Raw genomic sequence first — 106,216 nt, 5'->3', positions numbered from 1 at the left:
GAAGCTGTGGATTGTGAGACCACATTTCTGCTGTGCAACTCCGGAGGATATAAGCTACACCTGTCAGAAGGCAGGTATGCCTGCTGCAAGGGAGATGCATGTATCACTAGAAAGGGTCTGCCTTTTATGTAACCACTGATGAGAGCATTGCTGGAAAGGTGACATGTAGCGAGAGAGATGCTCAGAAGCTTGTCTCTTGTGATTTTTCCAGTTAAAGAGCTTCCGTTTCAGTGTATGTTTAGATCCAAGGATTTCAGGTGTGCCCCTGGCCATTGTCATCTTACTTCTATGAAGTTATTGGGAAGATACCGAGTGGAAAATTTTTCTCATATAGAGGTAGCATGGTAAGGTATCTGTTGCCTAAGGAAAATGTGTGTGATACCTGGCACGTAGTAAAATGTCACTGTGCTTACAACACTGTTGCAATGGAGACATTTCCTTCTCTGCATGTGGAAGGGTTTTATTACTAATGTATCAGTGTGTACACACCTGCCTTTGAGAGCATGGATCTGCCACACGCAAGGTGGTGATGACCCAAAAAGCTTACTAGTGTTAAGGAATGCAGAGCACATGAACTCTTTGATAATGCTTACCTTATAGAATCGCTCTGACATGGATGAGCTTCTGTTCACCAAGGAGTCTCAAGTAACTTATGGTCTGGAGCTGTTGGTGCACGAAGACTTCCTATGGTACCTGGAACAGCTGGCTTACATTGCAGAAAAAAGGGTTTCTTAAGGAGTTCTACTGTTTTGGCTGCTTTCCAAATTGAAGAAGGAAATGAAGATGACCAGCTATGTAAGTTTAGCTGCAATATTGTGGCTTCCTGTCTGTAGGGTGAAAGCGCTGTGGACTGCAATAAAGAATATAACAACAAATATAATGGATAAATAAATGTGATTGGCTGCAGCATCTCTAAGCAAGTCTACCTCAGCCAGCATGAACAATACTTCTAAAACATCAAATGCAGCTCTAATGCTTTGGATGCAAAACTTTAGTAGAAGCACAAAGAATTTTTAGAAATATATTTTTGTAGAGTTTTTGTTTCGTTTTGCAGGTACGGAACAGAACACAGAAGTGCAGTCATTCTCCTGTCTTCTACTTCTGATGCTGGTTAGTAAGCATGTAGGTGAGAATGTATCTCGTCCTGTAAGAATACCATTTTGGAACAACCAAGACAGAAATTTCTCAGCTAAAAAGAGGCAGTGAAGAAGAGTTACGTTATCAGAAACTGATGCTTATTCCTGTAGTGGAAATGACTTACTTTATGTTACCTTTCTCATGATTCTACGTTTTTCATGCAGGTGACTTTCAGTGGGAAAAGCAAATGAAGTTCCCTTCTGAGACAAATTGATAATTTTTATGATTTGAATATTCCAAGACACATTGCTGCATCACGTTTAGAAGCTTTTCTTCGTCAAATGATAAGGCTTCTAAACCCCATAGTATGGAACCATGTGTGATTACATTATGTGGAGATATGTTTGTTCACTTGGAGTTTTTAGAGAAGCAGAGAATTGTTTTCTGATGAGTTAAAAGTTACCAACAGTTAAAATGATAATCCTTCTGAGATGTTTTTTGCTATTAGCCTGTTATAAAAAATGTAAACAATCAATCTAATCTTGTGCCCTGGTTTGTTTCTTCGGAGTTTTCCTTGCCTAGAATCTGGGATATTTCTAAAGAGTCTAACATGAAAGTGGTGGTTTTAAAATGCTCAATTCTGCTGTCACTCTTGTGGTTATGTCACTGCTATATTATGTATATGTCTTCCTCTTTTTTTTTTCCTGCCTTGTAGGTTTTTTGCCCATGTAAGGTAGATATTTTCAACTGTTACAGCTAAGTCAGGAGGTCAGGCCCTTACTAAAATTCAGGCTTATAACTGAAACAGCTACTAATACAAAGTGTGCAGATCAAAGGCAGCTGTTTCTATCAGTCCCCAGCTCTTACAGGAGGACTATCAGGTTCAGCTTTTTCAAAGTATTATCATGATAAGTTTATTGATACAGTAATAGGCTGAAGTGATGGGTAAACCTACTGTTTGGGACTGGTGTTGATTAGTCACAGTGAGGCAAACCTAGACCCGGGATAAAATATTTGTTTGCATCCACTCTACCTGCAAATCTCATCTGTATAAAGAAAGCTTGCTGATTTATACCTGCCCTGATAAAAACCTGTTCTTCTTCAGCTTTCTTTCACCTAGCCACGTGCATGCTCTGTACACCACCACGCATGAACCCTAGAGCTTCTCTTGTGGTGCTTGCTTCTACAGCGTGAAAATGTCAGCAGTCAAAAGGGTCTGTCCTCTGACGTAATTCAGCTGCTAAATCTTTCATTAATGCGCCCTCTGAAATGTCATTACTTTCGCTTTCTTAAGCTTGGAGTGCAGTAACCTACGTGTTTTAGACGGGAAAATCCAGGCTGTGAGGCAAATGGCATGGTGATGCTGTGACTAAGCAGCAAAGCTGGAAGTGAAACTTTCCCAAAGAGCAATGGGAAAAGAAACCCGACCTGTCATGGTGGCTGAGGTGCTGGATGCAAGAGCTCCTTCAAGCAGAGCCCTTCTGTCACCCGAAATGTTCCCAGCAGCTGGATGATCTGGCTGGTACTTGTCTTTACCTTGTTTCTTGCAGAGCTGAGGTCTGTATGATTACATCTGTCATTTCTCTTTCTTTTCCCTACAGCGTTCTTAAACTTTGCACTGGATTTCAGCCAAATACAGCTGGAGGGGCTGCAGTGCGAGCTCGCAGTTTATCTGTTCTGCTTGGCCGGCCGCCTGATAAATAGAGGCTTTCCTTTTCCCACCCGCTAGTTCAGGGACAGAGCATGCCAGAAGTGGGAGGAAGAAGGGAAAATGTTGGTGATAGCTGTGTAAGACCTAGAAGCTTTTGGTGCCAGGTGGTGACTGAGTTCATGGTGAGGGTCTGGCAGTGCTGCCAGGGATGAGGTTGGACATGGTACGTGCATCATTTAGGGGGAAGGAATGGGGATCTAGGAAACCGGTCTCTTGGCAGCCAGACTTTGTTACTTCTGCTGCTCATGGAGCTGTGGTTACTGGGCTGGGCTTCTGTGGCACTGTAAGTTTGCAGGAGGTTTTACTGAGATAGTGATGGGATGTCTTGCCTGCTCTAGAAAATCGGTGTGCCCCAGAAGTGTGCATGTCTGGTGGCCTGAAGAGCCGGGTCCTAGGCTAGCGCTCTGTGTCATGCAGGTGCTAATAAGATACAACATTTGTGTAAGCACTCATCTGCTCCAGGGATGTACCTTTGCAGCAGCAGCAGCCTTACTCTTCAGTGTCCTTTTTCCATGTTCCTTTTGCTTTTACTCTTCTATTCCTCCACTGTCATTTCCCTTTCAAATGTGCTCACAGAAACGACGTAGGCTGGACGAGCAAGGTGCTGCAGTCTGCACAGATGGCTCTCTTACTCCTCTCGCTAACATGCACGTCAGCACACACACCTTCCCCTACACAGCCACACAGGAAAGCAGGCACCTGCAAGTTAGACTTGCCTCTTCAAGCTGTATTTGCAGAAAGCTGTGTCTCAAGAAGAGTAGAGGGCAGAAACATCTGTGAACACCACCACAAGAACTTCTGAACCTTTCAGGGTCACTTCAGAAGCATTACAGTGCCTCAGAAATACCAAAACAGTCTTCACCCTGTGGATAGTTCAGCTATCAGTTGTTACTTCTTCACCCTACCTAGTCAATAACATTTTCCTTTTGGAAAAAAAAAAAAATCATTCCCAGTCAAATGTTTACAACCAACAGCTTTCAACCAAAACCTGCTGGGCAATTTCCTGTCTCATTTTTTTTTCTTCTGAAAACCGAAGTAATTCTGAGAAAAGAAGAACCTTTCCACATGACAGACTTCATTTAAAGAAAAATCCAGCCTTCAGTTTCTAAAAATCTTACTGGTATATTAGCAACCAGCTCTAAAGCAAGTCCTCCAGTCTGAGGGGCACCTTTGTCAGGTCAGGCGGTGAAAGTGGACTGTGCTGGTGAGGAAGTGCAAAAGGGATGCTGTTAAAAACGGAGGCCCCTACAGAAAGCCAGCAGAGGAAGGAGGTGTGTTAGAAGTGAGAATGGGCTGAGCTACCACCTGCACGTCGAGTCAGGGTCCTGCAGGGATTCACCTGCAACTGGGCTGCCTTGGCCCTCACAACTGTCTTCAGGCCGAATGTCTGTGGGGCTCTGAAGACAAGATTTTTATGCTGAGGTGTAGAAAGTCTTATTTCTTTTCTAAAGCCTACAGTGGGGAAAAAATGTTTTTTTCTTCTTCTGTCCATTTAAGAAGAAAAATGGGGGGGGAGGCAGGAAAGAAGGCAATTGCATCGTTTTCTCAAATTACCACTACTAGCCATGCAAAATAATGCCTCTGCCTGATTCTAGCAATCTGGAGGATTTCTGAAGGAAGCTAAAAGTCAGATTTCCATATCTTGTTCTCCATTTCATAGAAAATTTAATTGGCTATTGAGTCAGATTTTTTTTTTTTTTTGCCTGCTGTACTCGATAAAAACATAATCCCAGTGGTGAAAATGCTTTTGATTATTTTTTTTTTGCATGGACATCAATTAATCATCATAATAAACTGTATTCCTCTGTAGGCTTTTTTTCCTCCTAAAATATGTTCTAGGGAATATACTTTTCAATGTTTTTAAAAAGCCAGTCAGTTCCTGAGATCAGTAAATAAAACAACAAAAGTCAAGGCTCTGTAGCAGACCTGTTTGTTATTCCATGGCCATTAATATTGTATCTGTGTGAGACGGGTATATAAGAAACAATACAGAAAAAAGTGTTACCAAGAACTACAAATCAAAGATTTAATCTGGTGGAAGGCAAGTCCCTTCAATTAAAGGTGTTATAGCAATACTGGTTTACTGTTCTGTCCTTGGGTTGGAAGAGGTAAAAATGAAAAGAGTTAAGCAATTCAAAATCAAAGTTTCAAATCAAAATGTTCTATTAAAATTTGGTTATTACAGCTTTGTGGCTGTCTATTTTTATTTATTTTTAAGAGAAAAGAGCCCTTTCCTTATTATTGAATCCTAAATGATAAGAAGATTGTCTAAACTTAGGACAAAACATGCATAGGCCATACGTCCTCATTCTGAGAAAACATGATATAAAATTGAGTCTGAAATACAGATTCACATACAGGTCTAAAATATGGACCACCCTCTCATCCCACAGCTTCCAAAGCTCTAGGAGAAGCAATAAAAATAGAAAGCAAATACAAAACAGAGCTGAAGACTAAAATGAGGGGGCGAAAAAAGCCCTGCTGACATCTACCCAAAGTCAGCATTTTAATGTTGTGTGTAGGAGAGAGACCCTAGAAATGCCTTTTCTTATCTTGAACTGGTGCTCGAATCCCAGATCAGTGTAAAGCAGGCTTTCTACTCTCAGAGGATATGAGTGTTATCACTTGCAGCCTCACATGGCTACTCCCAGGACAGGAAACCTGGGGACGATGTATATAAGTTGCTTTTATTTGCTCACATTTCCGTGTAACAGGAGTGTAAACTTTAGGTGCTGGTGGCTTCACGCTTGCGATGACCATGGCTGTGGGCCTGCATGCAGCCGGCCTCACGGTCATCCTTTGGGCGGCCAGCACCTCTCAGCCTCCCTCGTCCCTGTGGCAGAGAGAGGAAGTGAAACAGGAAAATATGACCATAACAGTATATTCTTAGCTAGCTTCAGCCTGCCAAGTGTGCCCTTTTGTTCAGCCACACTGAATTTTCAGTCAGTAAAAGTGAATGAAATGAGAAAAATTGGCAGGCTAATCGAGCTGGGGCAGAGCATTGCTCAACTTGCTCACAGGCCTGGTGTGCAGCCAGGCTGCCCGGCAGCTGCTGTGGCCTGGGAGAAACCTCCTTTCGAGTTGTCCACCTGTAGTTTCGGAGGGCATGCAGGCAGTGACAGGGTTCTGCTGCGGGTCTATATAGCGTTGCTGCTCCACGGCACTTTGAAATGGATTATTGTAGTTCTGTGGGCCCTCTGACCAAGTCATCAGTCTGGTTAGGGAATGAGATGCTACGGGTTTGCTCTTCTTTACAATAAGGTTTCTATGATAAATGCCTTCTTGTTATTCTTAAAATCAGTTTCCATGGTAATGCTGTTACTGGAAAAATCTTTTTTGTCGATGAAAAGGATGAAAATAATTTCCTTTAGCAATCCTATGCTTAGCCAAGTAAAACTCCCTTTTCATTTGAAACTTATCTATGTCTGGAGGACCAGGACTTTTCCCTCCACTCCCTTTTACCGTCTGTGTCCTGGGGTTTACCACCATTCCCGTGATGTCCCTCTTCCACTCCATTCCCACGCAGGTACTGAATGACTCCTTGACGTGTCTCCACTCTCCTCCATCTGACCTCTTGGCTAACGCTGCTATGCTTGAGTCTCATTTTGACCTCAAAAACACAATTTTACAGAAGGTCTGGGATGTTCCAACACATTCCCTCCTGGCCCCTCGGAAGGCTGCTGGGTGTGCTCAGCATTCGCACTGGGGTCATGCTCGGGCTGTGCACCTTGCTGGTGGACCTGCCTGTCTTCAGGTCAGCTGAGATCTCTGGCAGCATAGAAACCTTTCTGAATTAGTCTTGGGCCACTACCCCAGACTGCTAGATGAATTTAAATCAATGAGAGCGATTTTGTGAATTTTTCATTCACCTCAGCTTCCCGTTGTCAATGGCTGCAGGAGAGTGAATCACCCTTTTACTGCAGGAGCAACTGAGCCCAGTTATGGGTACAGGAGGATTACGCAGTCTAGAAGAAAGCCATTTTGCCTACTTGCTTGCAGAGCCCAAATACCTTTGATAGGATGAAGAATCTTAACAAAGATGGGCAGGAAAGTAGATTTCTGAATAAGTATTCTTAGAATTGACAGAAATCTCATCCCTCTATAGTATGAGAATCATCTTCAGCTCTCAGTGCTTTTTAAGGACAGATGTATTACCTTAGACTACTTAAAATAGATACTGAAACAAACCAAGTTTCAAGTTTAGTTCATTTTTCTTTGTTTGTTTGCTTTGGGATGGTAACATTTACCATTAGGTTTAGATGTTCTCCTTTTCCCTGAGCAAGTCACATCAAGCATCCTCTGTTTTCTTTGCATGTGTTGGTCATGCTAAATAAAGTCTCTTCTGATTTTTTTTTTTCCAAACAGATATCCCTTATGTGTTTATATCTGTATGAAGCAAGATAACCTAGCTCTTCTGCTGAGGATGCACAAGACAGCATAAAACCTAGATGTAACCTCAGATTAAAAGTTAGAGTATGTGCGTGCCAACTTTCTACCTCTGGCTTCTGGGACTATGGATCGTGGAATACGTGGTTCCCTTATTTCCACTGCTGGTTACTTTTACACACACACACACACACAAAAAAAAAAGACGTTAGAAATATCATCTTCTCCCCTTGCTATTATACATCGTATTAGAATATAAATGTATAAATAATTTTAGAACATGTTCTCCTCTGACTCTTTTAACTTTTTAGCATCATATATTTTGTGTTGGTGAGATCATTACTTAAAGGCATGTAATTGTTTTTGATCGTGCACAATTACATGGCCATAGATAAATCCACATAGTGAGGTGCCGATTCACAATCGCGCTGAGCAGTGATCTACTTCTTTATATGCTCAGTTAAGAGAAAATAAAATATTGTGCCATCAGAAAATATAATTCCTTTAAAGAGTGCTTCTAGCTTGAGTGATAACGTGCTTTTACATCCATATGATTTACTGGCCTTTTCTGTCTAGTCCTCTAGTTCATGCTCTTCATGCACGGCAATTACCAAGTCACAAATATATTTTCCAGCTGAGACTTTCATCATTTTCTCCCGGAAAAAGAGCAGTTACAGCCCCCCTCTTTGTATTTCAGGGAATTACAATAGTGATAAATCGCTGCTCAAGTGTTCTGTACTAGCAGTGTCTAGCACATCTGTAAGAGAATGTTATTAGCATCAACTCCACTTAATGATTCAATGTATTTAACCTGATTGAAGACAAATTAAAAAAAGAAAAGGTCAATAATATTTTTCTTGTTAATAACACTGATGAGTGCACACTTGTGCAGGACAGTAAGCCAAGCAAACCTGCTAACCTGCTCCTGGAGCGTTTGGAGACTGAGAACAGGACGATCAGTGGCTCCCACGTGTGCACTCTTTCTCCTGGGCAGAATTTGTTCAAAATCAGCAGGCAGCTTCTGTGAGAGGAGCTTGCGGGGGCAGTTCAGATTGGGAAATCAAGGCGGGTGTGAGGTGTGTTGGCCTGAGGGCAGGGGTTGGGGGAACCAGCCCCCTGCTCCATGGGGGCAGGAAGGGGAGATGCTGGCTTGGCCTTCTCCTCTGGTGAAATGAAGAGCCTTGAGGCATTCAGGGAGTAGCACAGGAGGACGCTCGAGGGGAGCCAAGCTTACCCCACTGGATGTCGTGCTGATTTTTATTTCTTCCAGGATATAGATGAAACTGCTGAACTGAGCCACTGCAGTGGCAGCCAAGGAACAGGCAGATGGAAGCTCACCACCCTGCAGAACTCGGCAGCTTTAAGCGAGCCTGCACCATATTTCTGGTGGGTTTTTCTTTTTCCCTCAAGCTTGCTGCCTGACTGTAACAACGCATCTCAGAGCTGGAACAAACCCAAGCGAGGGGGTCCCCGATGCCCCCCAGAGCTGGTCTTCAGCTGACCTTCTGCAAAACAAACTTGCTGAAAAAATGCTTTAGCCTCAGGGATATGCTGTAAATTTCCTTCGTTAAAAATGAGCTGGCGCTTCGGTGACTTGCAGGGACTGTATCCCTAGCTGGGGTGAAACAGGGTTTGCGTTGTTGCCTGCGCTTTTATAGCTGGGAGTAAGCTCGTGGCTTGTAAACAGTACCTAGCAAGTGGGAGAAGAAAAGTGGCATTAAACCCAGCTCTGGTAAGGAGAAAATCGAATGGAAAAATATGCATTTTTAATATGCCACTGGGTAAGTGTATAAGAGCAGAACAACATTCGCTGTAACCTGATATCCCTCAGGAATGAGGGAAAAGCTGACTGCTTGCTCCAGTGAGCCAAAAAATAAGAAAACATGTAAGTGCAAGTGTGCATACGGAATAATGCTTCTGAAAGCCACATGCAAAGCTGAATGTTAAAAAGCGAACAGTTTTGCACTGAAATTCGACCTATTATTATTTGTATGATGGGCTTCAGTATCCTAAAGAAAGTCCCAGTCCTTCTGCATTTGCACAATTGACAGATGGACGTTTTGGCAGGTTCTAAAGGAAATTTTATACGTTAGAGACCTTCTAATTTCTTGTTGGAACCTAAACAGATTTTGGGTATAAACACATAATGTATTAGAGCAATCACCACGTATTTCCTAGGCTGGATGCATTGTTTTCAGAGGTTTTCTTGTTTGGAAAAGCAGCCCCGCACAGCCATCGGGCATGCTGCAGAGCACATTTCCAGCACAGTGTGTGGAGAAGGAGGCAGGAGGCCGCTGCAGCCGATAGGAGCTGGGCTGTGTGCTGGCCTGCAGCACCTCCTGCCCAGCTGCTGCTGCTGGACAATTCCTGTAGGGAACTGCAAGTACACACAATCATTTGGAAGGATGCTGTGTAAGTGACAGTGGCATTTTCAGAAGAAAATGACAGCACTTAAGGCTGCAGGGAATTGCAGATGTTCTTTGAGAAACCACCACCAAGTCTAAAATTGCTCTCTGGGAAGTAAGATCTTCAACGTGTCCAAGTTGTCTGATTTTTCTAGAGCGCTTCTCTATGTAACATCTGAAAGGTGATTAAGATGTCTTAATTACCTAGGCTGCTGTAGGAATAAGACAAAAAAGCTGCTCTTCTGGTGTTCCTTTGGGTGGCTCGGACCTCCCTGCAGCCCCACCATGCTGCAAGAGTTCCGGCGAAGACTCCCGAGGAAAGAAAATGACATCAAACCAGCGGGGCTGGCTGCAGGGGCTCTGCCTGGTGCGTGCGAATAGAGCCGGTCTCGAGCCTGTGGCATGAAAAACCCCTGGTACTTCACAAACCTGGCTCCTTACGGTGTTTTTCGAAGATTCCTAAATTCCCCCCTCAGTTTCAAGTGGAAGTGAAACCCAGCCTGCTGCCTAAGCTGGGGGGTTGCAGCTTTGCACAGCGGCACCTTTTCATCGCAGCAGTTGCTCAGTCACGTAACTGCAGCTTGCAGCTTTGCAGTTTCTCCTCTGTTACCCCATGAAGAAATGAACATGTTTGGCTCCTTAACAGAAGCACGTCTGGGACCCATCCTGGCTTGCGGGGCCAGCTTGGGCAAATCCTTCGCACACTTACATGGAAGCCTGGCAGTGCTGTTCTGCAGTGTCATGTCTGGGATAGCAGCAGCACCTCAGGATTTCAAACAAGTGCTTCAGAATAGTTTTTCTATATCAAAGTAGTCTTTTTAACAGTAGTCTTTCCAATTTGAATGCATTTTGAAATTATTCTTAGTTTTGTGCTGTGTATTTCCATGTGACCAGCGTATCTTCCTCCCTCAAATGCACCTACATGGCACTGCTGGCACCCTGGACAGCCAAGCTTTTCCCTGACATCCTGCAGCATTGACTGCTTCCAGTTGCTTTATGCCTCTATCAGGGTACAACACTTTGAGCTAACGCTTCCCATGCCCCTTGTTTTTCCCCAGCTGGTTTGTTTTATTAATTTTTGGTTGCAGTGAAAAATAGTCCAGCTGGGCTGACATTAAGTAGAAATGCATTTCGCCCATATTAAAACCATCTGAAGCTGAAAATTAAACCACATGGCAACTCCGCTGTGGTTCGCGCTGGCTCCTTTTCTGCTCCATCGAGCGTTTCGCCTGCAGCTGAGCCCCGAGGAAGGACGGTGATCCTGGGGAAGCAAAGGCAGCCTGCTGGCGGTGATGGTCCTCCTTGTGAGGGCACGCTGCTTTCAGTGGCAGGACTCGGTGTGTAGCAGAGAGGCACTTACTTATTTCCAAACCCACGTGCATGGACTTGGTGCCACCGCAGGTTGAGGACTGGCTACTGTTTGTTTTTGGAGGAATGTTTTCCTCTTGGCTCAAGCTATGGTCAGCATGGTTAGACCGAGGGCAAGCCCTCTTCGCGAGGGGTGTGCATGGCACCCACACAAACCCAGTGTCACGGGGCTGAGGAGGATTCAAAGTCGGACAAATCCTCAGGTTTCAGCAGCTCCTGGGCACAGCTGCTGCATCTCGGGCAGTTTCTATCATGCACGCTCCAGGGGCTGTCGTCTGTTACCCTTTACAACATAGAAATGTACATAGCAATGGCTTGGAAATTGTTACAGACCCAGAGAATAAATATGTATGTCTGCTGATCTTGAGGGCAGGAACAGTTCAGGATTAAAGACACTTTGCACAGACCCGTAGCTGCATAAACGCAGCGTGCAGTCCACATTTTCTGTTCGCTGCTCTCTCCTTCCTCGGTACCGCAGGGCTCCGAGCCCGGCGTGCAATGCTTGCTACATGATGCCATCTCTTCAAAACGTGTCCCGAGCTCGTGGGCTTCGGCAGCCCAGCGTCATTGTCTCTGAAGCTTTCAAAGCTTCGCTTTAGTTTTAAATGCCTCTTTAAGCACAGACAATGCTCTGACAGGCTTTCTGAAACTAAATGAAGCTTATAAAGCTTTGAACGCTATTGTAACGCGGCGGGTCCCGCAGGAGGCTGCAAATCCTGCTGTGTGCAAGGATCCACCACGCTTTCAAGTGGATGCAGTGTATGTGCTAAAAAATGTAGGCAGAGCAGGGCAAGGAGAGGACAAAGCGTGTCAGCATATTTTTTGAATTACCTAGCATGTGGTGTATACTGCAACAGTAACATTGCCTTTTAAAATAAATAAATAGAAAGTTAGCTGTCCTTGCTGCCTTTTTTTTTTTTTTTTTTTTTTTTTTTTGGGTATTCAGGGAAGTTTGGGAGTTGCTTACTTGAGATGTTGGAGGAAGTGCCTCTTTTTGAATGGTTTGCCTAGCCATAAAAATTAAAGGTTTTTGTTTGTTTGTTTTTTTCTCAATCACTGATGGGCTCTACTATGGGAATAACTCAGTGTTGTCCTGTACCGATCGAGTCCTTTGTGCGATTGTACAGGTGTGTTTTCCTGGGCAGCCTCCCATGAAAAATGCACAAGGGGGGGAAATGGCAAAGTAGGGCAGGTGAGTATGTGGGTCCCCTAGCTGTATTTAATGAGGCTGGGGAGGCAGGGGGAGCCGGTGGTGACTCTGCAGAAACAGGAGCGCGATGTCGGTCAACTGTGGCACAAAGTGGGCTGCCAGGAGTCGCAAGCTGACGATGGCCGTGCTGCCAGCCCAGCCAGCACCCAGGGGCGTGCGCGGCGCCTCGCCAACAAGCCCCAGCAGTGGCTGCGGGTCATTGTCTGTGAGGCTGGGACTGGGACAGAGCCTGCTGGTGCCCTTGGGGCCGTGATGGAGCCTGCTGGCTGCCCCAAACGGCGGGGGACCAAGATGGCGGCGGCGCCTCCCGCCATGCTGGGGAGGGGGCGCGGCCTCTGCGGCGCTGGGCGAGCCCTGCCCGGCGCGGCGCCGCCCCCCGCCCCCCGCCCCCGCCCCCGCCCAGCCGCAGCACGGCGCGGCGCGGCTCGGCGCGGCTCGGCATGGCGGGGCTGCGCTACCCGCAGCACGGCGGGCACTGCCGCGCGGCCGCGGCCATGAACCTCCTGCTGGGCGTCTTCCACGTCCTGCTGCCCTGCTTCCGACCCGGCGAGGCGCAGGGGCAAGGTGAGCGCCGGGGGGGCGCCCCCGCTGCTGCTGCTGCTGCTGCAGCTGCTGCTGGTGTTATTGCTGCTGCTGCTGCAGGGGGGAGAGCGGGGCCGCCGCCCCCGTCCCCGGGGCGCTGCCGCGGTGGCAGCCCGGGGACACAAAGGCGGGCGGCGGCGGCTGGCCCCGTGCCCCCCGGCGGTGGGTACATGTGCGGTTTCTCTCTCTGCCCGCAGCCATCGAGCCCATCCCCGGCGTGGTGGAGCTGTGGCAGGCCGAGGAGGGCGAGCTCCTGCTGCCCGCGCAGGTGAGGAGGGTCGGGGGGCGCTTATGGGGTCGGGAGGGCGCTTATAGGGCCGGGGGGGGGGGGGGGTATGGGGTCGGGGTGTGGGGTGTGGGGCTGGCCGGGGCTGTGCTGTCAGGCGGCGCCCATGTTCCCGGGGGCTGCTTCCCTTTGCACGCCTTCCGCCCCTGCCCCCGGGGGGGGGGGGGGGGGGGGGGCAGCTTCATTAGCTTCATTTTCTCCACTTTCCCTTTTTTTTGTGTTGTTCTTTTTCCCTTTATTTTTTAAAGGCCGAGCGTGCCTGCCTGCCTGCGCCTTTGCGTGGCAAGCGCCAGATGCGCACGCAGTAACCCTGCATATATTTATATTTCGCAGCAGCGCTCAGGTGAAGCCATTTTTATTCCTTTTTTCCCCCCCCCCCCCCCTCCAATGACACCTCATTTAGGATGTCACTCCCCCCGTCGTGGCACATTTTGTTTTTTTTTTTTTGCTCAGCTCCTTTTGTCGAGCGGTGGCGAAAGCTGCAGCGATCTGCATGGGGCGAGGAGCTGGAAGGGTGCAAATGCGCGGCGCAGCCTGTGCGGGAGGAGCAGAGCTGGCAGCGGTGGCCTGGAGTTTATGGCATTTCAGGCAGGCATTTAACTCGCGGTGACGGACTCAGCCATATGTCGAGCCGTGCCTTCCTAGACTGCGAGGCACCAGGCGTATAACTGGGGAGAATCAGGCCCTTAGGGACGCCGTCTTGTGCGAGAGCACTTCCTTTCTCCCGAGCCATTACACCCTTCTGCATTTGGTGCCCGACTGCCGATACCCACCAACGGGGGGGAAAAACAGCACAAGTGTTATTTCTCACCGCAGCTAGCTTCCTGGGGCCCAGCTTCCTCCATTCCAGCATTATGGAAGCATTTTCTCTTGTACGTTTCATATTCCCACTCCTCCCCCCCCCCCCTTTTTTTATTTTATCTCTTACGCTGTTCTGAATTTGCCTGCTGCTATTTGGAAGTGTAGATGTGGTAACAGCTGGGGGAAGGTGCAGAGTCTCCGTGGCCAGAGGTGCTCAGGGAAGTCTGCCTCCTGCTTGTTCGCCTTTACCTTGAAGACATTAAGATGCGTTAGATGTAGGACCACGTAATGCAGTTGTTTATAGTTGCTCCTCATAGCAGAGAGGTGATTACGTAATGTTTACTTCCCGAGGAGATTGGGTCCTCTTGGAAAACACTTTGTTCTCGAGCATCCTCAAAAAACGAGCTCCGGTGTGGCTGCAGCTAAAACCAGTCGTGAATGGCCCTGGAACTTGTCGCCTTTAGTGCATGGGCTTGCTGAACCCTTGCAGCAGTAAAAAGGATGAGGCTGTTCTTTCATTTCTGTAGATGCAGCATTGGGCATGCAGGAAAGCAAACAGACCTAATTCCAGTTGCAACAGAGTGAGAAGAAATCACCTATAGGCTCGCTGAAATAAGACAATGTTAAGAGACAGATGAACCAGTGTCTGTGAGCACTGGTGGTGCAAAGACTGCTTTACGTAGCTTTCTCTTTGGAGCTTGGAGGTGCAAGCAGCATCTGCCTAGTAGGACACTGCTCAAGCAGAAACAGGAGGTTCCGCAGTCAGGTTTTAAAACCAAAGCGTGGTTCCAGGCCCAGCCCTGGTGCTCAAATTTCTATTCCACTGTGGGCTTTGGCTTTACTTAGCTCTTTTCAGGCTTGTGGCTGGATGACCCATTTGAAGCTGCCTTTCCCAGTCAGCAGGAAGAGGAAAGGAGACCTCTCTGTGTGCCTGTGGATGTGTTGATGGGCCATCTCCTTAGTGATGGACTCCTCTAGTGAGGAGCAATGCCACTGGCCTGCTATTGCTGTTTGTAGCTTTTCTCTGAGCTCCTGAGGGACCAAGCGTTGCCCTGTTTCGATCACCTTTGGTACGTACTTATTTCACTATGTCTGAGCTAGTGAAAACAATTCAGTGTTGTTACCCTTCTAGGTCAGCAAGGAGCTTGGCAGGGGTGTTAGCATTAGCTCTCGAGATTCAGAAAACCTCTTCACCTGTTAATGTTTGATTTCCCTTCTTTTGTTGGAGGGATGGTTAAACTCACAAGAGATTTACTGCTTGTTGGTGGCCACGCTCCACAAAAAGAAGAGGATCTGACTTGCTGCTGCAAGGAGGTTGCCCATGTTCTCTTCCTTGCGAGAGCAGCCATTGCCATGTGGACACCCAGGCAGTTACTGCCAGTGTCACTGGACCAGAGCAGTGGTGATGTGATGGTAAGGATCCAGTAGGATGAATAACTTCCTGGCTCTTGAGTGGGTGAGAAGTGTTTTTTGATGGTGAATACTCAGGAGTAGCTTCATCCATGTATTGAAAGATGGGTGCAGGGGAAGGCGTTGGGCATGGGAAGCATCCTGGTTCCTCGATCGGCTTCTTCCTCTTCTCTTGAGGAGAGAGGGAAGGAAGGACAGACGGACAGGAAGGCGTGCAGCACAAGAGCAAGGACTTCCCATGCAGAAAGGAAGAATCCCAGGAAGGAGCCATGCGTGCCACTCTCCCAGTGTGCCTCCACCCTGCCTGCATGTCGCGAGCTCTGGACAGGGTAGAGATGAGCTTGTCCTGTCTGTCCAGTCCTTTTGCCTGGCTTTGGCAGGCTACCAGCACTGTCTGAACGATGCTTTTCCCTTTCTGTAGTGGCTTTGCACTATTATCTTATTTTCCATGCATCATCAACTGTCTGTGACATAGCAGTTTTGAGCATTTCTTGCTGCATGCAGCATTTGAGAATGGGAATGAGATCGGCCAGTCGCCCAGTCAGCTGCCAAGTTGCCTATGCCTGCTTTTGTTTTCAAGATCACAAGCGGAATAAAGAAATCATGTTACAAGGAAGGGGGAGGTGTTTCCATCTTTGTAGTCATTCCACAGGCCTCTCGTAGCATCACTCCGTCTGCGTGCGCTCTGCGAATGCGCCCGCTGGAGCGGAGCCGCCGGCGGCCTACGCGCCTCCACCCTCGTCACTCTACCTTCTGTTTCCTCTTGCTTCCCTCTCATTGTTTGCAGGCCCCCTCCCAACTTCCCTCCTGTGTGTCGCTTCACGCCTTTTTTTTTTTTTTTTTTTTTTTTTTTTCTTCCCCTCTCCTTGGGAGCGTTTCTCCTGCTTTTGGCTCCCTCTGAAAACGCCCTGACTGCAGGGGGTGGTGGCTCACCTGCGGCTGCTGGCCCATGGCCGAGCCTGAAGGGTGGCTGGGCATGCGTGGGCCCCTGAACTCAGGGAGGATAGTGTGCTTCCATATGTCTTCTCCCAATGTTAGTATTTCTTCCTGGGTCCCCTTTTTGCTTGGAAATGGGCTCAGTTTTCCAGCCTGAAGTAGTGTCGGTATTCCCTTTGGGCTGAGTTCCTCTTTCTTTGCAAAGGTAGTATGGCCAAAGGGGCTCCTGCGTTCTCCTCTTCCTCCTTTTCCTCAACCTCCTTTTTATAGCATCATGACACAAAACATCTCCAGGGTGACTGGATTTTTGTTTTGCTTCCTGGGACTTGTCACCGATGCTGAAGAATATGAAGTCTTGCCTGCCTTGATGGTTGGGAGATGAATGGAAAGCCAGTGGGTTTTTGACATGGAAGATATCAATTGGGAGAGCCTTGATTAAAGCAGTTGTGTTTTTTATTCAAACTCGTTGCTATTTTATGGGCTTGGTTGTATGTAACTTGTTAATACTTCTGTAACTAAAATGCTCAGAAGAGATCTTTGGGTAGGACTTGACACTCAAGCCCTTCACCATTAAAGGCTGAAAGAGCTCCAAATACGAAGTCAAACAGTGCAAAACTGCAGTGTAGTTAGTCACATGTGGTTTTTGCTTTTTGTTTTCCTCTAAAGAGGAGAGAGAAGAACTCCAGGAGAAGCATGGTAAGGGGATCTGGTCTTCTGTATCCACAGCCACAAAAAAATGAAAGGAGAGACACAAATGCCATCTGCTATTTACGATGGACACCACTTAAAAGAGGTTCTGGGGAGCTGATGTAGTGTGATTATCTCCATCAGAGGCTGCTGTGGTAATTATCCTGAGAATCTGAGGGCAGGGCCAAGCCAATTAGGTATATATGGAGGAGGACATTCAGTGCTTTCCTTTTAGCCCCTTCAATTTAAAGTGAAATAATGAAGGCTAAATTTGAGGTCTTATGATTGAAAATGACAGCAAGGCATCAAAGGTAATACGTAGCAGCCTTTTTTTTCCTGGTGTCTGTGTCTATCTGATGTAATGGGTGTTCTCCCATCCATGCATGTGGTGTGTAGGACATGAGCAAGATGTTTCATTAGAGGAACGCCTTGAGTACATTTGAATTTCTTTGCAGGCATGTAGGAAGTTAGAGTGACTGCTGATTTTAAGATTATTGTGATAATGTTTCAGGTACTGAATTTTGGAGAGAAAGGAAGATGCCACTATTTGCTGTATTATAGTCAGTGATAGGCACGGGGCAGATACCGAGCTGTGTGGGCTTTCACCATAAAGATTCTGCCTAGGTCTGAAGGATACATACTTTTTTCTTTTCCTTTTGGCCCATGTAGTAGAGCCTTGTCTTCAGTTCCTGTTCTTCAGTGCTGCTCAGGGGCTAATCAGGTTAATTAGTCTGCCAGTTGCGAAAGCTGATGAAGACCTTGATCTTGCATATATATCTGAGATATGTGGCACTGCAGTGTGTCATTAAGAGAGGCATATCCTATCAGCCATGCACAAATTGAATATACAGAGTCACCTACTTCAAAGCAGGGCTTGTCTGAAGGCACACAAATTGTGTGAAAGCCTGAGACAGACTTAGGGTGGGATTATGTTCTTCTTTGGGCTGTTAAAAGGCTCTTCCAGCCTCCCAGTTGAGCTTCTGGATGGTGCTGATATGACTTGAGACTGGCTGGCCATGCAGATTATGCAGAAACTGTCAGACCAGGCTCTCATGCCTTGTGTGACATGAGGGAGGCTCTTTCGGGGCACAAGATAAGCACCTGCCTGTATTCAGGATGAGGTTTGGTGAAAGGGGATTTTTTTTTTTTCTTTCCTGTCATGGATAGGCTGCTGTGGCCTGCGTTTTGGCCTCAGGAGCTGTTTCCTTCAGCCCCTTGTACTCGTATGGGAAAATTGTAGCTGGATAAAGCTTCCTGGCTTTGCTTTCTTTTTGTTTTTTAAATCCTCAGTCTGTGTGTAGCATAACATATATGTGACATATACAGAGAGGGAAGAAGGTAGGAGAAGGCTGGAAATGGAGCTCTGCATGCATGCTCCCAAGTCAAGCGTGGTTTTATTTATATATATTTTTTTTCTTGCACAGTTGAGTTTTCATGCTGTGGCTGTGCCGTAGATTGGGAACGTTTTTCTTCGTCGTTGCTTAACAAAACGTGAAGAAGAGAAGTAGTCAATGCTAAGATAATGAGTGTTGAGAGTGAGCACTGTGTAATGACAGTCCCAGGTTTCTAATGCCTGGCAGATGTTAAACCATTTAAAGGAAGAGTTAAGCCATTTAAAATGAGGATAGATTGCCAGCCTGTGTGGCAGAAGAGCTGTTCTTGGGAGAGGTGGATGAGGTGTTATGGTACCGAGGTCCTGGAAATGTGACAAAATGTTGGAGAAACTGGAAAACGGGTGATGCTTTTGTGTTGTGCTTTTCAGGTAGGGTCTAGCAAACCTTTGTCTGCTTGGGCTTTGCAGGAGGTTGCCAGGCCTCCTTGAATGCTGGCCGCAGGACCTCCAGGTGTGTCTGTGCTGCAGAACCATGCAATGGACCTGGACAACAAAGTGATTTATTTTTTCTCTCCCCATTGTGTAATGAAAACAGAAGCTGGTGAAAGCTAGTGTCTTGTGGCCTGTGAGTGATGCACTTCAATGGAAAGTGTGTGGGAGGAGTGGTGGAAGGTGCTCTCTTAATTTTAAAGTTGTTTTTTCATGTTTTTTTTCCTACCTTTTCATTGCTACAGTCTTTATCTGGTTTCTTGTGGAACCGTCACCTGCTTCTGCAGCGGCTGGGGAAGCTTACCAGCTGTGCTTGGCAGGAGAGCCCTGACCTCGTCTCGAAAATGTTAATCTCCCCGAAGTTGTGCCTCATTTCATCAGAGCAGATTGGGCTGTTGTAACACGCTCCGCTTTGAATTATACCTACAGCTCTCCTGGAAATTTCAGCCAGTCCAGAACACAGCTACCTGCTTGTTTTAAATGGATTTCCTGCAGGGAGCTCATTGAACCAACGCTTGAGTTCATTTCTGTAGGCAGTTCAAAGTGTTTAGTGGTCAGCTGCAAGCTGCCATGGTTTGTTTCCTGCACGTCTTGAAAATTACCTTTGTCCAGCAGTTGAGCTGAGCTGCTGTGCTTACAGCACAGCTTAAGCTCTGCATGGTTTTTGGACGTTTTGCTGATGGTTGTTAAGATCTGGGCTTGGGATCTTGCTGCCTTAGTTGGAACTTGCTGCCTTGCCTTCGCTTTCGGCATTACTGTGTGACCTGAATTTCAAGGTTTTACACATCATCCTTGCTTGGATACTGGTGAATGACATTTACTTACACAGGGCACGTAATTTGAAGGTGGAAATAATCAGCCTTCCTGTAGCTTGAGGGCAATTGATGTTTTCAGATTGAAATTGTATGTATGAACAGAATCCTAGATGCCTTTGTATAAATGGAAAATAAGTCTGTTAAACCAACATTTGAAAAAATAATGGAATAGCCACGATAAAACACCATTTATGTGGCAAAATGAGCTGTAACCGCAATTGGGGTGGCCAACATCCACCTTACTTGGACCATGAAGGAATCATTGGAGGAATTTTAGATTTTTGATTTTTTTTTTTTCCAGACAAGTTAGAATGGAGTCCAGCTTCAGAGGGGTTAGAAATGGTGCGTATGTCCGGTGCATGCTGTTGCAATTCTGAGATGCTTACGTGGTATTTTCTGTCTTTGTTAGGCTGATTCTGAGGAGGATGTGGAAGAACATCCACAAGAGCAAAGGTAAGCAGAACTTAAATGGAAACAAGTGTTGAAGATTTTTTTCTTTTTTTTACTTTAGGAAATACTGAAGTGTAATTAGGCGGATTACTAAAGATTATGTTTTTCTGCTGTGTATTAAATACATTTTCAGTACATGTGACTTACTAGTTTCTCAACAAATGTTAGTATTAATTTGTTAGCAGAGCCAGAAAACAGCGTACAATGTATGCAAGACCTAAATGCCCTCTTGCATCTGTTTCTCTTTATTCCGTCTCTAAGCTGCGTTTACTTTTCATTGCTCTTACGCAGAAAAAATACTGTGTTCACCAGTTCTGCTTTATAGTATATTTTGTAAGTCATTTCTTTAAACAAGAGGACGATTTTCAGTTCCAAAACTTGCAAACGTAAGTAGTCTTGGAGTGTTAATGTGTACTGTGGGGATAAGGAAGATTTAAAGCCAAAGACCTATTAATGTGTTGCTGTGGAACAATAAATAGCCTGCTTTATTTCTTATTTTTTTTTAAATCAGATAAGTAATAAAGCTGTTAAACGTAACCTTCAACTCTGCTCTTTCCTTTAATACCAGGCCTCCTCTGTTTTGGAGGGTTGGGTAAATAGTGCCGCAGATTTTATATTTTGAACACACATTTTGTTTCCTCTAAGTGTCCAGATTAAAATGCTTGGACATCTACCAGTGAAACACTTCCTTCCTTTGGTATGTGTTAATGTGGGTACAGCTTTCCATGCCATGCCAGTCACAAAGATCACAAGACTTAAAATAAACACGTGTAACACCACCGTGTTCTGACGGCTGTAGTTAGCCTGAAATGCTTTTCTCATTTATCTCCTGTCTTTGCCCTTAGCTAGGGTTTGAGAGTGAGTAGATCTGATAAAAACGCAGGCAGTGCTGGGAATTGGCAGCAGGGCTAAGCATGGGAGTAAAAAGGGGATGGTTTTCATCTGCTGGTCCTGCGCTGTAGTACTTCTTCACAGAGCTTTTTTCTCCCTCTCACTGCCCCATCAGGAACACCATCTCCTGGACCCAGCATCAGCTTAGGGCTCTCTCTACATGAAGATGAGAAAGGTGGTGTAGAAACAGGATGGCAGCGTTATTGCTGCCTCTAACAGGTGTCACTGACAGTTTGTGCTTACCTACATCCTCTGATTCATATCTGCACAGGGAACAAAAATAACGAATCTTCTTTTTTTCTTTTTTCTTTGGGGAAAGGATTGGGAGGGGGTAAACTGTTGAAAGCTGGCATTTTACCTGCACAAATACAGAACCTTCTGTCTTTCAGCTGGGGATTACTACGGTTTTGGTGCAAAATTTTCACTGCATGCCTAAGCATGCTCTCTTTCTTGAGACATAGTCAGAAGACAACAGCCTCAAATGCTGTGCTTAAGGTGGTTACTGAGACTTTTGTTAGTAGCAAGAGATGCGTTTTAGGGGAAAATAACCCCTACACCTGCCTCTCTCAGGAGGTGGATGGAGTGATTGGCTAATACGGCAATAATAAAAACACAGTTGAGAGATAAATAGTTCTTGATCCTCAGATAGGAAAAAGTGGTTTGTTTTTTTTTTGTCATTCAGGTGCTTAAAGATTTTCTAGTAATTACTCATTTCCATTAGTGACCTTGTTTTCTGAAAGTAAGGCTTCCAAGGCTCACTGTTACACGGATGGAAACATCCTTCTATTGTCATACACTCAGATGCTTCAGGAAACTCGCCTAAACACATGCTGATTTCTGTATGTCTTTTAAATGGCTGGAGTATGTAAACACTGATCTAAGTGTATCAAAGGAATGTTAGAGTGTAGCCCGTATGTAGCAAAGATCTGTTAGAAGGGTAAGAGCTTCTTTCCAGATGAGTTTTCATTCCCTTGTTTTATGTTACTTTGTGCTGAAATGATGGGCATTTCCTTTTCCTAAAGCAGCAGAACCTGAGAGGTTGCGTTATCTTCATCTCCTTGTCTGCCAGCATGCCCTAGGGAAATCAGCCGAAGATACTGAGGCTTGATGTGGAGCCCCTGGAGCACCAGAAGCAAAGCACCTTAGAGCAGTGGTGTGAACAAACGTTAATGGAGACAGAGAAATCAAAATTTTCCCCAGAGCCAAAGAAAGCAGAGAGAGTTCAGCATCTTGGGGCATAAAGGAGAAAGTCTCTTCCCAAAACATTGTTTTATTCAATTTTTAATTCTAAGTTAATGGGCTCTCTTGGGAGCTTGTTAACCTACTTTAAAAAAAATAGTAAAGCTTTAACAGCCTGTTAACTGGCTTCCTGGGTATTGCACGTGCATCACAGGATCTTCCGTGTGGCGTGGTGGTCTTCTGCTGTTGTTTCTGTGGTGAGTGCTCTGGAGGGATGGTTGTTGTCTCATCATTTCTGTCTTATTTGAACTTGATTAAATAGAGAAGTTTGTGTGGAAGTGACGAGCCATTGCCAAAACACCATTTTTTTGTAAAGAGCTGGTTCAGAGGTGAATGGGAAGTGGTTGATACAGAGATCCATAGGTTTCCTGGTGCCTTGAGTGAAAAAGGGTAATTACCAACTCCTTAATTTCTTGTCTACAGTTCCTGCCTTTCTGATTGCTTGTCTGCTGCCACAGGTTGCTTTCTGTCTCTCTGGATCAGACTCTAAAATAAGAAATGATGGATAGTAGATACATGCTGGATGTACTGCTTCAGGCCACAGTCTTTAACGTGTTTAGTCATGCTTATTTGGACTAGACTGTTAAAAAAAGCTTCATGTTTCCTTAAAAATTGTTTCTTGTATTTGCATGTGGTCAATGAAAAGATGCTCTCCAGAAGAACAGCTTTGGTTCAGGGTGTTAGAAGAAAGTCAGTGACAGGTGTTGACTGAAAAGTCTCTTTTTCTTCCTTCATGATGGTGAATATTCACTTGCCGCAGCTGGAAGTTAACAAATTTTGAAGATTTAAGTGCTTACTACTTTATTATGCTTTTGCTAAAGCAGCAGAGTAAGTCAAAAGGCACAGTTAAAGGTACAATGCTATTCAGTGATATATACAATGTTTTTGAATTGTCTAGCTTTCTGCATCCAGGAAATACATTGGACTGTCAAAAGCAAAAAGGAAATATATTTTAATACATATGACATTCTTAATCTGTGGTTTTGAGGACTTCAAGGGTGGCGGGAAGGCTTTGAGAATCCAGTTTCCAAGCTGATGTGTTAAATAACAGTTGTACCGGGTTGCACTCAGTAAAACACATGGAGCAAATACTGTTGTGTACTCCGATTGTGGCATGTGAAGAAAGAGAAAGCAGAGAGAGACAGTAAGAGTATGGTGTGTAATTAGTGAGAGGACATTCTGCAGCCTTTACCTGAAGCATGTTTTGCTTTCAGTAGATAGGTATCAACTAATAGGAGAATTACAAGTGTGATCCAGTGAGTTAAGTCGTGCATTGCTGCTTGACTTTGATCTCCAAGAATCTGATCAGTGGACTGCAGCTGCTCACTGGCAATACTGGTCTCAGGTGGGTCCCTGCTGCTGGGATGCTCCAGCCACTGGAGTCACAGCTGGTGCCCAGCACTCTCACCTCTCCTGATTGCCTGATTGTGCAGTGGCATTGCTCCTCAACCCACATTTCTTGCTGTCTGTGGAACCAGTGCCTCAGACATGGAGGAAAAATGGGAAGGTAAAGATAGGACCCACTGCCTTTTCCTGGTGTTGATCAGTGAAACGTTTAACATTGCTGAGGAGGAATAAAGTTGGTGATCTGGACAGGTTTGAACTAACATTTGGGAAGTCCAGGGTTTACCATGAGACAGAAATGCAGACGTGGTGAACAAACTGCAAAATTACTCAGGTGGTCAACACTCCTGCAGATACCTAAGAGATGTAGTGATAATTTTTTTCTGCAGCAATTAGCCAAGCTTTACCCTACAAGCTTGTATGTGGCAATTTCTAACTGGCCACAACTTCATCCCTTCTGCAGTCGAGAGGCACAGATGAGTCTGGCACTGAGGGCTGTCTGTTAAGTCACTTTGGTGAGCCAAAAACTTGTGTGTGACTCATCCTTCAAAAAAGCCTGTGATCTTAATGCCATAATATGACAGTCCGGTTCTTGGAAAGTAATGGCATGGGGCTGGTATTAAGTTTGTGAGCCAGATAACTAGCTTTGGTGGTGGCTAACTCGGGAAAACAAAGTTTGAAAAATAGCTTAGGATCAACCCTATTTTTCCTGTTCTACTTCTTACTGAAAAGGGAAAAAAAACCACACTTTTGAATCAAAACAAATGTCGAGATGTAAACAAAACATTATTTTGTGTGGCACTTGCTTTTTAAACATTTTTTTATTAAAATTAGTGTCCACTGAGAAATTGTTTCAGAAGGAAAAGCTGAAAAGTCATTTGGGAATGTCATTGTATGATCCTAAACTGTTCAAAAGGCACCATCCTAAAGCAGTGTTTTCAACCTAAGCTTGTACTAAGTACCACTAATCATTCAGATTGCCATTAAATTTACCCCTTCAACTAATTTTTCAAATACTTTGTGTAGGGGAAGACTTCCTGGCATACATGCTTGGTCCTAACTCGTAATACTGAGCATTGCTTTTATTACATTTTAAATTATTTTGAACTTTTTAGAAAGAATCAGGCATCTGTGCATGTGTATATACATATATATCCGTGTCTATTCATGTACATGTCTGTATATATTTATATGTATAAAGATAAGTCTTCTTGGGAAAAGGCTTTTTAGTTGCCATTGCGTAAAATAACACACTTGTACAGTATGCATAGCATGGGTGTTCTCACTGAATTGCACCAAAAATACTTTTGGTATTTGCTAACTTTTGTGTTTAATTGATATGTCACTGCTGTTGTATCTTACAACTTCACCAAATCACCAAGGGACCATCATCTTTTAAGTTTTATTGGATAAAACTTAAAACTTATTCTTTTATAAAGAAATGAACGTGGAAGTCAGGGAGTGGAAATGAGATGCGTGCACCTACCTCTTAAGTTTGGGTTCCCTGTAGGGACTGAGGAGGATCACTTGAAGCTGGAATAAAAAAGGCTTGTTGGAGAAACTTGTTGGAAGGTTGACAAAGTTAAGGGATCTCTTGTAGATGAAGAAACAAAGGGTTTTGGAAGGAGCTATCAGCATTATTCCTACTCTGTTAGACTTCTGCCAGGCATGGCCAGGGTGGCATACTGAACTCTTGTTTCTTTAATCTTTTTATCTCTGATTTATGTGTTGTAATTCATTCACTGATGAACTTTGCCTTGATGAACTTTGCATTACGTGCTGTTAGGGACAGCTGCGCTCCTTATGTGCATTGCTTCTTCCAAAATGCCGCTCCTTTTGCAATTGTGTTGCTTGTCTGCTGACACAGGGAGTAAAAGACCTGCTTTTTTTCCCCCACTTCATTGCATGCCAGTGCTGTGTGCTAGCAAATGAGTCAGCTACCCATTTATTTATTTACTTCAGAGTCACTTTCAACCATTTCTGAAATGAGAGCAGCAGCCGGGCAGCTGCGCTGTTTCAGACCAGGCTGAAGAGCTGATGCCACGGCTGCTTTGGAGCTGGAGCTAGAGGCAGATGAGGCACTCCTGCTGCATCTTGCAAAGATCTGTCAAACTCCTGTCTGCAGCACGGCTCCTATTTGACCCTCACTGGAGTATTTTAAAGGTGATGCATCACCAGGTTCAATTTGTCTTTGACACACTGCGGCAGTACACTGCCATACATCTCAAACGTGCATTGTCTCTTTGAACTTAAACCAAAAACAACTGGTGGGGTATGAATTTGAGCCCACTGTTGTGAGCCCTCGTGGCCCGAAAGATGCCCGTCATCAGGACAGTGAGAGCTTGACCTATACATTAGGTTGTACACTGACCTAGAGGGGACTTCCCTATCTACGGGTGGCAATTTGACTTTGAGAAATGAAGGCAGTCTTGGTTTAGCAATTGAGAATTAACACTTGTGCTTTCATATGGTTTATGCTGCTTTGAGAAGCCATGCAGGCTGTCTCTCTCCCTGTTTCTGCTCTGGCAGTGATGGTCTCCTCCCAGCTGGGGCTGTGAGGTTATTGTTTGCACAGAGATCAGTATTTCTGAAGAAGCTGTATTTGTGCTGCTGGAGGAAACTTTCTCGCCTGTAATGACCCATGTGAAATGGAGAAATGAACCGGGTTTCACATTGTGGTGACCTATCTCTTTCTTTCTTTCTTTCTTTCTCTCGTTCTCTTAATTTCTTCCTCATTTTCTCTTCCCACTTTCTGGCTTTTTGTCTCTTCCACAGATCTTTTGCGTATCTTACTATGACAGCGTTTCTTGCTTCTCTTAGTTCCTGTCCAGCCCATGCCTGAAATGGTTGCAGTCTCAAGCCTGCACAGCAAGAGAAAGAGGCTGTCTTGCCCTCTCTGTTTTCCCTGTACTGTCCCCTACCTTGTGCAGCTCTACATGTCGGATCACAAGACACCTCTGGATTCAAAGCACTTCTTTGCTTTAGCTTTTGCAAGGTTAACATCAGCCTGGGATTGTTCTCTGCTTTCCTTTGCAGCCGTGGCAGAAGGGTGTGTATGGTGTGGGGGCTGCTGGGGGCTGTTCTTCCTGCAGCAGTGTCAGCTGCAAACACGCACAACGCTCCTTGCTTGGGCTCTTCCTCTGGCTGTGCTGGACCTCTGAACCAGAGCTGTGTGTGGAGGCTGCGCTCCCCCAGGGGACAGCATCACCACTGCGCTCCTCCCAAGGAGAACGGGTTTTTTGGCAAGCCCATTCCTCATCCAGGCTCTGGACCTGACCTCTTGGCTTGCTTCTGTGGTCTCCTCTGTCCTGTCTTCCTCTTTCTTCCTGCTGCCTGGACGGGTGGTTTTAATTTTATTTTATTTTTTATTTTTTTTGCTAAGCTATGCATAGCCTGTATGTTGGGACAAGAGTCTGCCCCCAAATGTGCGATCTTTGTGAGCACTCCATAAGTCAGCCTGGTACCCAGATGTCCTTCTTGTCCAGCTTAACCTGCCTGCTTTTGGAGAAAGGGACGTAAGGGCACCGTGTGTTTAGAGAGGGGGGGGGAGGGGGGAAATAGCAAAAGCAAACAGCTGCTGTGGCACGTTTGTCATTGTCTCCATCGTAATCTCGGTGTCACCTTTGCCCAAGCATGCTACTTCTGTAATACACCTACTTCAGGGTAGGAACTCTCTTCTTATCCTTTTGCTTTTACATTTTAATACACTAATAATGAACTTCACATGAGTGTTAATCTCAAGATAATCCTTGTGATTTGTGGGCAGTGGGCCACAAAAGATTTAGCTTTATATCTATACATTTATTATTACTAAATAAGGTTTGCTTCCCTAATAGCTGCTGTTCAGTTCTCCTTAAGAGGGCTTAATTCTGAGTAATTTTAATCTTAGCATTATGCAGTTAAAAGATGGACATCTGGAATAATAGCCCATTGTCAGCAATCTGAAAATTGACACCCTATAAGCATGTGGAGTCTTATTTTTCCTGCTGTTACAGATTTGGCAAATCATTCCAGAGTAGAAAAAATAAAGCAGCTTGTTGGCTTTTGGGAGTTTGCAAACAATCTACTCGTGAATCACCAGCGCCAGCACGTGGGCTTGATTTCAGTAAGTTGAATATGGGGTTACCTGGAGTGTCTCCGAAGCAGTGTGGTGAAGTGTTAACGGGCAGTGCTGTTACCTTCCTCCCATCTTCCTAGAGAGTCAGAGGTGATACAGCCCAGCTTGTAACACTGACGTATTTCAATTTGAATAGGAAATGTGCCCTGGGAAAGCAGAGTTCCCACCCTGGCTGTGGGTCCAGGTGGTGACTTGGAAGCAATCGGGTGAAGGAGCCTTTCCGGTCATTGCGGTGTTTGCCACGCTAATGTAGGTAGAAACATGGACAGGAAATCAAAACAAATGTCATCACTACTGCTTTCGGTTCAGTCTTGGTTATAAATTCAGGCCTGAGTTCTGAACTGTTTCGGTTGTGTTGTCTTCATGTTCGTTTTGATCCACTTTCTTTGGCAGCTGTTTAGGGCAGAGACTTCTTTTGTTGTGGTGGCTGTTGAGGGACGGCCAGCTCCCCCTTCCTGATGGGACAAAGCAGTCCTCTCCGTGTCAGGGGCAGGACAAGTCTATCAGATACGGTATTTGCATGTGGCAGTGATATGTGTTGGTGCTTTTGCAGGACTCTGAGTACTCACTGCAAATACTTGCTTTGTGTGCAAGAGCGTGCTTTCATCAGGTAAGCCAAGGAGAAGTGTGGGGGCAGCGTGATTAATTTAGCTGCCTGTCTTGTCCCCTGAGGGGCTCACAATTTAGATATGTCCAGCCTGCTGCCTGAGGTGTGGAAGCTGGAGAGCAAAACCACGCTGTGTCAATGGTCACCACTTCTCTCTCTCTCCTCCAAAGTGATGTATAAATAATGCTGCATTTTTTTCGTCCTGATAAGTTGTAGAAGGTACAATGGAAATGCAATTAGACAAGGCCAACCATTTTTTTGTACACTCTGCAGAGCTTGTTTTCTGTGGAACAAATGGGCTTTATATAAGCTTTAAACACAATAATTTCTCAGTGAGAACCTATTGCCTTGAAGTTTTGTGCTGAGAATTCAAAATAGAGCAGTGCTCTCCAAGAGGATAGCGAGAGCCCTCGTTTTTTTTTTGTTGTTGTTGTTGTTTGCAAACCTCTTGACTTCTGACAGCTCCCTGTCTAGTACAAGGCATCTGCTGCAGTACCCTGTGAACCAGTAGTCAGCAGTTTCCTATCTAACCCGCCCATGTACCTGAAATCCACAGACATCAAAATTAAGAAATTTGAAGTGCAAAATAATGGGCTTTGTTACTGCCTGTAAAAGCTGACTTTTACAGTAAAAAAAAAAAAAAAACAACCCTGTGAAGACACATGAAGAAGCTGTAAGGGCTTGGACATAGAAAGGAGAAAGTGAAAATAATGCAAACCATTCAGTGCAGTTGAAAGCTCAGGGTGTCTTTCCCCTGGTTCTTGATTTTCTTGTGTTTGGGTTAGAGGTCAAACTTTGTGAGTAAGAAAAAGTTATGTTAAATACTTGTTCACAACAGCATTGCTGCTTCAGGAAACATGAGAAATAAAGAAAACAGCTCTAGTTTGTAAGCCTAGCTTATTTAGAAACTGTTCCTTCAGATGATGGGATGGTGGCTGATGATGACACTTGCAATCATGTAGCTGAGCCTTCTTTGTGCATGATGTCAGTTCATTTGCATTCCTAAAATTTGAAGCTGATCTGGACTTTGGAGAGGCTTGTACGTCGATGGAATGATAATTTCACCAACTTCACTCTACTTGGGAAGACTTTCAGAAACCAAGTGGTATATGTAAAGAAGGAAAATTGACCTTAAGTTAAAACTGATCTGACATGCATTCTTGGTATTTCTTCTGTGTATGTAAAGCATTATTTATTTCATATATTGCTGTCCATTGGTTTAGTATTTCTCTCTGGCACCTGGTTATTTTCTTTGAGAGACTGAAGGGTAATCCCTTTGTCAGGTATCTCAGCAATGATGAAAATAAGTTACCTTTAAATTAGAATGGATAGGCAGCCTCAGCTTCACAAAGTGGATAAAACAAAGTAAAAAGTGAGCAGTTTCTATTCTGCTTATCTGAGTCTCTGCTACTATCTGTCTTGTTGGTAGCACATGTATATTTATCTTCTGAGTGGGACTTTCCCAGCTTTTTTTAAGTCATGCGTGAATGCTGATATGTAATCTAGTGGAAAGTTAAGTCTTATTTTACTGCTCTTTATTCCTCTCTGTGTACTCTGAATGCTGTCATGTTTTTACACTGCAGTTTTCCCCCCTCCCCCCCCCCCCCCCACCGATTTACTGAGGGTCTTCTCCCTCTTGCAAGACAAGGGGGTTTGAAGTGGAGTTGTTTTTAATAAAGAGCCTTAGATTTCTAGTAGCTTTCGGGACCAGGTTTGAGCCACTTGGAACATCTGCTGTCAACTCCTGCAGGATTTGTTCAGAGCTGACAGTGTTTGGCAAGCAGAGGATCCAAATGTTAGTGCCTGATGTCTTTAAAGTTTGTTGGTGCGTTGAGGTCTCGACCTTCCTTGTGAAGCTGCTTCAATTGTTTCTGCAACTTCTGCTTCTCAGAATTAAGCCATAAATTTGCCACCTGGCATATTCCTTCCGCCAGTGCCTCCTGCCCTGGTGAGCACTTCTGAAGAGCTCCTCCACAGGCAATACGTGGGTTTGGTGGGGTCGGGCAACTCCTTGCAGTCCTAGGGCTGTAGGTGTTTGCTTCGTACTAGCGAGAATGAAAACAGGTTTGGCAGTCACGTATCAAAGCAAACTTTAGGCCATATGCACACAAGTGTATTATGGGCTTGAACACCGTCCCTAGGCATTTGGGACGTGGGTCCACGTTTGCCTGAGCAGTGTGGTGCTTTGCCGTGGGGAATACCCCTGGAACAATGAGCAGCTGTGGAGACTTCCTTGACTCTGAGCCAGTGGTCTCAGTGTGATGTGTTTAGCACTGCAGAGAGAGAAAAAACAGATGTGCTCTTGTTTTTGTACTATTTGTGAGGAGGATCCTCTGTGTGGTGTCCAAGGTCTCGAGGTTCCACCGTTTTAACTCCATAGCCGTGGTGCTCTTGGACAAAAGGTGCAGTTTCCCCAACCAGCTGACAATGTGCATGTGCACGCTTCTCAAGGCTCGGACCTGCTGTCTGTTCTGTGTCCAGCTTGCTATACTCAGAGCAACGAAGTGCACCACGTCTTCAACAACTTCCTTGTAGAAGCTGCTAATCCCTCATCTGTCTCAGACAGGGCGTCCTACAGACAGGTGGGGTCTGCGTGCACGTCTCGCTCGGTTTGGAGGCCATCCTCGCATACGCTGTGGTGTTATCAGCTGTCGTTGCACAACGGGGCTGAAGCCTGAGAGAGCTGCAGGATAGAAAGCAAAACTGGTCGGGTTCTGTTAGGCAATTATTTGACGTGATACGACAGTTTTATTCAAGGGTAAATTGCTGTAATTCATTAAAAAATGGTTATGTATGGCAGAAGATAAAAGCAGTAATTCTAAAGTTTAAAGTAATTATACTTGCCTGAGTGTTGCTGCTGAGGCAGTGCTTAAGCTGTGAAGATGTACTTTGGAGGAATTCTGGAGCTGTGGACGCTGGATGTTGTTCTGAAGGGCTGGCTTGTCTTTTCTGGGATTAACGCAGAAATTGCCGTGTGAAGCTGTTTGCTCTCTGCTTGAGAAGTTGAACAGCCCACAAAGACTATGTATTACAAACGTCTGAAATGTAAAAGGTTTGTGTTTTCACCCAGAGTGAAATTAGGGTCCTGCTGAAGCTGTGGCCCAGCGGCTGGGACATTTTTGGTGCAGCCGGGCATCAGCCCTAGCCCCTGGGCCTGAAGCAGCAGTGGCTGGAGCAGGGCCTTAGCAGCTCGCTTCCTGCAGTGCCACAGATCCCCAGTGTTTTGGAGCAGCAGTGCTATCGGTGTTAATAAATACCACTCAGCATCGTGAATGACCCAGGAGGTGCAAACCCTGAGGTGCAGCAGCCCTGTCCCTCTCCAGGGAGTTGCTGGAGGGGAGCCGGTGCCGGAGTCTGTGGGGCTGCAAGGAGGTGACAGCCAAGTAGTGGCTGATGTGGGAAATCTGCTGTGTTACAGGGGCCCCAGGACACCGTGGTATTGCTGCCACTGATTATAGTGTGGTGTCCCATACACTTATAGTGCTGTTGTGGCATTGCCCATCTGCTGCTTGAGAGCAGGTCAGTGTAGAAGGTGTTACAGTAACCAGGTTGCACCAGTCAGGATAAAAAAAAATAAAATCAAAACAATGCAAGAACAGGCAAGGTTCACCCCCCACATGACCTGGAGCTGACACTGAGGAAGAGGCAGGACCTGTCCACACCACAGGTAGGTGATCTCAGCGGTGGTGAAATGCCCGCCTTGGGCACCGACTGGGGACAAAGCTTGAGGTGGTGGAAGGCTGGTCTCCTCTGGCTCCTTCTGTAGTGTGTGTGGGGGAAGAGGTTTAATTCAGCTTCTCTGAGGTGCCTGTGGAGAGGCCTGTTTTTCCCATGCCCGCGGAGGGAGGTGGGAGGGACAGGTTTCCCAATTTCAGAGCCCAAGGCGAGGGAGTGCTCTGCTCCCATCCTGGTGGAGCCTGCCTGCCTGCCACTGTCCCGTGTGGTTTCCCCTTGCAGGACAGGACAAGAAGCCAGGTGAGGTTACAGCAATTTTTCCGAACCCTCAGCATTTCTGACTGGCCCAGCGAGCCTGTCCTGCCCACTTGGCTCCTTCTTTCTGCAGAAGCTCCTTGTCCCACAGCCTCCGGCTGGGGCTCGGAGCAGCAGGCTCGCTCGCTGAGGCAAAACCGTGCAGAAGCAGGAGGCTGCCGTCCACGCATGGCTGCACAGCTCAGGAAGGGCTGGGCCACGAGCAGATCGCACGTGGTGCTGGTGAGATGTCCTGCTTCTAGTGTACCTCAGGAAGCTGCTTAGATGTGATGGTGAGCCTGGAGTTCAGCAGTGGGGGAAGCATTGGGGGGTGACTGCTGGAAAGACGGGAGTGAAGAGCGTTGTGACAGAAGAAACGGTGGCGAAGGTTGCGTAGGGGAAAAAGACCCTGCAAAAGCAGAACAGAACAACAACAAATCACAAAAACACCAAGAAAAGAAAAAAGAAAATTATTGAAAAAATGTCTAGTGAATGAAGATACTGGTAGGAAGGGGAAAGATGAAGGTTAGCTTATCTGAAGTGATAGACAAAATGATAAGGCACAACAACAGCAGATAGCAATCTGACGATTAAAGGAAAGGTAGACAACAGCAAAGGGGAAGTAAAATGAAAAAAAAAAAAGGGAGTGACTGATTCATAACTGTTTGTACCGTGTGTAACCACTGCTGTTCACATAAAACGAGTGTGAGTCCATGCAAAGCTGAAAAGAGCCTCCCCTCTCTGGCAGTCAAAAGTGTGCAACTTCCCTTCTGTGTGTGCCCTCCGTGTAGGTTACTACACAAGGTACAAGTTGGACCTCATGAGCAACATCATAAGTCACCTCTTACCTTGTGTCTACAGGTGTTTTTTATGTTGAATTGCATTGTCTCACTGACTGAAGCTGTGGCGTGGCATTTTACAATTAAGGTCTCTGCAATAAACATAGCACCAATAAATGGTGCTATGACCTAAACACAGAGATAACGAATGCGTTAACCTTATAAGCATAAATGTGTAATTCCTGTTTTTTTTTTTTTTTTTTTTTCTGGGGTTGGAACAATGAAAAGCATTGCACTGCCCTTAGGAAATGAGTAGTCATGTAATAGTCATGTAGACCACGTTTTGCAGCTCCTTTTCATTTTGTGGCTTTACTGAGCCCTTTCTGGTTTTGTGCCTGCTTGCCTGCTAGTGCTGTGTGCCATGTGCATCGCTGTTTTGTGTCTAAATCTTGATTCCTGGCAACTGGAGGAGGGTGGGGAGTTGAAGGGCCTGTACTTGACCGACTCCTTGACCCGTGCTTTACGTGCTTTGTTGCTATTAACTGCCTTTCTTCAATAGCTATTGTCCCATTTCTGTCTTGGTGTGCTCTCTTTCATTCAAGTCCTTTGCTGCAAGCCTGCTGCCTGCAACCCATGAGATGCCTGCTGCCTGCTTAGGTATTTCTTTGGCCTATTGGTGACCTACTTTCTGGAGCATTTAAACTCTTCTTTTGAAAAGGAGGCATTTCTGCCCTTTGTCAGTGGTCCCAGTGTTGCTGGGATAACGTGCCTGATCCTGCAGATGCTTGTAGCCACTTTAAAACAAACACCACCACCCCCCACTGCCATCCCTATGCTTTCAGTCTTGCACAGATTTTTTTTTTTCCTCCCCCTTCTTGTACACGGTGAATGCTTTCTGGTCACTGAAGCGGCGGGCTGCGTTTTGGTGGGTGAGTTGTGAACAAAACCAAACTTTTTTAGCATACAGTATCACTGCTGAGTGACAGGAAGAAGCCTGTTAGAGGTTGAGAAGAGAACGAAAGCAAATGCATTCAAAGTGATCATAATAATGGGTCAAATGCTACCGGTCCCTTGGACTTCCAGGCCCCCTGCATCGAGCCCTGCTGCCTGCAGTGGGCATGTGCTCAGGTGTGGGTTCCCAGCTGGGCCAGGGATGTTCACATCCCTGCAACCTTGTAGAGAAGGGAGCAGTGAGAGGAGCACAGCCGAGCATGTTAAATACATCTTCACGCCGCAGGGAAGGCCATGGTCTGTCAGATAGCAGCTTTTCCTGATGCAGGGAACTTGAGAAGCTCCATATTAAATAGATTAATTTGTGGAGCGTGCAGCAGCGAAGCACATCCTTTCTTTCACTTGAAGCAAATTTCTGGTTTTTGAGGATCATTAAGACGTTAAGAATAGCTTTACTGATTCTTTGTCCTTAGAGACAAAAAAAAAAAGAAAAAAAGCTGTGCTTTCTGAGGCTTGCTCCTTTTCCCTTTCTTCTTGCTGACCATAAGGAGTTAAAAGCGATGGGCTGACATTTGAACTCTCTGAACTCTGATTAGCTTCTTGGCTTTGAAATAAAGGAGGAAATACTAGAATCTGGGGTGGGGGGGGAGTGAGGTCTTAATATAGTACTTGATTGCAATATATATTTTTTGAACTGATACAAAGTACCAAAAGCTGACTTCCTGCTGTTTTTTTTCCCAGCTCATTTTTCTCCTCTTCCCTCCCATACTAATTTGTACTGTAGGAAACGAATGTTAGCTTAAAGGCTCAAGGTGCCCATTGCTGGACAGCAGAGCTCCAGAGGTTGATGTGCCAGCTATACCATAGCTGAGATTTCTGGTGGTAGATGTTTCATTAATAAACCTGTGAAACGGGGTGCATTTCGTATAGTTCTGCTTTCCTTCTTAGTAGAGTGTTGCATCATTTTATACATCAGAAGAAGCTGGCCCAGAGAACGTGCTGTGCATTGACTTCAACGCATCCCAGATGTTTTGTAAGGACCTGATAATTCCTGCAATAAGCATTGTAATTACTGATTCTAGTAGTGACCATTTTTTTTTTTTTTGCTAATTTGGATTTTCTGGTATAATTTTTTTTCATATTGTATGTTTTTTTAACAACATAATCTAATAAAGTATAAATATTTGTTAGTACTTAGGAGTAGGTCACAAATATGCTGTTGAGAGTGCTTCCTTTTATTAATAGCACTAAATCACGCCAGTGTCTTTCCATTTTCTATGCCATGACCGCGAGCGCTGAGTGACACAAGACAGACCAGCAAGCTGGGTATTTCAAAAGGTTGCATCTAGGGGAATTCTGCAGGCTGTCTGCGTGGTGCCCTGCCGCTGCAGTGGCTTCTTTGCTTTAGGTCAAAATGTGGAAATGATCTGACGCTGTGGAGGATTCCCCCTTTTTCTGTCCGCAGAAGGGGGTGTATGTACTTGGAAGCGTAATTGGAGTCTTATACAGGGAGCTGGAAAGCAGAAGCTTTTAATTTGATGGTAGGTATAGATGACTGGAGCATTGAAGCGTACGGATGAAGATGAAATTGCATAGTGCAATCAGTTAATAAAATATGAATGAACATTAAAAGTAGTCTGCATTTTTTTTTCACTATTGAAATTTTAAAAGGTACTTCATGAGAAGAAAATCAGTGTACTTCATGAGAAGAAAATAAGTGTTGCTGGAGAAAATACATATCAAGCATGATAAATAATATCATGCAGTGCTTCTGTCAGATGCTGTAGAATCCGGTAGGTTGCTGCACCAGAACAAAAAGGTTTGTCAAGTGGCACCAGAAGAAGGAGAGAGAAGCAAAGATTTAACGCGTCACAAGAACAGAATGATGCTCTGGGAGATGGAGAGGTGGTGATTTTGGGATGAAGCTACTTTTTCCATGTTGCGGTCTGGTTACTGGCTCATGCTTATCTTTTACTTTTCTCCCCAGTGAGGTTTTGTAGTGGCCCATGGGGTGGGGGAGCGGCATTTTCAGCTGCTGCTAGAGCCTGCTGTGAGTGGAGGAGGATTGTGTAATCGCAATTTGACTCTGCGGCACCGTGCTTAAAGTACCTTTAAGAATAGTGTAGCCTTGCTCTTTTAATTTCTTTCTCTTTTAAATTGTATTTCCACAGTCATATAATACAGCTTGTGAAAATACTATTTGGTGACAAAAAATCAGATATTCTTAGGGAACTAGCATGTGTTGTTGAAATTCTGGATAGCTTGCACGTGCCTGAGGAAGTCTTGCATGAAGTTTCCTCTGCTGGCAGAGAAAATTAAGATTTTAATAAGCCAGGCAATCACTAGCAGCTATAACTTTTCCCTTATGAAACTGAAATTAACATAGCACAGAGAGCTGGGCTTGGTGCGTTACTGTAGCAAAAGCTTGGTGAAAGGGTTTTGAAAGAGGTGCCTGTATTTGTTTTCTACGAGGACTGCCCAGTGTCCTAGGAGTTTGTAAATGTTTGCTGCCTAATCCATCTAAACGGTGTAGTGTTTGTTTTTTCCTCAGTAGTAGCATTTGAAGCTATCTGGCTTGAAGTTTATACTTTTTGCTTAAATATTTGGGCTGTAATTCATGAAAGATAGGAGACGTGCAGTCCAGGCTGATGTTTTACACTTGGGTGTCAAAGCTGGATTTTGCAGCTTTATATGGCATCTCAGCCTGCTGACTTTTCCATGGCTTCTTTTCAGGGGCAGGTGGTATCAGTTGCATTGTCCAGACCAAAGGCAATAAATCAAACCCAGATTTTTTAGAAATTATGTTTATTTCTTAAATCTTGGGTCCGAGCTTGCTTGTAGTTGCTTAGTTTCCCTTTTTAGCTGATGTTCTTTTTCTGCTTCATGGGGAGAAAAAAGGGGAGGGGATTTTTAGTGCTTACCAGATGCAGCGTGAAAGTTTCTTATGCGCCTTAAGGTCTACCATGCAAACCTTAGCTGTCTTAAGGGTTTGTGCTCGTTCATTATGAGAAGAAGCTAAAATGCTCGAATTAATGAAGAAACAGCAAGAGACGGCTACTGCAGGAAGATTATCACTCTTAAATATTAAGCAGGTCAAGCTTATCAGATACCACAGAGCTCTTTCATGCATTTTGCTGAACTATTCTAACTTGAAATGGTTTCTGTCAAGATGGAAATTTTTGGCTGCAGCTGTAAATAGAAAAAGGAAATGGTTGGGTGCAATGATATTTAACAAGAATGTAACTTCCTATTACTCTGAGCTTTGCAGCCCCATTGTATTTCCTGTCAATAACCTCCCCCATTCTCTCAGACCAGAGAGAGATGTGCTGCTACATGGGATAAATACTGCAGCGCCCTTACACATGAAAGTGAAACGCTTTAAGTGGAGTTGCTGCTGAATTGACAGAAATTGGCCCTTTGCTGTTGCACCTAGGGAGATTTTTGAGTGAGATTATGTGCTTGATAAAATTAATTACTCAGTAAAATTGGAATTGCAGTTGATGCATTCAAAGGCTGGACTGGGACTTCTTCCTTCTGTACTGTTCATGGTCCCTCCTTAATTTTCATTTTTGAATTTCAGCATCTTTTCTCCCCTCATAGACACTCTCTGCAGGAAGAGAAAATGAGTTTATTGGTATTTTAAAGTGAATTAATTAAGGCAGGTGTCATAGAATCAGTACTTTCTTTTTCTTGATTCTCTGTCTTCATTAGATGCCTAATTACATTTGTACAGGATGATGCTTAAAAGCAGTGTTTGCCACTAAAATCTGCCATGGTTTCAGTGTTGCAAGGGCAGAATTCAATATTTAGCCTACCTGGTGCGCAGAAGTGTGCGGGAAGAAATATGCTGCCCTTAGGTACAAGGTAGGTGAGCATGTGGTCGATCTTTTGCCTTTTTTGAGAATCTTTTGTTCTACCTCCTTCACAGGGGTGTGCTGTGTAGTTTGCTTCCAGTGAAATGCTTTGAAAACTGGGTAGGGAGCAGCCATTTAAATGTCACGCTATTTCCAGTGCAAGACTTGCAGCTAGAGTGGCTCGGCTTTTAGCCTGAGAAGGTGCTGTGCTGGCATTGTACAAGCCTTCTCTTTTTGCTAGGTGCTTCTGTGTACTCTTTCACTCTTGAGCTGTGTTTTCAGATGTCTGAAAAAGACTGTGAGCAACACATCTCGGCTTTAAAATGTTTCTTTTTCAGTTTAGAGACTCTAGGTAGGAGCTGGGATAATCCGTGTTTTTTCAGAGGCACAGAGTCCTGTAGCTTCTGTTGAAACGGTTTTGGGTTGCGAATGGTCAGCCTTCTTCAGAAAGACATTTATTTACGCCTCTGAAGTAGACCAGGGTGATTTCAGGTTTGATTCCTTAATAGTTCTTCACTAAGTCAGATGAACACAAGTTAGCATCTTAGAAATGGTTTGTGAGCTCAGTGTCAGGCTCTGAAGAACAAACCAGGGTTGTGCAGGCAGTTCTACATTTTTGGAGGATTTGGCAACTGCAGGGTAAGCAAATTACATGGGGGGGGGGGGGGGGGGGGGGGGAAGAGAAGGAGAGTGGATATGGCTGAAAAGCTCTGAGGTTTAAAAAAAAAAAAAAACAAAACACACACATATGAACTGCTTTTGTGCCTTTGGGATTTGTGTTTTTATTTCACATACTCATGGGCTAGAAGCATTCTTTAAACGGAACTGAAATACAGCATTTTCTCATAACCCCTGAATTCCAGGACCTGGTAATTCAGGATGAAACGTCAAGAATGCCTGGGCTTCTAAGGGAGCTTAAGTTTTTGTTTCATTAGGCAAGTGACTCTTTTTTGTTGTTGTTTTCTTAAGAACTTAAGAAAATGTGGAAAGAAGGTAAATTAAAGGCTTTATTTCAGAGCAGTTACCATCCTCTTAGGTACTTAAAGATCGCTTTCTGAAGTATTGCAAAATGAACAAGCAATTATTTCATTGTAAGAAGAAAAAGGGAGGATGAAGGTAGGCCTTCTGCCTGCCAGGATGCTCAGACTTTGCTGGTGGTGACGGAGGTGCTTCAGAGGAACGTGTTTGATGTGCGTTTTGAACAAGTGGGCCCAGTCTGCTCATCCAAAACAAATAACTTCAGATAGTTCTTGGCCTGGCTGAAACAAAACATCTTTGTGTGTGTGTGTCCACGAGTAGTTTCAGGTTCTATTTAGGCCCCGCAGGTACATGAATACCTGATTTTTATGCCTGATTCCCTGACTACATGCTGGAGTGACCCGCGTTGTTCAGGAACCTACGTGGTGGTCTCCGTGAGGTGAGCTTGGGGCTTTCAGGATTTTGTGCCCTTTGTTTTTAAAAGCAATTGGAAAGCCAAGCTTAATGAAGTAGCTCTGAAGCATTGCTAATGCTCTCGGCAGCACCACTTTGCCTTTTCCAGAATCTCTGCTCTTATTTAGTTGTTGAAGCAACTGTCCAAGATGCCTGAAAGACACAAGCTCCCTCTGGACCATCTCTAGAGAGCTTCGGTTGTTGCTTGAAATCTGGGTGGCTGAAGGATTTTGAAAGAAGAGGTTTCAGAAAACAATTTCAAATGAACTGAAGTCATTGTAAACTCATTTCTTAATTTAGTACAGGTTTCATTTATTTCTGAAGTTGAGGATTGATTTATGGGAGAGAATAATTCCATTCTGCTGTTAAACACGCTTTATTGTGCTGCTGCTGCTAAAATATAAACCGCACAGACATCTGGAGAAGAAAGCCTTTTCTTTTCACCAAGATATTCGTTATAAGATTTCATGTCTAACTGCTCATCTTCTCTGTTAAAATTCTTCACGGGTCTTATTCTGATTTTTATCATGGCCTGCCTTTAACATTTTTGGACGTTTTTCAAGGAGTCTGTTTGGGTGTGAGGACAGGGAGAAAAAACAGATTTGTGTCCTTACATTCGCATCCTGTTGAGAAATGAGACTTTGTAAGCTCTTTACCGTCAGATCCTATGAGCTTGATCTTTATGAATTTGATACAGTTGTGGTTTTGTAATAAGTGAAAATAAAGCAGCGCTGGCTTGGTTAGCTGTTCTGCTAAGAGCTTCTATAAACATTATTGCAGGATTTCACAGGAAGGTGAGCAAAGGTTACCCAGAAGAACCACGAATGGCAGTGGGAACCGGAGGCTGGAGGAGAGGAGGCTGCGCGCAGGGGCTGCTTGGAAGTAGTGAGGAGCGGCTGGTGTCTCTCATGTTTCTCTAGGCTTACCTACCTCTTTTACCTCAGCACCTTCTAAAATAAGCCAGATTGCAACTTTCTGGCTCTATGCTGTTTTGCCAACTTTAGAAAAACACCAAGAAAAAGTTGTTTGACCTGTCTGTCCCCTTAAGTCATGACTTGTGGCTGTAAATCATGGAGTTTGTTTTTGGAGAGAAGTTGTCTTGCCCGTCCCACTGATTTATTTTGGTCTAGCTCCCCTTTCCTATTTTTAGCCAAGATGGGCGAAATAGCAGGCCTGCACGCAGTGTTTTTTGATGGGTGATGCCATTTTGGCCCTTCCTGCCTTCCACGCTCTGAAGTCGGTCCCTGACGTCCGTGGGGTAGCTCAGAGAACAACAAGACCACCACCCGTCTTGCAGAGACAGCACAGCGCTCTTGTAAAGCATATATAAAGGAATCCTGACGACAAATTGCCTGTCCCCAAGCATTCAGAAGCAGTGAGTCAGTCCTCCCCCTCTTCCCTAAACAATGCAGCACTAAGAATAGCGGAGGCTATTTCGCCTTCTAGGTTCTCAGTGCTTAAAACTCACATGTTTGTTCTTTTACCTGCTAGGCATTATTTCATTTACAAAAATAAATAACCCGTGATTTTTGGGGTGCTGAGAAGAGCATGTGGTGGTGAGGACATGGGGAGCCAGGTGGGAGCAGCGCTGCTCCAGGTGCCGCAGCCTGCAGAGGACTTTGCCCGTGAGCCTGGTAGGGTTGTAGCAGGGCAGATGGGTTTTCTGGTGGTTCTTTCTGCCGTTAGGAAAGATGTTAAGTTTGGTGGTTGCAAAAAAAAAAAAAAAAAAAAAAATGCAACCACCCTGTAGTTAGAAATGTTCCAGGTGCTTTTTTTTTTTTTTTTTTTTTTTTGAGTGTTGGCTTGATGATAAATGTAAAAGAGAAGAGAGGAGCTAGGTGACCTGACAGACAAAGTCTTTGCAGAAGACTTTGGTTCAGCGGCTGCTGGGATCTGTTTCTGTATCTGTGTTAATTCTCCCTTAACAATTTATTCATTTGTCAACACAATCTCTTCCCATCAGCTGTAGTCAGCACTACTGAAAGTATTTGGGCTCGGTTGTTTCTGTATGTGTCAATCTCCTTAGTCTTTTTGTTTATCAGGTGTAGTCCGGAGGAATGAATCTAAAATCAGACAGTGAATGAGATTTTTGAATTTTGTTTCTTTGCTTCAGTTTACATATAAAAATTGTGCTTTCATATACAGCATGTATATGCTTTTGTATCTCAAAGCCTCACTCTGTGGGTTCATTAGTATTCATACATTGAACACACGAAGTGCCAAAATGCCAAACATAAAAAGTTGGATTTTATTTTTATCAATAAAAACCAGCATAATTCTACCTTAGCAGAGTCACTTAAAAGGACCTCTTGCATGTTAAAAATCCAGTCCCTTTTGCCTGCTGTTCCCAAGAAAACCACAAAGGAAAAAAAAAAAACAATAAAATGCCCTGCCTTTGTTTTTTCTCCATATGCTGTCAACAAAGGGCACAAAAAGGAAGGATGGGGAAAGTTCACTAAATAACGGTTATGATTATTCCATCTACAGATGTTGCTTTATGAATCATCAGATAATGTGGTTCCTAAGGTAATCTGAAGTAATCAAAGAAATAAGGGTACAAGGAAGGTTTGGAGGAGCTGATGAAAGAAAATGAGACATTGGGGTAAAATTCTCCGCACTTCTGCTTAGCTGCTGTTTATTCTGTGGATTGCTGGGTTGTTATATACGTATGTATATATAGTCAGAAGGATTAACTCGGTTTTTGAAGTTTTCTAAAAAGAAACAACTTGTTCAGAGTAGGTTTGGGCTTTTGTTTGCATTTTTAGGGGGTAAGCACTTTTCTTCTGTTTTTGGCCTGTGAAGTGTGAGTAATGCTGCTATAAAGAGGTGCACCTCTCGGGTCCACCCTCTTCTTCCGCCGAGGAGAGTGTCTGCCTCTTCCCGTCTGCCCTGGGTGACTGTGCTGGTCCCTTGCCCACCTCCCCATCCCTTCAGCTCTTCTTCTTTCCTTTGGAGATTGATGATTCAGGCTGTCGGCGTTTTAATTCGTATGGTGAGGTTGGGCTAGCCAGAGAAGGAGGAAGGATATTGAATTGTCAGTGGTGATGGAGGCAACTAAACTACTTCTTTGATACAAAGATGAGTGCAAACCTAGCTGAAACTGCTCAGGTGCCAAGGCAGTTGCCAGAAATCCCCTTTCCCTCTTTTATTTTCCTCCTGTTTTTCTCCAGTTCTGTTCACTTGAGCTTAAAAATGTCCCCTGAAATTTTGGAATTGGCCTGTTTTGTCAAAATGTATCGTGGAAGTTGGTGTTAAGGTGGTGAGCCTGAAAAAAACTGAGAGATGCCCCGAAGTGGAGCGTGGAGCTGAGCTGTGCTAGACAGGCTGCTTGGCGTGGTGCTGGCTGCTTGGAGAGGGCAATGGAGGAGATGGAAACCAGGCTTTCTCCTCTGCAAAGGGGACTGTTTCTCCACATTTGTTGTTTCAAGACTTCCATTCCTAGGCTGATATTTGTGGGTCTTTCCCAGGGCTGTAACGTTCTCGTGAAATGTCCCGTGTACTTTTTTGGGCATGTAGTCTGCAGCCAAAAGAGAGCTTTTTTGGCATAACTTGAGGTGAATCCATTTGTGAGATGAGGTTCTTTAAATGTTCTATTTTAAAAGTGACTTCAACTTTTAAGCATCTTAATAAATTGCCTTTGAAACTCAGCTTCTGTGTGAGTTCCCCTGCAGAGGTCTGGATGCATTGCATTGAGCTGGAAAGGCGGGGATGCAGAAGGGTGTTGTGCCAGCCTCTAGCTGGCTTTGAGAGACCACTAACACGTTGGAGAACCTCACTCCTGTCCCTTTCAAGGGACAAGAACTCTTGTCCCTTTCTCTTCATTGCAGTGGGCTTCTTAAAATGTATAGTGGTGGCTTGGGTGTGGAGGGCAGAATGGCCCCCTGCCCATTCCTCCTATTCCAATCTGTTGTTTTCTCCCTTGGGGAGGGAAAAAAAAAAATAAATCGGAGCTGGAGAACAGTAGATTTCTCTTTCTGTGAGTCCTGCCGTCGAATAAACTCAGCTCTCGAGTTAGGTTCTGGCACAGCTTCCAGCTGCTGATAAGCGCTGCAGACGCCCTGGAGCTGGCCACTGGGCAGGGTTATGAGCGCAGTGCTGCAGGAATGTGGCTGTTCTGCTTTCGGGGCCAGGCTGGGGCTTGGAGCACTTCAGCAGCTCTCGTGGGGTGCAGAGCAGAAGCTGGCTGTTGTGCAGCCAGGGTCCCATCCCCGGGGCTGCTGGGGAGCAGTGCATGGAGATGCTCGGTAGCTCCATGTAGGGGTGTCTCTCTTCTGTGAGAAGAGTGCTCGTCCGCTTGGAGCTGAGCTGTTCCCTGCAGAGACACTGTGTGGTAGGGGTGAGGCTGGATCCAGGACTGCTCCCAGCTTTTGTGGAAGAAATTACCTCCATGGTGATGTGCAGAAGCCGGCTCAGAGCCTGTGGAGTTTGTTAGCTGGACCTCCTGGGGTCCAGGCTGCCTTCTCCAGAATGAATGGGGTGCCGGCGCTGGGATCCCTGCTGCTGCTCTCATGGGGCTTTTCCTGTTTTGTGGCTAGAGGGCTGGCTGTGGTTGTTGGCTGAACAGCAACCTAGCGCATTTTGAAGAACCACTGCTATGTCACGTCCTTGTTCTCCCGAACTCAGTGAAATGCAGTCTCCTGCATCCCCAAAGCGCTGGGTGCCTGTTGCATAGATGGAGAGGCAGAGAAAGGCTGTTGCTGCCTGAATTCCCCAGAAGACAGATTAGTAAGTCTTAGAGAGCTGCTGATGTTTACACAAATTGGCACAGAGGAGTATTCGGCTTCTTGTCCTTCTTAGCAGAGGTTTTTCAGGTGTGAAAAGATATCTCAGTAGTATCTTCAGGGTGCTAAAAACCTAAGAAAAGTGATGAGGGGGTTCAAGGTGATACTATATACATATGCTGTATGGCTTAACTTTTATTTTGATATATATATGCATTTAAATATATATATTTAAGTACTTGTAAGAAATGTGCTTTCTCTCACATGTCAGGGACTTTTTATTTTAGTGACAATTTTTATTTACTTATGTTTACAGCAGTGCTCAGACTTTCCTTCTGGGTATGTCCAGGAGGATGACTTTTGGAGGCCTGGAAGGTGCTAGATGCTGTGGGAGCAGGACAGGAGCTGGCTGGGGGTGGTTGGAAGGAGACTCAGTCATTCACTCGGACTTCATAGTTCTGCATAATTTGCTCTTGCATTATTTTCCAGCAAAACACTACCTGGATGTATCACATTTCTCCTGCTACAATGGCAAGGGAGTTGACTCCCTCCTCTGAGAAATGTTGTCATAAAAGTTGTGGGTTTCATAGTAATAAACCTGATTGGTAATAAATTATGATGGCTGTATTGGTTTTGGGCTATAACAACAGAATTATGTAGGTGCTTTAATATATAAAAGGTGTAATGTTACAGAACTGCATTTTTAAATTGGGAACCAATTAACTGCACTACCGCATGTTATGCAAAGCAGCTGGATAACAAATGAGAGCACAATCCTTCCCTCCCGCCTCAGACTTGCCCTTGCTAGGATGCTTGTTGGCATCGCCCAGCAGTGATGAGCCTGGTTCCGACTGCTTCTGGGGAGGTTTTCAACAGCATGGTGTGCTGGGTATGTAGCTGTAACGAGCAAGTGCTGGGCTTGTTTTTCCACCACTACGGCTGTTTAGGTTTGTGGAGAACACGTTTTAATTGAGAAAGTGGTGAAGGTGCCCTGGGATTTCTGTCTACGTTAAGGGTATCTCGGCTCATGTTGAAATAAGCTAAAAATGTGCTAAAACCGATGGGAACTTCATTGTAAATGTTCCTAGGGCAAAGGAAAGATGATGATGTGTATGTTTCCATGCTCTTTCTTATTCTGTTCTGCTTATAAGGAATGAGTTGGCTTTTGTGTTAAAGCCAGCTAGGCAAGCACTTCCTTTGATGTCAGTTTTTCACAAGCTGCTATTTGCTTTTCTACCTGTGCATCTCTCAGCTCTTCTAGTACAAGTGCTTGTCTGAATGCCAGGTAGACTAGACTGGGGATCTGCTCCATGCTGACATAATTTTCATTCCTCAGGACTCTCTTAAATGACTTCTCCATGGCTCCCTACACACCCTTGTAACCAGGTGAATCAGTATGACTGAGGGGACACCTTCAAGGAAGGGAGGTTGTTCAAGACAGCATTACATCTCGAGTGAAATGCTTATCAAGCTGTGCTTTTATTAGCATGAGCTTTCCAACATGTGCTATTGTACAGAAACCTTCTTCAAAGGTCATTGTTAAGACAGAGAGAAGAATGTATGAAAAGGTTTGGAAACAGCATATTTAGGAATACAAGGACCTACAGCCTGTAATGTCTTCTTTCCCTGCTGTGTATAGTATCATGTGCACTAAATATTAATTGTCTTCTTTTCTTATTTTTTCAGCTTCTCAGCAAAGATGCCTCCAAATGGGAAGGCCTTACATTTTCACCCGTCAGTCCTGCATTTTGGAATGCAGTAAGTGTCTTGTGTTATTGTTACTTCAATTAATAATTAAGTGGGGAGGAACAACTCTGTTGGGCTGTGTTTGGGTGAAGATTATTAGCTGAGATCATTCCATCCTCTGAAAAAAAGAGAAATAGTAAGTAACTGCCACGGAGTTGGAATCGTTTTGTACCTTGAGGCACTTGGTAAATGAAAATTAATGTAGTTTTAGAAAGGAGGAAAAAAGAACTGGGAACTGTAACGCATTCTGGGTAGATACTGAAGAGAAGGGCCTTCTCAGGTGATTCTGCATGTGTGTTAAATCAGTTCCTCATGCTGGTTGTTCCTTTCTTGAAAAGTTGCCTTTCTAGAGGGGGAAGAGCTTTTTGCTACTTTTAGCTTTCAAAAGTAAAATCCAGAATACCCGAGGCAAAACATACTGGTAGATTACTTGAGATTTTTAGATTTCTTCTAAGAAAAAAAAAACAAAACAAAAAACACAAGCAAAACAAAAACCCCAACATTTTAAAATGATGATTTGTCTTCCGTCAATAACCAAAACAGAAACACCGTACCCTTGTGAGTTAAAGGAATGTTTCAGAAGATGTATATGTAAGCTGCTGGTTTTAAGATACATTAGCTAACTCACAAGCCATAAGAGATCATTGTTTTAGCTGACAAAACAAAACAAGACTTCGGTTATTTGAACTTTCTTATTGAAAGCTTTGTGCTTAGTAAAGGTTACATTAAAAAAAAAAAAAAAAAGAACAAAACAAAAAACAACAAGAACAAACTAACTCTGAGTGACCCAAGTAAGCTTTGGCTATGTGCACCTCTTGTATTGCAGTGTTATATATTTGTCTTTGTAAGTTAAAGGGCAAAACTTCTTTGGTATTTTTCCAAAGAATAATCGTATCTGGGAAATTTTCATATCGACATGTTTTGGTGTGATTTGTTTGGATGCTTTTTGTACATTGCCTATTCTTATAAAGTGAATAATTTCTTTCTCTTTTTTCCCCCCTTTAGATTACTGGGGTTACCCAGAGCTAAAATGCTGCATGCCTACAACCCTAGTAGAGATAGAGAAGTTGTGGTGAATTCAGTGTTTACAGCTACTAGACAGTTTCATGTGTCTCCTGTTCATAACCGGGTGAGTGTTGATGTACTTTTGGAAACTATGTAATGGCCAAGTGCCAAGCCTTCATGCTTCCTTTGGCCTAAACTTTTCATTCTGTGTTTTCTCTTCGTGCTTTTTCTTAGGACCTCCAACTTCTTTCTGTTTTTGCTAGCACTTTTTGCTCGTTTTTACTTAGATTGGTAAGGGAGAAGACATCCAAAACCTACAGTAGGAAATGTGTTTTACAGTAACTCAGAAAGAAAAGATTTTTTCAGTGTTAAATTGGCTGTTTAAATCTCATTCTCTTATATGCAGCATTATGCAGTCATCCACAGGCATGTGGGTGTTTACAGCCTTGAATTTTCAGTCTTTTCAATGGTCTTGCATATTCAACCAAAAAAAAAAAAATACTGAAATGTTTTATGCATTTTGTGTTGCAATTATGAGCATAATTGCCATAGGATCTAAGACCATTATTTTAACTCAGATTTTTTTATGATGTATAACAATATAACACATGTTAAGAATGAGTCACTGGGATCTGAGTTTGATGAAGCCCAGATTTTACCCTCTGCTGATGTGCAAAACATTTTATTATGCTTTTGTCTGGTGTTGTATTTTTATTTTTTTTCCCCACCATGCCTGAATGGATATTACTGTGCAGACAAACTGTATTGCTCTCTTGGTTAGACGGGCCTGTTTGGTTAGAATTGTTTTGCCCAAGTTTGGCTTTGACTCATGTAGCAATGTGTCACAGAGGTGATTGACTTGCTTTGTGGTAAGTATCTATGTGCGGGGAAGAGTTTTAAAGGATGTGGAGGCAGTTAGTTCTGCACAATGAACTTGTGCAAAAAGGAACATTGATGAGGCCTGAGCTAGCTGAGAAATTCCAGCCATAATACAGCAAGTTGCTGCGTGCTCTGTTCTTCTGCATTCCAAGAGATAAGAGTTATGGACAGGTGAAACTTCGTAGGGCTGAGTTTTTGCTAGTGGGATCTGTGGATACAGAAGTACACGTGGAAGTGTCTGTGGGTGAATGGTGGGTGTTGTGATTAACTGCACTGAGCAAGCAAGCTTCTTTGTGGTCTCTGTAGGTGATTCCAGCGATGGGAAAAATTTCATTCAGAGTGCTTTTTCTGCCAACAGAAGAAGGCAATATTGAAAGCTCATTATTTATAAATACCTCATCTCATGGAGTACTTTCATATCAGGTAAGTTTGCTTATTTTTGGTTTGCGTTTTGGATTTGTTTTTTAAAAGTGCAATTCATGCATTTCGAACGTAATGTTCATTGAATTCCTGATACAAGTCAAGTGGAATAACATTGTACAGTTCATCCCTATTACCAGATTTTGCTGATCTCATGATCCCTCGTACTTGTATACCATTAAAATAACTACTGCTAGGGGGACTATTTGTGGTAGTTAAAGTAAGTGTGTGTTTGTACATAGCATATCGATCATGGTCCTGTCAGTACTGGGTGGCTCCGTGTAATATTGTTGTCTAGAATGCACTGTGCTGGAATTTGTTTGTCGTGAAAAACATATGTGAAACGTGAAAGTGGAAGTTATAGGTTTTACATTGAAGCCATCTGTTGTCTGATTACCTAGGGAATTCAAGTGAGTCTTAAGTTATTTGATTTTTATAAGGAATGTTACGCGTTTCAAGTTCTTCACTTTCACTAAGTTGTAGAAGAAAAATCGAAACCTGAATTTAGTGATTTAAAAACAATGTCAGCTTTAATCAACCGTCCAGCTCCTTCATTCTCATACTTTGATGCTGTGCTGGAAAACAGACCTTGAAATGAAGCATAGTTAACTTCAGTGAAATACAGGTTTTGGAATACAAATATTGCCATTGTCTAGCACGTACTAGGGGTAATGCCAAATTTTGTGGGAACTTTTCATCAAAGATAGGGGAACATGGCATTATAGAGTGTTTGACCTTTTCTTTTTGCATCTATCCCCTCTTTGCATTCACTCCTGACCCCTTGCTTTTTGTTACCCAGTCAGCTCAACCAGGGCCTTTTGTGAACAAGTTGCAGGGAAGCAGTTGTCAGTGTCACCAGAAAATTGGTTTGTCTTCTGTTGGACTGCTGCTGGAATTGGTAGCACACTGTTACTCACGGACAGTTTACCAGGCATCTGTAACAGAGGAAGTGACTGTCCATGATTTCAGCCTGCATTAGGTTTAAGAGCTTCAAAATTGGGCATAACTGTAGTGGCTGATGCACAGCTACAGCGCTCTTGAGAGCCCAAAAGCCTTGAAATACGCTTGTTTCTAATGTGTTTATGCGAGGAGTATGTATGGCAGATCCTCCCAAATGGAGGATTACCACTGTTACAGGAAAATGTATTTGTAACAGTCTCCATTTAAAAAATAAAAAAAAATTCCCCATATTCCCTTTGATTGGATATTTTCTATCCAATGCCTGAGGGTCTGCAGTGAATACTGTGTTATTCTATTAATTTAAAACATGTTTTTTCTTCTGTTTTAAAGATCTATTTTCATACAAGTAAGTGAAAAACCTCAATGTGTTTTTCTTGAGAGAAAGAATAAAATCATCAGAGGTTATCTTGCATCTCATTGTCTTTAATCTTGGCAGAGTGGAAAATATAAATGCAGTAAAAAAAAACAAAACAAAACTTGCAAATCTTGAGTGCTCTGAAAATTGCAGGCTTTAAAAACCGAAGTGATCAAAAATATTTTATTTAATTTTGAAGTCAAAGCCATTGATTTCAGTATGCCCTCAGGCTAGAAATACAGTTTTCCAGAGATTACCGCACAGTCAAATGGTGACCGTAACGCTGTGATGTGGCCATTAGCCTCCTGTTTTACTTAGTAGCCTGTTGACAACAAAGACTACATGGTATGTGTAAGTACTGCATGTAGTTTTTTAAAAACAGTTCTGCTTTACTCCATCATTTGTGAAGACAATTTGAAAGATAATGCCTCTTGTTCACTTGCATTAAGAAAAGGTTTAATAACTAGCTTAGTTAAAAGGTTAAAAATGGTTAAAATATGGGTTATTGCCAGCTTCCAAATATTTAGTATATCCAGATACTTCTATTGTAATTGCCTGAAGAACAGCAAGAGTTTAAATGCTTTTTAATGAGAGACCCTGATACTCTGCTGATAAGTAAATGTGATAGTGAATGAGTGAAGATGCTAACATGCTACTTTTGTGTATATTTACTCTGCTCAGTGGAACTCATTTTAATATGTATATTATCTTTAAAATAATTTTTAAAAACCAGTCTGTTCCTTGGGATTCTTATTAGTAAAATATTTTTCTGTATTACTCTGATAACTGATATATTGTATGTTGATATAATGACTTTATTTTTTTTAACAAAAGGTTTTTGGAGTGGGAACTTTGACGTCTGCTCCAGAAGAACCTAGAATGCAGCTAGCAAACGCCTATTTACTGCTTCCGCATATTCAAAACATCCAGGCATCGCAAACAGTGGTACAGTATGCATTTCAAACAGTAGTGAGACATGAATCTGCTTAGACATAAAAGATTTTTGTCCTCAGGTTGTTGGGATACAAGGAATGTTAACAGAAAATCCAAGTACCAGTGACTGCGGGAGAGGGGTTACAAGATACAGGGGTATCGTGGTGAGCTGGTGTCCTGGCTTTAATGAGACAAAAGCCTTTGGCCTTAAGGCTACTTCCACTTGTTCTTGAGTGTTGCTTCTGTGCTGTGCTGTTCTCAGTTGTGCCAACAAAACTATCTGTGTGCCCTTGCTCTGAACCAGAGTGGAGAACTGATATGTCTTGAAAATAAATGAATCCACTTACAGGGTCGGGGGGGGGAGAGTGGCTTTAGAGGGGCTGTGTGTGTTTTTGTTTGTTTTTCCCCACCCATTTTATTTCAAACTTGTTCCCCATGCCAGGTCAGAGCTGTGATACATACAGTTTGTCACTGAATTATAAAGTGTGGCGTGCTGCATGGGTGAGAAGTGCTGAGAGTCAGGCTGGTGTATCCCCTTCTACCTCTGTCAATGCTGAAGACATCAGCTTTGTTTACCTCAGCTTGACTAAAGTAGGGAACTGTGAAGAATACAGCAAGGTGGATTTACAAGGCATAACTATTTAAATTGGAAGAGAAGCTTTAACAGTTTCCTAGGTTTAGGTGCAGTTGCAGGTATTTTCGTAGTCATCCAGGCTGTGTAGTACTGGAAAATTGATCTTTTATTATTTCCTTCATATTTTTTATGGATAAAACCTTTTGTATAATACATGTATTTAGTTTTGTTAAATGTATTTTAGAATATTATACAACATAACAATTTAATCTTGTATCTAAACATAACCTGCAATGATTGCCTTCATGATGCCTTCTTCTGTTTCTTCTACCTGAGAGAAATTCTCACCTTAGATCTCATTTTTAAGTCTGCTTTCTGTATGTTAGATGTCTTACCTCTCCCCAAGGATATCTCACAATTTCCTTGTCTTTCCTTCTTTTCCCCAGTAACAGTCTTTCCTGTATACATACTTGCATGTATGCTTGTGGGTGTGTGTAGGCAGACAATTGTGAAGCAACCAAAAATCTTTAGGTTTAGTAATTTGTGGTGGAGGGAAGGAAGATGCTATTTATGACGTGTTGTTCTGCATCTTCTCAACTAGCTTGATGGATTATCATCAGGTACCATGTGAGGATTGAAAGGAGACTCTGCTGTTCATTCAGTTCTATCTGAATGCCTGAGTTAGACAAGTTGTGGGGAGTGTTTGATGTCTGTGTTATTATATGGTGAGGAACATTTTCCTCTGCTTTATTTCTCTACAGTACAAGCTTGAGGTGGTTTGGCAGTGGAGGATGGTACCAGCTGGCACCCTTCTTCTCTCAGTACATGAGATGTGAGAGGGTATTGGCTCAGTTCTCCTAGCTCTGGGTGTAATTTTTCAGTGCCTGGCTATAACTGGGGAATTAGTCTCCAGTTCACTGTGTTACCAGTCTGGACGCAAGTGCTGCAGCAATGGCGCAGTCTCCTCGGCTGTTGAAGGTGGTAGGTGAGATCTGAGGACTGAAGTGGAGCTTGTGGCTCAAGTTTGGGTCCCTTCTTGCTGTTTTAAAGATAGCTATCTGCTCCAGTAGTGTCTCTTTCAGTTTACCCCACTAATGGTCTGATCTGGATCCCAAAGAAGCTGGTGTGATTCTTTGTCCAGTTTATATCATAGGCTTAGAAGCTATGTGAGGAAGAGGTCTATGACGTTTGAGTGACTACACACACACAAACTTAAGGACACATAAACACTAAACAATGGAGTTTTTTAGTGAAAAAACATTCAAAACAAACCACCCATACCTACCTAATCACTCATTTACTTCTGAAGTTTGTTTTTAACTGAAGTGAAATACTAATCTAAGTTCAGGGTAGCATAAGCCTCACTTGGATATGCTAAAGATATCCTTGCCTTTAAAGTCTATTGACACTGCTTGGAAACCTGTGAGAAAGGTCAGTGAGGTCTCCATGGCTTGTGTCTTTTCCCCCCATCTACTAGATCTTCTTTTAAAGATGGATGTGTTTAAGCTGCTTGCTAATACTGAAAGTGGCATCATCCATCGTTGTCAAGGCTGGAAAGGTAAAATCTTCATCTAATCCAGTGGTGATGAGTAAAAAGGCTTCCCATGACTGCTGGATGTATTGTCACCATAACTCAAACACCTGTTCTTACTACTCTGCAGTCAAAACCTACATCTGACTTCCAGTCTGAATATTTCTGTGTTGCCAGTTTCTATTTGTTTGTTATGATGCACACTCAGTTTAGGAAACTGCTCATGCTTCTGACACTTAAACCCAGAATGATTTGTAGGTGGCATCACATTTTTCAGCCTTCTTTTTGCTAAGCTGAGCAATCCAAGCTCTTTAGTATCCTTTCCACTGATGGGCTGGCCATTTCTTAACCAATCTGACAATGCCTTTCTGCAGCTTTTCCAGTTAGTAACAACTTCTTTTGAAGATGAGTGGTCAGAATTGTGCATAGGGGTATGGATTAAGTTTCCCCTCTTTCGAGGGAAGACAAGCCTCCATGCTGCACTGAGTTTGTGGGTTTTAATTGTTCTGAACTCAGCGAAGATACCCAGGCTTTTCTGTTATTCCCCCATATTTTTAACCAGAAGCTCTTGTGGTTAATTAGGATGAAAAAGAAAGACAAAGTTGCTGCGTCTGCTGTTGAATTTCACCTTCTTTCAGCTGCTTCTTTCAAAGTTTCAGCTTGTGGAGGGTTCATAATCAGCACGCTCTGGCTATGGTCCTGGATCCTGGTATTTCTGGCTCAGGAGTTGGGAGGAAGCGAGCTGTATCCAACGCTGAATTCATAGTGTGTCCACATGGCCGTTCAGCAGCAACTAGTTACCGCTAAGCCGTGGCAGATGGCGGAGCACATGTAGGTCATCTTTGTTTATCCAGCTTCTGGATACAGCCTCTGCTCCAGTTGCCTGTTGTGGGGCGTTGGTTAATATTTGCGTGGCACTTAGCAGGCAGCTACATCGGTGCCTCGTTGTGTTCAAAACACTGTGCAAACAGGCTGGAAATGTCAATGGAGGAGTGAGCTGCAGGGAGGGATGTGTTATCACAGGAGACACAGGCATCGCTCTCCTGGCTTCCCAAGACTCCTTAAGTTATGTTCTGTGCAGGTGAACAGAAGCGACAGAAGCAAATTTGTGCAGTGTGTTGTTAGGGTGTGGAGCGGGACTGTGGTAGGATAGTAGAGTTTTCTCAGTGTGCCATCCTGATAACTGCCTGCAGAAAGCTGATGAAACTCTGCTGAATCATTGTTACAAGAGCAGCTTATTAACAGTTCTTCACTTATAACAGAGGCATGGCTCTTCAGGACTGTCCTGGAAGGAAACTTTAATGTATCAACGTTCAGAAAGAAGGGGAAGCTGGTTCTGTGTTTGTTCGTTTCAGATTATAATACGGTCAGGCTCCAGGAAGTGGTTTGAACTCTATAGGTCCTGATATTAATGCAAGAATATCTCTGAAGATCTTGTGTAGAGCCGTGTCTGGCTGACAGGGTATCTGGGGCAGAATGAGGAATCCTTCCCCTAAAAGCAGCCTCAGTTCGGCAGTTGTGTGGTGGTTGTTGAGGTGGCCTGTGCCAGCGGGCCTGTTGAGGCTCTCTCTCTTTTGATGGGTTAATTATTTCCTGAGTCACTGCCAACTGTTCTGTCCCCCAACAAGAATCCTCGACCTTCTCCAGCTGAATGGCACTCCTGGCACATCAGATGGTTGAATGTATTTATTTTTCTAAAGAGGCATCTGTCCCTCTCTGGTTTTTAATTGAAGAACATGCCAAAATTTCACCTGAGTGGCGTCCACCAGAGTTGTCCATACAGTTCCTGCAGGGTTTGTGGGTGCTGTGTGTGTGCAGGTATGTATACAAAACAGAGGCACCATCTAACTTTCTGGTGACCAGAGGAGCAGCAGTGGTTGTGTTTGTTATGCAGTGCTTTTTCTAACTTTTCCCATTGTAATTTGCCTCTGGTGTGAACGTGCACTGTGAAATTCAGCACTCTGCTGATTCCTGTGTGGTGTTGCTCACAGTATAAATGAGATGCTTCCACCCCTGGAAGAGTGAACGTGGTCATGGGCTTGTTGTCTGGGAAATTCAGCTTGCCATCTTCTTCCCAGTTTCTTTATTTGTCTTTATGGTTAATGCAGCCATCCTACCAGTGTTTTGAGACAGTAGGCACAATAGTTGTGCATCTGTCTGGCTCAGATAAATGAAAACCCTTTTCCTTTTCTGAAGATAACCTTTACAAAGAGAAATAAAGAATTGCAATAGAAAGCAGGTCAACACTGAATACACCCCAGTAATGTGTCTCTCACTGTGCGTTATATTAGCAGCTTCAGTCTTTAAGGTAATAGCAGATTCTTGTGTAGGCCTATTACAGGTCAAGAAGAGAAGTTCAAATAAAACTTTGGAAAAACATGATTTAACTGAATTTTTATGGGGCTAGGGGTCTGCCATGGCATTGAATAAGTGTTAACACCTCTTTGTTTATCGCCATGAAAATTATAGTGTTTTTTCTGAAACCACTGAGAAGGGAATTTTAAGTAACAAGGTTTATTTGATAAAAAAGCGATCCCCAAAGTTGCTGTTCATCTCTGACTGCCATGTTAAAACTCCATTAGCAATTGTGGCTGTGAGATGTCGGTAAGCGGTGCATGTTTTGGAGCCAAATGTTTTTTACTGCTTGCAAAACTGATGAGGACAACAGAATTTGCAGGAAGAAGAGAGCTGGTTGGGGTTTGTACACCTCCAGCAAGCTGTGCTGGAAGCATGTGCCTGTGTTTTGGTGCTGCTAATATAACCTTTGCAGAGGTTGGATCGCCCCCTTGTGTGAAGCCGAAGTCATTTCAGTATGAAATCCAATTGGACTAAGACTTCTGACTTTGCATTGGCTTCCTTTGGGCTGTACTTTTCTAAAATCATACCCCAGCATATAAATGAAATGTGATAAACCTCTCTGTTCAGATGCACCCTGCTCCCTTCTGTCTGTCCCATGGAGGTATGAAGTAGGCTGTTAGATACTTTAAAACCTTTTACTCAGTTCTGCCTCCCAGCATCAAATTATTTAAATTCTTTAAAAGAAATTGCATTGACACCTTCAAAAACTTGCACCTGCAGACACCCTGTTCTGATTTAGTTGGGTATCAAAAGACAAACTGAGTGGGGTTCCACATCAGTCTCAAAGTCATCAGGTAATTTTGCTGTAGTTAAGTTACAAGTAGAGTGACAGAACTCTCATAATTTTTTTTTTTTTTTTTATAATTATTACCTAGAATTAACATATACTGGTTAAGCAGTATGTGCAGTTAAGTTGGCAGTTCAGATTCCCAAACAGCTTTCATGAACTATGCTTGGCTTTGGTGCTGTAGCCCCACTAGGTTTATGAATAATTTACAAGCTGGCACAATCACCGCCTTTTCCCTTTCCAATCAATAAAAAGGTGAAGCAAGCATTTTCTGTCTGTCCATTTTGGCATGAAACCTACATATAAGACCATATCCAAGAGGCATTACATTCTTGGCTTAGCAACTGTATTTCAGTATACAACTGACAGAGGAAATATACAGAAAATAAGAAAAGAAGCTTTTGTATTAAGCAAAAAGGCTGTGTTGGGTACAGTTTATTGTCTTATGAAAGTTTATAAGGTTTTCTTGTGTTGATACTGTATAAATATTTAGTAATCATGTATAATAATAGTTTGATAAGTAGATAATAATGGAGTTCATTTCTTGAGAACTGGAGTTTGCTGACCTACAGTACAGAATATATATATTTTTTTTTACAACTTTCTTACATTGCTGTGTCATGTATGTGTGGAGACAGTCTTACTATCTATAAACTGTGGTGTGTGAATCAGATTTCTATGGTAACATCTTTTGAAGCAATCTGCTTGACATTTTCTTCACTTTTCTTTCTTATAGGCAGAAACTATGAATGCCAGTCTCTTACGTGTTCACCTTGAATGCAGTTTACCTAATGATGCATATCAGCAAATTAAGGTATGTTTTATTATGTGATGTCTACTTAAGTTGTCTAATTTTAATTCATGTTTAGAGGGATGCTTTCCAGAGTTTTACAATCTTTAGCAACATTGCAGTTTCAGATGTCTCAGTTTAAAAAAAGAGTTATGATTTTTAACTGCAATTCTATAAAACTGTAGCTTATGGTATAAATGAAATGTTACACACACCGCACTATTACCATTAGGAGAAGGTGAAATGGTAAAAATAAATAAATAAATAAATAAATACCCTTCCCTTCCTCCAAAACTCCTATCCAGCTATGCATTGTAATGCATGTTATATCATTTAAATAAAGTATTAGAACAATATATTAGTAATAGTTTAGATTCTTGGAATTTTCTTTCTCCAGAAACGTTTTCACAAATTTTTGGTTCGTACTGGCGAAAGAGCAATGAAATGAGAGTCTGAAGTCTGGACTGCCTGAGTTGTGTTGCCAAAAGGCTTTGAAACAGGGCTTTGATGTTCAGCGGAGCTGATGAGGGGCGAATCCTTTTGCAGAAAAGCCCCCTCCAAAGTGCTGAGCAAGGACTTAAAGCACTAGATTTCCTACTCCTGGGCAGTGCCAGCAGAATATCATCTTCTCCTTTGTCTTCAAAAGAGTTTACGCAGTAAATAAGTAATGGTTCACAGTGATGCTGGCACTCAATCAGGTATTTTGTTGGATCAGATCTATAGGTTGGAGCTGTGGTCTGCAGCATCTTTCTTTCATCAAGTATGACTAGGTCAAAACTTCATAGCTATTTTTCTGTACGTTACAGATCATAGTGATCCCGTACCGTTTTATTCCCATATTTGACTCTTGCATTGCATGGTAAACAAGGCTAGGCTTGAGATGCATCTGGAAGTTTAAGATCACATGTAGTATAGCTGCCCACTCACTGATACAAGCTTCCCAAAAGCACATCACCCCAATGCTTGAGTCTCTACAGCAGCATCCTTTGTGCTTCTGGTAGCTTATTGCAAGTACTGAGCGTTTCTTTGATGCAGTAGGAGGGAACCAACATCCACAGATGCTTCCCCTCCTGTTACATCTCATTGTGGAGCTTCAGAGTAACTGAAGGTGTTTGCTGCCCCTTCACTAGAGCACTTCTTATGTGTCAGGTGTGGAAGTCTTCTCTTCTGCCTCCAAAGTAGTCCCTGTGGTAAAGCAGCAGAGTCTGAGTTTAGTGACCTTTCACTGTGTGATGCAGGACAAATTTGTTACTCGTTGTTGATTGTCTAGTTTTGTTTTGCTTGTTGCGTTTAATTTTTTGCAAAATGGTGTCTGTGTCTTTGTAGTTGCTAAGACTCAGCTGTCTTAACAGCAGCCACTACTTAGCAAGGAAATAAAATCCTATTTGTATTTATCTGAAGTATTCTAGCCAGACGACAGTGTTTTCTATTAAGAATTGTACATGTATGTTTGTTTTTTTAAAATTACTTCAGTGAGAAATGGAGACAAAAAACACAGGATTTGGAAAAATTAACTATAAACAGACCAGTGAACATGAACTGTCTTCCTACCATTAAGACACATGCATCAGTCTGTTTATGGCACATTTTATTGAAGGCAGAGGATTTAACAAAGGAAACTGTTTTGCAGTCCCTGAGGTGAGACTGACTGAGACAGTTTATAAATTTGCATTCTTTCAAGGTTCAGTGTCCTTTTTAGTTGTTTTTCGTCTTTGTTTCTGCTGTGCTGTCTGTATCTGCACTGTCTTTGGTTTCTGCTGAGAATTTTAGCAGAGGTCCTAATTACTTCTGTTTATCAGCACTTGCGTGCTGAAGACCTTGTCTGTTAGATAATGCCTTTGATTAACTTCTCAAGATACCTTACTGTAATGATTTTTTTTTCCATTTCCTCCCCCACCACACACACACTGTATCCCCTTGTCTCGCTCCAGAGTTGCTGTTTTATGTCCGATGACCCAATGCTGCTAGAAATGAGCTTAACGGTAAGAATGGAAAATGCCCAACAAGATTTTGTGGAGCACAGACAATACTTACTGGAGAATCTTTTTGTAGTTTATGTAGCAATGGAAAAAACGAAGACCTCAGGTAAGTCCTAAATACCACTGTTAATTGTAATAGAAATTGGTTTTATACATATGTTATAATTTGGTGTGCTAAATTGAATCAATTTCAGTGACACTATAAAGTTTTTGCAAATAAGGGAGAACAATCAGTTAAATACAGCTTGTCAGCCAATTGCTTATGGCAGAGCTGCTCTAAGTGCAGTCCTCTTTATAAAGGTAACAATTGGTAACTAAGTCTTCATAAGCTTCATTGCTGTTTTCCCTGTGCTAACATATCTGCTTAAATGGTATGAAAAGATATCGTAGTCCTTTGATTTCTACAACTGTGTGCCTAGTTTCCCAGGAATTAAATTAGTCATAATAGGACTGTGAAGGCAGAATGGTTTGTACAGTACTCAGAATAGTGGATATTGTGGAAAGTGGGGTAATGAGGTAATACAGATGTGTGCATCATTTGTTCTTCTAAGCTAAAATGCCACAGGCAAAACAATCAACTCCTTACAGTTTCTTTATGCTACGTTTATTGGGTGAACAAATCTTCTAAATCCAAGGGGTTTTAAATTATTTATAGAGCTTTGCGGTCTGTTTGGTTAGGTTTTTTAGACATTTCTGCCAGTTCTACTTTCTGAAGAAGAAAGGACTTCCTAAGAGTCCACATTCAAATAGTAATTTTTATTGCTAATAAAAAGAGCATGATTGTTTTGTCTTTTGAGAAGTTCAGGTAAAGGTCCAGTCACAAAACACTGTATGCCATTCCCCTGTGCCTGTCCTATGATGTGATATTTACTCAATTGAAACTGAAATACCCACTGTAAACCTATTTTCCCTGCCCATGGGATGCCAATACTTGGTGTTGAATTGTGGATGTACATTTATTCTGGTGCTGGCAGAGAATTGTTCACATCTGTCATGTCAAGGGTGTTCGCTGTTGACACTTTTGATGGGTAAAGTGCTGGAGGTATGTTTTTAAGGCTGTTCTCTGCTAAATGTAATGCAGTTATGAATGTTCATTGGATTAAAGGTTGATCATGTAATCCCTTTGGACTCGCTCACAGTGGGAAGTTCCACTTCTTGCTCCATGAGTACCAGTTCTGTGCCATATCAAAACAGCAGCGTTTGCTTGCTTGCCTTCCATTTGTGTAATTAAGCACGGTCTTGAGGGGAAGGTGTAACAAAATGGAATGTGATGCTGTGTTAATCTCTTTGCTCAACACGCATTAGAGTGGGACAAGCAAGTAGGAAGGGACTGCATGGGGGAACTTGCCAGCTGGAAAGGTAGTAGATGAGTGTGGGCTTTAAATCTCACAGCTGTGGGTATATGGAGCATCTGCATCAACATCTTGAACCCTCTTTAGGAAGGTGGCATCTCCAGTCGTGCTCTCAGGCAGCTGAACAAAGCACACTCATTCACAGAAATTTTACCTGGTAAACTGGGAGAATGATGCACTGTTAGCCTCTACTTACTTACTTCAGGTACAAGCAAGGGCAAGAGCTCAGGTCTCCTTCCTTCACTGAAGTGTTACGACCACCCTGATGTAATAGCCATGTCTTGTCTGTCCCGTGGCTCTTCTTTTGGTCCTCCAGATCTTTGTAGCGTCCAGTGACTGGGAGTGTAGCTTCAGCAGGGACAAAGGGTGGTAATCAAATCCACCTTATCTGCAGGTGAAAGCTGGCTTATATCCATGTCTTGTTGCTAAGGTCAGAAAATTACTACGATAGTTGGTGATTAAGCACCAAAGGTGTAAGGCACCAAGTCTAGCTTTGCGTTGTCTCCTGAGAATGCCTGTGGTTCAGAGCAGGTGATCAAGGCTCTTCTATAGCTGTGTGCTTACACAGGCTTTTTTTTTTTTTTTTTTGTATTTAACTGGACTGTCACGTGCTATTGATGCTTTGGCCCCTTAAAAATTTGTAGCAACATCAGCCACCCATCCTTCCTTCAGCTGAGCTTCTTGTCTCCCTGCCTGTAGGAAAGAGGAGTTGTTCCATCCTGGATTTAGGAGATAATGAAGGAAGATATCTTGTTGATGCTTGCCTTCATACTTAAGGCCAAAAATCTTAAGTGGATTTCTGCTCCTTTATGAAGTGGTTTGAGAGGATTTCCAGCCTCAGATGCGCATATCTCCTCATTTTTACAAGCGCAGCTGTTGCACAGAAAGCTTTTTAAATTTAAATTTTGATTGCTTCTCATATGAGTGTCTGGCTCAGCAAGAGTGCTTCAATCCTTGGTGAGCTTACCTCGATTTTCATTCTTTTGAACAGGTGATTCCACTGTAGATATGTACATCTTGCATTCTGGGAACAGCCACGTGCATATACAGGTAAGTATGGGCTTATAGGAAGCCATATTTTAGGCTGTTGAATTTGATTAGGGAACTAACTAACCCACTGGCTTACTCTCTAATTTCAGATGGGATTTTGCTGGTGGCAAATGTTACATGTCTGTACTTCTACATTGTACCCAGACATCTTAATATATCTTTTAGAGTTGTACTTCCATCGATGGATTTTTTTTAAGACGTAGGAGCTGCTATCTTTGAATAAAAAATCCATGGGTTTATTTAGAAGTTGTGAGAAAATTGCAGATATTGGCTTGCAAATGTGACGAGAAGATACACTAATATGAGAAGTACAATAATAATGATGGTAGTGCTACAAGGATCATCTTTCCTTGTCTTCATGCAGGAAATACGACAGTTGTCTCAAAATGGCAGATCACCTGTGGAGTTTGAGCCAGTACTGCTGTCTTCATCATCTACTAACTTTACAAAAGTTGCTTCTATTTCTTGTAAAGGTACAGCATGCATATACTTATTATAATCAAACCCTGTCTAATCATCTATACAATGGTAGCTTTTTTCAGCAAACAGATCTTGAAAAATCTCAGAAAAAAATTAGGAATTTTTTGAAGAGGAGGATGAATTCTTTCTGTTAATTATTTCCATCATTTTTGTGTATATATGCTTCTTTTTACGCTGATCTAAGGCTCTAAGCCATATATTTTTCTAAAAGAAGAAAGCATATACTGAAATTGTTAGCTGATTTTAAAATAAGCATAATTATTGAATATGCTTTTTCAACATCCTTTTATAATTTGTGGTTATTTTTCTGTTTCCAATATATTTTCTAAAAGGCTATTGTGCTTGGGTGGTCATTTTCTATGACATTTCTTGGCAAGATCATTGAAGAGGCTTGCCCGAGACCAGGCATGTTTGTGGAAGAGCAAAGATTAAAATTTAGGCATTGCTGACTCCAACTTGTTTCCTGTTCTGTCCACTAGACTGCAGTGCATAGACTTAAATGTTTCTGAAACAGGCTGCTTTCGTAATGACATGGGCACTTGTTTTTCCTCAAAAAGGCAAGTAAGGAGAAAGAAAGGAACTATGTTAAGTGGTGTATTTTTTCAGAACGCTTTCTTTTATTGAAAGGAGGCAGCATCTTCTGATAAATAAGAATGCTGTGTCGATGACACGTGGTTAAAGTTGGTGACGTTGCTCTCAGCAGTCTTGTGTGTGGTCTGTACTATGAAAATGTTTAGCATTCATAAATTCTTCTTAAATCAAGGTTTCAAACCTCTGAAAATTAGGACACTAGCAATAGATGCTTTCTTTGTGCACCTGTGTGAGAAGTGGAACACAAATGTTCCCCATAGTAGCATTATTTGGGATCCTCACATGGAAATCATTGCTTTTGTTCTTCTGGCTAATGATGTATTCTCCTCTGTGTCTGGTCTTATCCAGCTGCATCCTGTGACAGTGAAAGCCCTTACTCTGATGACAAGAACAACAACCTACTGGAAGGCACTACAACACTAAAAGCCTGTCTTTCTTGTCCTGTGATGGAAGGGTATGTTAATGGTAGATTTTTATTTAACATTTGTTGATACTACAAGAATATTGTAACCTACTCAAAGAAACAAAGTTAGCTTGCTTCATCATGGAGCAATTCTAAGGATGGTGAAGAGGCTTCTTCCTGTTGTTGTGTCATTTGCCAAAGCAGAACTTTGACATTTCAAGTAACAATCCTGTATTTTATACAGTAAGAATTTCAGGAGTCAGGAAAAAACATATGCAGCTTACATCATATAAACATTGCTTAGAGGCTGTGATAAAATTTCTACCATCCTTGCTCTTCCAGTGTGGAAGCAGGGTAGTGATAGAAAAATCACGAACATTTCTTCAGCTTTCTTTTGCCAATTTAATCCAACCTACCTTATCACAAAGCAGTAGGCAGTGTACTGTGGCATAGCGAGAGGGTGGAATGATTACCTGCCTACCTCTTTCACATTGTTCTTGTCAAGTTTTACTCTGGTATTATATGTAAGTATTTTAAAGGAAATTGTTTTCCTTTCTCCTTAAAACCTTAGGAGACTTCATTGTATTAGAACGCCACAGTTATCTGTGGACTGCTCGTGCATGCTCAAAAGCAATTACAGTTGTATTTATTTTCATTCTGTTTTTACTTATAGGTATTTTGATGTCAATCCTTCTGCAGCAATGTTTCATATAGAACCACACCATAATACTTCAGGATTTTGGTCCATATGGTTTACAAACAACTTTGACTTTAGCATTGAACTGAATGAAGTCTACATTGCTAGAGAAACAAAGAACATTTTAAAAGTAAGTTTTATTTTGGCTTCTTACAGTGTCTTGTCCTTGATATAGGGATTTGCTCCTTTGACATACAAATAGATTCTTTCACAGACCTTGCTCTCAGTACTGATTGAAATCAATTAAAAAATGAATGTAGCTGTGCACCTGTAACTTAAGTACTGAGAAGCTTGGGCTCTCTGTAGGCGTTATTTACTGTCTGGCTTGTTTTTATATCGCTTTATTAGCAACTGTGTTTTTTTTTTCATTTCAGTTGCAGCTACAGATGCATCAAATTATAGAACATTGCTCAGTTCTCAGAATTGTTGTGTGTATTGTTTGTGCTCCATAGGATTGAGTGTTTCTTCATTGGCTATAATGGAAGTCTTCAGTACATAGATGAGTTTTGAAATTTGGAAGACGAAGTCAACAGTTTACTTGCACATTGGCTTGATTCAAACCAGGCAATTCAGTTTTATGAATAAGCACATGATGTAAGCATCTAGTTGGCCATTCATGTATTTAGATAGGAGATTTCTATGTGCACACTATGGATCAGTTATGGGCACGTGTATGTGTGCAATAACAGCAAAACCACAAAGAAATGGAAAGTTTATGCTCTTCAAGGTACAGCTTGCGCTAAAAATGCCATTCCAGATTTAATTCAGGTGTCATTTGATTCTTTCTAGATTCTGAACTTTGCTGAACCTTTGACTCTACCTCCAGGCTGCTGGAATGTATTTTCTCTGAAACTCAGTATGAAAGACACTGTAACAAATGTGCTTTCTAGTATTTGTTTGGCCACCAATGTGGGAGTGATGTTTGAAATACCTCTGCAGATATATTCAACTGTGTCCAAGGTATTGTATTAAGTTGTGCTGAATGATTATTATGTACTGCCAACCAAACTGCAGCAGCTTCCTTTTTTGGTCAGAAATTTGTCCCTTAGTCCTGGAAAATGCTCAATACCGGACCATTCTTTAGCTCAAAAAGTTAAGCACTCAGAGTTAAACAGTGATGGAATTACAGATCTCTAGGCAACCTTAGTTCTCTTCCTTGACTTGTCCAATTTATGCACTGAAAAACTGGAATTTTTCCTGTTCTTTTGTCACATGGAAAGTGATTTTTTTTTTGTTTGTTTTCTTTTCCAGCAAGGAGATCTTCATTTTGAAGCTATTGCCCATTGTGATATTCAGTGCTACTTGGGAAAATCTGATTCAGGTGGGCTTTTTTAGGCATCTAATGACAGTATTGTAGAAAAATCTATGTAACGGGACATGTAATGAGAATATTGAGATTGTCAATACAACTATTTAATTTTGTCTTTTAAAAACATAAGCTTTTCTGAGACCATTACTGACATAAATGGCTTCGTACTGAGTATAATGTGCAGTATTTCAGACCTCTAATTCTGTATCACTTGCTAAATGTTGTTCTGTCTTGTAATACAATTTTGGACAAAAACATGTTGACCAATATCCGACCATTAGCCAGAGTTAATTTTGAACTTGTTCTCTCTATCTGTTCCCCACAGCAGTAATTTCACAGATTTCTGCAAAAGACCATTTATCAGGCTTATAAAACAGCTCTGAAAGCTGTGTCATGTAAAACAAAGTGCTGTTGTTCTTTCTGGAACTGCAGGATTTGTCTAGATTCCCTAATGCTAGGAGATGTTTTAAGTACCTAGCTAACGTTTACAGAAACACAATGTTAGATGCTATACATTCCTGAGGCAGTATTGTGTCCTTATAATTTGAGGAAGGCTGATTCAGAATAGTGTTTTTAATTAATAACAATAATTAAAAAAATCTCTGCTTAAGAAGGAATTTCACTAGACAGCTGGGTACCATAGGCTCTAAATATTTGTTCTCTTGAATGTGTTTTCAAGATGATGCTTTCTTAAAATGTACTTTTGTATGAGGATATGAAGAAGGCAATAGTAGTCAGTCAAAGATAAAAAGGATATTTGAGGTGACAGAGAAACACAGGGTATGAAGAATTATTAATACATAGGCACGTTTAGGTAAATATCTTAAAAGCAAGATATATTTTAAAACCTTGTAAAAGAGTATTGCTGATATAAGTAAATACTTATTGATTGCTTACTTTCTATTCTAATAATACAATCAGATTTTTGTATATAGGTATATAATTTCGGATACTGGTACTTAAATAGGAAAGTCTGAAAATACTGGCCTTGAACAACTTGTAGCTGGATTGTTCAAGTTGTCATTAGTCTAGATTGATTACTTTAAACTCGAAGGATAATACAATAAATGGCATTTTGTATTTTCAAAATAATCTGGCTTTGTTTTCTTTAAAAAGAAATTTGCTTATTTAACTCAATTCTGCTGTGTGAAAATGTTTAAAGCAGCATGAATCTAACTTTCTAAAAAGATTTTAATATTTGGACTGATATAAAGCCTGGAAGCTTAGCTTATGTAGAATTTGAGAAAATAGTCAGCACCTGGAAAAGAGAAGGTGAAATAGAAACACCATTTCTGCAAAATGGAGATTTGTTTTGCTGCCTGCTGTGCTGTAATATTACAATTTTGTACTGCTGCACAGAGAAGAGTGTATGATCTTGATACTTCATTGATATCAGTGGATAGTTCTGTGTAAAGACTACTGATAATCTGATGACTTCTCAATAGCATCCTTGAGAAACAGCAACAGTAAAAAGGGCTTGCCAGAGCATATGAAATCTATGCAATTCCCATATTGCTCTTTACATGTAGAGTTACTGCAGTTTTGTGAATGTATGTCTTTATTGTCCCCATCTGATTTGCTTAGTATGTGTACCTTCACACATGTTTGCTTGGAAGGGAAAATTTGGTTTGCCTTACTTCTTTTTGTGTTGGGACCCTTTGCAGATACTGATTGCTCACATTCAGAAGTAGATTGATGAAAGGAGCAAATGTTGCCTCCTTAAAATATGAAAAATCTGTTATCGTTTTAGCAAATCTGCTTTGGCAGAAGAGTCTCTCTCTGGACCGTTCTGCTTGGGATGTGGATTCTGAGCTTGCAAGTGAACTTTATGAGAGATGGCAAAAAATAAGACGTGGGGAAGCCTGCAGGTCTGTACAGAATCCGTTGAGGTTCTTAATACAAGCCAGTACAATGTTGTAAGGGGGAATATTTCTGTTCTGAAGTATTCTTAATTAGAACAAACATTTTTGACCTTGCTGCATGTAAGTTGGTTATCTTGAAGCATCTGGAATTTCAGAGCATCCCAAACACTTTTAACTTCCATTTCAAGGCACTGCCAGCAATAAGTAAACATTTGAGATGCCTGAATTCTAGAATGTAAATAATGTTTTGACTGAGCCCCACCACGGCTACCCAGTTTGAAAGCAGTCAAAGCACATTTTACCAGATCAGTTATGGAGCTGCACAAATCCTTTGTCAACAGGTCCCATAGCAGTCTTTTTAGGATCAGGAGCTCTGAATAGCTTTCAAGGTTTTTACTCCCTGACCTAATGGATGCTATGTACTTGGGACATGGGGAGGGAAGCAGTCACTGTGCCTGAGTAATTGTAGAGAGAGTGCATCAGTGATATCACCCAATTTCCAGAACAGAGAAGTATGGCTGCAAAAAATAGTCACTGTGTTGCAGGTGGAAAAGTGGGAGATTGAATTATTCTCTATGACTAGATTACATGTTTGTGGGCTTTGTGTTGTGAAGAACATTTCCAAGGAAGAATTAGTTGGTATAATTGATAGGTCCTGGCAAATCATCATCTTTTGTTCTTAGATTTCAAAGAAAAAAAAAAAAAAAGAGAAAAACAAATCTTTCTGTTTTTTTGCCAATAAAGCAGAAGAAGTATTTTAGGATCAGCTCGCATTATTCACCAGAAGCCTGAAGAGGAGTCCCTTGCCTTTTTCTTGCCACGATTAACTGCAGAGCCCGGCCTTACACTCAACTTCAGTGCCACAGCAGTTAAAAGTAGTATGGTAAGGATGGTTTTCTTACACTTCTGAGTTGATACATGTTTAGCTTCTTTAAAGAACAGAATCTGCAGTTAGTATTTGGTGATGTTTTCATATGGCTTTTAGATTGGTATTTTGAAACCTTCATACAAGTCTAATATAAGACACCAAATTTGTTTATCCCTTTGGCTCTTCGATAAATTCTCTAGCTATCAAATTGTAGTATTTTTAGTACAAGGAGAGGAATAAAGCAGCATAGGTATTAACTAACAACTCTTCATGCTTATTAAAACTTTCCTCACATTGTGATCTGTTACATGCTTGTGGTAAAATAATTGAACAAGGGACTTGGGATAGAATGTGCTGTCATTAATGATGCATTGTGCATACAGGATATGTGGCCTTGCTTCTGCCACAGCCTTACATAACAGAACTGTATAAAATGTTGAAGATAGAAAACTGAGAGATCAGCAGTGCAGTGTGTCTTGCAACTATGCTGACAGTTACTTCTTCATTTGTCAGACTTTGGTTGGTACTAACCTGGTCTGGCACAGACCAGTCATACAGAGATGCTTCTCATATGCACATGTTGTGAATTACCTTGATATTCCATTTATGCCATTTGATTGTCATAGTAATGTACATAACCTACTTGGACTCAAACTTCTATATGAAAAGGTGGCACCTTACTAACTTACCTTCTTTTGCGGAAGAGCTTTGTTTATGTCTGCATGTGCAAATCAAAATACAAATGAAATGGTTATTTTGAGGGGGGAAAGACTATACTTTTGCACATGCAAAATCACTCCTCATGCTCTTAGCTGTTTCTGCAAATGATGGCATTGTGATGACATGTCCTGCTGTTCCATGCAGTTTTGTATGCATGTGATTATATTGCATTAAGACTGATGAAGCCAGGCTGAATTTCCTTGAAAATGCAGTTCATATTATTATCAAGTATGTAGTTTAACTTTTCTTTTCTCCTCCAAAATACTTAGGTGAAGTATTTCATACTAAGAAACCCGTCATCCTTCCCAGTTGCGTTGCAGCTTGTGCCACTCTCTTACTACCCTGATCCCCAAGCTTCACTGAGTCTGCTCAGCAAATGGTAATTAGTATAACTGTCTCAGAATATTGTCTTCCCTTTAAAAAGTTGTATTTGCTATGCCTTATGAATGCTGCTTATTGTTTGTTCCAATTTCTCAAAGCATAACTGAAGTGGGGGCAACATTCTGCTCGTTTTGGAAGATAGTCTGATATTCAGAGCAGCTCTCTGTGTGACACCTGACTGTGTAATGCACCTGATCTATGATAAAAAAACTATCTGAACATATTTGCAGCAAGTTTATGTATGCAAGCCACAAACTATGTAATCTTTTAAGATCTGAGGCCTACTGCAATCTTGTGCAGGCTATGCAATTGTGGGCAGCAACTCACACAAGTGGGGATGTGCTGCTCTCAGCAAAGCGGGTTGGGAAATACCCAGTCTGTAGGCTGCAGTCTGTGAGGAGGAAGGTAACTGAACCTAATTTAAGGAAAAGGTTGTTTGTTTTTTTCTTAGCTTTTTCTTAGGTAAAAGCCCTGTCTCTAAGAAGAGGAAACAGGAGCTGGAAAGAAAAATTCAGCGGGTCTAGAGCCAGGAACCCCATCATAAACATTTTAGGGGCAGCTAAACAAATATTTTAACGTTGTTTTGAACTTTCTGCGTTACAAATGAGAAGATCTAATGAGAAATCTAGATAGAGTTAGATGGAGAGTGTAAAGGGATATGGAGTTCACCAAAATAAGCCCCAACTGTCACGCTTAAGTTTGGAAAAACTGCAATACATGTGCAGTTGGTAGTAATTATTGGCTTGCTTGGAGTCTGTGGGACTACTTACATGCTTAAGTGTACCTTGCTTATTTGAGGTACCAGTCCCTGTATAGCTGCTTCTTTAACATTATATCTTGGTGTGTGTGTGTATATATACAAAGATAGGCACATTAGTAATTACATATGTTTGCATACTAAATATCATTTCCATGTAGATTCTTTCTAGTGGTTTGAAATTACATTTTCTCCTTGTTTTCGCATTTGTTTCTGCAGATCTAGGTTTACCAGCAGTCATGTTCACTGACTGGTTCTTTTCAAGCTAATATAAAAAGTTTGTGACAAGTGAATTTCCAATTCCAGGGCTGAAGGTCCATTAATCCTCTATGACCTAAATTCTACATATTGTTTTTCTTCTGTCCATTCCTAATGCCTTTAGTATCACATGCTTAAAATTTGCTTTTAGGCAAATGATCAGTTTCTGTAAAGGATTTTGATTTGCAAAGTATGTGAAAGAGAATATGAATTTGTCCCAAACAAATTGTGAGCAGAAAGAGGGACATATGAGTAAATTATTGAGATATGGTAATGATTGTTTCTCAACAGGCATGTTTCAGAAAAAGCTGTGGGACATTTCTGTTTATATACAACTTAGAAATATTTCTTGATTGTTATCTTTCTCAATATTGCATACTGAGAGATTTGAAATGCCTAGGCATTTTTCTGTTTTCCAAATGCATGGAATCCACATTAAACAGATTTGTAGTATATTTTGTTAAAATGCAGATCTGCATTTCCCCAGTATTTCACATCTGCCAAAGTGCAATTGTGAAAATATAATTCATTGAAGAATAAATGCCGCTATGTAAAAATAAGTCAGTCTAGTTCTGACAGACTAGGTTTGCAATGCTTTTTGTTTGTTTGTTTTGGTTTATTTAGGTTTGGCGTAAATGTCCAAGCTATTAATTTCACCACCACTGAGTTCAGGCTCATGGATGAATGTTCTCACAGGGTAAGATGTTTAATTTTGATTAAAAAAAATGACACCCTAGAAAAATTCTTTTTTAGCTACATTACATCTGAGTTTTTACTAAGTACTATTTAAAACAATGTGTGTTTTCTTGATTCTCTGTCAAGCTTGTATTTTTGCAGTTAATTTCTTTCCAGAGTTTGCTGTTTTCCAAATTGAAAACAACTGCAGAGTGTGTGTGCATGCCTGTATGTGTCAAAAAGGCTACAGTTTGCTTTCTGTTTTGGGACTTCAGTTTAGCCCTATGTTGTCCACAAGGTGTAAGACTTTTGTTGGTGACCTCAGAAGTTAACAGATAATATTTTCAGCAGAAGGAAGTGCTGGGCAGTAGTTCAAAGGAGAAAGCTGGATTTCTGTGTTTCACCTCAGTTTCACTGCAACTCTCAGATTCAGGTTGGAATGTCACAGCTGTCTGTGGTTTCCATTACCTCATTTTTAACATGAGTGTGATGACACTTAATTGTGCCATATGCCAGCGCTGAGCTGTGATTATACCTTCAGGTGTTCTGTCGTGGATAATAGAAAGAGAGAAGATGTGCTTCCAGGGATGTTGGCACAGTCTGACAATCAGAGTACTGTCCAGGGTACCAGCAGAGTTCATTCTTATATTTCTAGTTTGCGTGAAAGCCTGGAATTGACAAATTTTCTTTGCTGCTTGTACATGCTGCAGCTGCATCTTTAATGCTCTGTACAAGAACGTGTTTCTAAAAACACTCCTCAAGATCCTATTGAAAGACTGATACTTTATAAAACCAAAAGAATACATTTGCTAAACTTATCAAAGCTGACCTTTGTTTTTTGTCGACAGTGAAGGGTGGTTGTAAAATAGTGGTGGACCTTTACACCAGTGTGTGTATTGCCTCTATTTCATGTAGAGACTTGAAGACCTATGGGAGCATCTATGGTTACGTAGACGTTTAGTATATCTGTATATGAGACCGACCTTGGCTTGTTGTTGGCCAAATCACTATTTACACTTTTGAATGTCGTTTTTGTAGTCACTTTATATGCATGTGTAGTGAGTGGTTAGTCTCATGTTTGTGCACGTGCACCTTTGTAGAGAGTGACCCGGTGAAGTTTGCAAATCTATACGTGTTTTGCTTTTAACGAATATTGACTGTTGAGTGAAGGTTCTGAAACTTTTTTGTATGTTTTTTTTTTTCATAAAATAGACTAAAAACACTTTGGTCTAGAAAAGATCAGAAAAAACACTAGGACAACAGCTGTGAAAAAAACAACCTTTTAAAAGCTTTTAAAAACAACCAAGAAAGAACCCTTTTTGTGATGTTTGTGGTTATTTTGACTGCTATGGGTGTTCAATCATGATTTTCTAAGAGGAGATCCCCCAATTCTGATAGAGAAACTTTTAGGATTGTTTGCTTTCTCTTTGTCTTTTTTTTTTTTTATGTTAATGGGGGGAAAATATAAACAGCAGTATTGAAATTTTTAAGAAACATATATATTTTACATAATTTCTAGACTCACTTAGCTTCTGGTAGTGCTGGTCTTCAGTTAATATGGTAGGGAGTTCACTTTGGCTTGTTTCCAGTGACTCAAAATGATCAACATATTTGCCAACAGTCCCTTTCTCACTGAAATCAAGTTGCAAGTCTTACGCTGATGGTATAATGGTTGCCACATTTCCCCGTGCAATCAGTATACTGTCAGTTCTAGTTGTGTTGTGAAGTGTTTCAGCATTTCTTGAATATGAAGGACACAGTGTAATTTCTTTTCCATCTGAACAAATAAAATCTGTTTTAAAAAATGAAGTAATACATTCCTCATAATAATAAGTGCAGTAATATGAACACTTGCTCAAATAAACAACCTTATCTGATGTTTTATGTTGTCAGATTGAAAGACTTTAGTGTAACAAGTTAGTTAGGAGTCATTGCACCTTGCCAAAAATATCATACGTGGTGCTAAGAAAAGATGTAGTGCCTTCTTTTATTAAGATCTTTAAATACACATTTTCTGTGAGTAAATAAGTGCGTTTTTGTTTAACAGAATGCACGTCAAGAGGATCTTATCAACAAGAAATGCAGTTCTGAGCTGCTTCGGTTAAATTTGCAACCGCTGGAAACCAGAAAAGTTGCTGTAATTTTTACACCAGTTGACTACAAAAGAGTATCCTCACTTATTTTAATCAGGTAACCCAGGTTTCAGTTGTGAGAAGCAACCAAGAAAATGTGAAAATGAATTTGCCCAATCTTGGAGCAAAGTCAAATAGTCAAAATTTACAAGTCAGAATACCTCCAGTTTAATAAAAGTTGCTTGAAGGGTATTTGTACTTCATGCCTACCTAGGTCATTAAATATGGAACTTCAGATTTTTTTTTTTTTCCTTGTGGTTTGGATTAGTGGGTTAGAAAATGCATATGAATATATACTGTATGTATGATCGAGGCACTTCTTCAGTCAGCACGTCAACAGCCTTTTCCTGCTGGGTGGCTTTGCTATTTTAAACTGAATTCCATAGTGATAGCATTTAAGAGACCAGTGAGTCATATTTCTAATTGGAAGGAACAACTACTTTTACCAGGTGGCACTATTATCCAGTGGCAATGGTAACAAAACTTGCCCTTTCACTGTGTGAAGTGCAGCAGTGAAGGGTTCCCAGGTGATCCTACCTGTGTTTAGGGGAGGCCTTTCCAGATGTGGCTAGTGATTCTGTTACTGACACACTGTTGTCTTGATTTGGCACCTAGATAGCAAAGCCACGATGTTGCAAACTTCATTTGTGTTTTAATGGCTGATGATTTGATTTTTATGTTGTGGCAGAAACAACTTGACTGTTCTGGATGTGGTCAATGTAGAAGGCTATGGAGCCAGAGAATTACTTAAAGTAGGGGGAAGACTGCCAGGTACAGGAGGATCTCTTAGATTCAAGGTGCCAGAAGCTACACTAATGGACTGCAGACGACGTGAGTAAGAAGAAACAGGTCTCTGATTTTGTAGCTGGCTGCATTACTCCGTAGTGGTAATGATACTGTGCAATAATGTTAAGTAAACAGAATATTGAAGTAAAGAAACTAAAGAACTTGGTAGTAAGAGGTGTAGGTTCTGATGTCTCATAATACTGGCTGATAAGAGTTACAGATTTTGGAAATACAGTGCTGCAAAATAGTCTGTATTAAAATTTTGGTTGCTTCTGAGTATTTAATTGATTTGAAAGTAAAAGCAGCTATTTCTTTCTAAACATTAGTCTTTTTAAGCACTAAAATAATTGTTCTTCTTTTTTCCTTTTAAGAACTGAAAGACAGCAAGCAAATTTTGTCCATCACAAAGAACTTCAAAGTAGAGAATATTGGGCCTCTCCCTATAACAATTTCATCAATGAAAATCAATGGTTACAGTTGCCAAGGATATGGATTTGAAGTGTTAGACTGTCAGGAATTCTTCCTGGCTCAGAACTCATCACGGGAGATCAGCATTGTGTAAGCACTAACAAATCTGATGACAAGTTAACTTAAGTGGAATTTTGAAATAATTAGTTGCAGTAACAGACACTCCAGTAACACACATGCATGCAAAATTTGGTGAGCTTTGAAAATAAGCTTCAGTACGCTTTTCAGTAAGTTACAATAATGTGTTGTGTGTATGCGTACACGCATCTTACTGCTTGAGGATGACCTCAAAGTCTTAACCTCTTAAACAGGTGCTAATGCACCTGCGTAGTCTTAAGCATACAGTGATAGCTTATTTCATTGTCTTTTTCCATACTATTAAATCAGAAGTCATGCTGTATGTTTTTTTTGGTATCAGTATGAGTTCAGAAAATGAAATTAAGCCTAGCAAATGGGAAAAATAACACTAGTTCTGTCTGCTTGCATGACAGATTCACTCCTGATTTTACATCTTCGTGGGTAATCCGGGAGCTAACCCTGGTGACTGCTGTGGATCTGGAGTTCCACTTCACCCTCAACGTGACTCTTCCTCACCATTTGTTACCCCTGTGTGCAGATGTGGTGCCAGGACCCAGCTGGGAGGAGTCTTTCTGGCGGCTCACTGTCCTCTTTGTAAGGTAATGTGTTCAGAGCTTCTGGTGACCCACTGGTGAGAGATCAGCATGCACTTCTGGCTTGTGGTAGATGTGATGATAGGGCCTAAATGTCTGCTGCGTCTAAGTCTTTTGGGAGTACTGCCAGCTGTCTGCAGGACCTTGTGTGATCCAGTTGCCTGTGGTAGAATTGACAAGCATTTCATGCTTCTCCTGCTGATAAACTCCCATGTTAGGCTTGGAAAGAAGACGGGTTAGGTATTCCCACAGGAAGAGCCAGAGGGTACCCCTCTTGCTAGAAGATTTACTTCCCCATCCATAGAGATGCATGTGGAACCTGTTAGTCCCTGCATGTCATCAGTAGAATGGAGCGGACTGATGGCTTATCTTAAAGTATTTCTGGAAAATTAACATATTTATGAGATTTCAGACACCTGAGTAAGGACCTGCTTTTCCTTTTGCTTCCTCCTTTCATGTATTAAAAAATATGTATCTCTTATTGTTGGCTCTTGTTACGAACACTGATAAAGATGCTACCCCAGAAAGAGTTGTCTTACATTAGCTAACTCATTGCTTGTACACGGTAAACTGTTTTAGGAGGCCTGTACTTTGTACAACAGTTCAGGGTTCTGCTCTTAATTAAGTTTTTGTTGTCTTCCTTATTAACCTTTCATACTGTGAGTGTGAGTTGAATGCTGTTTGTGGCAAATGATTTCTGATGTCTTCATTGCACTGAACCCTGAATTCCTGCCATCAGGACCAGCAAGGAGTGAACACAAATGTCATGGTGATCTATATACATACCAGTGCATGTATAATTGAGATCATTATGCACACTTGTTCGGCTTGCATTGTTGTTTTGATGCTGGAAAGAGAGCACAATTGAACAGTAAGAGTAACCATGTAACGTGGCTCTAGATGCAACAGAAGGATACCACAGGGATTTGAAAAATCAGGAGTTTCTCATTCTGTTTTCCAGCTGACAAAATTTATCCTATATGAGAAGATGATTTGATGAATTACAGAGCTTTTCATTCTGATTGATTTATGTTTGGTGTAATTAATGTGCTAGAGATAAAGAGAAGGCATTTTGCAGCTTCAGTTTTACCTCAGAAGAACAATGCCATTTGTAGCCCATTTTATGTCAGGATTTTCTCTAGGTAGCAGAAGAGACAATTGTAAATAAATAACAAACTAGTGATATAACTGACATGTACTCTGTAGATGTGTCATGCTATGGTATGTTGTCATTGTGTTGAGTGAGATTTCTTTCTAACTAATTTTTAAACCAAGTGTTGGTTTTCTTTTCTATTTTTTTTTTCTTTTAGATTTTTCATTATGAAGCTCAAGGCTGAGTTACTTTTTGCCACACTACAACTAGCTAGGGCCATGATGTTTAATAAAAAGGGGGAGGGGAACCATTGGAACTGTTACTTATTTTGTGTTTTCCTATCAGCTGTTTTCTTTAAAATTACTAACAAAATATTTGAAAAGTGCATCTTGTTACAAGATTTGTAACTTTCATTGAACATTCCTGAAAATTGTAGACACCAGTGTTTGTTGTTTTTCTTTGACAGTTTGTCCCTGCTTGGTGTGATCCTGATAGCCTTCCAGCAAGCCCAGTATATTCTAGCAGAGTTCATGAAATCAAGACAGAGGCCAAATCCTAGTTCTTCATCCCAGCAGAACAGCAACTCTGTTGATGTCATCAGCTCTGATTCCTACAAGTAAAAACACTTTCCTCTTCTTTTGATTTGCATTTTTTGCACCTGTTTAATATGGAGTAGTTCTTTCTGTCTGTTGGTACTTTGACATTGCTGTGGAGTCATTTAGGTCTTGTTCAAAGCAACCTCCTTCAGAGAGCTTCAGTGTTGCAGCATGTATTTATCTCTTCAGAAGAGAAATGGAAGAACTCAAGGGTTTATTCATCTTGTAAATTGTCAGTAGTACACAGGATAGAAGTTGTGCGATAGCATTAATGGATACACCATACGCAGCAGCCTTACAAAATTAAGAATGGCAAATGATGTTAATGGCCCTCAAACCTGACCTCCTGGTTGGTCAGTTAAGCATTTGTTCAAGCATGTAAGTGTCTTTGAAGTATGAGCACATACTTAGTCTTTCTCAACTTCCACTGAAATCAGAATGTGAGTAGCTGGTATGATACATTGAAGACCTAACAAAATCTCAGCTTGTGAATATGCCCCCTTTCATTTTATTACAAAAATATCCCATAAAACAACTTATGATAGTCTCATAGATGTTTAAAAAACAAAAAGGCAACTCAATTTGTCTTTTTTTTTTTTCCCCAGGGGAAGCTGTAAGACATTTATGGATTCCTATAGTTCATCAGATAAAGGCAAAGGGAAGGGCTTCCTGTCTGTAGGCACTTCATCCAGCCGAAGTCAAAATGCAGCCAAAAGAAGTCCGGCGACCTACAGCCACTCTCAGAAGAAACACAAATGTTCAGTTTACTACAGTAAGCAAAAGCCAAACACAGCAGCTGGCAATGCCATTGCAGCTACTGATGAGAAGCAAAATCAGATTGCGGAGAACCAAATCTCAGCACCAAAAGAGGACATTTGCACTGATGTTGTCAGTGAGAACTGGGTAACTCTAAAATATGCAAATGGCATAAATGTTAACAAGAATTTAACTCTTCCAGAAAACTTTCTGGGCAAAGAAGAAACTGCACTGAAAAATACAGTTCTCATTAAAAATACTTCTTCAGAGTGTGATCTGAAGGAAGATCTTCAAACATGTATGTTTCCTAAGGAAACTAACCTTAAAGCTCCAGAAAATCTAGTTGAGCTCAAAGAACAGGAGTTCTGTCCTGTGAAGATGTCTAAGAAGCTACCTGAAAGTCACTTGTCAAGAAGTTCACCTCTGCAACAGCCAGAACTGCAAGAAATTTCTAGGAAAAATAATGGTATCTTTCTTATTTTTAATTTCTATCTTAGCTTCACAGCTAAAAATTTTAAGACAATCACAAGAATACTTTGAGTGGAAAGTAGATCAGGAAGATGTTTCTTCTGCAATTTTGTTTTGACTTAGGAGCTCAGCAAAGTAGTTATATTTTGAAAACTGATGTTTTCTGAAGCTATGGTGTCTCTGGTCTATGGCAGTTTATTTTGTGAATGAACTGTATGTAACACAGGAATTTGGGGCCCTGCTGTAGTGTATTTCTGTTGGCTGCACTGGTTGCTTACCCTTTGTGTCCTTACCTGTTAGGTATGGCAGGTACCAGTGTGCTGTCTCAGGAGTGAAAGCAGGGTAATTTTATTCTTACTTACAAAATTTTTTTGAGATTCTTCATCCATTCCTAAACTGCAAAAACTTACTCCTTCTTTGCTTTGAATTAAAAAAAAAAATCAGTAATTACATCTTACCTGTTTTTATGTACATAGCAAGGTAACTTTGAGTACAGACTGCAGATACCATGTTCATACATAAACCAGTTGGGAGATACTACAATTATTTTCATTAGCACAAATTCCACCTTGAGAAAGCAGTACTGACAGATACTTTGTAATCAGTGGTAAAGCACTAAAGGTAACCTGCTGAAGGGTCTGTTGGCAGTTGTATTTATGTATTTGCACTGTCAGGGTTTTGATTATTTCCTTTGGTAGGGTCAATGAAGCCTAAAAAGGATCCCAGCAGAGGATAGTGGCTCAGCTGGGCAGCTCAGCCAGCTGTTGAGAATGGCTTCCTTATTTTTTCTTCACCTCTTTGCTTTCGTTACACAAGAGTACTTCCTCATAAGCACCTCAAGAAGAGAAACTTCTAGTGCTGCAACTATCCTAAAGAAAGGGTGGTTTCCCTTTGTCTTCCCAGTGGGTGCCGAGGACACTTTGGAGTCTTGAAGATCCAAATAAAGGCTGGCCTTACTTTGATTTACCCTCTTTTTAGAAGTTTTCTCCACAAGATTGCAGGGTTTTTCTGATTGTTTTTAAGCCCAAAGTTCTCTGGCTTCCAGTTCTACCCTCCAAAGTCCATGGCTGGGACCCGAGTAGCTCAAACTTGGATGAGATGAGTAGGGATGGGGTAATTTGTGTGTGTAAGAGTAGTGTGTCCATAAGCATGAATTGATACAGAGGTACTTTTTGTAGCTGCTATCAGAATACTTACACAGCATTAGCTGTTGATTTTGAAATTTTCAGCATCATCAGCCTAGGTGCTAGTCCCCTAGTGTTTCGGAAAACAACTCAAGTCATGCTTTTTAGTTTGCTCCCTTTGTGTTTTTGTTTTTTTTTTTTTCTTTTTTAAGGAGGTAGGCCACAGTGAAAGTAGAAACTAATGTAGTTATGATTGGGAGCCCATTCAGTTCCCAAGCAAACTTGTGTTACTTTTTAATTGTAGGGAATAACCAGCAAGTGCCTCTCAGGAATGAAACTGAAAACTGTGAGACCTTAAAAAAGCAGATCAACCTAAAGCCTTCCACTGAGAAAAAGATTAATAAGGGACCTAAGGAAGAGACTCTGTGCTGTGCAAAAGAGGAGATGACTTCTTCTGAGGTTTGTATTGCTGTCTTTCTGCTTTTTAAATTTAAAATAATCTCCTTGTTACTTATTTGCACGTATAGGTATGTTTGTATGTATATGTGGGGACTGTTATGTACGGGGAGACATGTCTAAAACCCTGCAAATCAGATGAATGAGGAAGTAATGCAGTTGTACTGTCCCACATCCCATGCATATTAATGATGAGCCATTTGGGTAAAAGTTAAAATAGCCCCTATATTGTGATACTGGCTGTATCACAGCCAGACATGTTCTTCCTTACCAGAGCAGGCACAGAAGGGCTGGGATCTAATGCCAGTTGTTAGCCATGATAATGAAGTGGGAGCAAACCCTAGAGAGGAAGTGGTCTAGATGGGTGTATTTCCCTTCGTTCAGACACCTAATCTGCAAATATAGGACTTTGTGTAAGAAATTTGCATTTAGGAACAGAGCAAGCAGAAGCCCCGTGACAGATTGTGAAGCTGCTGAGAAGGATCATTCTCCATCCTTGTTTTTGGAGCACGTGATAAACAATATGCATTGCATGTGTTATGGGCAGTGTAAAACACTTAAAAAAATTTCATCTGGTAATTAAAAATTAATAAGAAGAATCCAAGAATTTGGTTTGTGTGTGTTCTGTCTACTGGATAGGAGCTGCATGACAATAAAGGGTAATGATGATTAGTGCTCGAGGAATATGTACGAGAAAAGATGGGATACAGTCTTGTTTTGGGAATTGTTACAGACTCCTTGTGTGTGGCTGATGGTGCTCGTTTTTTGTTTCCCGAATTTCTTAGTCACTGTTCTTTGTTGGTTAAGTTACCCCATAATTTCTTCAGTTGTAATTCAAATGAATGCCCCCCCCCAGCTGCTGAGGAAAGGGAGGATTTATTGCTGCTGAACTTGCACACAAACTGATCATAAATTTGGCAGATGTTTTTTGTTTTTAGCACGTTGGGGATTTTATTGACTGCCTTCCTTTTTCTCCCTGTATTTTTTTTTTCCCCTGGAAGTCAGGGCTAGATGGTGTGAGGGGTGAAATGCTAACATTGGGAATTCAAAAATTTCTCTCTCATCATCTGTTGGTGTCTTGAAGGACAGAGTCTTGGAAAGACTGATCAAGTGGATGGTGTTGGAAAGAGGAAGTGCTGTGGAGAGATACTAAATCATATAGTAACTATGCAATTGGGGTTGAGTTGTTTTGTCCAGTGAAATTTAGCAAGAAAATCTGATAGAGTTCATTTTACCGTATAAAATGAAGTTACCTCGGTATGTATTCTCAGCTTTTTCTCTTTTTTAAACCTTCAGCAAGAAGATGCATTTAGGAAGAAGAAACCTCAGGAGAAGAAGGAAGGAAATGTGTCAAACATAAATTGGAATAGAAATAGAACATCTAGAAAGAATAAGAAAAAGAATGTTAATATATCTACAAGGTATGTGTTGCCTCACCAAGTCATGAAGAAATCCAGAGCTGCTGTAATGTTTCCGCAGGCTTTTGCTGAGTTTTGCATAGTACATTAGGCAGATTGCTTTATCTTGTTAAATAAACACTCTGTAGTCCTGGCTTGAGGCTTTATTGTTAAGAATGTGCACTACTAAATATCGCCAGCAGAAGAAATATTTATCCATTTGTAAATCTGTATGTATATAGACGCACCCCATTCTGCGTAGCAGTGGTTGCTCTCTGGTACAGTCTGGAATTTGCTGTCTCTGAGGTTTGGATGGTTAACTTCCTTTCCGTTATTGTGTTGTGTGGATAAGATCCAGTCGTGTTTTCTGTTCAGTGGAAAAAGGAAGACTAAATTGTTAAAACTATTCCACTGTCAGGAGAATCATCTGCTGTATTGAGTAACTTAGGGAATATTGTCTTCTGGTAGTTTTGAAAGAGGAAGACAAGATAAAGTTACTTTCATTTTTGCCATAATGATTAAGAAGTATCTACCTGAGGGAAGCAGATGTGTAGTATCACCGGGGCTTCGTAGATAAGCATTAACAAGTTAGAGCAGCACTAAATTCAAAAGTATTTCGAGATCGCCTTGGGAAGTTGCTTTTTTTCCCCCCTCGAGATTCATTTAAATGCATTTCTGAAGTCAACTGTAAACTACTATATTAAATGTTTTTTCATATTTTTATAAGTTTAAGCTATTTTGAGTGTTGTTAAAAATACAAATAGTAAATTAGTGCTAGGACAGAAAAGCTTACTAGGAGAAAATCCCTTTCTTCCTCCCACAGTCCTTTGAATTAAGGTCACAATCCTACAAAGCCTTCACTGACTTCATTTTTATTGTGAGTGGTCCTGTTGAGGTCAGTGGACTTAACAAGGAGATTGCAAAATCTGAAGAGGTTGTTATAACCCAATTAATATTCATTGGGGGAAGTCTGCTTATGTGTAATTCCTTGCAGTATGCAGACATTTGCAGGTAGGAAGGATAAAACATGAAATCACTGAAATTTTGTGATTGTTCCTTCATCTGATTCAGTAGTTGCCCCTTTCTGAGTTAAGATGTAGCCATATCCTTCCTGTAGAAACTTGACAGCTGGATTTTATTCCTTCTCCCTTAATACTCTGATTGGATCCAGATATTTCAATTTTACTAGCACAACCTTGAGATTACTTCAGATCTTACAACCAGATTATTCTGGTTATAATTATGCCAATGAAATAGATGTCGGGCACATTTTTCCTGTGAACCTAGATCTCCATACGGTGCTAGACTGTGTTTATTACTGTAACGTATGAATGCCTTCTGCAAGTGCATTAGAGAACGGAGTTAAACATACACATGCAGTCTTGCTCCTCCTGCTGAAAAGTAGCAGTCCATATGAGGGATATAGCATTTTGGGAAAGCCTTAACAGATGTTTTTTTAAGTTTCTGTAAAGTTGGGGAATAAAACTCCTTGTCCTTTTCCTTGCCCCACATTCTGACTTGGTAGCCTTTTGAGTTAAAGTGTTTAATACCTGAAAAAGTGCGATTGAAATGTGATGTGCAAATGTGTTTCTTTGGGTGTGGTTGTATTAGGGTCCCTGAGCAGAGTGAGTTGAAGCACATGTGCAGCGAATATGAAAGACCGGATCTGAGAGCTAATATTGGAATAAGAGCCTGGTGTCCTCAGGGTGATGGGGAAAATTGCAAAGCAGACCAGAAATCTGGGAGCTTGTCTATACAGGGAGAAACAGGTATGCAATCTTAATTGTCAGACTGAAGAAATGTGAGATATTTTTGTGGCAATAGAATAGTTTTCCTTTCCTAAGACCTTTTTGCCCCTCTTGGCTTCATACCCTTACACTGAGATGGCAGGGCTGGCAGGGGGACCAGTGCCAGCAGTGATAATACCTGCTCGTTTCTGAAGGGCACCGTGTGCTTCCTCTATGGGGTGGTTCTCAGCACAAATCAGCAGATGTCGGTCTGAAGCAATAGCAGATTGTTCTTGGGCAAAGGACTGATGGTTGGCTTGTGCGTCCAGGTTCTGCTGGTGCTAACTGAGGCAGCTGTATTGCTGAGGCCACCTCTGGAATAAGCAGGCTGAAGGAGGTGTAAGGCTCCCTAAGGCCTGTGAGATTGTCTCCCTGATGAGATGCTAAGGAAGGAGAATCTATCACTTATGGATTCATTGCTTGTAACTTCTGTTGCTTTTAGTGTGCATGTTCCCAGAGTCAGAATGTTTCCTGTTTCAGATAATAACAGTGTATTTCAATGAGCAGTATTGCTTCCTATTTCATAACTATTGCCTGTAACTGCACAGTGCCCTGACTTGTGTTCATTGTGCTGGGGATCTCAGTCAGGTCATAAGCTCCTCGTGCTGTAGGGCCTGGTGTGTTTATCTTGGTGAGGCTATCAGTAGATACTGATTTCTGTCCTGCTATCAGGAAATTTAGAAAAATCACGTCTCAGTAGCTTTTCACTTCAACTGAAAGACTCTTTTTTTCCAAAACCTCTTTAGAAAGCTTTTATCAACGGTCCAAAAAGAAGTGTTTGGAGAAGTTTTGTTCTGATTCAAGCTCAGATTGTGGAAGTTCATCAGGAAGCGTTCGTGCCAGTCGTGGGAGCTGGGGTAGCTGGAGCAGTACCAGCAGTTCTGACGGAGATAAAAAGCCCATGATTACTGCCAGGCATTTTCTTCCATCCAGTAAGTTCTGCAAACATCACCTCTGCACAATAGTGGGGAGAGTTTGTCTTCCTTCTGAATGGAAAGGGCTGCCACAGCACGGAGTATGTAGCTTGCCTTTTATAGGAGAAAATATCTCTCAGAAACAGTAGGACAGATGCTTGGTATTGGGGGAGGGAAGTATCACAAGTTTTGTGGAGATGAGGATGAGCTGTCCAGGCTACAGAGAGTATCAGAACAATACAGAGGAGGTGTCCTCTGCACTGAGGAGCTGCCCAATTAGTTTCCATGGAACTGAGAGTGACTAGTCAAAGCAATTTATGTCTTTGACTTCGTTACATCACATCAATCTCATAAAAATGCAATCTTCTTGTTAGAGCTATTTAAGAAAGTTCACAAATGAGAAACGTGTGAAAGCAGTTCAGAACGAATCTCAGGGTGCTGGGATTGGATAGGCATATTTGAAGTAGAAGTAGCCAGGAGGCCTGAGCCACTTCAGGGGCGTGAGAAGTGGCAACTATGGTTCATCACTGCATCTTTTTGAACGCCTGAATACCATTTACGTAGTTGGAAGTCCAAAATTCTGTCACTGCCATTGCTAGCCAGATTGCTGTAGTGATAGAAGTAGATTTAAAATGCTGAAGTGACACAAGTAAAAATCACTTCGAGTACCTGAAAGAAGTTATTTTGAATAATCTTAAAAATGAGCATACATTTTTATGTATATTTGTATGTGTAGAAAATTTCAAAACCTGACGTTATGAAGTTTCTATTTGATGGGTCTCAACCTGTGATGCAATGGATAATGATTTGTGGGCACATGACTTTACTTTCAAATTGTATTGCCTCTTAAAAGTCATTCCAAATACAAAATGAATATGATAGTAACAAGGAATCTATCCATTAAAATTAAGTGTGGTAATCACTTATAAGTCACAAAATACGCTTAAGACCCTGGGGAAATAGCACACTTTGCAGCTAGTGATACTCCAGTCTGAAAGAAAAACTGGTTAAAACCATTGAGTTCATCTGTGTGAATGAATATTCTGTGCATACTTCTTTTTTTTTAGGATCTTTGATTTTTCACAGTCATTCTTTTCTTTAGGAGAGAATATTTCACAAAATGATTTTCCATCTGAAACTCCTATCACTTTAAATCTGTCTCATAACATCTGCAATACCAGGTAAAAAATAAATAAATTTGAATCTACACCTGTAAGACATTAAAGAAACTCCATCAACTTGAAAACTTGTCTCATTTTGATGAATCATACCTATCTGTTGTCTTACTATATTTTGTGATCCTCTAATTGGACTTTATATTTGAAAAAGAAGAATCTTCAGTATGTGAGAAGATCTATACAATTGTGACAGAAAATGGATTGTGCTGGGGTAATATGATAAATACTTCCAAATGTAAAATGAAATTGGGGGAAAAAAGGAAGTGATTTTTTCCCCTCTAATTTATTCCAGATCTTAGCAACTTACTGCATTTCCTTTGGCACTTAGTTTTATTAAAGTAATAATTGTTTAAAAAAAAAAATGGAAGTGAGACTTTCAAGTTGATGTTATTCTTTTAATGAAAGTAATGTTCTAGGATATACAGCATGAAAATTGATTTCCCCCTACCCCACATTCCTTTCTACTTCTTTGCTGTTGTAGAGATAGCATCTACAGTTTTTATTACTATGAATCCTCGCTTCACTTCTCATTCATGACTGTCTGTTTTCACTAGCAGAAATAATTCAATCCTTTTCCTCTGGGATTCTGGTTCTTAAAAATGCCTTTCCACTCACATTAACTAGTTTCTTTGGCATTCAGTGAATACAAAATCGGTGTTCATATGTGTCTGTGTGTCTTCATGCACATAAAAGTAAACTTGTCTGAAAGTTGTTGGGAGCATTGAAACATCATGTGAGATCCTACTCATCTTAATGGAATATAGCTTTGTTTCGGATTTCAAGAGGAGAGGTGTTGAATTAAGTTGTAATAGGTTGGATAACAAACCTGGGATAATTAAGATGTATTTGTTTTGCGTGTGTAATTAGTAGTTGGCTTTCAATTTTGAAAAATTGCTCAGTGGTAATTTAAGGAAAATCAGGAAAGAAATTGGGAAAGCAATAGCAACTATGATATTCACCAGAATATTTTTACATTTTTGTATCTTTCCTGTGAAGTACTTTGGATTATTAAACATGAGTGCCTTGATTTAAGAAATGAAATTTTCTTTTCATTTAGCAGAGACATGAACAGCATTCCCCAGTATCCTGAAACCTTATGTCCCAATTTCACTGACATAGCTGCAGATCCTGACAAGAACAAAGGTCAGTTACTTAATTAGCAACTTAAGCTGGCTTTGCACACTATTTGTCAAGCAGTTTCAATGATGTTGCTAATAACCCATGTAAACACAAAATTCATAGAGATGTTGTTAGAATTTGAATGACTTCTAAGCAAGTTAAGATCAAAGTTAGCAAACAGTCTTACAGCTTTGATGTTCTTTTGAATCTTCTCTGTGTTAAGACAGCATTTAGCTTTCAGCTTATGTTTTAGGTATTCTTTGTTTTTTCTTCTCTTGCTTTGCATAGGTTTATGTCTAAAAGTAATGTGGTTGGGAGATAACACTGATCCTTACGTTAAAATGAAGTTCAGCATCAAAGCAAATTTGACCATTTTTCTCTCCAAATGTCCACAATAAGGACTTGCCCTTTTTGAAAGGAATAACGAAGAAGGACTGGATCAGGCTTTTAAAACTCTGAGTTTTTATTGTTTCTGTTTTATTTGTATTCAATTCTGACCTGTTCACTGGAGTTCATAACAGCAAAAGGCTCTACATGGTGAGGTGGAGTTTGAAAACTGTTTAAAACACACAGCTCTTTAAGCAGCAGAGCTGTCTGCCTGCAGCTGTGCCTTTTGCTGTAGGATTAACATGTCTGGCAAGGTACAAAGGCTGATTAAGCTTCTGTGGTGTAGATATTACGAATTGCTGTCATGTGAAATAATGAAATTGAGCTAACTTTGCAACCATTGTCTCATAAAGACTGTTAATTTGGATCTTTTTCCTTTATCCAGCTATGTTTTCATAGTTGATAGGAACAACGTGTCTTTGGGCAGTTAGGTGTTCAGACTGTAGAGAGCACCACGGTGAATATGTGCTCTACAGGCTAAATGCAGCCATAGCAAGTTCACCTAATGTTCATTCATGGATAGCTCTGGCAGCACTGCCCATACATTAAAAACCTGAATGTTCCTGCTGCGTTTCTGTGGCTGTACTTCAGACCTGGTTACCGAATGAAGGGTAGGGGCAAAAGAGAGGCTGGTGGGGATCATGTCCCCAGATCATGTGGAAGGGCGCTGTGTTGCCACCGATGATCAATGACTTGAGAATTCTTCACAGGAGTTTCTTGCCCTGTTTTGTGGAATTTCAAATTCTTGGTTCAGGTCCTTTTTTTTTTTTTTTTTTTTTTTTTTTTTAAACAAATAGAAATTTTGAGCTTTGTTTAAAAATTGGCCTTTTCACATAAATAGGTTCATTGGCATTGCTGGATTGTCTTTCACATGGATCTGAATATCACAAATGACATTTGATTCTCAGAGCTTATGCAAGCTTCCTTCCTGTTTTCCATTTCGTTCCTGTTCCCCTGTTTAGGTCTTTACCCAGCAGGAGACTTGTGGCCTGCCCAGCCAGTCTGCCTGACAAACAGCCTAAACTACAACCTTGAGAATAATATACCGTGCATGATCCAAGAAACGCCCTCGGTCCACAACAGGCAAGTTATGTCTCATGTCAACAGTATGGCTAACACTTTGTTCAGGTTTCTGTGATACAGAGCACTGCACTTAAGCCTACTTCATAATATTTGTAAGGCAGATGATAGAAGCAACAGCACAAATGTGATTTTAACTATCTCCTGTTTTTTTATACTTTCCATTAGTACATCATGATTAATTTTGCTCAGACAAATTCACTGGTGTTCCTATTCGTGTGTAGATATTCCAGAACTTCTATTCAAATTTAATTAAATACTTGCTGGAAAATTTTTAATTTCTTCCAGTTCTTTTGCATGACCAGGCAGAGGGCCTGCCTTTTAGGTTTGCTTTCCTCTTGCTAAACACATGGTTTCTGTATATCAGAGGGAATGTTATGCAGTATGTACTTGTGTTATATGGCATAAACAGACATTGTTAAATAAAATAAAATAGCCCAGTGTGAAGATGGTATATGAAAAAAAGTTGGTTGGGCTATTTGATCAGGCTCTGTGTAGATTTGAGTCAATTTTCGTACAGCAGTGAACTTGAGTCCTTCTTGTACTAGAGACTTTCTGCACTGTAAATTTTACTAATGCGAAATTCATGACAAACTAGGGAGAAGAAATACTCTGGCAGTGCAGTGCTGTCAGTTCTTCAGGTCATGTCCTGTCATCCAAAACGACAGAGTGGTAACACAGAAATCCCCAAGTGACGATCTTGTGTTTCTAACCAGGCTGCTAACCTCAACTGTAAACTGGTGTGTCAACAAACCGCAGTCCTGATGATTTGGAATAATGGCCAGCAGTCTGTCTGGCTCTAAGTCAGATCTTTAAGAATTGCTCTTGAAAGACTTATTGAAATACTTGAATTATTTTAATGAAAATAAGTATAATCCTTTCACTAAGCATGTGTAGTTTAGGAAACGCTGCTGAACAGGGCTCTCATGCTTGTGGTGGGGACAGGAGAAATGCCCATATTGAGTGCTATTCATAGAAATGCTAGAGAATGCATTACGTTTCCTCTTATTTCAAATCACTTCACTTTCTATCTACTACTCTTGTGGTTGTTGAAAAGAAATAGAATTACTTTCTTTTTCTGGAGGAAGAAGTTGAGCCCCACTAGGTGTTGCAGAACTCTGGTAGCTGTCATTGCAAATTGTTCATCCTCCTGGGAGGGAAAAAGAGCTCAGCAAGATAATCGCTCTGATTACATACTGACAGAGAGTGGTTACTGGCAGGATTTGTATGGCAAGTGGAATGTGAAAAGCCTAATCATGAGTTACAGGCATTTTACACCCAACAGCTTTACAGTAAATAAGTATGTCTAAATAATTTTCAGAAGTTCTGCAAACTGCTTCTAACAGCAGATTTTTCCTTTTTCTCGGGACAGCTTCATTGACTGGAACGCAACTTGTGACAGCCAGTTTTCCAACATGTATTGTCCATTAGAGATGAACGAATATGGTGCTTTCCCAGAAGGTGAGATGAAGTAAAACTGAAGTTATCACTGAGCATATTTTCTCTCTGTTCTTTGAAACAAAAAAGAGTTTGTCTATAAGCATTTGGACATTCATTGCTTGACCAAACGTTGCACTTTCCAGCTGACCGGGTGCTCTATCAAAAAAAAAGCACAATCTGTGTGTGGTAGATGAAAACATTGATCTTTGTATAGACATTTTAAGCCTGAAAATCCAGCATACAGTCCTTACTCTGAGACAGAATAGAGAGAAGTGCTTGTGACCGCAATATTACACAATTCTTTTTGCACAATTTTCTTTGTTTCTCTTCTGGCAGGCTTCTGCCTTCCAGTGTGTGAAACAGAAGGCCTCTTGTGACCAATTACCTTTCCAGGCTAGAGTTTCTTGGCTTGGGACGCATACTGGCAAGAACCTAAAATTCTTTAGCATTACCTAAGCAATAATTAAAAGTCAAGCTACAGTATCACAGGCAGCACGGTGTTCCCTTGGGTGCTTAGCGCTGAGGCATGTTGGCAGTGAAGCCAGGGTAGGCTCTGCCATGCACGTTCTGCAGCTAATAAAGGCTCCTTTCTCCATTAAAGAGATTGCCTACTCTTTACCCCGTCCTCCTGATAGCAATTTGTTAGTGGGTGCCTGGTACAAAATGGTAGCCTTGTTAACAGAAGTTGTTACGCTTCGCTGCTGCATTGCCTGGAAGCTGCCTTAAGTCACCAAAAGCTTAGGTTGGTTCCAGCATGTCTCGCTCCAAGAAGATTCAGCATTCCTCCACAGAAACGTTAGCAGTGTTTACATTGCAAAAGCCTTATTTTGTCTTCCTCGTTTTTATAAACTGTAGAAAACATGAACTACCCCAGTGGCTTCCCAGGTACGGCCGCAGTGCAGAACACAGCCTTCATTGACCAGAGCTGCCCCTCCACCTGGAATGCGCCTCCCAACATGCCGCCCGCCTGGGAGCCCGCCAGTTATGTCAACTCCACGGTGAGTATTGTCGCTGCCAGGCTGTCTCTGTGTGCACCTCTTCAAAAACCTTCTCAGTGCATGCCCGTCTGTCCCTTACCTATCACTTGCATGTTCCTCGTGATTCCTTCAAGTAGCCTGATGTACGTGTTTGGTGCTGGTGTTGGTAGCACGGCTTTTTCCCACTTGCTGGTCAGGGTTGTTACTCAGCTTTGTCTATTAAATGGCAAGATAGATCACTTTTTTTTTGCCTGAAAATTGATGCAAATCATTTTACATATGGAAAAACATTTTGGACTTATGTAGTCTACCGAGACTTTTCCCTATCAAAATCAACCTTTCCAGATGAGGATAAAATACAAAAAGTGCTGACAGCAAAACCCAGAGAGATTTGAAAATGGTGGGGCTGAATGGACAGCTGCTCTCAGTGACTTTGACAGTCTTTTTTTGCTAGGAAATCCAAGTGATTTAAGCTGGATTTGTGCAGATTTCTGAATGCTGACTTTGACCTGTTACGCTCTGGACTAGCCATGCTTATGTCATCCCATAGTGCAATGTATGGCTGACTTCAGTTCAAGGTGGTCTTTAATTGCAACCACCTTCTCTTCTGCTCATATTTCTTATATATTAGAAGAAAAAACTGTACTTACAGTATGCTTGTTTTGAAGAAAGCTAAGCAAATAAAGCAAGAAATATTTCTAACTGCAAAAATGAAAATTCACCTATATTTAAAAAGTGGCAAAACTGGTAGAATTCTGTTTCCTGAAATAAATGTAGCTTTATGCCATATTTTATTCAAGAATGCCAGGAAATACAGAAGGTAGAGATTGGAAAATACATTAGATAATTCAGCTCATTTCCCTGTTGAGCTTTTCCCCACAATACTTTTCAGTGTTTCATTCAGTTTTAAAAGTCCCAAGACTTCCATGACCTTCTCCAAGAGACTTCCTCACAGGCTAACACATCTTGCTCTCCAGGAGGTTCTTTATAAGCTTTCGAATTTTTTCTGACTGAATTCCCTGGCTCCCAGTTATATTCTCTTTTCCATGCTGAATATCCCTTTTTGCTTCTGGTGTGCATAATCTTTCAGTACTGACACATACTTCAACCCTTTAACTTTCTTTCCTTAGTTGTCCTTCTCTTTTAATTTTAACTCCTGAACCCATGCATGGCGCTCTTCACGTGTCGTCCATTTATTCCTTGTATTTCTTAACAACCCAACCAGAACTGAGCATTGTATTCCTGTTACAATGATATTGGTGCCATGGAGAGAGCAGCTCATGCGGATTCATTTCATGAAGTGCCTTTCCATATGCACGCTAATGCTGCTGCAATCTTTTGGGCAACCGTATTGCTTTGCAAACTTGTGTAATTTTCTGCTTGTGTGTTTCCCAAGTTCTCTGCCTAAGTGCTGATTCCTTCCATTCAGTACATTTCCATCCATTCTTTGGCAAACAGGCCATTTTGCAGTTTCCCATGATGATTTTATCTTTCTCTACAGCCCTACCTCTCGAGCACCCGAAGCTTGTCTCCAATGTCTGGACTTTTTGGTTCCATCTGGGCACCTCAGAGTGATGTTTATGAAAGCTGCTGTCCTGTTAGTGCCACGACCCAGCACTCAACCCATGTTGAGAACCAGGCAGTTATGTGTAAGCAGGAATACTATCCAAGGTTTAACCCGTTCCGTGCCTACATGAACTTGGACATATGGACTACAGCAGCCAACCGAAATGCAAATTTCCCGCTTTCAAGGGACTCGGGTTACTGTGGAAATGTGTGAAAGGAATTTGATTTGAAAATGTGAATAAAGATGCTTGCAATTTTGATTACTAGAGTAAGCTGGTTGTTGAATAGATTACATTGTTGGTGGATATTTTGGCACTTTTATATTGAAAATAAATTTTTTTTACTGAAGTCTGAGCATTCAGTGCATTTTGAGAAGCAAAACATTCAGGACACTGTTATTGTCAGGTGAAGGCTAAAAATTTAAACCCCAAAATTTTTCAAGAAAAAAGTGTTAGGTTCTTAGAAGTATCCATGACCACATACTGCACATGTTTCTTCTGGAGTTTGCATTTTGTGGTATAAACTAGGTGTGTTTTAGCATTTGTAGGTGCATAATTACACCTGTAAATAATTGCATCTGTGCCAAACTAACACTAGGGACCTGTTGATGCAAATCAGATATTTTCCATGTGGTGCCACTCTTATTGCTGACATAATTCTTTGTGGGTGTAAACTTCTGGCAGTAAAAAAGAAAAATAATGGCTGAACTGTGGCTTGCTTATCTGGCTTCAAAATGCAAACCATCAGTCGGACGATATTACACTTGTGCAGTGTGGGTGGGTGGGCACTTCTTTCAGGAGCTTTCCTTGCTAGTGACTCCTGATACCTTGCGTTTGGATTTCTAGCCTTCACGTTGCAATAGTGTTTCCAGTGCACTTAATTGCGCTTGTTTAAAATGCTTGTGCTTGAATTGGAACAAACCTTCCGTTGAGGGCAGAGTTCACACCACTCTCCAAACCAGAACAGCATTGTGTTAATTCATATTATGGGACCAAATCTTTGGGAAAGGCAACCAAGGAAGGGCTGTGACCCTGTTCAGGGCTGAATCTTTCCATTGTGCAAACTGTCTGCTGCCCATCCCCACAGAGCTTTTTGTTTTGGCATTGCAGACCGTGGCTGGGTGTCTTCATTCTTCAGGTGTCAAAGAAAGGGGACGGCAGGGGGATTGTGGCATGTCCTCTGCAAGAGGGCTTGTTAAGTCTGGAGAAAGAGAGACCAAAGGGGCATCCAGCAGCAGCCTCTCCCCGCTGCTTGAAGGAGAGTTAGGAAGAGGACAGAAGCAGAGCCTGTGTGGTGGCTGCAGGCTTGGCAGCAACAGTCAAAGATTGCAGCTTGGGAGGCTCAGGTGGAGCAGGAGGAGGACGGGTTGTCCCGAGGGGTGAGTACATCTCAGAGGTGGTCGCAGCATTGCCTGCTCTAGTGGCAGTGACAGTCCTGCTCCATGTGGGAGGTGAGACCACCGGGGTCCTGTCACTGTTGTGAGGAGTCTGACAACTTCAGCAAGTTCCTGACTCTACGCTGTTTCACCTGTTTTCCTCTTGCCCTTTGAACTCAGCCTGACAGGCAGACGAGTTATTAGACAACAAAATGCTGAAGTGCTCATGTTTGTTTTTCATTTGAAGGTAGAGCAGCCAAGGCACTGTGAAATAGCTGATAAACCTGCATGCAAGGCTCCTCAGCAACCTGAGAGCCCACACGGTTCTGGCTCTGCCAGTCGCATCGTGTTGCTGAGCTATCGGAGCAGCTCCTCTGACATGCTGGTGTTGGTCAGAAGATTTTGAAAGGGTGGTTGGGTGGCTTTTTAGGAAGCTGCTGCATTTAACTGCTCTGGCTGCTTATGTGGAAGGAGCTTCTAAGCCTTTCTTTGGTTTCAGTGTCAGAAAAGTGAGATCTTCACTGAATGCTTTTCAAAACTGTGGGTGTTTTAATGACTTTATCAGGAAATAGCACTGAGAGTCTTTGGCCACTTTCCATGATGTGTCTTGCTGGATGGGACTCTGTGACTATGGAGTTTAATAGTAATTGCTTGCGATTCTGAAGGAAAGTTCACATATTCATATGAACTTTGATGCTCCTGAACCAGTGCAAAGCCATGAGAAGGAGGCATAACCACAGATGTGTTTTCTCTGCACCTATTGCCCATGGCAGGAGACTTTGGGAGGAATTGAGCGGGAGTGCATACACAATAAACATGGGGAAAAAAAATCAATTGATCATTTGGTTTGAAATGCAATGAAGTTCTTTATTCCCTGGATAATGTTGCTTATTTTATTGTATGCCCATTGAGTTTTGGAGGTGCAAAGGCAATGGAAAGAACACAGGATGCTCAGAGCTGCCATTGGTTAGCATACCCAATTTGTTCTGTTAGCTTCATCATTTTAATGGCATCTGTATGTTGCCTGCACTGAAGTGAAGCTTTTTTCCTCAAGCACCAGTACAAGGAGATGCTTTTCTTAGATTTGCAACAAACTGTAACACCAACAAAACCGCCCCACAGAGTTCTGATCAGCACCGAGTTCTTGTTCTAAGCAGCGTGTTATGTTCCAGGCTGAATAAATTGCTGAGAGAGAGAACAAACACAATAATCCAAGCAAAGACACTGGAGAGTTCAGGGAGAACAACAAAAATTAGAAATGTTTGGAAAAGAGCTCTATGAAAAACTCTGTTAGAGTGGTTAAAGTGCCAGCAACAGACAAGGGAAATGAGCCACAAACAACTTGAGAAATACTGCTGAGAAAGAAAACAATCATTCTCTTTAATCAAACCAGAACAGATCAAGAAGTAATTCCCCCAGGAGCTGGGTAGTATTAGGCAAAGCATCTCATATAACTTTTCATAACAATAACAAAGGAATGTAACAGGCTCATTAAGGTTACCAGGAATAATTGCTGCCATCAGGAGACATCTATAGCTTAATGAGTAATCCACGGCATACAAGCGGATTTGGGCTCAATTAAAAATCATCTTTCCCCTACAGTAAAGGGGAAGATGAAATAATAAATTCCACTACAAATTTCTTTGTACCAAAATTACTGTAATTCTACTAGAGTAGAACTGGAGAGGCTGCTTAAATGGATAGCTATAAAGACATCTAATTGTCTTGAGCAAAATAATTTCTAATTTATTGCCTTGTGCCAGGAATTCTTTTTAGCAGGGTCTTGAGTTTTGCCAATGTCTGTGAAACTGTTACCATTTTTCTGAGACTCTTCTGTGAAAGTTCTCAGTAAACTGAAGAAACACTTCAGTTTGCAAAGGGAAAAACAAGAATCGTGGTATAAAAGAGTATCTTGCACAGTTCACTAGTGTGCTTGGTTATGGAGGGAGGGGGGAAATCAGGGGCAGTTACAAGCTTTCAGTGTGGATTTCTATCCTGCTGTGAATGCTACATAAACTCAGGATGTTCATCGTTTTCCCAAGAAGAGACTTGGAGAAGCACCAGCCACACCTGCTCCCTCTCCAGGCAGCCTTGTGGCTTCATGGACGTGCACTGGGGACTGGAGGTACTGAGGCTGAAGTTACTGCTGGCCTTGATTTGTGCCAGGCGTCTTGGCCAAGTCTGCCTAGTTTGACCCCGGTTTCCATCCTGGATCCAGGGAATACTCTTGGCGCGTTTTGTGAAGGTTTATAGGTACTGTGAGAGATGGTGAGTGTCTGTTCAGCTGTCCTAGCCCGTCCTGCAGGATTGGTGAGACCTGCACAGCGTTGGGCTGGAGAGCTGAGGGAAGAGGAGCATGCAGTGCTCCCCAGGACCCTGCTGGTAAGTGGGGCTGGCCCCACCGGGCTTGCCTCCTGCAGGGAGGGACCTGGACGGGCCAGGCTGGTCTTTGCGGTGGCAGATGGGGTGTTGCTTTCCAGCATTTGCTCTTTTCACTTCCAGTTTCGGGCAACGCCTGTTGCTTGTGCTTGTCCCTGAGTCACCCTGTTTGCCCTCTCCACATGCTTTCTTTGCTGTAAGCTCTTTGTGGGACAGGTGCAGGGTGGCATGTCCTTGTCACCACAGCCACATTCTGGTAGCACCTTTGCTTCCTTTGCCCCATCCCGTTGTTGGGTCAGCCTCCCTGCATTTGGCAAGGCTTACTGTGTGCTCTCCACAGCACCTTTGGTGGGCTGAGCGTCCCCAGGGCTGCTGGGCTGGTGTCACCAGCAGCTCTGCCCACTCGGCATGGCTGCAGGGGGCTGGGCTCGCTTGCCTGGCCTGGTGGAGATGGGTGTCCCAGCAGGCCCGAGTGTTTCTGGCAGCAGTTGCCCATTTCTCCTGTGGTGGGCGAGAGGCCTGGCACTGTTCCCCATCTCCTCGAGCTGGGGGATGTGGAGTAGCACGGGGGAGGATTTCTTGTCCCAGCCCTACAAAGAGGTGTTGCAACTGAGGTCCTGGGAGCTTGCACCCACTGCTGTGGTCGTCACTAGAGGCACTGACCCAGGCGCTCCCCTGCTGATGCTCATCCCTTCATCCCTGGGGTGGCTTTCCCTGCAGAAGTCTCCTCTCTCTCTGTGCCTCCCCAACAAAAAAGCCTCCCTTGTCACTGTGCCTCACACACCATGTGGCTCACTTTTTCCACGGCCTCTGCTTTGCTTCATTTCTTTCCGGTCACTTAAACCACAGCGGCCCAACCCCTCAAACCCTTTTGAATTTTGGGGTGGCTGTGGAGGGTGGCAGCAGTACCAGGGTGGTACTGCTGGGCTGCGTGCCTCTGGAGCTTTTGTTCAGGACTGCTGCTCGCAGGCTGGTGGTGGCCTGGGTGAGCAGGGACTGTGCCGACCCCAGCCACAGTGCTCCCCAGCCCACAAACCAGTGCTGGGTGAGCCAGTGACCAAGCTGCTTGTCCAGCACAAGCCGGTCATTTAATTGCCTCCAGCCACTGTACCAGGAGGCAGGTCTGGCTCGCAGCTGAGCCTGTACACGTGTGTGTGCACCTCCTGAGGTGCCTTGTCTCGGGGAGTGACCGCAGAGCTGCTCCTCAGCAAACCCAGCACCCGTGTGGTGGTTTTGGGATGGCGCTGCTCCGTCCCCCAGACCCGGCCTGTGGTGTGACGGGCTCGGCCAGACCTTGCTCCTCAAACCGCGCTGGCGAAATGCTTGGTTTGCTGGGAACGGGTTGTTTGGTTTTAATTTTGACTGAATGTACAGTTTGTGGAGGGAAGTCAGCGCTTTCACACGTCCTCCGTAGCACAGATGTGCGGGAAGCCTGTGCGCTGGACTCGCTACGGCTTCCAGAAGCGGCTACATGGAAGGGAGGTGGTTGCCTCCGCGGCATCCGGGGGAAGCAGGATGCGCTGGGTTGGGGCTGTCTCGAAACTAGAAACACAACTTTCTTCTCATGCAGGACAGCGGGTTGGGTGTTGTAGCGAGGCCATCAACACCCCACGAGGCCTGCTGGGGTTTCTGGTTCTGATTTTAGTGAGAGGCGGGTTTCACTTCATTCATACGGCATGGCCTTGTTAAAGTCAAGGTGTTGTGCAGTGCCACACGTGCAACACCAGAGCATGCAAGCCAGATGTCAAAATTGATAAAGAAACCCCACAGAAGCAACAGAAAACACGGTAACCTTTCCATCACACTCCTCAGATGACACTGAGAGCGTGGCCGTGGGAGCATATTGCTCATTTCTTGGCTGCGCTTGCAGGGACAAAGCAGGGTGATGGCAGCGCCTGTGAGCAAATGGAAAATGATCTCATTGCTGCCCTGTGCACCCTGCAGCAGGGAAGCTCTTGTCTCCTCTCTGCTCTCCTCAGGGCTGTGACCCATGGTGTGCTGCACCTGTCACCCCTTCTCATCAGCTAAGGACATTAAGCCTACACCTGCCTTTGGGCTCCCACTGCTAGTACTGCATTGAGGTCACACACTCTCCAAATGACTCTGAATGCCAAGTTTCAGCGTTTTCTGGTCTGTATATCCTCATCATGCAATGAATGCTCTTTCTGGGGCTGAAAGAAACCAGACCATAGGCATCTTCTGCTTAACCAAGGCCCAATTGCCCAGCTCGGGCACTTCCCCAGCACCCTGCTGCACCGTCACTCTGGTGAGCACAAACATCGTTCAGTCACCTTCTCCTAGTATGTTGCTGTCACTTTCTTCCTCATAGCTGTCTTCCTCTTTGTAAGCTTGCAGAGCTTGCTTGCAGTTGTAGCCTTGAACATCGCATGTCTGCGTGCCCTGAACTTCCCATGGCTTTTGGGCTGGGGTGCTTCTGATGGCAATAGCAGTTTGGGACATGAATAAAGGACATGATGGTGGGCAGCCTGAACTAGCAGGGGCACGAGCCTTTCCTGCCTTCCCAAGCCTGAGGGATTTCTGCCTTCGGAGAGGTATTCGTAGGCAAAGTCCTGGGTTTCCTTTGTAATAGCTGAACTTCATGATGCAGGTTGATACCCTACAGCAACATGCAACTTGCAGCAGTTGCTGTGCTGTCGCAATTAGTAGTGTGCCAAGCCCTCAGCTCACACTGTCACTAAGGAAAGGTATCTGTGTACCTGTGAGAGATGCCCTGAATGTTTGTTGGTTGAGAGGTTGTTGGTTTAATGGTGTTATTTCTTTTATTCCTGAGAAATGAAGCTTTATTTCCACTTGAAACATTTTTGATAATTTGTTGGTTTAATGACTAAAACTTGTTGCAAGTAACTGTTTATAAAAACATTTCAAAATTCATAAGGGAGAGGTACCAATATAACAAATCTGTTAATTCCTACGTACTGGTTTTCTCAGTGGAGTATAAATCTCTTTGCATCGCTGAGAGGGACTTGCACAAAGCTCAGTAAGCTGCAGGTTTGGGTTGGGTTGGAAGGATCTCATATGCCGTTTGCTCTAATAGAGGAGCCTGAAGCCTAACCAAGGTAGTGTTCTTGCTGATGAGCTGACTTGAGGGATGAGTGAAAGGCTCTTAGATGGCTTGCTGTCTGACTTTCTCCTTGCCTTCTCATTTTTGCAGTCCTTTGTTTGGATGGCCAGCCCCATCCACAAACCCGTCGAGCAGGAGCTCAGCTGTCTTGGCCAAAACATCACTGGTATTTCGTATGAGAGGGCTTGTTAGAGAAGTCCTTAGAGGCGGAGTATTTTATTCTATAAATAAAAATAGGAAACAGATGGCACCAGTTTCAAAAGTTAAGTGGTTTTTAACTAGTCCAGTAACTAATGTTCTTATATACCTACAAAAATATTACAGTTTTATCTTTGTAAAGATCAAAAGAAAAACTTTGAAGCACTTGCCAGGCACATACAGTCATGCATTTTAATAGATGACAGACCAAATGTATACATACAGTAATGGGACTGACATGGTGATTTCAAATTCCCCCATCTATTCCTGCAGTGAATAAAGCCTAATGACTGCTCTGTTTTTTGTTTGTTTGCTTGTTGTTTGTTTGTTTGGTTGGTTTTTGTTTAATTACAACTACTGTGGACTCAGTGTTGCCTCAAAACATACTGAAGATATGAAAAGAAGAGAGGAAAAATCTGAAAGTTAGAGGTCTGAGAGAGCCTGATAATGATGTATTTCATGGTAGGAAGAGGGAGAGCCTGTAGATCTGTGTGTAGATCTACAGATATCAATCTGTAGATATCCTAGATATCTTAATTATATCACCATCCCTGTGTGTTTAGGGCAATTCACTTTATCACAGATATCTGTTTTAACTTCCAGAAGGTGATGGGGAGAAGTAAGACCTCAGGACGCCTGGCTTAGTTTGGTACAAGTTGGCTCAGAGCTCGGCGTGGTCTCTTGGACAGGTTGTATTTATCATGTCTAAAGCTATCAAACCCACAGGAACTGCAGTGCTGCCCAGCAGCGGGTAGAAATGCTGTGTACCAGCTTCAGTAAACTCAGAAAGCGGCTTTCCAGCTGTACAACTTATTTTGAAAACAGTTTTTTGATTGTTCAACCCATTCTGAAGGCAGAAGAGGCTGTTTTTCCAAAGCATGTTGGAGCGCAGATATTTTAGAGCTATAGTTGAGCTAAATCTTGTTCTTACGAGCGATGCCGACTTTTATTAGTTTGTCTGCAAAACAGCTGCTTCTGTTTTCCACAAACATGTAACGTTAGTTTAAAGTCTGTCTCTTTCTGCAGATGGAGCCTCGTTGCTCTGCTCTCGAGGCCAAAGCCCACAATATCACAGGGGAATGCCGCTACGTGCGCGATGACTCTTAACTCCAGCCATCTCACTGAAATACGGCCTTTCAGGACGTGGGCTTCTGTTTGCCTGGTTTGTACATTGTGTGTGCGCTTGTTTGTTTATAAGGAGGCTAACCTTGTAGTTGGCTTGACTGAAATGCACATCTTTGGCAGTAGTTACATATACAGAGCATGGTTATGAAATCCCTGGACCTGCTGCTGGTGGTACCCTTCCTCTGCATTACCCCTTCTGAGGATGCTCAGGATACCTCAATGCTACTGGTGCCAGCCACCCCTGCCTGTGCCCTGTGGTTAAGCTTTCCCTTGTATCCATCTCCTCTACTCATCTTTTCTGCAAGGCTTACTCCAGTTCACAGATCATGCCTTTTTGCCCTTCAGTAAACAGCCACAAGATGGGAAAGACTTTGGTGCTCTGAAGTTGCTCTCTTTCATGCCAAGAATTGCAGGGAAAAGCCAGGATCGGAGGAGCAAGAAATCCCCAGGGATTTGGAAATCCCTGTGGGGTGGCTGGGCACCCTAGCGCTGCTGCAGGTCTCCAAGGAGGCCCTGCTCTGCTCCAGATGGTGTGTGCTGGCCTGGGTAAAGCTGGTTCCTGGAAGGACAAAGAAAGATCTATTACTAGTTTTGATTCCTTTTTTTTTTTTCCCTTAAAAAAAATAATTTTTATTTCCTGGTTTTGGTGTTTCGCGATGTTTACCGAAGACGCTTAGCCAAAGCAAACCACCCGAATGAAAAATTGTGAGCAGAGAGGTCAGCCGCCCAGAAAGCTGGCACCTTGCCCTCGGGCGCTTTAGTCACATCAGATTAGGTGCTCGCTCTCCTCTTTCCTGCAGATAGGCTCTGACTCAAGCCTGCCTCTGTGTGCAGCCACCAGAAGAAAGCTCAGGCAGGTCTGGAAAGGCTCTCTAGCAAGAGGCAGGATTGCCATGCCTGCTTGTTAATTTTGGCAGCGCTCGTATTCATTCTTGTGCCAGCAGCGTCACGGAAAGCAAACGGAGAGGGATTATTTTATGATCAGTTGCCTTTCTGGGGGATGGGGGTTTCTTCTGGGGACTTCCTATGGGAAAGAGAAGGCAGAGCAGGGCACAAAGCGTTTTCTTCTCCACTGGGAGGCTTTTTGTGCAGGAGGAGGTGCACAGAGCCAGGACGGGTGACCGCGCTCCCTCCTCCCTTAATCCTTGCAGCAGTTGCAGACCTGACTTACCCACAGTGAGTCAGTGGTATCAAAGTTGTCCTGTTACTTGATGAGACGTTACGAGCTCACAGCTTTTTGCCTAGTCGGCCAGCTCTCCAGCTCCTTGCAGAGTTCCCCATGAAAGAGAAGGGGCCGCCTGGCCTGGGGACAGGATTTCCAAAGCCTCAGCCTGCAGAAAGTGAGCAAAAGTCATTCAAAGGCTGTGCTTTGTGCTGGTAAGTGTAAGGAAAACTGATTTTACAGGAAAGTTGAGAACTGTGAACAGTAGGGGAGAAGAGTCCAGCCAGCCTTTGCACTATCCATCCCATCTTCCACTGTTTTTTTTTTGTTAGTGGCTGTTAGAAGACAGCATTCAGCTGGCAGGCAGTGCAGACAGCAGAGAAGGCACTATCACAGATGGAGACGTGGAGGCACCAGAGAGAGGACCGAGAGGGAATCCTCTCAGCAGAGGGTCACGCACCTCAATGCACTTTGCTTGGCCTTTTGGTCCTAGAAGTGAGCCAGGAACAAAGAGCTCAAGGAACCAACCCCAGAGAAATAAGGTGCTCCGAAGGACTGATTCCAGAGGCAATTTGCTGAGACTATTAATCATGTAACAGACAGGAAATTAATTTAAAATGATGTCATAATAACAGCACATGAAAGAAACACAAATGTAGCATAACCTCTGTAAATAGAAAAAGAATCTGTACGCTGACACTTGGGTAAGTGCTAAGCTGAAAGCCAACCAGGTGGCCGGCCTGCTGGGTGAGAGTTGTTAAGTGCTGGATGCTGGGACCCAGAGAAACAAAGCCCTTCTTGTGCCTGCAGGTGCAAACCTCATCACGGGTTCAGGGTCGGAGGAGTATCCCCTGCATTGAGACAAGGTGAGAGAGATGCTCTTTCCCACAGCTGAGTGGATTTAAGATTTTGTTATCCTATGGTTACCCGTGAACCAACTTAGCCTTGCCCTATAATTCTAGCTGTTGTCATGAAGGTTGATTTTTTTACCACGTTTTTGCCTATAGTTCCTGCGATTCCTCATCCTTTGATATCTCTTCCATCCAAAAGCTGCAAATTAGGGATCAGATTACCCAAAAGAATGTGCTACCATGTGTCCCACACGTCCTTATTAAAGACCTGCAAAAGTCTTCAGCATCACTACAGCCCCTATTGTCTACTTGATTTCAGGTTAAGAGCAGGGGGGTTGGTTTTCTTTTATTTTATTCTGTGCTTGTAACCATCTACCACACCAGGGCTTTGGTCTCTGCCACAGGTCTGATGTCCTGCTAAAAGGTCTGAAGGGTCAGCAGTGCTTCTGGACCATCGCTCCTGGGGAAATGGGACATCGCTGAGATAGGACCATTCCTTCACAAGCCCATGCTGCCGCTGCCCAGCCTGTGGAAGTGGTCCGGGTAACTGGCTGTTAGAGCTGAATTCGACAAAATTTGTTCAGGTGGGTACTTCACAGTATTAGACAGCACTTTGTTTTGGGATTTCTCTTCTAGCACAGGGCGTTTTTTGCTTTGTGGAAACTGGGATAAAGGCAAAGAGGCACAATGGGTACAGGAACTACAGCTACAGGGCGAGTTGTGACTGCCGTATTACCAGGCTGGTATTGCTACGCTCACACTTAGGGTACTGCAAGAAATGCAATCTGAGGATAATTTAGGAGGAATGATTAAAATAGCTGAGTGCGTACTTGAAAATCAGCTTGGGATGTCTGTTTTCAATCATATTCAAGTCTGGAAAGTCAGGGAATGGTCAGATAGTGGAAATATCTAATTATTTGAAGATGTTCTGGTGGCTCTATCAGATTCGACACACAATTTTCAAGTAATTATTAACATCATCTTATGATCAAGATTTTCATTTTAAGTAAATTTATTTTTCATGGCTGATTAAAACTTTGCTGTATTCAAGCTCCTAAAAAAGTTGGTTAAAAATAATATAGAAATGCAAAAGAACACAATAGAATTAATTCTTGCAAGAAACTCATGAAAGATGTCATTTTTTTCCAGTACACACAAACTTGGGAAGAGCTATTTAGATTTTGCCTAATTTTTAAAAATCTGGTGCTTTGACTGCAGATAAAGCAAGAAAGGTGCCTGCACCAAAGAAAGAGTTTCTGAGGTTTTAAAAGCTGAAAACAAGGATTTGGGATGGGCTGGCTTTCTCTTTCTGAAACTCACTGTCACATCTGAAATACTTCATAGCATCAGAGACAGAGGGAGGCAGCAACTGAATGCAAAGCCTGAGCTACCTGTGTAAAATATATCCTGGCATTGTCTCATTTGGAAAAAAATACAAAAATCTCGATATTTTTATGGTATATGATAATGACCTGATTCATTTCCTGCTCAGGTTGTTGCCCGACTGTTAAGCAGAATTTTATTTTATTTTATTTTATTTTATTTTTGTGTAACAAGCACTTAAAAATGTATCTCTGCATCCCAGCACCGCGTTTTCCATCTCTGTGCAGGAAACAAACTCTGGCTGCTTATGTGGTGACTTGGTCCCATTCCCAAGTATGTTTCTCTTCCATGTAAAAAAAAATAAATAAATAAAATAAGGGAGGGGGGGAAGAGGGCACTTTTTTTTGGTGTATCAGGGCAGGGCTAGGCAGAAAACACGTGTCCATGCACCCATCTCCACTCAGCAAGGCAGGTCACAGTTTGTTGGACATTTCCCAAAGTGACATTTCCCGGCATGCGTGTCCCTTTGCCCAGCATGTTTGGAAAAGCTTTTCCTTGGAGTGGAGGAAAGCCTTTTTTCCCCTTCACGGGAAATTCCAACGCTGGGATGTTAAACCCTCGCTTCCTAACGACAGCCTGCTGGTGATGGCTCGCACCCGGCGGACTGTGACAGCATATTTTCCCTCCTGGTGAGCTGAAATGAAGCAGAAGCTGCCCAACAGCAAGCGTAAGAGATGCGATTCCTCTCTCCTTCGTGTCCCCCGTGTTGCAGCTTGTTGCTTGCAGGGTACCTAAGGGGGAGCCCAGCCCTCAGGCTGTGTTCCCACAGGCTGTTTAGGCTCCCTGTGGAGCACATGTGGGGATCTTGGGTTATGGATATGGGAAATATAAGTAAGGGTTGATGCAGCCAAGCTAGCCTGTAGGAAAAGCTGTCGTCTTGGCTCTCGGGCGCCTGCCTGTGCATGCAGTCCCTATCCCTGCATCTTCCCTGGGCACCAGGCCCCTTTCTCAGGGGTGCAGGGCGTCCCAGGCAGTGCTCAGAGGTGGTCATACGTAACCTGATGTACCTGCACACACACCAAGGGAGCCTCCTGGCTGGTGGCACCTGCTTTATACCTTGCCTGGCTCCCTGCAGCATGCCAGGTGAGCTGTCTCGTTTTGGAGTAACGAATTTGTGTGACACTGGTAACAGGGTTTTATGCATTTGTCGACGTGTTCTGTAAGGGAAGGGCATCAAAATTTGCCATAGTATTTGCTGCTTTAAAGCTGTGTATCAACTGCAAATCTTAACATTCCTGTCAGGGAAAAAAAATATATATATGTTTTAATCCTACATATTAAAATGCAAAGCAAGAAAGGAGCTGAGTCGTTTAGCGGTGCCTCACATGCAGTTGCTTTGTGTTGGTGCATATTCTTTGGGAGTCAAAAAATCAACAAGACTATTTTCAGAGAAATTCGGATGTTTCCCCTGTTGAGTCACACTGTTGCAGCTATTCCATAAAGGCAGAACTTTCTGTGTTATTAGCGTAAACCTTTGTGTCACAGCCTGCAAATCCTCCCTGGTAGCTGCTCCTCTTCTAGGCAGCAAATCAGCTTCGTTTCTGACTGAGAGCTTTCAGAAAGGATATGAGCAAGAGGAGGAGAAAGAAAAACAAAACAAAACAAAAACCAACACAAACCTGCTTCCTTGGCAAAGAATTTCCAAAAGGCTGGCTGTTGTATGTGCAGTCAGTTCCACAACACTGTCTCACACTCTGCCACAACAAGAAGATGAATGAGGATGTTGCAGAAGAAAAGTAAGGGGAATCTGTTCTTCTACATTTAAGCTGCATCTGCAGATCTAACCAGGGGATTCGGCTGCTGTCAATGTAAGCCCGATAGGGAACATGGTGGAGTTAAAATTGCTTTTTCATAATTTTTCATTATAATGCTTTTTTATTATTATTATTATTTTAGTTTGAAGATGAATACCTGAAGTGCTGTAAGTCAGATTAAAGCATAGGCACCAGCAGTGCATGCCAAGGCTCTGTTTGCAGAACCGTGAAGCAATGCCAAACCTCCTGCTTCCAATTACACAAGCCTCATACCTCCTGCTCCAGAGACTGCAGGCACAGATTTGACCACCTTTCCTCACCAGCCATTTCCGAGGGGGGGTCAGGAGAAGAGCACTGCTGGTTCAGCCCAGCTTGCGCTGCTGCAGGCAAGCTGGCGTGTCCTGGTCACCGGGGTGAGTATCAGGCAGGAGCTCTGCACTGCTTGTAAAAATTTGCCAGGCACTTCTGCTAATATTGCTGCTGGACAGTGGATTCATGAACTCCCTCCCTGCCCTGCTATTTCTGTGTTTTCTTCGAGGCAGAGGCTTGGGGAGGGAGTTGCCTGCCCTTGGTGAGGCCCCCCCCATGCTGCTCGCTTGTCATTTCTCAATCTCCGAAGCGGAAGAGCAAAACAAGAGCAGTTGGGAGCGTGGATGCAGGAGGACAGAGAGGAAGGGAGGGGACCAGCCACAGGATCCTCTCCCATGGGACTGTGAAGAGGAAATGACTTTAAAAGAGAGAGACGTGCCTGTGGGGGGTGGCACCAGGGCTGGCAGGAGGAGAGGGCTGCAGGACTCTGGCAGCCGGAGCCTGGTCTCGAGGCCAAGCTCCCCCGCGGTCTGGTGTTGCTTGGTTCATGGTGTTTGACCAGCACACCTACTTCTGTAGGGTTCTGTCCAACAAAAAAGCATAAACATTTTTTTGTCTGTTTTGGTCCACACCCATCTAATATGTCCTCCCCTCCGTGTGTGGCTGCCCTGCCCAGCAGCAGCGATTTAATCCTGGAGGTGGGACAAGGCAGGAGCCTGTCCCTGCGGCTGGAGCAGCGATGCAGAGCCCAGGGCTGGGGCTGGGTGCCAGGGCATAGCCACCTGAGGGAAATGGGTGCTGCATCAGATACAGATCAGATATCTGCTGCCATCAGATACACAGTGACATTTAAAGCTTGAGAAAGGATCTGCACAGCTCTCCCTCAGCCCTACATATATTCTGGCAAGGGCCAGTGTGGGGTCTCTGCTTGGAACAGCCGCAGCTACAAGAGCACAGGCTTCTTGCAGCTCTGCACCGTTCTGCTGGGAAAATGTAGTGTGCTGGTCGGTGGAGGCACGTACCCTTGTGAAGCACTGCAAAAGAGGAAGCAGAATCACAGCCTCAAGTCAGACATGGAGGAAGAGAGAAAGCACTCACCAGACGCAGCTTTGTTCAATGCAGAACATGTGATTGCTCTAGAGAAAAAGCAGATGAGATTAAATTTATTCTTGCCTTAAAAAGCGGGACTTTTTTCCTACTTTGACTTTGAAAGAAGTTATTCTCAGCCCAGTCTCCAGTATTTCTGGCCACACTGTGAACTGTCAGACCTTCCTGACTCCAGGTAACCTGAGAAATCCCGAAAATTTGACCTGGAATGAGAGTGAGAGAAGTTGCGTAGATTATTTTTCTTTCCCCTACAGATGGAAACAAGCAGAACACCCATCCTGACTTCTCAGTTTTTTAAGCAGTTTGCTGATCCAAGCTGTTTTGGGAAAGGTCCCCAAGGTAGAGGGGCAGAGTCTCTCCAGTCTTCTCTTTCTGGAAGAAACCAGAAACCACATCCCTATGCCTCATTTAAACTCTTGCGTGCAAGCTCAGGGTCTATATTATCATCCTATGCTTTCTGAACAAGTGAAACACCCCCAAGATCTAGTTCAGAAGTGTGATGAGAGCAGGCTGAGCCTGAATGTTGGGAGACAAGGTGGTGCTTCAGAAAAAAAAAAAAAAAAAAAAAGCTGACACCTACCTAAAGTCTAAAGTCTCCACAAATGCATGATAGTGATTCCATAAGACATAAGGAAGAGTGCTTGTTAGGCACTAAATGAAGCACATAGCCTCTTGTGTATCTTGAAAGCTCTTCGCAAATGTAACTTCTTTAACTTTCTTGAAGAGTTGCAATTTTGATGATGAAAACCCAGGAATGAGTCATGCCAAACTCAGAATTAACATTTTGGAAAGTTTTGAAAACCAAAAGTTCCCCCTGCTTAAAAACAAGAGCTATTCCAGCTGAGAGGCGCAAGAGGGAAGAGACAGCTTTAGGGAACTTTCAGCAATTTTTCAACCTTATGTGCAATGCTAATTTTAAGGTAGCAGGACTGAAGCATGCTCTCAGATGCACTTGAGCTTTTGCCTGGGCTTCGTCAGCCTTGAGCAGTCAGATGCTGCTGGGCCCCTGACGTGTGGCTGGGCAGGTGGCCGCAGTCACTGTGTCTGTCTGCTTTCAGGCAGGTACCTCTTGCAACAAGTGGGCAGCAGACTGTGGCAATTTCTGTGCTCAGAAAAAAAAAAAAAAGAAAGAAAAAAGAAAGAAAGAAGAAAAAAGAAAGAAAGAAAAAAAAAGATAGAAATTGCTGTCAGAAGGTTTGGAGTTTGAATTTAATGGATTTCCCTCTCAGTGCTGGTAAGAAGGCTTCCTACCCCTTCATGGGTGCAGCCTGCTTGGCCATTTGACCAGATGTGAGTTTCCATTCAGTCAGGCGAAAATAAATGTCATCAAGCCTTCCCTTTCAAAGTTGTTGTACTGGGTCTGGCTGGAATGTTAACTTTCCCGGCAGCAGCCCATACAGTGCCGTACTCTGTACTTGTAGCTGGAACAGCAGTGTTATCACACCAGTGTTGTGTCTACTGCTGAGCAGCAGTGGCACAGCATTGGGCCTTTCTCTAACCCTCCTAGGGGGTGGGCAAAAAGTGAGG

At 42.5% G+C, this 106,216-nt stretch overlaps 1 protein-coding gene across 7 annotated transcripts; it reads left to right on the top strand.

The window, feature by feature from the left end:
* Window positions 1-12,597: 12,597 nt before the first annotated feature.
* TMEM131L (transmembrane 131 like) lies at window positions 12,598-90,312 on the top strand (the record flags this gene model as incomplete). 7 transcript variants are annotated; one of them, XM_084285625.1, is made up of 35 exons in its annotated part: window positions 12,598-12,721; window positions 12,937-13,007; window positions 19,906-19,949; window positions 45,536-45,607; window positions 46,601-46,724; window positions 47,786-47,902; window positions 50,049-50,159; window positions 56,134-56,211; window positions 58,119-58,272; window positions 60,510-60,568; window positions 60,933-61,041; window positions 61,988-62,093; window positions 62,716-62,869; window positions 63,529-63,699; window positions 63,991-64,060; window positions 65,799-65,916; window positions 66,658-66,793; window positions 67,768-67,877; window positions 69,519-69,591; window positions 71,617-71,759; window positions 72,390-72,532; window positions 72,859-73,045; window positions 73,447-73,632; window positions 75,186-75,335; window positions 75,921-76,537; window positions 77,968-78,122; window positions 79,416-79,540; window positions 81,128-81,285; window positions 82,050-82,235; window positions 83,320-83,398; window positions 84,453-84,538; window positions 85,864-85,984; window positions 87,354-87,442; window positions 88,277-88,419; window positions 89,900-90,312. In XM_084285625.1, 35 exons carry the CDS (start codon window positions 12,598-12,600, stop codon window positions 90,176-90,178), a joined length of 4,848 nt encoding a protein of 1,615 aa, XP_084141751.1. In that variant the 3' UTR covers window positions 90,179-90,312. The 7 variants fall into 7 exon arrangements, with proteins under 7 accessions (XP_084141751.1, XP_084141752.1, XP_084141750.1 ...); XM_084285626.1 differs by having other exon boundaries at window positions 66,655-66,793; window positions 84,456-84,538; XM_084285624.1 differs by having other exon boundaries at window positions 66,655-66,793.
* Window positions 90,313-106,216: the final 15,904 nt, after the last annotated feature.

The sequence above is a fragment of the Netta rufina genome, assembly GCF_964035555.1.
Source record: "Netta rufina genome assembly, chromosome: 4".
Lineage (NCBI taxonomy): Eukaryota > Metazoa > Chordata > Aves > Anseriformes > Anatidae > Netta > Netta rufina.
This window is presented reverse-complemented; position numbering and strand designations above follow the sequence as displayed.